Raw genomic sequence first — 144179 nt, 5'->3', positions numbered from 1 at the left:
TTGTGTTTTTAAAACACTTCCCCTGGACACTCTATTAAAATGTAATTATTCATTGCTAGGCCGTTGCCACTTTGCACCTGACACGGGAGGCACAGACACAGACACACACAGCTTTTCCGGGGCACACTCCCCCATGCCCCATCCCCCCCTTTTGTAGCTGTTTCAATTTTGGGGGAGGGACGAGGGCGTTCCTCCTGTTTAGCATAAAGAATCCCTTAAAATAATTACAGTTTTCAAAACTGTTTTGGCCACCGTTCTCTGGCCCTGTCATCGAGCTTGTTGTGTACAAATTTTTAGTGCCTTGTTCGTCGCGTTGCTTTGGCATTTATTAGCTGCCAAGGGGAAGCAGGGGGGTACAGGAAACAGGTGAGAGGCTCGTGGTTCGAGGTGAGAGGTCCCTGGCAACAACAAGTGAAATAAAATGTAAAACAAAGGCAAACAAGGAGCTTGGCCATATTTTTAATACGCCCCCCCATGCATTAAATTAAATGATGTGAAAATAATGTTGGTGTTTGTGTTTTTCCGACGGCGGTGAAAAAAAAAGGAAAGCGCGCCAAGGCAGCAAATGTGCAAATAATTCGAAATAAAGTGTAACCAAAGGCAAATGGCCAGGCAGTGACTGTGTGTGTAAGGTGTGGGGTGTCCTGGGAAGCCAGACAGACAACCACATTAATTACACACACACTAACACACACCCAGACTTTCCCGCTGAGATGTGGCCTACACTTTGAAATAATTTAAGCAACATTACTCAAATGCAAAATAAGCTGTTTGCAGTTTGTACTTTACTTTCTCCTGCTTCAGGTCCTTGTCCCTGCTCCTGCTCCTGTTTCTTCTCAAGAACCTCCTCTTGCTCCTGCTCCTGTATTCCTTTTTTTTATTTTCTTAGACTCCTGGGAGCAGGAGCTTCTTTTTTGCTGGGCATTAGCATTAAATTTATTTCGATTCATTCATGTCGCATGGCAAGATCTTGCTTATTTTTGGCCTTTAAATAGAAATAATTCGAAATTTAAATTATTTAAAGCAGTTTCTTAAGGGAATAAAGAAAGTACTTTGTAGTCAATGTAAATTAAAATTAAAAATGTAATTCTTATTGAATATATTACATATTACTTCTTACTTAACATTAATATTCGAAAATAATTAGTCGAGCGTTAGCGTTATTTTTTAATTTAGAACAATCTGTAAGCTTTATTTAAATAAATAAATAAATATATTACTGTTTATCTATAGAACATTGTTACAGAATATTAAAAACATAAAGTATTTAAAGTATTAAGGGGATAAGTGTTAATTATACCAGCATTATTTTCATTATTGAATTTGTTATATTAGTATTTCATTTAATTTCTATATTTATTTATATTTATTTAAGAATATTTCAACTATCGATCACAAAAAGCAAAAAAAAAAACCTCTTTTATTTACTTTAATTTAACTGTATTATTAAAATAACTCTATTAATTAAATATAATTTAATTGTATAAATATTATACCTGTTAAGAATCAATTTTTATATATTATATATGTAGATATATTAAATTTATCGTTTGTATATTTGTATTATATTTCTATAAACGTATTAACTAAATGAAATAATTTTGCTTTGCTATTTATATTTATTTAACATACCAATAATTTATTCAATATTTTGTTCTAATATTTACATATACCGTATTTATTTGTCATTGAATATGACATTTGTTTAAATAAATATTTGGTGTACTTAAGATTAATTACGATTATACTGTTAAAATTATTTATTTTTAATTTAATATGAGACAATCAAGCTAAAAATACATGTATTTTAATTAATTTTCTTTCTTTATGTTTATTTATTCCGAATAATTCAATTATATTAATATTTTGTCTTTATGAAATTTGACTGTATACCTTTGATTAACTAATAAATATTTATATTAATATTATCGTTATATAAATATTTGATGTACTTTAAATTATTTTCCTTTTCTATAAATATTTATTTAACAAACATATTTCTGACTTTATTTTTCAGTTTCGATAAAAATATTTATTTTTAAAATAACTTACATTATTCTTTTCATCTTTTTATACAAATATATATATTTTTTTGTATTTAAGAATAATTACCTTGATTGTTTAAACTTATTTAATATCTTTTACATGATAATTTTTTTTTGTATTTAAGATTAATTACCTTGATTGTTTAAACTTATTTAATATCTTTTACATGATAATTTTTTTCTTGTATTTAAGATTAATTACCTTGATTGTTTAAACTTTTTTAATATCTTTTTCATGAGGAAAGCAAGCTCAGAATTTCTTATGCATTTTAAAGTTAAATCACATCGTTAACAATTTAATCTTTAATATTTTTAAGTAACACAATAAATACTGTATATATATTTTCCCCCCTTTAACCTGTTTAAAACCCACTGTACCCACGCTGGTATTGGCCACCATATAGACCGCAACAGCATTAGCCAAATAACAAGGGCCGGAACAACAAAAACGGTTAGCTGAGCAAGCAAGTAAGCAAATTATCATATCAACGCCGTAAAACAAAACAATTGGGGGGAAAATGGATGGAAGGGGGGAAATGGGGGAGTGACGGAGGAAAACAACCTTTAAAAGATGTGAAAATGATGCGGCCAAAAGTTCGCACGCATCCATCCCCCCCTGGAAAAATTTAAATAAATCTTAAATGAAATTCACGACAAATGGCATGCAAATTTGTCTGTGTGAGGCGATAAAAGGGGGATGAAGTGGCCAATGGATGGGAAAGTGGAAAAGTGGGAAATGCCGGTGGGGAGGGGGGAGGAGCAAGTGCGGTTAGTCCGTCCGGCCAGCCGAAAAACCGGAGATGGCCGCCGGGGGTCGTGTCCCTGGCATTGTGGAATTTTTCAGGTGAATGCCTTAGCAGTCCTTGCCGGTCTAAACAAGCTCCTGGGACAAAAGGTCGCACAACAAAAAAAAAGAGAAGACAAAACGGAAGGAAGGGAGTCTAACAAATCACCTGGCATTAGGCCGAAACCGAGGCCTACCTGTGGCCTTCCCTCTCCCTTCGACCTTCACCGGACATTTGTGCCTAATTTCATGAGCTGGCAAAGGGACAGATTGCCGGATCATTAGGAAAACTCATGAAGAGTGGGTGAGGGTGTCCTTTGATTTAGCAGGGGGATTCAAGGAGCAAATACACACATTATTCACACATTTGCAGCTTCTGGTAAATGGGTTAATAATCAACAAAAGCAACAAGATATTAAGAAATTCAACATGAACTATATTTGTATATAGTACATTTTAATTATTGCACTCTTTCAGTTGCATGTCTTCGCTTACACGGATATACCACCATCAATTGGCTGTGTCCTGCTGCTGGAATTATCCTGTCTGGCGTCGTTGTCTCCCCGGTGGAATTCCATCATTAATATCGGTACGAGCACGACTCGCTCTCCTCTCTGACGTTTTGCTGGAAAATAAAATATGGCCAAAAGTGCAGCATGTCAGGCACTCCCCCCTGTCTCTCTCTCTCGGTCTGTCAAAGGGGAGGGAAATGCTGCAAGGAAAAGCCAGAGACCGGCTCGGTGACAGGCACTGGAAAGCATCTTTAAGATGCAACGTAGTACGTTCTGCTGACCACTTGGCAAACTGTCACTCGGCCCCAACTCGCTCCACATTTTTTCCGCCCCATTTTCCAACCATTTTCCAACCCCACTGAGTTGGCTGACCAACTGTCTCCGAGTTTGCCTGGCAGGTTGATTTTTTCTAGGACGATGCATTTTTTATTGGTTACATCGTTAGACAAGTGAAATATGTGTGTTCGCCATAGCCATTGTGGGTAAATATCCGTCTGTTACAGCCAAGGTATGTAGCTTTATGTTTTTTTTTCTCCAGTTGTCTCTTTCATAATTTAAAGAGTCACAAGAAACTTGTTTGTTAACTAAATTTAATTATATAAAAAAATAAAATAATGAAGTTCTTATGAAGTTCTTAACGAGTTTGCCTGGAGTTTAAATTAGTATTAGTATTAGAGATCACTTTACCAAGTAACCTATAGAGGAAAATATCTGAAGAATCCTGAAGAATCATTTAAAAGGCAACTTTACTACCAATTCTGGTATCTTCATATTCCCAACTTCTAGTCCTTCTATGAAACTGTGGTAAATTTGGCTACTATTCAGTTGCCAAAATAATCCAATCAGAGTTCGCCAGAGCTGATTGTTTACCGAAACTAATTACCTACCGTTGGGGGCGTGGCTTTACGACTAAAGCTAAGGAGTTGCAACAATCGGTATTAGTTGGGGCATAAACTTGGGTTTACGATGGCGACAGGATTAAAGTGCTGGACCTCCCCCGAGGGGGTGGGCATAATAATAAATTTCATCAAGTCACCAAGTTTCGTAATATGCCACACGTATGTCATTAATCTTCAGTTTTGAGCTAAATTTGATGAATTAGTGGCCAATGGACGAACAAAACAGGCAGCGCTGGCAGCGATATCAACGGGATGCTGACAGGATGGACAGGAGCAGGCAGGACTCAAGCTGGACAGCTTAGACAGACGGAGCAGGCATTAAGTTCGCCTGGCAGCTGACGACAGGCAGGCCGGCGATGTCCGGGCCGGGATATCAATAAAGCCAGGCCCACCGAAAGCCCATAAGACATCTTAGAAGGCACACATATGAGCCAAAGGCCTAGGGTGGTCCAGCCAAAAAAACACTAATATATTCATGGGATTTTTATAGTTAATAAAAGAAGTTTAATTAATTCTTAGAGTTTGGAACTAAAATAAATTAAAAATGTGAAGATTTGTTTATTGATTTTAATTATTTGTTGAATTAAGCTAAGGTTTACTTACTTTTAATAATAGTTCAACAACAATGCTGCACCCCATGTTGAATAACGCCTTTTGGTAAGAAATTGTAGCATACTTTTTGACGATAAGAGACTTTTCTCAACAATATGTTTTTTGGAAAGTCCACAAATCTTAAAAAAAATCTTTATAATGATTAAAGTTTAGTGAAACAAATTTAATTGTTATTTTTATTTATTAATTAAATAAATTTGTTTAATTAAATTTTGTATAAATCTTTACATACAAGTACCTGGTGATAGTTTGAGGTGCTCTAATGTTATAGGGTCCACTCAAATTCATTCCATACACACACACACACACACACACACTTGACATGTCCTGCCTTTGATTTGGGTTCAGCACTCTCATCCTTGGCCCCGTGTGCTTGTTCCCCCTACTTTCTCTTCAAGGAGAGAGCGAACCAAAGAAGTTTAACTAAAATAATAAAAGTCAAACTGTGTACAAACAGCTTTGGCCTTAACGACATGTGTGTGCGAGTGCGTGTGTGTGCGTGGGAGTGTGCGTGTGCGTGTGTGCGTCTGGATAAAGTTTCATCAAAGAAAAGTTAGTCCTGGTCTTCTTGGTGTTGGTGTACATTTCAGTGTGCGTGTTGCGTTTAATTGATATGCTAATGAGTGAAGTGAAAGCTCTCGATTTGTTTTCTCACTGGCTTTTGTTTTCCCGTCAAACAATTAGCCAGAAGAAAGTTGAGATGAAAAGCAGGGAAATTTGTTATTGGAATAAGGATCTTGTACTAGAAAATATAATAACCTACATACAACATAAAGAGGGAACTAAAAAAACAATAAGTGTTTGCAATTTAACACGTTTACTTATAGATTTGTAAAGCCTAAAATATCTGCATTAGTACCTTAATTTTATTTTTAAGCTATATCATTTGTATACATAATTTTTTCTAGATCCTATTCCCGATCTTTCTATTGGCATTTATGACTTTTGTCTTGCCATTTTCCTTGGCCACCAGCAGCAGCCTCTTAGTTGCCATCATTGTGGCCAGCGAGCTAAGCAATTTTCTCTCGCCAGCCACTGCCAACATTTTCATAATTAATTCTCATGCAAGTAATTAAAAATGCCAACGGCTCGCATTGTCGTGGCTGGGTCTTTTTCTCTCTGTTTTTTTGTTTTTTTTTTTTTTTTTTTGTTCTATTTTTGTTGTTGCCGTGATTGCAATGCAAATAATAGCAGCGGGAAATTAATTACGCGCTCGCATAGTCGACAAATGTAAAAATGCTCACAAAGAAACAACAACAACAAACCAGTGCGGAAAAGTGTACTAGGACTGGGCACAAGTGGGGGAAAATCCTGGTAAAATAGAACAAACAATTGCATTTTCCTGCGGTGTGCTAGGGGTAAATCTCTACAGTGTTGTGTGTGTGTCCACATGAGTATGAAAAATGCTTGGGCGGTTGCTATAATCTAAGGTAAGTTTTCCATTTCCATTGTGGGGACAATTTTCCCCAGTGGTTTAAGTAATGTAAAATCAGTTAATTTGTCAGAGGAAATGAAAATGAGTTTTAAATAATTTGTGTTAATAAATATTTGTGTAGGAATTATAGGGAGAACATTTATAAATAGCTAGGGACTGTATTATGTCAAGTTTTTATACTATATTTACAAAATCGTTGTCTGCCAAAGATCTTTTTATGAATTTTCGGCTAAGACCTTAAATTGTGCTTAAAAATAAATGTATTTTTTTAAGATCAGTTTAAAACATGTATAGAAAGCAGTTAATACTTAGATATACATTTAAATATAATTGATATCCCATATCAAATACTCTAAACTTCTTAAGTCTCATTTAGAAAAAAATTAAATATGTTACAATTTTTTCTTATCTTAATTTTTAACGTCCTTCTGCTTTCCTGGTCTTGATAAAGTTTTTTCTTCACTTTCTTCGATCTTTATGCATTCGCATATCGATTAAACTACCATCCACCACATAAATATTATTTAGCATTTTAAAATTTTGAAGTGCAAATAAAACTAAATATTTAATTATTTAAATTATTTGTTGTATACCAAGTTTTATACTTGGGCTTAGAAACATTTCAATAACAATTTTGGACGCCAAAAAGTGTGATACAAGGATTTAAGTAATTTGGTAAACTATTAAAGCATACTTTTTTGCGTCGCCATTAGTATTTTTTAAATAAGATGAATTTTCAATGACTTACACCTTTTTGTTATTGATAAAAAGTTTAGAAATTAGTAAATATATACTTTTAATTAGATAAATGATAAAAAACAATATATATCCTATATATCCTGCTCCGAAATCCTCTAGACCGCATCTCTTCTTAACAAAAAAAAAACATATCTCCAAATAAATGTGAATTTGTGAAGCATTTCGCCTGTCGTTAGATAATAAACTGAAATTCCTCATTGTCCGCCAGAACCTGCAGGCAAAAGGAATAACAAAAAAATGGATAACGAACGAAATGATAAAGGGTTAAGGAGAAAGATGGCGGCGCGGCGGAGGGCGAAAGAGAGAAATGGCTGCCATTAACATTTGCCGTTTGCCGTTAACATTTCATTTAGCCGGCAAACGTTTTCTTTCTTTCATTTCCTATTTGGCAGCCGCTTATTCTTTTTGTTTTCTTCTCTTCTTTCTTTTTTTTTGCCAAACATTTTAATTATGAGCGCACTTTCCAGCATCCTTTGTTTTTATTGTAAAACAAACGAAATGAACAAAGTCGTATATGTGAGGAGAAAAGGGGTTAAGGTTCGCCTATGCGAAGGGGGTTAAACGGGGGGCGGTGGACGGTGGGCGTTACGATCGCCAAATGAAAAGCGTACAAAATGGACATGTGGCCCGCGCATTTTGCGGTTTCTATTTTTTTGTGTGTGTGTTTTTTTTTTGTTACCCCCCTTACTTGGTGGGTAAAACGAGGAGGGCATGGGTCAAAAGTCATAGGAGAAGGAGCAGTCTAAGCCAAAAGAAAGGGCCAACTGCTGCTGCTGCTGCTGCTGATGACGACGATGATGACGATGGCGATGGCAATGATGGCCATGATGTTGGCCGCATTGTTGGCCAGCGGTAAAATACAGAATATATGTGTTAGAGATGGTAAAAATTGCATATATGATTCATATATTCTGTATTTGCAGAGCTCTTAGGGATGTTTTTTAGCATTATTTATATCCTTGCAGGGTGTTATCACTGAAGGAGTTATTTCCAACCCTATAAATCATATATTTCCATGATTAAAATAACAGTCCAGACTATCTAGCCACGTTCGGGGGTAAAAAACTATTTACAATTTTTTTTTTAATTTTAAAGAAAGTTATGGGGTTACATGGTTTTTTTTTTAAATTTGCAACATTTTATATATATATATAATTTTAAATTAAGAATGCAGATTTATTAACCTTATAAAAATTAACAAGGCAAATCATTCCGAATTGAAATAAGTGCATTATTAGCTTAGTTATTCGCTTTTTAAATTTTGATTTGTCGAATATTTATCATATGAAATTATGGATAAATATCGATTTAGAGAATGCGAATATGTTAAACATAGGTTTGATTGATTTCCGATACGATCCTATGATTCAGTAGCAAACTGCAAAGGTATTTAAACTTTGGCGTCCCAAAGCTATTTTCCTGTCTGGTGTGACTTTCAATTTAAACGGCCTTAATGGGTAAGAAGAATGCAAATTGTATATAAATTAAATTAATTAATTGTGGCACAGCTTAAAAAAAATTAAAAAAAAAAGAACATTATCTTTATTATTATAAATTATTATTATTATTATTTTATTTCTTTACTATTAATTTTTCATCAATGATCCATCAACAACACCGACCAGTCTCTTGATGATTTTCTAATGAATAGTTCGTGCTCTCTCACGCTACCATCACCAACACAAATGCATTGTTTGCCGTCTCGCAAGTGTCTGTGTGTGCGCTTGTGTGTGTGACATGTTAACGACGGCGCTCAAATGACTTTTGTGCGGTTTAAAACCAAACCCCAGAACCAAAACCAGGACCAGGACTAGGATCCCCTCAAGTTCCCAGACCCCAGACGAACCATCATCGCCATCGTCATTGCCATGGCCTCCACCTCATCCTCATCCTTTTCCAGCTCCTCCTCTTCCGCCTCCGCCTCCGCCTCCTCCTCCTTGTTCGCTGCAGTATTTTTCAATTTTATGGTTTCCAGATGAAGTGCGTTCGACCGTAAGTAAATGCCGGGGAAACCCCCTTTTTTAGCCGCTGCCCCTTTTGCCACCAAAAACCCCACCCCCCATGTCAGCTGCAGCTGTCATTGTTTAGCTTTTTGCCCTCTTGCAGCACAAAAAATTCGAGGGAATCCCCTCCCGCTTTCTCTCTGTGTGGGGAACACGCATAAAGTTGCATTTTGATACCCCACTTTTAAGGGTATTAGTATTATAGTCTAGAGTTTGCCATGCAGCGAAGGAGTAATTTCGTATCCTATCAAAAATATATATTCTTGATTAAAATATTTTTTTAAATATGTGCTCAATTTTTTGTTTTGCCTATGTGAAAGAAGTTATTATTATTTATTTATTATTAACTTGCCTTGTGGCAACTTTATCTAATCTAATCGTTGTATAATAATTTTATCATTTTATTCAGAAGCTTGCAATTCACTGAAGGCATAATTTAATAATTTCTATTTGTAATTAAAATCTTAATCGATAAAAAATAAAAAATTGAAACTAAAATTCGAAAACAATTTTAGCAGAATTTTTCGCTTAACATTTGGTAAGAGGTAACATTTAAAATTTTATTTAAAACCCCGCTTCGCATTTGTTTATAAAAAATTAAGCTTAGAGCTAGGAAAAATAAGTGCAATTACTTAAAACAATTCAAGTAAGAAAACAACAGTAGGGTCTATTATTTATAACCTTGCAGAGTATTAGTTATCATTAATTTAGTCAGGAGCAAAAGGAAGGAGTTGCAAAACAGAAAGAGTCATTTCCTAACATTAACATCAACAGCCCTCTCCCCCGCCTCCCTCTCACTCTCACTCTCGCTCTCGCTCTCGATCACTATGTTATTCCCACTGTGCATCTGCAGAGCTTACTCTTTCTCTGTATGTTTCTCTGCCTCTCTGTTACTCTCTCGCTCCCAGTTTCTCTGTTCTCTTGACTCGGGAACTATAAATAGAGGCACTTCGGTCGCCGCGACCTCAGTCTGTCCTAGAGGTACCTAGTGTTAACATCGTGATAGTGATTGTGAAAGTGACCTGAAAAGTATGACGTGGCCTATGGAATACGACTGGATAACCAGGAAAATAACATCGATACCACGATTACCCTAATTGAAGTCAACAAAGATGCTAAGTCAACACTGAAATAAAGTAAACAATGACGTGTCTTCCACTGGGGTAAGTCTTAATCATGACAATTATATTATTTATATATGTAGATGATTAAAACTTAGTATGAGTTGAGTCTTAATCATGACAATTATATTATTTATATATGTAGATGATTAAAACTTAGTATGAGTTGAGTCTTAATCATGGCAATTATATTATTTATATATGTAGATGCTTAAAACTTAGTATGCAGATTTTTTTCACTGTGTAAAACTTGGAATAGAAATTAATGCGTTTTTGGCTTAGTTTTGATTAATTTCCCATTCGATCCATTATCTAGGGTAAGGGAACTTCTGCTTCACGAAGTTATCTTCCATTTTTGTTATTATATAATATAAAATTTATATTTATATATATATATTTATATTTAACCAAGAGTATTAAATATTGTTATTATTATTATTGTGTAATTTATTTTGATATTTCTAATGATGAAGGGTCCTATGGGGGGTGTCTTATGATCAGCATTTGCGAGAGCAGCGTTTCCCAACATCCTTGAAAGGCTGTTCGAACGATCCTTTAGTATCTTTTCAACTGAATTAATATTTTAAAAATATTTTATATTTGATAAAAATTGAATTACTAATAATTATAATATAATATAATAGTTTTTTATTCAATCAAAATAAATCGATAAACAAAAATCAAATTACAGCTAGAAAGGGTACAAACACTTCGTCCTGCCAATGTTAGCTTCTGTTCTTGCTCCTTTTGCTAGTTTTTATGTTTTTTTCTATATTCTCATCCTTTATTTTTTTTTGCAAGACTGCTTAGCCATTGGCCTGACCAATTTTTTTCGGGCTTCTGTTTGCCATTTTTTCAGTTTCAGCAGTTTTGGCTGACCGAATCGTTATGAGTTATGTGCGGGGTGGCCAACAAAGGGGGTGGCAGGTCGAAGGGGTGAGGGGATGAGGGGGCCGGGGGGTGGGGGCATATGGCCAGGTGAGCGGGAAGATTGAAACTAACTGAATTGCCCAAGCGGCTGTGAACATTTCGTTTTAATTAAGAGGCCACTCCGGCCAAAGAGAAAAGAAGCAAATACAAAAAAAAACAAAAAAAATAGCATAAAGAAAACACAGAAAACAAAACAACAAAAAATCAAGAATGGTGAAAAACCGAGTGGAAAGAAGAGAAATGGGCTAAAACTGTGGAAATGTGGGCGGGGTGGGGCAGGTGGTGACTTTTTTCCTTTTGTTGTTGCCCGAAAAGTTGGGGGTTAGTTCCAGTTGATCCGTCAACTAATTGAAGCCAACTTTCAGGCTTCGTTGGCCAAAAATGGCAATCACAAACACAAAAAATGGCCAACAGGCAGGCGCTTATTTATTTATGGAAATTATTTAGCACCAAAACAAATTAAATCGAATTCATTAAATACGTGAACATACAATGTTTATGGCAATTGCATATTAATCCCTATGATTACACTGGAATTAAATAGATTGAATAAATTTATTAAATAGATAATTTTATATAAAGTTTAAAAGGGAATCAAATAATAAAAATCAATATATATTATATACAAAAATTAATGTATAATAATGGATAAACTAATTTACAAATATATCAATTTTTATACATACAGATACAGACTTTAAAACCTTAACTTAAATTTGGGAGTGAATATAAAAATGCCTTTTTAAAAATATATAAATAATAGTAACATAACACCTTGAAAAGGTGCCAAAAATTATGCTTATGTTTTTATATTTTTTAAATAGTGAAGGAAACTTAAACTAAATTCTTTTCCAAAAAGAAGTTGTGTATATTTTAAAACACATTTTTTATAAGTTTTTAAAATCCATGTGATTTCTGGAGCACACTAGAGAAATCAATATATCAAATACAATTATAATTAGAGATATACAATATTAATACAGATATAAATATAAAGAACTTAAATATAGCTATTATAGTTATAGTTATTATAGTTATAGTTATCTATTTATTTATATTAAGACTGTTTACCCAATTATAAAGAATTGAAACGAATATCGGAGGATTTTAAGCAATTAGAAGGACTTAAAAATTCTAAAAAAAACTGTCAAAAACTCGGTTACAACAAAATCAAAACACATTAACACATTTTAATACTTTAGAAAATTAATTAAAAATTTTCAATACACCCTTTTAAGGATTCTTAAAACACTAGTGATTTATCGTATACAATATTATATTTTCTCCCACTGTTTTCTACTTATTCCATATGCTAATCCCTCTTGAGAATTTTTGCTCTTTCTATTGGCATCTGACTAGATTTTTTGTATTTTATTTATTTAATTTTTTTTTTTTGTTTTTTGGCTTAGTCTTTGTTTGACCCCACATGACCCCAGCTACCTGACCACACCTGCCGCCATTTTGCGGTTCATTGCTGTAAATGCATTTTTAATGCATTTCATTTTGTTTTTGTGTGTCCAGTCGCTAAAAGCAAATGCACATTTAAATAAAATTTAATAGTTATATCTATTTAAATATTGCAAAGGGACTGAGAGGAGCATAATTCTCAATTTAAATAAATCAGAGTCAGAGTCAGAGTCATAAAAACTGTTGTGTTTGTTTGGGCCAAATGCAATAAGAGCCAAGTTTTCTAAGGCGAATGTCCTGGTGAAAGCAGCATCCACCATGCATCAGACTTGACACATTTTGTTGCACAATTTCGCTATTGCCTTTTGGTGAGTGGCAAACAGAAATGCCATAACATAAACCAAATGGAATGGCAACCAGCTCCGAGGGATGAAGAAAACGGAAGCTAAGCTTCAACTTTAACAGACAGTTATTATGGTAAAAAGGAATAGGAAACTATAAAATAATAATTTAAAGAACTTTAACAGTAATTAGCTTTATTTAAATATATGGAGATTACACTCCAAATTTTATTGTATATATCTGAACCCCAAAGAACCCTATAATGATGAGCCCAAGGTAAACGGTATGACAGCCTCCTCTCCCAAGGGGAAGTCCCTTTGCCATCGCTCCCTTAACCCATGCTCCTTTTGTCAGCCCTTAACACGTTGACATCTCACGGGGCTGCTGCTGCTCAGCTTGCGTTTTCCTCCTGTCAAGCTGCCTCCTGTTATTTGTTGCAATTTAAGTGACTTGGAATTGCAATTTATTGTTGCCGCTCTGAACGGGGGGAAATCAGCCAGTACACCCTTCCATCCGCTTTTCTCCGTGCTTTCCCTCTGTGCTTTTTCCTCCCCCCTTTTTTTTTTGGGCTGGAAATAAACAAGCTGGTGGAGGCAAGAGAAATATGAGAATTTAGTGTAATGTTGTTTTTATTGCAACTTCATGTGCGGAATGTGTATCAGGGCATTAAAGTGTTTGTTGCATACACTTAGCCAGGAGAAAAGAATGGCATAAGAGTTGAGAAAACTTTCCCCACAGGACGATCAAGTGACGATTTCCGTCTTGACTCGTTGGATTTTCTCAAGGAATTCCTTATTTAATGGTTTGATAAATCATGGAGCCAAGGGATGTAATTGTTACATTCTCAGGATTATTATTTCGCGTGAATAATATGGTAATTTAAATATATTTAAGTGGATTTTAGGGGGTTCTTTTTAATGTTTAAATATATATTAATATAATGGAAGTGTAAACATCAATTGTATATCAAATGTTCTTCGAAAAACGTAATGCAACTCCCTCAAGACAACTTCAAATTCCATCTTATTTCAACTAAAGAAGAAAAATCACTTTTATTATGGCGAAAGGACGGGGGACAGTCGAATTTTGATTGTCCTGCCGGGTCCATTGTCCCTTTTTTTCCTCTTGTAAATTTCTTTATATTTGTCAAGCCAATTGAAAAGTTTGTCGCAACTTTGTGTTGATTTAACACACCTCCCAGTGCCACACATACATACATATAAGACAACAAAGTCACAGGACACTCCCGTATGTCCTTCCATCAAAACGAGAGAAGTGAGGGGAGGTCAGTGAAAAACTTTCACTGGCCGGGACATAAATAAGGAATTGTATGGTAAATGGCTGGCAAGGAAAACAAACGTGAAATAAAGCCGACACAAGTCGGAAAAGTCCGACAAGTCCGGGAATTATTTGAAAGGAAGAGAAAGACAGAGAGAGAGAGAGGGAGAAACAATGGAAAGAGACAGGCAGACAGGGGTGCCCAGTGACCACACAGTGATTTACGCTCATGAAATTGAGTTGTGGCGCAAATTATTTATGAACAAAGCGCACACACAGGAATAACAAGCGCGAAGCAAACGAGAATTGTAATGTCCACCCAAACAAAAATCCAGGACAATATGCAGTTTTGCGGAATCGGTATCGAAGTCCTTTTCCCCAGAGAAATGTCCCTTCTGCGGACAGCTTAGAGAGGGCCAAACTTTTCCTCCGAAAAATAATTTATTAGCGGCAAACGAGCAAAAGTTTTATGAAAATTCAAAAAACACAACAAGAAAAAAATAAAGAATGGAACACAATCGAAACAAAGGCCAAAAACAAGTGGAAGTTGAAGTTGAGGTGGCGCAACTTGATGAAGTAGCTCCAACACCCAAGCATTTTGGGCCAACATTTCATTGTCAGCCGAGTTTTGTGGCATCGTGTGCTTTGTTTAATATTTTCAGACTCTGTCAAAAAGTTTTTGGGGGGCCGAAATTTATTTACTATCATGTCCGCCAATGAGCCGGCAAACATGGTACTCTGGAGTGTATTTCGGGGAATGTGAACTATGCGAGAAAGTTGAAAAAAGTAGAACTGCAAAATTTCACAAATAATAATTCTATGGTGTTTTTTTTTTTGCATATTTTTAAACTGAAACAAACTGGAAAAACATTGCCTTTTAATTTCAAAGAATTTATGATTGAAGAACTTGCAATTAAATATATTTTTCCCCTTAATAAGGGCATTTAACGAAGGGTCTGCTTCTAGTTTTTCACTTGTTATTTATTGAATTTGGCACACAATTGCACAGGAGCTTATTTCCTCTCCTCCCACCCGCCAACGCTTTCCACATTCAATTGCTTGGTTTGTATGAAATTTATGAAATTTATTCCGTTGCCTGTCAAAGTTTTTCTTCCACTCGTGTTTTTCTTTCAAAAGGAGCGGGGGGCCGATATGTGCCAATGACAGTCGCATTACGCATACGCCCCGTGTCCCGGTGGCATTACGTATACGCAGTGTGGACGAACACGGTTCGATATCATTAGCATTGGCAAATGCATATGGAAAACCTCGCTCTTGTTCTCTCTCTCTGTGTTTATTTTTAGAGAAAAACAATTTCAGTTGCTTAGCAAAAAAGCCTCCACCTTCCCCGGTGGCACCCCTTTTCTTGGGGCAGAACGCTTTTGTATGCAAATGAGCAGAGTGAATTTTCTCATGATAATATGCCATTAATGAGCAGCATTATTTTCCCCGAAGTGCCCCAGTCCTGGTGTGTGTGTGTGTGTGATGTGTATTGTATGCCAATTAATTGAACATCACTTAATGCGAAATATATATATATTAATTGCAATAATTAAAACCTGTTTGCAATCAGCCAAGCAAGGCAATGAGAGAGAAATGCTCTAAATTCTCACTCTAAAAACTAAAGGTTTTGTAAGTCTTTGAAAATAATAATGGTATTGCCTTCTAGGGTGACTTCTTAATCGGTCGGATGAGCATGCGAACGTAGCTGAGGGATCCATTTGGTCCCGGCAGGAATGGTTTCCACAGGATGCCCTTGAAGTAGCCAATTTCGTGGCCAAACTTTGGTTGATATGTGCCAAAGAGATTGCTGCAAAGGAAAGGATTGTTTAAGATTTACCTCCAAGGACTATAAAATATTCTCCACTCACCTCTGGACACACTCTCGACCATACCACCAGGCTCCTGCATGTGTCCTGGCGCAATTCTGACCATTATCGTCATTATCCTGATCGTAGGTAGTAAACTTTTTACCAGCATGATAACGCAACGAGTCCCCAGCATCTCCTCTATAAGTACCCAGGACATATAGTAGATACTTTTCCGATTCGCTGCCAATGCTAAAGTGATCATAGATGGCAAAGCGTTCCTCTCCCTTCTGATTCTTCATTATCACGAGCAGCTCATGATGCTCACTATTGGTTAGGCGATGTAGCTTTTCCAATCCAATAAAGAACTCCGTATTGAGGGCACCAAAGCCGGCCTTATAGGTCACCCAATCCCTATTAAAGTCCTCTCTACCATCGTATCTGTAGGCAATGACCAGCCAGCCGCCATCACGTTCCTTTTGATCGCAGCTAACAAAGAAGGGATCCATATCCGGAGCGATCCTAATCCTCACCTGGCCATGTTTCTCATCATAACAATTCCTAGGTATATCATCCATAGGCGTTACAGGCGGCAGGTTCTGCAGGATGACAGGTCTTTGGTTGAGACTAAATAGGGAATATTTAATAAGAATGATCAAAAATTTCCTATTATAAAATCTAAAAGCTTACAATCTGGTTTCCACAGGAATTCCACCACTTGGTTGTGTTTTAAACTCCTCAACCAGTTGTTGCAATTCGTCCAATTCCTTTCTCAGATTTTGCAACTCATCGGTCATAAATTGTATGCTAAAAATTACTAAAAGTGAATCACTTGCTCCTTTTCCTATGACTCTTGTCAACTTACCGAGCTGTCAGGGCACCCAATGTGCTCACAGGACAACTGCTAGTCTCCTTTAAGAAAATAATTAAAGAAATAAAAACCATTTGTTTAGCTTCAAATTGGCCTTACCCACATTCTCAGGCATGAGGAATGGTTCTGCGGAATTTCGCATTATTACGGAAAGTGGTTTTCCCGCTGCATTTTCCGTGGAATTCAACGTGGTGGAACTGAGGCAGGCCAAGGCCGTGACGAGTGTCTCCAGAGCCATGCTGAGCCCAAGGTGATTCCTATATATATATATATATAAATATATATGTATATATATATTTAAACACCGATTCCAGAGGCAATATGTGCTAACGACTGCAACAGCTCGTTGGGGCAACTGACTAAGTAAGTTAGATCGACGGGCCTATCAATAACTAGCTGCTAAATGATCAGAGATGCTGTGGGTTAAGTTTAAGTGAAGTGATCACTGTGAATCACTGTGAATCACTGAGAATCCAAGTTTATTAACACTCTATTAAATCGTGATTTATTCAAAGTACACTATCTTAATTCTCTATAATTTAATATGTTTTCTGAAAGGAAAAAATCTGAGCAAACTATAGACTTAGCTTTTATTTAATTTCCCAAAGCTTTTCATACCCAATCACTGCACGAGAAAGCAGTGCCCAACACTTATTAATTCCGCTTAGCATACTGGTTTTCCAATGCAATATAGAATAGAATCCAATGTGAAAAACTAATTCCCCCCCCTCAAACTGACCTTTGGCAGTCAGTTGCATTCTCATTCGCATTCGCACTGCGCTTTAGATCGGCAGTTAATTTAGCTTAGCTTAGTCAGTTACTTAGTTACTTAGTTACTTGGTCGGTCGGTGTTTAGTGGTTTAGACACTGCCTAAATATGTCGCAGATGCTGCAGCTGGATGCCTTGGTCATGGCCATGGCATGTCTTTCCACCACACAAACGGATCTGGGCGGTGGTCTAATGGTGCCTCCGTCCCTGGAAAATGCCGTGAGTCACAAGTATATCTACATATATATCTCAAAACCAGGGAATATAAATCAAGTTTTGCTAACTTGAAGCTCAGAGAAAATTTAAAAATCAGAGGAGACTCACCGATGGTGATTCGATATATTAATATTAATAACATTTTATTGTTTATATATTAATATTACTCCTTTTTAGAGCTCCATTAGTTGTCCTGTTCCCACCATAAGTGGCCTCTCCACTCGCATTCAAACACTGAATAAGGAAATTGCCAGTGTTAAGGAACAGATTGGAAGTTTGCAGGAACAATTGGCGGATCTAAGGAGGACCGGGGGTCCCCCAGTGGTGGCCTTGACCTCACCCACTCTGGGATCCCGTTTGTGAGTAATAATTATGATGATCAGCAGAGGTCATGTCAGTGCATTATGGGGAATTTGAACGGTTTTTTTTTGCGAAAAATTTACTTTTTAAAAGTAAGAAAATTACTTATATTTAAATATGTATGTTTAGAGAATTTATGAAAGTGTTATGCTGCATACCGCTTCTATTAAGTTTACAAAGATGTGTATAAATTTGGCTTCATTTTAGGAAGCATATTTACAGGAAAGGAATTCACAATACTTTAATTTTAAATGAATATTAGTTCTTTAGGTATTTCCTTTGTGTTGATATTAATAATATTGTTGTTATGTTGTTTGTTTTATTATTATTACTATTATTTATTCATTATTTTTTAAACGACTACCTTTGAACTGACTAAAAATGTAAACAATGGCAATGGTAGGACATCACATTTCATTACTTTAAATTCTCTTGTAATAATTTATGTAGAAAATCTTTTATTTATTTTTAACTTTCTAATGAACATAGAATATTTTAATTAACACCCCAAAAAATACATCTATATATGCCGTAGAAGTATAGATTTTGGTTTATTCTTTTAGCTTTTATGTTGTTTACGTTTTTGCAAATAATTGCAATATACCAAAAACCATATAGATATGTATATTGTGGAACCATTTTGTTAAAGCGACCTCTATTGAGACAATTTTTAGATATATGTAAATTTATTATTATTATATGTTATTATTATTATATTATTTTTAGTCGACCTAAATATTTTTTTGTGTTATTTTTCGTTTAGTTCGATTTTCTTAAATAATGAATTACCATTACCAATTTTATTAGAATTGCCATTTAAAGATCTTTTCAATCGATTTCATCTAAAGCCTCTAGTGAAAAATTTCATTAATTAACCAGTATTATAACCGCATAATGGAAACTGTAATTATTAAAACAGTATCATAACAATTATCAGAATGAGAATCACCACATAAGCAATTTTTAGACCAATTGTTTCTATAGAAATTAAAAGAAAATAAAGAACTATTGTAATTATTGAAAATAATTGAAATAGAATCATAATCAATATCATAATTAAAATCACCACATCAGAAGAAATTGTTAGACAAATTTCTCCTAAGAAAATTAACAGAAAATACTACCCGATTTTGATGAAACCTTCTATACTCTATTAAACGATTATATTATAATAGAGGTAATAATAATAGGTTTTATCAAAATCGGACAGTAGTGTCTGATACTTTACAAAGTTTCCAAATCTATAAGCAGGTATCTTTAACCTTACCCAATTTCTTCTAAAAAAGTTATAGATTATAGTAATTATCAGTTCTTGATTATTTTTGATAAAGAACTTTCCTAGAGATATATCTTAAAGATGGCTCAACTTAATTGCTATTATTATATAATTTAGCTTTAGGAATATCGCTCAAATTCCCTCATAGTGCTTTAATTCCCAAGTAATAATCCGTAGACCTTTTGCCAGCTTGGATGTGCAACCGCAGCTCCTGGCCCCGGGCCTCACCTCGGGGGTCTCCGGAACACCGGAGAATTGTTTGAAGCAGCAACATGGATTGGTCCGCATTCGACCCCGTCAGAATTCGGAACCCTTCTTTGTATTCTGCGATCAGAAAGTTAGGGATGGTGGCTGGACCCTGGTGGTGAATCGTAACAATGGAAACGAGGCCTTTAATCGCACTTGGGCAGACTATAAGATAGGATTTGGTCCACTAAATTTAGAGTTCTTCATTGGATTGGACAGACTCCATGAGATCACCAGCAGCGACAACTACGAGTTGCTTGTCCAGCTCCAAAATCGAAAACAGGAGCTTCGCTACGCTATCTATGATCACTTTAGCATTGGCAGTGAATCGGAGCAATATCGTCTTAATGTCCTGGGAAAATATATGGGTGATGCTGCCGATGGTCTGAGAATGCACACTGGAAAGAAATTCAGCACCCACGATCGGGATAATGATGAAAGTGAGGAGAATTGTGCTGCAGTGCAATCGGGAGCCTTTTGGTATGGCAGCAGCTGTAACCTCAGGTGGGAATCGAATGCCTTATATCTGAGATATATATCTTAAAAGTATCAACTTATGTATCAACTCTTAGCAATCCCTTTGGCGTATATCAACGCAATTTTGAAAGGGATTTGGATGGCTACAAGGGCATCCTGTGGCGTGGCTTCCTTGATGGACCCAAAGGTTCTTTGAAATTAGTTCGTATGATGGTACGACCACGTAGTGCTTCATAAATAAATATTGTTTGTATATATTTTTTTGCATTGGAACAAAGACACCCATTTGGTTAAAAATACAAGTAAAGTTTAGAAACAAAAAAAAAACGAGGTAACAATGTAATAAATTCGTCTTAGATCTCGTTGAGCTTATCGGCCGCCTCTTCGGTGGTTGTGGTTGTGGTGGTTCGCATTGTGGTGGTTGTGGTGGGATCCTCAGATCCCTTGACCACCAAGGCGTCACCAAAAACAGGCTTAAAGAAGAGCACAAAGCGGGAATAACGACGGGCCGAGTTCTGGGTTGGAAAAGGAGTTTACAAGTTAATAATAATTAATCCCTTGAAGGACATCAAACTCACCAGAATCAGGCGTGACAGCGACTTGGAAATATTGGTGACCGTGACCAGTGATTTGTTGAGCAACTCCGAGGGCAACTCCAGTGAGGCATCACTCTGGATTTCGGCAGCATCACTCAGATCCTTGCCCCCAGCCCTTCGACGCCTCGGTCCATGGGTCTGCTGGATAAATAGATACAATTCAGGTGAGTAATCAGTGATGGCCAGAGATGAGCAGTCAGCAGAGAGAGAGAGATAGAGAAAAAATCCAAGAAATCATATCCAAAGATCCAAGGTCCCAAGACTTTACCACTCTTCAAGGGCAAGGCCACTTAATAAAACCAGGTTTTGGAGTGGGTTTCTTTTTCTTTCTCGGTTTTATTCGTTTTTTTTTTTTTGTTTCTTATACTTTTTTTCTTCATCGTTGTGTTGTGGTGTTGGTGTATTTTGTATATTTATACATATATATGCCGAATATTTACAAACATGATACTTAACTAGGGTGTAACAAAAAAAATAAGGATTGGGATCGAAAGGGGGGGTAAGTTCAACAAAGACCTCTGATGTATGGATGGATTGGAAGAGGAGGTCAACGATAAATTACAGGCTCCAGCCGGAAGTAGCTCCCTCTCTCTCTCACTCTCTGGCTCGCTGGATCCTTGGATCCCTGTATCCCTGCACAGCATCCCCTGGATATTCTAATAGCCTTAATATCCCGCCTCATCCGAATCGGGGGCAGGTGTCGTGACACCGGCAAGGCCACCAGTACCACCTGAAGACCCCTGCAATATTGGTCCCGAGAAGCTAAGGAACTTGGACACCACATTGCCCAATCCAGCATTGGGATTTCCATTTCCAGACGAGGAGCCACTAAAGGCTGTGATGGTGGTCAGTACACCGGTGGTGAGATCGTTGGCAATATTTCCAAGTGAACGAATCTTGGGCGAAACGACGGCGGTGATCAGGGTCTGGAAATCCTTGATGGGAACCGGTGACTTGATGTCCCATTGCTTATTCTTCTCAATATTGGCACGATCCAGTTGCTCAATCACTCGCGTCTTGGTGTCCAGGAAATTGTCGATTTTCTGCATTTAATTTTTAAATCAAGGAATGAGCTATAGGTTATTATATAGTCGATTGATTTTACTTACGCCAAAGACGAAGCCGAGCACGGCGTTCTTGGCCTCGAACGTGGCATCGGGCAGTTTTCTTTTGTTGCGCTCTTGGCCAACTAATACCTCCTGGAAAAGGGAAAATCGAAGGGGAAAATTTTGGGGTCACCACACAGAGCAGGTTAGGCAACACCAGTTGGTACTTTATGAACTTATTTTACTTATTTTAAAGTCAATTGCTTTGACTGTATTTATACATTTGTTCAAATGCCTTTCCTTCTTCACTTTGGCTTTCAAATAGACTTTAAATTCTAATAATATATATTAAGGTTTTCCATCCAAAACATACAATTTTAGTCTGGTTAACTTTTCGTTCATAAACTTGTATTGAATGTTTACATAAATATCTAATATTAGTAATTAAAAAAATGCTGTCAACACACTCTTGTGTCATACTTTGCCTGCTTTTAATAATTCATGGACTTCTTACAATCTCTTAAGTATATATATTACATTTATTTCCAGTCATGTCTGAAGTCTTTGCCTAATTGCCGATCTCTGGGCTCTTGTCTGGCATTAATCGATTGGATTCTTTGCCTAATTACACTTGGTTTACTGGCAGTGAGACTGCAACTGAGACTCAGACTCAGACTCTGACTTGGACTTCAAGTTTAATTGCCGCCAAAGACTGGGTAACGAATATACAAAAAAACACTCAACACTCGGGGCCAGTTAGACTTGACCCAATTTTCGGGGACTGACCAAAGAGAAAAAAAACACACTCGCACATAAGTAATTATATCACTTGTGCCGACACGGGGGACCTTCGCTCCATTCTAAGCCAAAGTCTATAGCCTATCTGATATAAATAAATATATAAATTATAGCGATATATATACTGCGGTCACTTGAACACTTAAAATTCACCTCGGCATTTTGGCCAGGCCCGAAAAGCATGTCATATGTATGCAACTCGGAATTGGATTCCAAAAAATTCACTCATTTCTAACCAAGACGTATAGTCAGAGAGTGAAGGGTTTTGATATGGAACGGAACTGCATTCGATAACTTGAAATTATATATCAAGGGTTGGGTTTAAGCTATGAAACATTTATCAAGGGAATCCAAAGGTTTAACCTATGAAACATTTATGTTTTTGTAAGGAAAATCAAGGGAGAAATGGTCAGGGAACTTGTAAGGATATTTAAAGAGTCAGGGAATCAAAATATATACATCTTGAAGAGTAATGTAACTAATCAATTGAAATACAAAAAGATAAAGTCGTAACTTTAAGTCTTAGAAGATTAAGAAGCTAAAGACCTTGTTTACAAAGAACATGACAAGTTTTATGACAAGTTTTAAGAGCTAATAATTCAAAGATTGAAGTCATGGAAACAATATATTCCAAGACAGACAAGACAAGACACATACTGAGCTCTCTTGACTATGTCCCTGATTATTAATTATATTTTCTATAAATTATATTATTTCTCCTAAATCTATTTGATATCTACTTCTATAATAAATCCACTTTAAACCCCGATGAGTAATCTTTTCCAACAAAAGACACTGACAGGGTAAATGACAGTTAAAGACTCAAAACGTTTAACCGAGATTTACCTTCAACCCACAGATTTTGATCACAACTAATATCTTGTAAATTATGCAATTCATTCGAGGCGAGGGTAAACTCGGCAATTTTTGGGCTCATTGTTCTGCCATTCTCCCCCCTTTGAGAGGGTTTTTTGAGATCTTTTTCGAGATCTTTTTTGAGATTGCCCAACACAGACTAAAGCCAAGCCAACTGGGCGATTTATTAGTTTAACAAAACGCTAAACACATTACGCGATACGCTATAAGCTATAAGGCATACCTTTTGCATTATTTTTTGCCTTTTGTTTTTTGGGCCATTTTTGAAGTGACAAACAAAAAACGTGAGCTATGATTTATATAGAGCAAAATCAGGTCAGTTTGTTTAGAGAGAGAGCGAGAGGTTTGAACGAGTTGGGGAGTGGAAAACTTGTAAAAACGGTTGGTAAAGGAAAATTTTCCAACCACCAGGAAGTAAAAGGAATTAAGCTTTAAGGTATATATATCTTTAAATTCAAATTCAATTGTATTTTGATTTAAGCAGGAATTGACTTTCTGTGACTCAATGGTGATTTTCTCAAAGCCCCTTTGGCAATTTAAAAATTTTCCCTCTGCTCAATTAGCTTTCCACAACAAAGTGTGTTGGATCAATAAACACGAAAGACGGGCGAGAAATAAATATATATATTAACCAACTGTTGAAGGCGCGGAAATGTTTCACAATTTTTAGTGCGAATAAGAGAAGTGTGATGAGTTTCTCTCTGGCCATCTCTCTTGGAGACCGAAACCGAGGCGTTGGCTTTCGGTTTTTTCGGTTTTTCGGTTTTTTGGCTCTTTCGGAATTGGTTTTGAAATGTTAACGTAGGTCGTTAACAAGTTTTGTCGCCATCAAGGTCGTCTGCCATTCGACTGGCCAACGAATTATTTTGGTATCAATTTAGCTGGCTTTTTTTGGCCGAGTTAATACCTCGATGTGATTTGCATATGGCCAAAAGAAGTCGGTTCAATGCACCAAATGGCTAAGCCTGGCTTAGCTGCTGACACAAAAGTGAAGGGGGCGCACAAGAAAAGCCTCGAAAACAATCAAGTTTTCCCCGGGGACTTCCTTATTGGAATTTTTCGAGTCTCTCTCTTAGTTTTTCAGTTGAAATTAAAAGGAAGGCTAACCATTTATAGGGGACTTTACCTCGGCATTGATGGGATTCAAATCCGGCTCACTGCTATCCTGCAAGGCAGAGTCCAGCTCCACGTTGACCTGCTGCGGTGCTGGTGCACATATCGATAACGATAACGATGCCGATAGCACGGCCAGCATTAATAGGACTCGACTTTTGGTACACTTCATCATCAGACTGGTGGTTTAAAGACTTCTCTCTGCGAAAGTAAAGGCAAGCAAAGGGCAGGGTATTAATTTCGTCTACAAATTGAATCAAATTCTTTTTCATTTATATTTTCTTGTAAAAAAAATAAATACAATCAAAACAACACAAACTTTAAGCTCGAGCGCAAAATGGTTCGAAGTTTTTTTTATTTTTTTGGTGTCTGGAAGCCGCCGCCAGATACGCGATACTAGCACGTTCACTAACTTTAAGCAAATGACTGCGGACGAAAGTTACTTCAATGATTTAGCAGTGGCCAAAAAATCGGTTACACATGCGCAGAGCTTTTCGGCGTCGACGCCTGCGCCGGCGTCGCTGTCGACGCCTTGCATTCACGAAATATTGAATTTTATTTGCCATCCGAATTGTGGTTTCGGTGGATTTCGTTGGATTTCTTTGAGTGAAAAGCTGCCACAGCGACTGCGCTGCCCGCAGGTGAACAAGTTTTGAGTGAAAATGTGAACGGAAAGCGCTCAATAAAGTGCAAAACCGAAAACGTTGTTAAGTCATTTTGTTGTTTCTGCTTCGGGTTTTTGTATTTCATTTTGCTTTTTTTTACTACTCGTTAATGGTGTTTCTGCAATGCGCTTTTAATTTGTACTCTTTGGCTTTCAATTAAGGCACACACACACACACACGCTCAGACACTCTGATAAAGTCGGTCATACGCGGCGTATGCGCAATGTGCATTCTCAAGCACTTTTTTTTTGGAGGGGATTGTCATCAAGTCAAGTGCTTATATAAGGGTTTTTAACAGACCATTTTCCGAAAATTTGCATGTCAACTTCTTGAAAAGAAAAAGGATTGTGGCTTAATTGTTTTCAGGAAAGTTTTCCTTAAGATTTATAATCATTAAAGTCAAGCAAAACCTAAGAAGAGGTATTCCTTTGACCAGTTTTATAGCAAAACACAAGAATAATAAAATACTCTTAAAATAAACCATATAATTAAAGTAAAGATCAAAGTGTTTACTAGCTAAAGCCACCATCCTTGACCCTAACATTGACTTAGAATTTAGCATTTTGCAAAAACCTATTAGAACTCAAGACAACTTATGGCCAAATGCCTATGTAAAATCTCATGTTAATGCGCCTTTTTTCACAGATTAATAATCAGCATAAATTATACGTATTTATGCACCAGTACCAATTGGAGGCTAGAAGCAGAATAACAACTCAAACTTAAAAAAATATACAAAATAAAAATAAAGTGCGCGAAGTAAGGAAAATTTAATCAAGTCGCTCGCCTTCGGACGACAGAGGGAGACCGATAAATTGGAGTCAAAGTGCGCGTATCGAATTCAGAAATTTAATAACTGACATTGCAAATGCACTCCAAGTTGATCCGATCCGATCTGAACTCAAATCCAAACCCAATCCAATCAAAAACCAATCCAATCCAATTCGATATATGTGTAATTATTCTGAATTCGCAAAACAATTAACTAAATAAATCGCTTGTAATTTCCATCCAAAACAAGTCAATTTTGAGATTAAAATTGGCTTTGCAAAGAATGAGATCATCTTGAACTCAATTTTTAGCAGATTTAATATGATTGCATGATTTATTGAGCAATTTTTTACATTTTCATAAAGTAATTACACCTCTGCAATGAGAAGTTTATGTAAATTCAGGTTTACATTTTCCATAAATTTATATTAATTGGATTAGTTTATGTTTAATTATAAAGCTTCAATTCTTTTCTTTTTTAATTAAACAGTTGATGACTTTAATTGCCATCCTTGAGTAGATCTCTAGCCCTTCGCTGTCACTCTCATTAAAGTCGTGACTTGATGCCTTTCTACTTAACCCCTTACTAACCTAACCACTCGTCACTTAACCCGTTTTTGCCCCAAAAATAAAAAAAAAACAAAAGAAAATAAATCGGTTCAATTTGCTTATCAATGTTGCGGTATAAAATCAACGCCTCGGCCAAGGTCATGTGACTGCAAAGAAACGGGACCGAAACATAACATAATCCTTAATTTGCGCACCTTGTCCCACTGGTATTTTATTTTGTTGTTTTTTATTATTTTCTCTTTATTTTTGTTTAACTTTTTTATGGCCCAGATAAAGCAAAATTAATGTGATAAAAATAAAATAAAATTTACAAAATTTCCACAACCGCAAATGGCAAAGAGAGCCAAAGACAAAAACCAAAATGCAAAGTGCAGGCAAAAGAGTCTGGATTTTTTTGTGGGTCACAAGGTCGGGATTTGGTTTGTTTTTTTAAAGGGGGAATCCCCTCAAACTACTGTCCTCAGTGTGGCAGAACCTGATGCCTGTTCCATGCCTTTTACCTGGTGACCTTAGCTAAGGGAACTTTCAATTTTCTTGAGCAAATGAGATGCGTCTCTCTGGGAAGCCCTTGAGGTGGACTAAAGCCACATTTTGACCTATTTAGAAGTGATCAGTTGGGCTTAAATTTAATAATTCAATTAATTTAATTTAATAAAACAATATAAACATAATAAGTTGTCATTTTCTTTTGTACTTTAAGCTCAATTTTATTTAGTTATATAGGTTACAAGAATCTTAAAGCTAAGTGCCAACAGAAAATGTATGTTACAGACAGAAGAAGTCATCGCCGACTCAATAAAGTATATATATTCTTGATCTGCATCATTAACCGAGTTGATGTAGACATATCATTTTTGGTCTTTCAGTTTAATTCTAAACAAAATCGTTTAATTAACATGTAAGTTCCTGAAAGGCTTAAGTCTTGCAACACAATTGGTTGCAGTGCAACATTTACCTACAAATGTTCCTTAATGTGAGTGTTAAGCAACATGTTCTTGGCAACATTTGCCTTACTATGTCAACATTTTCTTCTGCTGTTCGACTTATTTAATGCAAGTTTTTCATAAATTATTAAGAACTAAATAATTAGACAACGATAACTAGCTCCCTTTTATTACACCCCCATTGCACTAGGTACTAGGATATCTCTTAGTCGATCCCACTAAACTGTAGCTTTGTTTTCTAACTAAAATATAATAATAAAAAACTCTATTTGGCTGCCTGTTTTACTCGCATATTATGTTCGTGTTTTATGAGCATTTTGAAAAAGATCTAACCACGTTGCTGTTCTGCCTAATTTGGCTGTTCAATTAGCAAATTATCCGTGAAAATTCAATTGCAGTCTCTCGGAGGCTGTGGCGCCTCAATTAGAACGCTGTAATTACTAGACAGCCCCTCAATCAGTCAGTCACTCAGTCAGTCAATCCGTCCATCAACGTTGCAAGCGCGTGTCATAATGTTTATGACAGAAAACTAGAAAAACAGACAGGCAAAAGACCTGCACTTTGTCTCTGTTTTTTTTCGGAATTGTTTGTGTTTTATCCAAGACAATCTAGTGGAAACATGGCTTACATGTTGGCCTGGCCAAGACCCCAAATGCGCCCCAAATCCTTGCCCAGCGATCTGACCCCCTGAACCCCAGGTGAGTTGGTTCGTTTTTTTCGACTAGATCTTCATTGCGTTTCCAGTTAAGGTTTCCAGTTTTGGTTTCAGTTTCGGTTTCGCACTTTTGAGGTTTTTTTAGTTTTTTAAGGCAAAATGTCAGCGGGGTTAGATGCTATATGTATGTATATCTAGTGGAACAGGTACATTATATTGGCTTTAATCAGTGGCAAGATTGTTGCACTTGCTTTCAAGAGAGAGAGAAGATCAAATCAAAGATGATTTTTAGTTACTGATTGTGGGGAACTTTAAACTGTCTAACAAGTGTTTAAAATATTAAACATTCAGAAAACTTGTACCCTTTTTTTTCCGCTTTAGTATGTTGGGGCATAATTTGAGGCATTGCTCAACCGACTTAGGGGGCTGTTATGCAACAGTTGTCATTATGCATTATGCGCTGCTGGCTTTTTATTTTTTTCTTTCCCCTGCTTCGGTTTGGGCCGCGGCATTAATGTCACCAGCTCATCGTTGTTCTGGCCACGATGACTGGGCTAAGTGCACGCAGCAACAAAAAAAAAAAAAACAGGTCCAACTAACTCCGGGTACAAGTAACTTTACGAGTTAAAAGTTACAGGCCATAACCATTAACATACCCGGCTTTCATTGGGGGCTTCGTTAGGCGGCCAACGAGGCTCGTTAACTTGGCGGAGAATAAGCCATCTGCCACTCGATTCCATTTGCCACATATACCATATATATGTATATATACTATAATTATATAGATACTATATCCGAAAACTACCTGCAATAGGACTCTAATGAACTGTTGATGGATTTGCGCAAATATTTTACTATATTAAAAGCCGTTTGGCTTTTAATCCAAGGAAGTGTTGCAAGAACGGAGAGGGGAAATTTGGAAAATATAGGGAATTATTATTGAAAATGAGGAATTTAATAGAATTAAAAGAGCGTCAAAAAATAATTGATTTACAAGACTCAAAAATTATTATAAATAAGTAAAATAACTATAATAAAATCTAAATAGTCAATAAAATATTTTCTTCCCTTTAATTTTTGTTTTTTCCCCTTTTATTCCTTATTAATCGACTTAAAAAAGTATATTGATATTTTTGCTATTTTCCTTCTCTTTTCTAAACTTTTTTTATTGGAAGCAATTTAATTAATTCTAAGTCATGCACTAAGTAAAAGAATTACAATAACACCTTCAGAAATAATAAATATATATCCTTTTCTTTAATCCATTTTATATTCCATTGAAATGATACTTTAATTTTCTGAGAAATATATTGAGATGTTTTTTTTTTCATTGAAAATAAATTAATTAAGTCAAAAAGCAAATAAAATAAAAACAATTATACCCTAAGAAGTCATGAATACTTTTATTTCTCATTAATTCATTTTAGTTTAAATTTTAATTCCTCTATAATTTTTAAACAAATCTCTAAAACTAGATCTCTGAGATATTCTTTCTCCTTCTTAAATTTGTTTATTGTAAACAAATGAATTAATATTTAGTCAAACCATTAATAAAATAAATGCAAAAATACCATACGAAGCAAAAAATATATACTTAATATTTATTTATTTTATATTTTTCGTTCTTCTTTTATTAATTGACAATTATCTAGTAATAGTTCTGCAAAATATCCTTTTCCTTTCAAATATTTTTTAAAAGCAATGTCTTAACTAACTCTAAGCAAAGTCTAAAATTAAATAAATCTATTCTCTGTCCTCTAATCCATTTTATTTTCAATTTGAATTCTTCTGCAAATTTTTGATAAATCTTTAGATAGACTATTTACAAAATATCCTGTCCTTTTCTTAAATATTTTTGAATGGAGATAATTTAACTAACTCTTAGCTGATCCTTAAATAAAACAAACCTAGTAAAAAATTAAGAAGCGAATGAAATATTCTCCATCCTCTAATTTATTTTATTTTCCATTTTAATTATTCTTTAATCTTTTGTGAAATTTTTACAAAATTACCTATTCCATTTCCTAAATATTATTTACTAGCAACGAATTAACTAATTCTTAGCCAAGCAATGAGCCATGAAAATTCCACATAATCTTCTAATTAACTCACAAACGATTTGCTTAATCGAAAAAAATACACAATAAAAACTAATTTCGTTTGAACTTAACTCGGCTGAGAGCCAATTCTTTACATCAAGAGCTTTATTTATTTTTTTTTTTTTGTTTTGTGCCCAATCGCCGGTTCGAATTTAATTGGAAAAGGCGTTGCCAACCGGCCATTCTCTTGGCCAGGCCAAAATGATTCGTTTAATTCGGCGCAAAGGTTGCAGACTCCGCTTCTAATTCTAATTCTTAATTCTAAATTCTAAATTTAATTCTTATTCCGACTCGAATTCAGACACTTCTCCGAGTCCGATGTCAGGTGGCATTTATTTGTTTGTTCAGCCATTAAAGTAATTATAGTATTAATAAATCTCGCCGCTGGCTGCCAACGAAGGTCGCCCCACAATAATATCAAATTTTTTGTGATTTGTGTTGTTTAAAGCGCTTTTGAAAGGCATTTTGGATACCGATCACCTGGCCGATCAATGGCCGTGCAGAACTTATTGTTTTGTTAAATGAGCCGCAAATTGGAAATCACTTTTGTTCAGTTCTCCGAAGAAGCTTGTGCAATCTGCCACTTAAATCGAAATAAAGTTATGCACTTACAAAGCTACAAAACTGTGAACAGTAAACGATCATTCATTGGAATAATACCAGATGGATGCTCATAATTGAAACATCAACTTTAAAAATTTTATATGAAATTTACATAATAAGCGGGGGGGCAATAAATTCACGACCAAAAAAGGGGGGCATTGTTTTTAATGGGCAATTTTTTGATAAGATTTCTCATGATTGCATCAATCGATTTGCATAACTCTCCCGCCAAAATCGGAGCATTCATTACGAAAAAAAATGAACGCATCGTATCGTCTGGTCAATAAACTTATTGACCGACTTAGATATGACACCTGAACACTATATATATATATATCTCTATCTGGCTAAAAGAGACGCCCCCTCGCCGGTTTGCCTTCAACGCGTCCAGCTTGCTGCTCCACTTTCATGGCATTTACTTTCGCTTTCTGTTTTCAGTTTTCTGTTTTCAATTTTCAGTTTTATTGCTGTTTTTTTTCTGTATTTTTTCTGTCTGTTGATATTTTCGATTTTGGCCAGAGCTCTCATCGCCGCTTTGTTGTGTGGCTTTTGGGCATCGGCTTATTGGGTTATGGCCCAAAGCGTTGACGGCTGCTGGGCTGCGTTTTTTTTTTTTTTGGCCCAAAGCTTATCTGGCTTGAGCCATCGCCACTGATGGGCGACCTTGAGACCGTTACCGGTTTCTTCGGGCCTGGCCAGTCTTGCATGAGGTTTGTTTGGTTTTTTCCTCTTTTCAATCCGCTTTTTGCTCTGGCTCTGACACTGTCCATCTTCAATCGTGGTCGAAACTAGGGGTCAGTCCAATGGGTTAACAGGTAGTTAACCTCTGAAAATTCCAGAAAAAATACCATATCTTAGGGAAGAAAATTGAACAGGAAAAGTGTAAGATAGAATGCTCTTGGAAGTGCTTTCAAAAGGTAGTTAACCTCGAAAAATCCAGAATTTTTCCATAACTAAGGAGAGAAAATTGAAGAGGAAAAATATGTTCTTGGAAGAAGGAAGTTAACCTCTGAAAATTCCAGAAACTTTTCCATATCTTTGGGGTAAAAATTAAAGAGGAAAATATTGTTCTTGACAGTGTTTTTAGAAGGTAGTTAACCTCTAAAAAATTCCAGAAAATGTTCCATATCTTTAAAAAGAAAATCGAAGAGGAAAAGTGTAAAAGAGAATGCTCTTGGAAAATGATTTTTAAGTATAGTTAACCTCTGAAAATTACAGAAAATTGTCTATATCTTGGGGGAGAAAATTGAAGAGGAAAAGTGTAAGAGAGAATGCTCTTTGAAGTCGATTTTTAAATATAGTTAACCTCTGAAAATTCCAGAAAATTTTCCATATCTTTAAAAGAAAATAGAAGAGGTAAAGTGTAAAAGAAAATGCTTTTGAAAAGAATTTAAAAGGTAGTTAACCAAGAAAAAGAATGCTTTTAAAAATGCTTTTGAAATAAATATTATTTTTTTTATTATAAATTAAGTTTGTAATTATTAGGAAACTTTTCAATCATTGTTAATTGATTACCACTCACTCTTCTTTACTTTTTTTTAGTATCTCCTTACTATATTTTATATTGCGTCCTCAACAGAAATATTTTAAATTAACCTGTTAATTATTTACAATTTAATTTCAAGCTTTCAAAAACTCACAAAACAATATTATTTCTTCCCATATGGCAGTCATAAAAGAATAATAAAACTCTCCCTTTTTTTGGCGCATTGCCAATACATATATATATATATATATATATATATATATATATATATTTGCTAAGTGATTTTTGGCTTTTGTTAATTGATTTATGAAGCAATTAACGCATTCGTGTCTTCTTCGCGCTGTTGCCAAATTTCGGTAGCCAGACTCGATTAATGAGCGATCGCTAATCATTCCCCTCTCACCTCTTAAACACATTTCCCTTCCCCCCGAAATTCCCCAATCCCGTCGTAAAGTTGTTTTGGGATAGACCTGACCTATGGCCAGCATTTTGAGTTGAGGCTTAGCCCAGTTAGCAAGTTCGTTGCCTAAGTCTTTTGTTTGGCACACATGGGCAACGGGGAATTTCGGTGCTTTTCCCCTTTTTTTTTTAGCTTTTTAGCAGCTTTGTGTATATGAAATACAGTGGAAGCTCAATAAAAGGGAAATAATTAATAATTTTTTATTAAATTAATACATTAACTTTTGGTCGAGAAGTTTTTTCCTGTTTAAATTCTTGTTAAAAGCACGGAAATGATATTTTTATATTATTAGTACAATTTGTATTACTTTTAATTGATATTAAATTTCTAAAATATATATATATATAGAGTGCCCACTGTAATCCTCCACAACTCACCTTAAATATGTATATACAATATAAAGATGCGGCTTGCCAAACTTAATTGCAATGCGAACTTTTTTACACACACAAAACAACACTTTTGAGCGCCCAAAAAAATATATAATTGAGTTCATTAACAATTTCAAAATGCAAATAAACCAGCACAGAAACCGCACACAAAACAAAATAAAAATAAAAATCAACAAATAAACAAAAACCTAAGCAGAGGTCTTTTTAAATTAAAAAACGCGACAACTAAACGGCCCGCAAAATGTCACTTGGTCTTGTGAAAGATTCACGCATAACTGAAAGCCAAATCTCCGAATGGAAAAATGTGCGGCTCCGTTTCAGCCACTTTGGCGACAGAGACAGCACACAGAAAGAGAGAGAGAGATAGAAAAAGAGAGAGTGAGAGAAAGAGTAAAAGAGAACGAGAGAAAGCACGAGGTAAAAGCATTTAAATGCAGAAAGAAAGTGACACAACGCCCGCTCCACTGCCCAAAAAGTCGAGTACATAGACCCAAAGAAAGGTAATGAGGAAAACACGATTATCGAGAGTCGAAGACTGAGAGAAAGATATAAAAGAGGTCTTGAAAATCTATCTATAATATATTTATAAAAGATATATAAATAATAAGAAAATATCATAATATTATGTAGTTTTTATTAAAGTAGAGTGTCTGAGAGAAAGGAGGTACAACAAGATAGAGTTATTTATAAATGGAGATATTTATAAATATAGATATTTCAAAAAATATAAAAATAATATCAAAATAATAATAATAAAAACAAGATAAATAAAGAAAATAGAAAGATATAGGGTGAGAAAGGAGGAGGTGAGAATGCAGCTCTAAAGGTAGCGATAAAAATATATAAATAATAATAAAAAACGACATATTTATAAATATATGTATACAGTATAAAAATAATAATATATTAATAATAATATTATATTGATAATAATATTACATTTTTATATTATTTATATTTTTTTCAAATGTTATATTAACATATTATTATTTTGATATTGTTTTTATAAATTTATAAATATTTCAATATTTTTGGAGCTTCTATATGTCTCCTTTCTCCCTTTGGTTTTCTAATACAATAAAATCAAATTAGAAATAAAAGATTAAAAATATATTAATTTAATAAAAACAAGCATGCTTATGTTTTTCCAAGATTTCTAATTAATTTCTATATTCTTTTATTTGATATTTTCCTCCAACTCAGTTCAAAGCATAAATAATAAAAAGCGACATATTTATAAAAATATGTATAAAGCATAAAAATAATAATATTAGAATAAAACTAATATTATATTTTTCTATTATTTATATATATTTTTAAATATTATGTTATCATATAATTAGTTTGATATTATTTTTCTAAATATCTCTATACTTTTTGCAGCTCCTATATCACCACCTTTTTCTCTTTCTCAAACACTCTAATTTAAAAAAAAAAAAAGATAACTAGAAATGGAAGATTAAAAAATATTAACTTAATAAAAACAAAATTTATATATTTTTTCCTAAGACTTACTACTATTTTCCATACTCTTTTATTTTATATTCCTCTCATACTAAGCTCGAAGCACCTCAAAGAAAACCTTACTTCAAAGTTCACTGCTCTTTGTGATACCCTTTAAGCCCCCCATCTAAAAATGTTAACCCCTCAAAAAGTTCACTTAAACTTTAATTTAAATGTTGCTTCCGCATTTGAGCGATTTCCCAATTTATTTAGCGATTTGCCCCACCGAATCCTAAGGGGGAGTGGCACCCAGAGAGGTTCCAAATGAATTCCAGCGGATCTGTTGCATCAGCCACCGTCCAGGCCAAGTTACGCCATTTGATTTAAGGCCCTTTTTTACGCTTTCTTAGCTGCCCAAGTGACCAACACACAACAAAGTCTTCCTCCGCATTTCTTTTTTCACTTTGTTTAATTATTTATTACAAGCTAGCAAAAAAAAAAAACACACAACAATTAACGTAACTATATGGTAAATCGAAATGAAAACAAACGGAGAAATTAATGATGCAACCCGGAATGGGATTACACATTAATATTTCTCCATCTCATCGGTGGCTTCTAGAATGGCTCAAAGTCATGATTGTGCGGTGACCAGGATCGATGATGATCCGCCGGTTTGGCATGATGGCCATTACTGCTGCTGGCCAGGATGCCCTTGACGGCACCCGAGGCACCACCAGAGGCACCCAGCCCGGCATTTAGTATAATTCCCAGGGCATTGCTCACCAGATGCGAAGCCACCTGCTTCACAAATCCTCCGGAATCAAAGTGATTTGCCGCAGCAGCTGCCCAACCACCGCCTCCCTCCTTCTTTTTCCGTGGGCGTGGCAATTCCGCACTGCCATGCCTCTCCTCGGAACCCTCCTCCGAGTTTTGCCGGAAATTGGCCTCAAAAAAACTGGTTATTAGGTTCTTGGTGAAGGTCAAGGGTTGCGGTGGTCCCTCCTCCTCGGGATCCTAAAAGAAAAATGTAACAATTTTCTCATATAATTTAATATAGTTTAAAAATCTGTTTATAAGGTTAGTAGCACAGTTAAGAGTTGGGTAATGAAAGGAATCAAGTTTGAAGTAAAATAAAAGAAGGATAAATACTGCGCTAGCTGCAGCCACAACGGTGCCCAGAAAGTTGCCCAGAAATTGGCCATTGGCTATCTGAAAATATAGGTAATTAATTAATTAAATAATAAATTTATATTATGTGTCAATTGTTATTCTTACCGCTCCACCGCCTCCAGAAAGACCATCCAAGGCGGTGCCCACATATTTACCCAGAACCAGGCCAAAGTTCTTTTTGCCGCCAAGAAGTCCAGAAATTAGCGAAGTAGAAGTTTGTATCAAACCCTCAATGTCCAGGCCACCAGGCTAAAAAGGACACTCTATTAAATACAACTTCTTCAAGGACTTTCCCCCCCCCCACACTTAAACTCACCCCAAATAAAGTGGAAACAACGCCTGTGAGGGCTCCTATGAGAGCTCCCACATCCGAGCCACCTTCGCCCTGGAAATGTTTCAAATCAGAACTCATTCTATATGATTTAAAAGTATTTCCAGAGACTCACACCGCTCAGGCTTCCTATGATTCCAACAAGACCACCTCCTCCTGTGGCTCCTCCTCCGCCATCACCTTCCATTTCGCCATCTTCGTCTCCATCATCCGTGGCCAATTCCGAGGATCCTGCGGCAACAGCTTCCGTTTCCTGTTTCTCAGGCTTGACATTCACTTGGACTTTACTTTTCGCCTTGGCTGTAACATTTGGCGACTTCAAGAGGCCATTAGAAGAGGGTTAGGTGAACCAAGTCGGCATTGGGTTAGCTCAGGAATTGCTTCAGGGTTCTACTTTCAGGTTAGTCACAAAGAGTTTGAAACTATTGTTTGACTTACTTTTTCGGCAAACTCCCCATCCTCCAGCTCAGTTGGATCCAGTGGCTCTATTTTCAGCTGTCTTGGAGGTCGATGCTCGACCATATTCTCTCGGAAGTCATCCTGGAAGCGCAAGTCATGAGCCTGATGTGTAAGAAAGTCATTTTTCTTAACACTGTTCGATTTCTCCGGTGTTTTTCCGGACATACCTGTGATAGTATGGATTTGATAATCCTCATTTCCTGCGGCATTTCTTGTTGTTCCCCCGGCTGCTTCTCCTGCTCCTCCAATTCCGCCTCCATCTCCTTTTTGACTTGCCTTTTGTGAATCACCTTTTGCTTGGCCTTGGCCAGGACACCATCTTCCGAAGCTGTTTCCAGTAAATGTTGCAATGCACCTTCGATTTTGGCCTCCAGTTCGGTTTTCATCTGCGGCACCTGCTTGAGAATGTTGAGCCTCAACTGACCCAATCTCTCGCCCAAATGCGGTTTATCCGTAATGTCAGCGGAGAGCTCCTGCTGATGCAGTTCCTCCGCCTTCTGCTGCTGGGCCATCTCCTTTAACTCCGACCGGAACTCGTGATCATCCTTGGAATGCGCCAGCACATCCATTACACGGGTGAGAATTCCCAAAGCTCTCTGATCCCTGGACAACTGATGCTCAATGGCATCGATCTTGGCCAGCACCAGGTTGCTTTCCGTGAGATTTGTCTGATGAACTAACTCCCTTATGGCCTCCACTAGATTCTGTTCCATTTGCTCCTCCGCCTGTCGAGCTCCATTAAGTACTCCTATGCCAGTCACAGCTCTAAGCTCCTCCCTGGGCAGAATCCTCTCCAGCCTGCGATAGGCAGTGATTGCTTTAAGGTAATGTGATTGCAACTCCATTCCCTGAATACCGGGCCTGCAGTCAGCGAATCCTGGCAAAAGGACTAATCCCAGGCCCAGCAATAAAAGCAGGAGCAACGATCGCGGCACTCGCAGGTTCTCCATTGGCTGATCGAAATGAAACTGCGACCAGGAGGCAACGATACTGTCTCATATAACATTGTCTGGTCGATGGATGGATCGATCCATTCACGGTTTGTTGCATCCCAGATCCTCCCACAAGACCGCCTCCACTTTGACCATATTGTTGGTGACTTTTGCCGATTGTGCAATATGTGAAGCCGATCAGTGTGGCATTTCTTGGCCTGCTTCTTTGAACGAAAATTTTCCGACATCTTAATTAGGGGGCGGTGTCTTCTTTTCCACGAGCTAGTTGAGTTTTCCGGCTGAAACCAGGTGACATTACTCAATCATAAATGAAATTCAATCAAAGAAATTTTCAATTTAAATTTTGATTTCATTTTTAAAATATAGTATTCCATATAGTCTATATTTTTTTCCCTTCTTAAACTAATGCTTATATTAATAACTATTATTATACCTAAAGACCTATCTTAAACTTCAAATAAACTTTAAGTTAATATAATTAATCATAATTATATAGAAGTATGTAGCTTCCCTGTCTAAATTATGATGAGTTGTAATTACTATTCTTCACACCCATTTTCATAAGTTTCAAGTTTACTAAGATTTTCAGAATCAGAAGCCATTTAGACATTCTGCTAATGGGGCCATTTCCCCCTTACCGGTCACTGAGAGGTAATTGAAATTAAGGTCTTACATAAAAGCAAAGCTCTTAAAAAACAAGCCGAAAAAAATGTGTGTGGAAAATGGAAAAGTGAAGACAGGTGCAGGTGTCGCAGTTATGCGTGACTGTTAATTAGCATCGGCCATTAGATAAATGGATTAAGCTAGGCCCCCGTGATGATCGCTGGGGTTACTGACTGCGACTGGGATTATCCTAAGGGGAGGGGGGAGGTTATTACGTGAGTGGAAATTGCATGGGCGGCGACCAAGGGGGGGAGTGAACAAAAGCCAGGTAGTCCAAGTCCAAGCCGCAACTCGTCACGCTCGTTTAACCTTTCAAGTGCGCAGAGATCGGCTGGCAAAGAGGGGTTAAGACAGGGGGTCGGTTTGGATCGGATCGGATCGGCATGACATAAGCGTTAAACGCAATTCCCACCGTTGAAGCGTGCCTCGCTGGGGTTAACTTAAGCAAACAAAAAAATAAACAAACAAAAAAATAACAAAGGAAATATACAGAGAAAAATTTAAGAAACAGATTAAGAGAAATATAAATGTATAATGAATACAATAAATAAACATTAAAATTTAATATATATATTTTAATAATAAAAAGAAAAAATTCACAAAGAAAAACTTAAATTGAACCAGAAGAATATTTAAAAATATGAATTAACACACAATTATTAATCAAAGTTGTAAAATTATATATATTTACTTCAATAAAATAGAATCAATTCATAAAAAAACAAGTTTTCATTAAAAAACAATTTTACAAAATATGAAAAGCCTAAGAAATTTTTACAACAATTTTAAAATACAAGATTTAATTTTTTTAAGCTAAAAAAAAAGATGAAAATCATTTAAAGTAAATATAGATACATCAATCAAGTCTTAATTAAAAAAAAAACAAAAATGATTTCTTTTAAGCTTAAAGAGAAGAAGAAAATTATTTAAAGTAAATTCAATTAAATTAATCAAATCCCATTTTTAAAATTACAATAATTGATTCTTTTGCACTGAAAGAGAAAAAGAAATCAAGTAAACTAATTTGAAATGAATCAATCAAAAGCTAAGTAATTAAAAAATTAAATACATTACAATCATATTTGTATCAATTGGAGTTACAATTTTAAATAAAAGATTAAGGATATATGAAGTTACCTGAAAAATATTTTTATTCCCTTTAAATTCTAAATAAAATGAATTATTGCTTTTAGGTATTTTAATTTATATCAATTATTATTCATATGTGCACGAAGTATTAAGGAATACTATTTAAAATATATTATTAAATATTATTTACAAAAATATTCCTTTACTAATTTATAAATTTTAGGGAACTATTTCTAATTATATATATTTTAATTGTTATTTAGCTAACTATGTTTGCTCAGTATACGACGTTTTAAGGGTTATTTGATTTATGTAAATTATTAATTATAACATTTATAATATTTTATATTTTGTATTCCTATTTTATTGAATTATTTAAATTCCTGGTAATAAATTTTTGCTCTGTGCATGAAATTAAGAGTGCACCTACCCTTAAAATAATACTCAACATCCGCCACAATGGAGATACTTAATTTAAGCCCAAACAATAATGATATAATTATTTAACTCTGCGCAAATGTTGTGCCCTTTAATGCTTCGACTGCCCTCAGATGATGTCTAAGCTCTTAATTCAGTCATAATACAATGGCAATGCTACGATCTGATATTGTCTTAAATATATATATATATATATATATATATATATATATTGTATATATATATGTATATATAAGTCACTTGTGGCATTCATGGGGAGATGAGTCAGACTAATTAAGCCTCTGCACTTTGAACGATCAAGGGGGTCAGATTTTATGGAAGATTTCGAATACAAAATTGCTCTTTTAAAATGAATCACTAAGCCCTTTTGACATAATATGACCTTTGTGGTTAATCTTTGATGAAAATAAAATATGTTTAAAATCTAAATCATTAGATTTAAACTTTATTTAGTTCTCTTCTTAATTTTATAAACAAAATTATTCCAGAATATTCGTTTTCCATTAAATATTTTAAGACTTGCCTTGAAATTTGACCAAATATCAATTTCAAAGATTTCAAAAGTACAATATCTTTAAACATTTGTGGCATTTAATTTTACATGTATGTTTAGCATTTTATAACTAAGGTCATCGGCTGTTAAAGATGTATTTAAAAAAAATCATTCAAAATCCCGTTTAAAAAACATGCCAAATAAACACTTGAAATACAACAGAAACCGAAAACTTGTTAAGAGTGTTTAAATTCCGATCAATCTTTTGCGTTAGCCTTCAAATGGAAACCAATTTTCGAATGTCTGATTATATTTCGAAGCTCATACGAGGATTGTTTCCATCGAGTTTGTTATTTTTTTTAAATAGATAGAAGAAAATATTTGCCACTATAAAATGTTTTTCATTATTTTTCGTGTACTCCATTTTGTTGTTGTTTGTAGCTGACAGCGAGAAAACCCTTTTGATTGGACGCACAAGCGGAAGCGGAAATGGAAATGGAAGTTGGAAGCAAACCGCTAATGAGCCATCGGCACTTGACATTGTACCTGCAGAATAACGATCTCTGGCAATTAGGGTTTGTTTATTGACAATTGTCGAGAAGCCGAGAAGCGAAAAGGCACTCGAACTTCTGAAGTCAACTTCCAACTTCCATGACTCGAACGAAGCTCGCGATTCGATGTGTTGTTGTGTGTTTATATTTGTGTGTGTTATTAACACATATCTTTGTGCAATAAATAATAACCTTGCCAAATCGTTTGACTTCGTTTCGCTGCTTGGCAACACACACAAACACAGACACCGCCATGGAGATTGAGGCGGCAAAAGAGACAGCCACTAAAAGTTGCAGTTTGCAGACAACTTTTTGATTTTGATTCGGATTTTGATTTGGTTTAAGCCAGGGACCAGCTAGAGAATTAGCTGTAAACTCTGCATTTTTACGACAGTCAGTTTATGTTTATGTTTCAATACCCTAACAGAGAGTGTGATTGCATTCTAAAATCATTTAAGAGGTTATTTTCCTTTCAAAAATCTATTTAAACTTTTCAGAGATTTATCGGGAATAAGTAATATCGATAGGAATAAGTATATCGAAATTCTTGTATCACAAATAATATAAATAGATTGAAATATCGCAAAGAACCAAAGAAGAAGTTGTTAAATTACATTGAAATTTATAGTTGAAGCTTAATAGTGTTTCAAATCTAAAAGAAAAGTTCCTTAGTTCCCAAAATAAATATATCAAATCGATCGATAATCATCTAAATATGCGATAAGTATCGATAACCGTTTTTCTAGAATTGTATTAAACCAATAGGTAGGATCTTAAGAATTAAACCTTTCAAAAAAAAATGGGTCTCTTAGGTACCCCTTCCTTTCTCACCTTAATTCCCTTGCTTGAACTTTGTCTGCTTTTCGAACGGAATTGGAGCATGGCTAAAAAATAAAAAAATTAATACGACAATGCGGCAAAACGACAGATCCGTTTGTCTATGAGAAATCACCAGAGTCTTGGGGCAAACATAAAAAAAAATTAACATAATAAATAGCGCCATAAATATTAAACGCAAACTAGTTGCTGCAATTTATTTTTTCCCCTCTTGGCCACAGGCGTTGTCGATTCCGATTTCTTAGCGCTTGTTATACAATTGGCTTAGCCCCTGAGCCGCAAACAATGCCTGACACTGCCACACTCTCAGTCACTCTAAGCCGCTTTTAGCCACTTTCGGATAATTCAACGCACTCTTGGCCATCGGCCGAAGTCCTTCGAGTTAATTTCTGCTAATTGATGGAGTTAAAAAACGCAAGGCAATGCCAAAGATACACAGAGATATATAGCTTATCCGACATCCGAAGATAGGCAAATAGTAAAGCGAACTTTGGCTTTCAAAGCCAAACTAGTTCAGCCGATCGTTATTCTTATATGCTAATTCTGGAATCAAATAAAACCCACAAAGGCGAACATGACAAATGCAATGCAATTTTAAGTTTAGCCTTTATTTTTATTGATTTAATACACTTGGACATTAAAAGCGATTTTATTTAGCAATTAACTAGCATAAAAATGTGATATGAGAAGGCGTTAATTGGTGCTTTTGCTAATAAAAACGATATCTAGGCTAATTTTTATATACTATTTAATGTTTCTGAATCGAGTCGTTCATTTAAAATTGATTCTATAATTATAACATATTGTGGTTAGCATTAATAAATATTTTAAAAGTATATCTACACTTAAAAAAAAGGAAATTCGTAATTACTCTCTTAGATATTAAATATTTCCCTTCCCTCTCAGGATTTCTACTTCAGACAAATGACCCAATTCGCTTTGCTTTCCTGCTCACAATTGCCACTTTGTTTGCGCCAACTCATGGATTTAATTATTTACAGCTCTTTTTCATCGGTTTCTCATTTATTTTTGTATTTTCTTTTTGGCCAATCACTCCGATCAAAGCCAGACAGTCTAAATTTAGGCAACAGCCACCAGAAGGCGACTGCCTGATTGATATCCAGCCACCGGATTTTTGCCAGTCACAGCGACAAAGAGTGGCTTACTTTAGGGACGTATCTAGGGTTAATCGAATGTTTTTCAATTAATACAAGTTCTCTTAAATTATTTATTTTTATTCTTCAATTTAAATAACTTAAAAAAACGTATTAGCTATCTTATTACTTAACCAAAATCATATCACAATATATGAACATATTACAAAGCAACGACAGAAGGGTTTTTAATTTGTAATATGTTCGAATAACTATTTTCGATTACAATTGCTTATATAATTCCAAGAAGATCAGTAGATCGGTGGGCTAATAACCGGAAATATTATTTTTCTTTTTTTTTTGCTTTTGTCAAATTGGACCAGGTTCAATCCCACCTCAAAGAATAGATATTAATACTATAATAATAATGAAAATAATGTTTTTTTTCTTTTTTTTATTCTTTTATTTATATTAAATATTTCTTTTCACTTTTATATTCATTAATAAATTAATAATTGATTCGTTGCCTCTTGTGTTCGTGATTCAAACTTTTTGTGCGCTGCATGCTCTTAAAAGCACTTTCCAACACTTCCGAACGTTGTGCAACACTGGAACTCAAAACTGCTTGCGAATCCAAGTAGGTTATGTTCAAGTTGAGGTACGAAAAGTAGGTCATTCGCCACTGGCGGTGGCTTAACGGGTAGACAGTACAGATCCCGTCCAGGACGTCAAAAGCCACCGCCGGTCCGGGTTCGAATCCCGGTGAAGAGCATGGAAACCCTAGAATTACACTAGGACACTTGTGGATAATGATTGATCGGAAAGTAATGCACATTAGATAATATACACAATTATGTAAATACACTCTCGATAGGAATAAGACAAAAATTATGTAACTGCCATTAACTAGGAAATATACTCACAATTCTACATCTACCGTAACTAGGAACAATGCACACAATTATGTAACTAACTTAACTAAGAATAACACTGAGAGCTGAGCTGCCACTGATATCAATTAGAAAAATTAATAATAATAATAATAATAATAATAATGTAATAAGCAAAAAGTTAAACCCATAGAATTAAGGAAAATTAGATAATAAGCAAAAAGTGAAACAATAAAAAAAAAATATTTTGCTTATATTTTTTATATTTTTAATTTTATAATATACTTTTTTCAGATTTAAAAGTTAAAAAATCATATTTATATTATGATGATTATGATTTATATTTTAAGTTAAAAGCAACAAATATAAATGGGAATCCCTAAAGAAACACACTTTATATTTATTAACTATATTTTTTACAAAAAATTTAATATTAAAAAATATATCGAGAAAGAAATCTATACAATCTATTTGTTAAAATTGATACTCAATTATTTAAGTTAATTTGTTAACTTAGCTTGGGTATATGTACTATGTAAATGTCCATCTCCTTTATCTAGCTTCGAAGAATACGATATACACATTAAACAACTTTAAATACACTCTTAATTTAACACATAAATTAATTTAATTTTTCATCAAATGTGAGATTTAGCCCTTTTATATTATTTTAGAATTTGAATTTTAATTTATGAAAATCGGACGACTATATTATATAGCTTCCAACAAATGATTGTTTAATATAGATAAAAATGCAAAACTCTGGCGTGCATATGTTGTGTTCCTTTTCCTGTTTTCAAAGTCATTATAATTCTAAAAAAATACTCTTAAAATTTTCTGTTACGTTTTAAATTAAAAATTCGGGTTTAGTAATGATCAAATTCAATCTCGCTCCAGTAATACACTTGCAAGCATCAAGGGCATTCAAACTTCGACTTTCTTTCTAGTTTTATTTACAAATGGGTTTATGTATTACTAATTTATTTTATAATTAATTGTTAATACTTTCATATCCCTTGACCAGAGCTACAAATTGTTTTTTTTTAAATTGTAACGATCTTATAAAAATGAATAACAATTAATAAAACCATGTATAAAGTCGGTAATAACTCCTTCTGCCTCTTGTATACATTTTCGATTCACACTAAGCCATAATACCCTTGTAGTCAATGAATATCGGTTCAAAAATAAAACCTGCTCGATATCACGTAATGTTCGTGGTAAAAATAGTAAGATAAATCATGAAGCTGTCTTACTTTACTATTTTTTTTCAGCGCCCTTTTCCCACCCCGCAAAACCAATCGAACTTTTTAATATTTTTTTTTATTTTTCGGTGGGCCAGCACCACCACGTTTGGTTTGCCAATCAACTGAAAATGACGGCCAAAACCAAAAGCCGCCGCAGCCGCAGAGTTGTTAACATGTTAACTTGGCTTAAATGCATTATGATTTTTTTTCGGCCTTTTACACACACAGAGAAGCATTTACCTGCCGCAATTCGCAAAGTGTTTCAGGGGATAATGCGAAATTTTACGATTTAATGAACCCATCGGTTCGCTCTGGCTTTTGTGTGATATATATATATATATAGATATATATATATATATATGATATTAAATACATGCTCCCATATATGTTACATACCTGTAAAATATATATATAGATATATATATATACATGCTACCATATATGTTACATACCTGTAAAACCCACATGAAAGACCTTTTGGGTTCAGGGATTAGTTTGCTGAGATTATGTCTTGATATTTATATTGAATGAAGTTCATTTATTTATTACCTCTAAGTATATACTTTGTATGTTATTTTAGGGCATCTCGCAATCACCATGGCTTCCTTTCTAGAGCTGACAGCTTCCTTCTCAGGCCAGAAATCAAGTTGTCCATTTGCATTTGGGGCAATTTGTTTCTGTGGACATTCGAAACACTCGAACGAACTAAACAACTACTCGCACTTATTATTAGTAATTGTTTGCAATTAGTCACCGGCGGAGACAGAAAATAGAAAACAAAAAAAATCCGAGACTTTGGCAATCGTTAATTTATGCAAGGCTCGGCTTATTGTTTTGGCCTGGAACGTGACGAGAGTCACAGGTTCAGCGTTCGATTGATATGTCTCGAAATCGGGTCAAAGTCCGGTCCATAGATCATCATCATCCAGGCCCCAGGGTCTTGGGTACTCATAAAATCGGTGAATTAAGTTCAGCAGTACTTGTCCAGTAATGGGCCAAAAACGCTGACAATTAAATCAAAGTCGAAGGAGAGGAAGCGCAAAAAAATTACGACCAAAGACACTTGAAGAAATGTAAGAGTTACAAGTTACATATACACGTTGTAAGCCTGAACTTGGCTTAGAATAAACACTTGACTTGGACGGGTTTTTGCAGTGCACCATGGAGACTCGGGGACCGACCGATGGATGTCACACTCTGCTCAACGGGGCCCAGCACAACCTTGTTATTGTCTATGGCCTGTCATTAAAGCTGCACGGCAAACAAACACCGAACAATGGCAGAGACATCAACTGCGACACCGGAGCCACTCTGTCGATGTCTTTACATTTAATTGCACCATTGGGCACTCGGTGCCGGAGTGAGCTGAGCTCCTCCTCCTCATCTGCTCCCAATCCCACCAAGTTTGCTCGATTTAAAGCGATGTCAATGTGGCCGGTACAAGAGCCAGAATTAATTGATGCGCCATGAATTGGCGTGTTCAATGGCAGGGACACCAGGCAGTCAGGCAAGCGAACCATACCATATGCTCGTACTTCAGGGCAAGAAGGCGAATTAATCGCACGAGGGTCATGGGTTAACATTTGATATGGGCGATGGTCTTGGGAGGGAAATAAAAGAGCAAAACTCTGGCCCTGTCGAGGCTAATGATACTTGAAAGTGCTCTGAAATGGGGCAGGGATTTTTTATTAACAAATTATGGGAAGTAAAATACAAACAGATACTAATTTATAATTAAAAGGTAATAAAAAACAAGTGGAATAATAAGTCTGATCTCAATTTATTGTGTACTTCAATTGATTATTATAAAATTAGAGCAGTCGAAGTAACACACTTCCAACACTGCATGCTTTCAAAAGAATATCTTGATTTATTTTAAATATAATGCAGTAGCTATATCCTGTTACAATTGCTTCTCTAATTACAAGTAAATTAGTAGATCAGTGGGCTAATTATCGGGAGTATCATATTTCTTTTTTTTCCTTTGCCAAATCGGACCAGGTTCAATCCCACCTAAAAGCATAGGTAATGAAATGTATTTTGTACTTTTTATTGTTTTTTCCTTTTTTTTATTCTATTATATATACTCTATTTCTTTTTTGTATTCATTAATTCATTTATTTTAACTTCTTTACCTCTTGTGTTCTTGATCCAAAATTTCTGTGCACTGCCAGCCCTTGAAAACACTTTCCAACACTGCCGAAAGCTGTGCAGCACTGCTTGTGATTCTGCTTGCAAATCCCAGTAGGTGTAGTTCATGTCCGGCCAGGAGGAAATGTTTCTAGAATTGAGATTGGAAAAATAATAAAAACAAAGCTCCAAGAAGAATATTTTCAAATTTTAAGGAATTAAGCTATGTATAATTAAGGTGGTTTAAGAGTTTTTAAGTTTCTTGCCTTAACATTTTAAAAGCTAAAAAACATAGTTAATTTTGTTTTCAAGTTTATTTTCATAAGAACATCATGGAGCTTAAAAAAATAGCTCCAAGTCTCGCTCTTATTCTTTCTTAGTGGCAAGCTCTTCCTAAAAAACTAAAAAGGTCATAAAGTCTTTAATTTAATCCCTTAAAATTAATTCTCAAATTTACACCAAATCTTGAACAGCTCAGAATTTATTCTTCACTATTGTATTTATTTTACACTTCAAGTAATTTTCAAATCTCAAAAAAGAAACAAAACACAGGAAATATAATAAGTCTAATCTCAATTTAATTTTTACTTCATTTGGTTATTATAAAATTAGAGCAGAGCAAAGTTAGAGTGGAAGTAACGCACTTTAAGCACTGCCTTTTTTTGAGGAATATCTTGATTTATTTTATATATATTGCAATAACTATTTCTTAATACAATAGCTTATATAATTTCAAGAGAATCAGTAGGTTGATGGGCTAGATGCCGGGATTATTATTCTTCTTTTTTATCCTTTTCCAAATCAGACCAGGTTCGATTCCACCTAAAAGCATAGGTAATAATATGTATTTAGTACATTTTATAGTTTTTTTTCTTTTTTTTCTAGTATTTATACTTTATTTATCGATTCTTTTTTTTATTCATTAAATCATTTATTTTTATTTCTTTGCTTCTTGTGTTCTTGATTCAAACTTTCTGTGCACTGCCTGCCCTCGAAAACACTTTCCAACACTGCCGAAAGCTGTGCAGCACTGCTTGTGATTCTGCTTGTAAATCCCAATAGGTGTAGTTCATGTCTGGCCAGGAGGGAATGCTTGTAGAATTAAGATTGAAAAATAATGATAACAAAGCTTCAAGGAGAATATCACTAAAGCCGGTTGGTTCATTAAAAAGAAAAAATAAATAAACTTTCAGGAATTGAGCTATGTATCATTTAATTTTGAGAGTTTTATAAATTATTTTTTTAACATTTTAAATGCATACTATACTTCAAAACTACTTTGTTAATTTTTTCAAGTTTATTTTCGAAAGAACATCAGGGAGCTTATAAAAATAGCTCAAAAATAGCTCTAAAAAACTAAAAAGGTCAAAAAGTCTTTAATTTAATCCTTTAAAATAAATTCTCTAATTTACAACAAATCTTGAACCCCTCAGAATTCATTCTTCAATATTGTATTTATCTTACACTTCAAGTAATTTTGAAATCTCAAGAATTAAACAAAAGACAGGAAATATAAGAAGTCTAAGCTCAATTTAATTTTTTCTTCAATTGGTTATTATAAAATTAGAGCAGAGCAAAGTTACAGACGAAGTAACTCACTTTAAGGACTGCCTTTTTTGGAGGAATATCTTGATTTATTTATAATATGATGCAATAACTATTTCTTATTACAATTGCTTCAGTATTTCCAAGAAAATCAGTAGCTCGGTGGGCTAGATGCCGGGAATATTATTTTTCTTTTTTATCCTTTTCCAAATCGGACCAGGTTCAATCCTACCTAAAAGCATAGGTAATAATATGTATTTTCTACTTCTTTTTGTTTTTTTCTTTTTTTTTATTCTATTATTTATACTGTATATATCTTTTTCACTTTTATATTCATTAATACATTAATAATTTGGTCAATGTCTCTTGTGTTCTTGATTCAAACTTTCTGTGCACTGCATGCCCTTGAAAGCACTTTCCAACACTTCCGAACGTTGTGCAACACTGGAATTCAAAACTGCTTACCAAATCCAGTAGATTAGGTTTAAGTTAAAGTACGAAAAGCAGGTCATTCGCCACTGGCGGTGGCCTAACGGGTAAACAGTACAGATCCCGTCCAGAAAGTCAAAGGCCACCGCCGGTCCGGGTTCGAATCCCGGTGAAGAGCATGGAAATACACGCGCCAGGATTCAGATGGATGACTTTGCCGGTTCTAGCTGTTTGTGGAGCCATTATCTAATACTATACACGTAAATACACTACACACTACAATGTAACGACTCTAACTAAGAATAATACAAACGATCATGTGACTACCGTAACTACACAAATACTAGGAATTATACACACAATGATGTAACTAACTTAACTAAGAATAACACTTGAGAGCTGAGCTGCAACTGATATCAATTAGAAAGATTAATAATAAGCATAAAGTGTAACCCATAGAAATTAAGGAAAAAAATATGTAATAAGCAAAAAGTGTAACCTAGCAAAATATAAATAAAATTAGAATTAAGCGCAAAGTGCAACCAAAAAAAAAATTTTTGCTTCCTAAAATTTATATTTTTTTATGAATGAATTCACAATTCCTCCAGGGAATATATTTTACCAATAGAAAGAATAAGTTAAATAATAAAAGCTCTTAAGCAACTATTACAATTTTGTTTTTAAATATTACTTTAAAATAAAAACAAAACCCAGTTGAAGAATGGTTTACTATGTCCCGGATTTAAAGGCCTTTGGGGTGTTCAAGTCTTGGGTCAAAAGTTAATCACTCCCGCCCTAATACCGACTAGAGGAGGGGGCGTGGCAGAGCAACAATAAGAGCCAACAGATGGAGACAATAGAGATCCGGCCATTAAAGCCAATTTCGTTGTCATTTTCGATTTGGCAGCTTTTGCAAAAGCGAACGACCCAAGCGACTGAGACTAATTTCATAATTTTTATTTATTTTTTTTCTGTAAACTGTGTTTTGTTTTTTTAGTTTTTTGGTTTTTCGGTTTTTTGGTTTTTTGGTTTTCTGTGTGCCTCTCTATGCATATATGCATATATGCTTGTGTGTCAAAATCTAATTCACCTTAAACTAATTTCGAACGCATGCAACTTTTAGTGAGTCTCACTAGTCGCTAGTCTCATAGAGTCACTAAGCCAAACGACCGACTGACTGATTTTAGCTCCACTTTTTGCGTTCGCATTCGCAGTCGCTTTTGCATTTATTTTTGCTGTCGCCGTTTGCTGTTGCTGTTGCTGTTGCGAGATACTTTATCTGCCAGATCCAGTAGCTCCAGTTGGTATGGTACCACGCGGCGTATGCGTAATTTGTGGCCCGCCATGCATGTCTGCCTGCACTTCCACACTTCCACAAACACACACAGACAGGTTGGTCGTTAACCCATGGCAACCGCAGATCTTTGGGCCCCACTCCCAACTGGTTACCGGTTATCCTTCAGACGAAGGTAATGCCGGAGAGCCCCAAGAGCCGCTAAAAAATAAACAAAAAAAACCTATAGTATAGTGAATGAAAGAGCGATGCTCGAACCAATAATCAAATCGAAGCGAAACGAATCGAATCGAATCGAAACGAATCACGTCGACTCGCATTGAACACACGCTTCCGGTTCACACTGACACAGTACAGTGATATCTTTTGGGATAAATAAATTTCTAGAAACCCAAGATAATCACGCACATTTATGCCTAAAATTTATGAAACAAAATAAAAAGAAATTCAATAAGAAAAACTATTCAAATTGTCTAATTTAATGAAATGGAAAACAAATAAAAGGACAATGCAAATAAGCTCATAACTTAAGTTAAACCTAAGCTCAAAATATCTGTATACAAATACATTAAAAAATTACTTTTAAGGAATTATTTTCCATATTTTCATTAGCCATTATTCACTGTAATTTACTTGCTGTAATTTGTATATAAATTTATTCATTAATGACTCGTAAGGAGTTTTATTCTATATTTTCTTTAGCTGTTATCCACTGTACTTTACTTGCTATAACTAGTATATAAATTTATTCAAAAATGACTCTTAAGGAATTATTTTCTATATTTTCTTTAGTTATTATTCACTGTACTTTACCTGCTGGAATTCCATTCACTCATGCACTGAAAAATCAACAACAAAAATGTCGTTCACAAAGAGCTAGAGCTTCTGCTTCTGCTTCGACTTTTGCTTCTGCTTTTGCTTCCTCAGAAGGTCAAATTGAGGCTTCGTCTTCACAGCTTCTCCATTATTATAATGATCTTCATGATCGATCATTCAAGAACGTATTATAACTGTCGCTAACCACAGATCGGCGACATTGTCTTGCGGTTGGTCAGTTTTTAACATTTTCAATATTACATTTTTGTTGTTTATTCTTTTTCAAGCTTTTGTGTATTCGCGGCCGAAGGTTTTTTTGGCTTTGATTATCATCGAGTGGCTTGGCCAAAGTGCATGGCCAGCATGACAGGGCGGTATTGTAGTGGGCAACCTTTAGTTCCAGTTTTTGGTCACCTTTTCCGAGGCAGTTAGAGCCGGAAAGACCAAATAGTAGCAAGGAAATGAAGAATTTCGAGTGGAAAATCAAGTTCAGTGAACTTGTCTGAACTTTCAATTGAAATTCAATGGAAATCAATACTAAGTAGTTTTATTTTTTAATTAATAAGCAGTTGTATAGCCTGGAATTTGAAATTTGATTTTGATTTGTTTTAATGTTGATTAATTTTTATAAATTCTTGTAAGGTATTTCCCAAGTTTTCATAAAGAATTTCCTTTCGAAAATTGTGTAAAAAATTACCCAATCAATTATCCATTGAATATTAATCATATTCTAAATACAAAACCATCACGATTTCCATTAAGCCCACGACTTTATAATCACTTGCCGAAACTTCCCTGACAAATCCCATTTGTTATTACCTTTTTTGGCCAATGCGGAATTGTCAGTCAATTGAAATTACGATTAAACGTTCGATTGTTCGACTGGCAAAATGGCAAAATCGATAAACGATTATTGCAATCGACTGGCGGCAGGGCAATGATCGTGCTCAATCCGCAACAACAATAAGGATGAGCTCGTTGCTGCAGCTGCAGGAGATTGTGTAAGCCTCTAAAAAATTAAAAATACAACAACAACAAAATATCAGTAAAAATTACAAATGAAAATGGGAAAATGGAAAATGGTAAAATGGAAATAAAACGGGCTCTAATCCTGGCCACGGCCCACTGACAAACATCCAGCTGACGCGGATTGACAAACTGACAAACTGAAGCTGGCAGTCACGAGGCGGAAACTTTTCGCGTAATAGTGTGGCTCCCCCCCAAAAAAATTCAAAAAAACAAGATGGGGAAAATACATAAACAAAAAAAAATCCAAGTACTCCCAGAGAGGAGTTAAAAATGCTTTGTATTAAAAAAAAAATATACAACCGAAATGCACTCAAAAAACCGACGCCTGGTCAAGAGACGCAGCGCCTCAGCCGCAACTTGGCTCACTTTCGTTTTCGTTTCGAGCGGTTTTCAAGAGCGGGACACACGGTCGGAGGGGGGGAAGGGGGAGGGGGTTTTGACGACGGGCGGCAGCTTGGGCGCCGCTGCCGACGCCGAGCGTGCTGCTGCTGCCGCCGCCGGCGTCGGACGCGCGCTTTGTCTCGAGCTTTAGTCGCTTGTGTGTGATAAAATCACGTTAGTAATCAATTGCAGGCCCAACAGCCCGGACCACAGAGCACTGAGAGCAGCTACGATCCACCGATCCACAGATCCACAGATCCACCGATCCACAGATCCACTTGTAGCCACACATCGTACATATATAACTTTTTTTTTGGGCTGCTTTTTTGTACAATTTGTTGGCAAACCAACAAAAAAGGCAACCGCCTCAGTTAAGAAACGCGTATGTATCAAAATCGTGTGCCAAAAAAATATAAATCACAAAAAAACAAACTTGAAAAACTCAAAACGCGAGGATATCCCTAAAGAAACACCAAAAACTTAAGTAAAAAACTTCAATAACAAAAAGAAAACCATAAATTAAAACATTTTTTTTTTTCGATATTTTTTTTACTGTGCCCAAAAGAAACTCATCAAAAATTTTAGTTTGTGACTTAAAAAAGAAAACAAGAATCATCTGAATGCAAAGAAACCAACAACAACAACAACAACAGCAACATCAACAACAACATTTAATAAGTTCAACAACAAGAAAAATCGGACGCGTGTGCTAAACTAATTTTTCGGTCTTGTCTCAATTTCCCATTTTGCTTGCTGCCTTCATTAACTCACTTCGATTGCCCAATTAATGCGAGTTGGTTAACAGAAAACGTTTTTGATTGCCAATTTTCAAATTGCGTTTCGAGAGGTCTTTTTCGTGTTTTCGTTTCGTGTTTTTTTGAGTGCTGAAATCGATGGAAGGGGTGGAGGTTTTGAGTCTGCCCAGAAGGGGGGTTTTTTTTCTAGAATTGAGATGGGAAAAATTATAAAACAAAGCTCAAAAGATCATTTTTCCAAAGCCGGCTGGTTAAGTTTTAAAACTAAACTAAGAAGAAATAAACTATGTAGAATTAAAGAAAGTTTTTAGGAGTGTACTAGATTTTTTTCTGTACATTTTAAAAGCATTATATTCTAAATAATTACCCTGTTCTTTTGTTTTTAAGTTTATTTGACTCAGAATTTATGATACCTTTAAAAAAAAAAATCTTAAAAGAAAAAACAAGGTTTTCAAGTCGTGCTATTGTTTTTTCTTAATGGAAAACTCTTTCTCTAAAACTTCAAAACTCAAGAAGTCTTTCATTTAATTCTTCAAAATAAATTCTTTATTTTAAATTAAATCTTAAACCCCTCAAAATGCACTCTTTGTTATTGTATTCACCCCACAAAACTTTCGGTAATTTTTGAGATCTAAGATAAGATCACCCCAAAAATTCTTCTAGAAGTCTCTAACCCGTCCTTCAAAAAATATTACTCATACGCAGTGTGTCCCTGAAACCAATCCCAAATGCTTTTAATTTGCAAGTCCCTGCCTGCCACAGGAAGTACACTTCAGATCTGCGGATCTAATCTGTCAAGTCACTTGGTTTAGTTTTTATTTTAGTTTGTTTTTGGTTTTTTTTGCCACGCCTCGATGTCGAAATCGCGGCAAGAAATCCCACTCAAGCCTTGATTATCACAGTTGTTTTTTTTTTTTTTTTTTGGGGCTTTGCCTTTTTAATTACGACATGTCGGAGCATGCACTCAATGCCAGATGCGGATTTTGCTTTTTGATTTTTTACGAGTTTTTATGATATTTGTGCAATAAGCAGAGTCGTAAACCAAGTTCCGTATGCAAAAAAAAAAAAAACAAATAATATCTTTAAGCTGGAATATGTCAAGTCATTGTGGACTGTCGATCAGCGATCACAAAATTACTGATCACTTGATACTAACAATTGTTAGAAGCCAAATGGATCAAGTGAAAAGGAGGGGAGATAACCGAGAGAGAGAGAGAGAAAGAGAGAGAGAGAGGCAGAGCTTGAAAGTAAAAGCAAAAGCTGGCAGATGACATAACACATCTTGGCCATGTTGTTGCCGGTTGCGGTTCGCTCTCTCTCTCTCTTTCTGACTCTATCTCTCTTTCTCTTTCTCTCTCTTGTTCCCCTCTTTCTCTTTCTCTTTTCTGTTGTGCTCGCCTTCGTCTGCTTTTGGCGCTTACGCCCTACTTTGGCACTCTTTTTTTGTTTTGAGCCCAGTTAAGACCCGACTCTCCGCTTGACCAGCAAACCAGCGAGCATTGCGGCTCTGGGAATTCCCCTCCCTTTCACCCCTTTGGTATTGCCAAATTGTTGGACGACTGACTTGACTGATTGCTTGATTGACAGCCAGACAAAGCGGCCAAAACAAAACGGCCGAAAAATCCACCTTCAAGTTCACTTCTTGCATGCCTCAGCTGAAGATGACTTTGGGTGTTTCCCAGCTTATTTCATTTTTTTTAAACATACCTAAAACAAAAATATGCTTAAATCGGTGTATTTACTATTATGTATAGAGAGTAATTAAATTACCTAATATAGCTTTATGGGGCAAGTAATTATATGAAATTCCATAAATTGTTATCAAATATTTTAAGAGAGACAAAGTGGATTTTAAAACTAAATAAGTTTGAGTTATTTAAAGGGGTTTTTGGTATTGCTAGTAAATTTTTGAAGCTTGCTGTGATATTTCTTCATTTTTAAAGATATAAAAAGTTTGCAAAAAATGTTCAAAGGAATGTATTCTTAAAGGGTTTAAATGTATTTGAGTTGAAATATATTCCCTTAGAAATCTTTTCTAATTAATTGTTTACACTAAGCACTTAAATAGTCTCCCTTATTGATGACTAATGTATCAACCTATAGAGATCTATCATTTCCAAAGTAATCCCAGCTGCTTAACCCCTTATAGCCTTAACCTTTGTGCCCCTCTCCCCAATGTCAACATATCAAAGTCTAATAATTGGTTTCCCTGTCTGTGTACTTAGTTTCTCTCATTAAAAGATGACTAATATTTTTTGCAAGTTTATTTTGATTTGTTTTGTTGACCAAAGAAATTATTTACTCACTCCTCTCTCTTTTTCGGACTTGAGTTTTGTCTTTTTTCGAATGCATTTTCTCACATTTCATTTTGTGTGTGTAATTACGGAGATTATGCTTGGCTTTTCGCACTTGCCATTTCCATCGCATTCAATTTCTTTTCAACAAAAGTCCAGCTTTGAAAAGCTTTGCCAAGAAAATTGCAAGGCAAAAAATTCAAAACGAAACAAAATAACAATAACAAAAATACAAAAAGAAAAAAAAACAAAGTGAAAAAGAAAATTACATAATTCTTATGGCCGTGTTGTTGTTGTTGCTGCTGTTGTGATTTAAACAAAAAAATTGTTGCTGCTGTGTGTCCACATACAGCGAGCATTACTCATACGCCGTGTTGCCCAAGAAAAGTCCAATATTTAAACTTGACCAAAAAACACCGCAGCCCCAAACTGGCCATATATTGACAGTTGTCGTTAGCATCCGCATCTTGGCGCATAGACCTTGGCTCAGAGAGAGAGAGAGAGAGAATGGCCAACAAATCAAACAGAAAACGGTCGAAAGATGAGCGAAGAAAAAAATTAAAAAAACAGAAGATGTTACCATAAAATCAAAAAGCTCGAAAACTTATCTTGTATATGTTTTATTCCGGCGTGATAACAGAAGGTCATCGCGCCGACCTTTATCGAATTATCATTAATTAGTATTCCGTCTCTTTTCAGTTCAGTTTGCTCGCTCGCTCGCACACACACACACACATAAAGACAGCATGAGGCAGCCCAGCAGACAGCAACTCCTCGCACTCGCTCTATGCAGCGCCGTGTGCCTTATCAGCGCCGTGCCACTGCCACAGCCAGCCGGCAATCAGGAGCTGGATGTCCTGCAGATACCGCTGGCCAATGGCAAGGTGAGTCAATGAACCGAAAAAGTATCTATAACATATATCTATCATCATATCATCTATATATACCATTAGAGATAGGTAGATAGATAGATAGATAGATAGATAGATAGATAGATAGATAGATAGAAAGATAGACAGTTAGATAGAGAGATAGATAGATAGAAAAAAAGATGGATAGATAGATAGATAGACTGATAGATAGATAGATATATAGATAGATAGATAAATAGATAGATAGATATATAGATAGATAGATAAATAGATAGATAGGTAAAAAGATAAATAGAAAAATAAATAGATAGGTAGACAGCCAGGTAGATAAATTGATAGATAAATAGATAGATAAATAGATAGATAAATAGATAGATAGATAGATTGGTAGATGGATAGATAGATATAAAGATAGATGGATAGATAAATAGATAGATAGATAGATAGTTAGATATATAGATAGATAGATAGATAGATAGATAGATAGATAGATATATAGATAGATAGATAGATAGATAGATAGATAGATAGATAGATGGATAGATAGATGAGTGGATAAATAGATAGAAAGATAGATAGATATATAGATAAATTGATTGATAGATAGATAGGTAGACAGATAGATTCATAAATATAAAGATAGATTGATAGATGGATAGATAAATAAATAGATTGTGATTAACTAACTTATAAAAGGATTTATCATAAAGTTATATATTATAAAAGATAGAAAGATAGATAGATAGATTTTGATTAACTTACTTGTATGTGAAACTTATTAAGGTTCTCTTGAATTTTTCTATTTATTTATTAGCTCAACAAATTAAGTCATTTACATATTTTAAATGAGCCTAAAAAGGATAGCCTAAAGATATACATCATAAAAGATACAGAAATATATAAAGATAGATAGATAGACAGATAAAGATAGATTTTGTTTAACTAATTTGCATGTAAAACATTTCAAGGTTCTTTTACATTTTTCAATTTATTTATTAGCTCAACATATTAAGCCATCTAAAACATTGTTAATGAGCTGAAAAAAGATCTAGTATATCATAAAAATATGATTAAGAAGTCAGGAATAAAAGAAAGATCATTTTTAATTACAAATTGTTGTATGAAACATTTCAAGATTCTGTTCTATTCTATTTATTTATACGCTAACAAATAAAGTCACCTAAATGAAGCTTAAAAGTATATATAGCGAAAGATACATATCATAAAGAAGCTAGGAATGGAATATATACGAAAGAAAGATAGATTTTAATCAACTAATTTGCATGAGAATCTTTCCAAGGTTCTCTTACGTTTATACATTTTTTTATTTGCTTTAAAATCAATTAATCAAAAACATATTAAATGAGACTAAAAGGGATATATAGCATAAAAATACATGTCATAAAAAGATTCAGGAATGGGTTATATGTTATATGAAAGAAAGCTACATTTTCAATTCCAAATTATTTTGTGAAACTTTTCAATGTTCTCTTACATTTTTCCATTTGTTTATTAACTCAATTAAGTCATCTAAAACATTGTAAAATTTGCTTTTAACATTTATAAAAATTGTTTAAAAAATTACTGATTATACAAGTCATAAAAGATTATACTTCCTTTGTTGACTATTTCAAGGTGATCACAAGTCGCAACTGCTTTGTGACAATATTAGTTTTCAGACTTTTCAGAAACAAACCCAAGGCGGGTAGCTTTAGCACTTCTTTTCTTACAATTAAAAGTAACTTAAAGTAACTTTAAGATCACCCCTTAAACTAAATAAAAAACTGTAGTAGCTATGTGAAATGTTGCAATGAAATTATGGCAAGTCTTAATTGTCGCCATCTCCGGAGAAGTTGGTTATGTGTGATTTACGGTCATCGTAACCATAGTTAATTGCAGTGTTTTTTTGAAACTCTGGTAGCGCCCCTCGTTAACATTCAGCTGGCGCTGAGTAACGCGTGCTGCCGCCTCAGTTGCCCTTTCGACCATATTTGCTTGACAAATTTGCACTTGGATGGGTCTGTCCATAGAGCGGAGAGCCTCGGGGGAAGGGGGGAAAAGCGGCCAAACATGTTGGCCTAAACTTCCTTTTACTTTTCGGTATACGAGTCGGGTTTCGGTTTCGATTTCGGCTCTTTTTATTTGGCCAATTCGGGTCTCGGGGTCTCTGGGCCCGTCGAACCTGCGTGACTGGACCAGTTCCAAGGAAGTTGGCACAGTTGTTACCTGTTTCCTTAGCCACCGTTTGCAGTCACAGCAGCTCAGCTGGGTGTTGGCCTGGCCAAAACCCCAACTCAGAGAAAAAAAACACTAAAACCGGACTATCGCACCGATTGTTGAGCAAGCTGCAGCTCTGTTATTTTATTACTTAATTGCCAGCCAGGCAATTCCCCACAATTCCCCAATTCCCATTCCCATTCCCATTCCCAGACGAAGTCGTAGTCCCAGACTCCGATATCGATCATCGTCTGTGGCTCCATGGATCATTGTATCACTGCTCCATAGATCACTTCAACATTGTGCCATTGTGACGGGCAATTAGCACTTCGGGCCGAACCCCCTTGCTAATTTGTTGGCCAAAAACTGCCCGCGGGTTGTGTTTCTTTCGTATTTTTTTTGCATTGTTTTATGTCACTTAATGGCTTTCACTTTTTTTGTGCAAGAAATTTGCACGAATCTCTGAAGAAATCCATCTTAAAATGATGGCAAATCAGCAGGCATCCTTTAACAAATTGAAATGTAACGATTTTATGGGGATATAGATGACAACATAAGACTGAAGTAATCTCAATCATAGTTACAAGATTTTTTAGTTGAAAATCTTATACGTTATGCATCATTTTTATGGAAAAATGTATGAATATTACAGCAGTTTTAGATCAGCACCTCAAATTTAGTAAATGCATACTAAAAACGTGCTTACTTCTTAGAAATTATCTTAGAAAAGGCTCTAGGAACAAACAAGCTGTACCTACATATATTAAAAATAAATTATGAGATCGCTTTAAAATATTAATTATAATTTATATATAAAAACAATCTTCATAATATATCAAACCAGGCACTAAAAATGTATATTTTCTCTGTTAAAAATACCTGACTTACTGCCAGTTTATTGCCTCTAAAAGTCTCTCTACTTGATTAACTATTTTAAAAAATAACTTTTTACCTTAATAATCGTTAGAGAATTCACAGCTGCAAATATAAGTTTACAAAAATTTAATAATAATATTACCCAAAATAAATGTTGTAATATTAAATGCTTAATTAAACCATATCCAAGATCGCCTAATAACTTGTATAAGTGCAACTTGCTTCAGCCAAATAGGTAATTTAATGTTGTGATATCATGCCCACATAATATATATATATTATATATATATATGTATATATAATTTAAATGCCGACACCCACGCAACTAACAATTTCATCTCGGAGTGAGCATCTGCTCAAAAAAATTCCATTCGTAAACGAAGCGAGCATTTGCTATTAACCAATTTCGACTCTGTCTGTGGCTTAAACCGAGGAAACTGGGTCAAAAAATTTGGACCACAAAACGCAGATACAGATACGTTAATGAAGTCGAAACAGATATTTGTATATATGATATATCTGTATATATATATATTCATTCGACTACTTTTTCTCTGCGCCACAAAACGTTGATGTTCATCTTGGCGTGTTGACATGCCTTGCGCCATAAATCATTTAACGAGACGATGACAATGGTGATTGAACTAGCAGCTCGCAAGGAGCGGGAAAGTAAAAAAAAAGAAAAACATTTAAAATATATATATATAGAGAATCTGAGCAGACAATTTTCCTTTTTGGATCTCTGGAAATGCAGGCATGTCAACTGCAATGATATCTCCATTGTTGTCGGTTTTGTGTGTGCAGCACTGTGGTGCTTCTCTTTATTATTATTTTTTGTTCATTTGTTGTTGTTATTTTTTTGTTATTTTTGTTGCTATTTTCGTTGTTATTTTGTTATTTTTCTTGTATTTGTTGTTTGGTCTCGGTGCGATTCAATTCGTTTGCTTGCTGGCTTCCTTTTTGGCTCTCAGCACGTGGCAAGAAATGATATAATAATTAGCAGTGGAAACTTTACTCAAGCCGAAGTTCTTAATACACTATGAGAAGTAAAGAGCTAAAAACATATTTAATTCTTTCTACATAAATAAGGGTACAAGCTGTACTAATTACATTTTATTCATATACATCGTATTGAACCCAAAAGGTTTTCTTATAAAGTTTGTTGGACTCAAACGAATATATTTGGGTGCTATTATTTCTTATTAATTTCCCTGTAATTCAAAATAATTAAGAAATTGTTTTAACAATTTTAATATCTATTCTTAATATATAAATTTTAAAATTTTAAATACAATCTTAAATAATTTTTCAAGTGCTTCAAATTGTCTTTTAAGTTTTTCTACATTTTCTCCTTATTTTACGCCCCCGCAGAGTGGATATTTTTTATTCCTGGCCAACTGCCAGACTTTCCGCTTATGTAACCAATGTGGCTACCAGTGGCACCACCTGCTACACACACACACATAACCCCTCCCCCCCTCTCTGGTGGTAGCAACACCACCACCCCCTTTGCCCCTGGCTGCATTTCCTCCCTTTTTCGCGCTCTCGTACACATATCACGCATACGCCGCATTGTGCGACAAGTAAAACGTCAATCGTAATTTGTTGTTGTTGCTGCTGCGACTTCACTTGTATACTTATAAATGTATACCTTATATTTGTTGCTATTTTCAGCTAGCAATTTGTTGGTAGCTGCATTTTTGTTAAGTGGCAAACGAGACGCGCTTGCCTTGTCAGTCAAGTCAGTCAATGGAAGCGAAAGACAATTTATACAGCAGGGAGTCCAACTTCAACTTCAAGTGAAACTGAAACTGAAACTGAGAAGATGGAGGGAAAAAAATGTCTTAAAATTGCCATCAAGATATGCATGTTTCTGTCGATTAGCTAGAGATTGAGAATAAATAGAGTCACTGCTGTGGTCCATTTGATTTATTCATTTACAAAAAATTCCAGTTTCGCCCATTTTTCAACTTTAATTTAATTGTGTCGCGTATTTTTTATTAGCCTCTAAGCCAAGTTGAACCGAACAAGGCCTCAATTGGCTGACTGAATCTGGCTTAAAGTCTAAGCCCCTTTGGCTAAGCTAAGCTTTTGGGCGTGGCCAGTGATATATGCGATTAGTATTAGAAATAAATTCACTTTGAACATGACACGCACTGTGGATGAGGTCGCATTTGCAATTAAATTGAAATTCCAATTCTTTATGGCATCTAAAATGGATTTGGTTGAGTAATAAATATTTATTCATATATTAATTTTATTCTTGTTATCAACACGTGAATTTTATTGAGGATTTTAAGACACAACTAAGAAATAACTTGTTTTAAATATTCTTTATACATTTTTAAGTGATTTGTTTAGTTATATTTTCAAGTAATATGTTCCTGTGATATTTAGTGAATTATTTATATATTCAAGAATATAAAACAAACAAACTAGATCCTGTTTTAAAAAAAGATATATGCAAAATATTAATAACCCTCAAAGTATCACTTTTTTGTTTGAATCAAAATAAAACATACTAAAGTCAAATGGTTATAAATATTTTTGCATGTTTAATTTATGCACAAGCCATACGTTTTCGAAGCTAGTTTTTGACTCTTAATATACATACATATATCCAGATATATATATATGTATATATAAAGTCTGTAATTTGTGGCTAGTTTTTTTATCGAGTCCGAGACTCACCTTAAGTTGGTTAAGGTCAAGGCAAATTGATATGCCCGGCCATGTTAAAAGCACTCTTAACAATCTGTTTTTCTTTCTCGGCTTTATTTTTAAATTTTATTTCATTGTCTCGTTTCGATTCCGATATAAACGATATATTCGATTCTATATAAGCGATGTCTTCCGCCTTGGCATACGCTGAAATTCCCAACATATTGCAGACTGTTTAAAATTCACGGCAATTGCTTTAATGACGTTTGCCACGAGGCAGCTTCTGGGCTTGAACTCATTTGAAATTCATTAAGATGTCCCATAAAAACTTAACTTTTGCCTTAAGTAGTTTCTGTGCCCCTCTTCCTCTACACTCCCTGGGCAATATCCAAACAATTGTCGCACTAAACTGACACTGACAGACAGCTTAAAATATGATGAATACTTGGAGGGAAAGGGAGTTGGCAACAGTTTGTTGGCCAAACTAGCAAAAGTTTATTTTATGCTCCTCCTCATCATAATCATCATCGTCTCCATCGTCGTTTCCATCGTCGCCTCGCTATCGTAATCATCTTCGCTGCTGACTTCCGCCCGCGTGTAAAAGTCAACTTCCGGCCCGACTTTTGAGTCAATTAAACACTGCAACATCGGGAGCAGCAGCAGCATCAGGGACATCAGCAACAGCAGCAGAAACTGTGGGCAACTGTGGAATAAAAGAAGGGATAAATATATATAGAATCCTGGGGGTGAACGGAGGCTGTCATTCCATTTCAAATCCTTTGCATTTAAGTAGCCCAGAAAAGCATTCCGGATGAAAGTTTTGCCGGCTAGCAAACGTGGCAATTTTAATGGAAATACCCTGGCCAAATGCTTATGGTTACTGATAGTGCGGAAAAATGTTAAGAAAAATAAAATTATTTAGTAACAACTAATAGACACATTTGATACACCTTTGTAGCTAAAAAAAATATCTGTCTGCGATGTGGTTTCTTTTATTTTGTTGAAAGCCAAACAAAAGGTGAACTCATACAATATGGTACAAAACAATGGATATAATAAGTAAAATAAAGACAATAGTAGAATATAGACAATTGCCTCATTAACTGAATTGTTAGGAAAATGATTTGTATGGCAATCAGTACACAATAAGTATCTACAGTTGACAAGTCACAGTAAAAACATACTTGTCTTAATTTATGGCTTCGATTGTTTAGGGTCAGGAAATAGCTTAAATGTTTAAATGACTAATGCTACTTTTTATCTCCTCAGGTATTATTTGGTCTCCTTAGGGTATTACAACTTTGACTCCTTTTCTTTCGCATTGTCCGGTATGGAGAGTCCCTTAGCCCCTCCTTTTTTTTCTTGTGCTAAGAAGCCATGGAAACTTTTCCAATTGTTAAGTGTTGATGCTATATTATTAGATTGTGCTTGGAGTCCCTCGCACCTGGGGGCACCTTGACAATTGTTGCCACCAAGTTGCAATAGTTGTTGTTATTGTTGTTGTTGCTGCCTAGTGACTCGTGCCGTTGATTGTCCAAAAGTTAACTTCCACTACTACTATGTAGTGCCTCTCAGTCATCCGCCCTCCCACAAAATGCAATTTTAATGCAATTTGAAAATTTATTGTGCAATATTTTCTGGGCTTAGACGGGCTTATTGTTGTAGTTGTTACAGCTTGTTTCAGCCACCGTTGGTGTACGTTGTTATACGTTGTTGTAAGTTGTTGTAAATTGCGATTGCCCATTAGCGTTAACAACTTTTAGCCAAGTCATTTCGCTCACTGGGCCTGGTCTCTCTGGGTGCCTTCAAGTGGGGCCAGACTTTTGGCACTTTGGAGGATCAACACCCACTGAGCCACTCACGGCACCACCTACTGCACCACTTGCTCCAATTAGAGTGGCTAAGCTATAAGAACAATTTGTTAATGTTTTTAAGCCAAGAACAAAGTCAACTTCTTTGGGAAATATCTATCTTTTAAAATATAAATTAATTAATTTGTTGTATACTTTATTATTTTCTCAATCGATAAATTAGGACTACACTCCAATATTTTGTTTTACAAATAGCAATTTTATTTCTTTTGCCATTCCCAATTTGCAAAGACAAAAGAAATAAAACAAAACAATGGAAAGGCAACCGGCGGATAGAAGATCTACTTCTCCTTTTTATTTTTTTGCAACCTCGTAACCACAGAAAATCCAGCTGAAAATTACAATTTACACTTGAAACTTGATTACACAAATGACAGAGGCGCCCCAAAGAGTTAGAGGGGTTAGGAGTTGCCAGGGGTTGGCCAGAGGCGACTCATTGTCTAAAGTGAAAGTTTTGTCAATTTGCGGGCACTTTGGGGCCTTTTGTTTTCTTTTTTTCTTATTTTTTTCGTTTGGCATCTGCTACTTCATCTTCCCTGGTGTGTTTCACTGCCAGATTATGCAACAGATGTACAAAATTATATACAAGTTTATATATATATACAAATATATTTAATTCGCACTTAAAACCAGTCATTCCCCCGCTCGAAAGTTAACTGGACTTCAAATGGCTAAGGTCAAGAAGACAGAGATCTTTTTATGGCTGTCACATTCTGGGTTTCCGCAATACAGATTTAAGAGGGGATTTTTTTTAAAGCAAAATAAAAAACACAAAGTAATATTCTAATGATGAAACCACTTAAATTGAGATGAATCAGGTTTAGTTAGATTATTTTATGTGGCCATCAACAATTTGTTAACTAGTTTTTATGGTTTACTGTTTGACAAAGTAGCAGAAATAATTATTAGATTCTTTATGAAATTGTTTATATTCAACATGATTAAAAATGGAAATTATAAGTATAAATAATTGGGAGATAGACTTGCCAATTAAAGAAATAGAAATGGAATATGTTTAAGGTGAAATAAAAAATCTAAAAGGGTTTTAGTTTATTAGACACAAGATTTAAAGTAATTTAAAGTTTCTTATTTTCCTTTTAATAGTTTATTTATTTTATTTAACTTGAAAATATCTGCTTTTCTCTTTCAGGAAATCGATGTCCTGACGTTGGGCGCCAAGGATCAGGAGCAAATGATAGCCGATCGCAATAAGCGAACAATTGGACTGCTGCGCGAACTGTTTCCCGACATCACCAAGGTATGACTCTATCTTAACAAATATATATATTAGTATATATATATAGAACATGAACCATTAGCGTCCCCAAGCCCCTCTCTCTCTATATATATATATATATATCTGCCTTTCTTTCTGTCTGCGCCCTTGTAATACAAGTTTATAGCCCAGGGTTAGGTCCCCAAGATACATATTGTATATAGACCCCTGACTTCGACCACATATGTATATGATAGTGTTATTGAACATGGCGCCGCCTTGCGAAATGTTTTCCTCCTCCTCATCAGGAGATCAATGTGCAGATCAATCGGATAGTGAATAATGTATTGCAACGCGTTGGGCCCGTGGTTCTGGGCACGGTTCTTAATCCGACCTTCGATCGGGGTCTCCATCCCCGCCAGCCAACAAACGATGATAATGATGATGATGATGATGGTGACGACAAAGATGGCAATAAAGAGGGCTCCAAGGACTACGATAGCCCTGACGAGGATCTGACACAATTCCAGCCCGACAGCGAATTTAAGGAGCGCTGATATCGCAGAGATTTCTCTCCTCACCCAAAAATAGCTTAAGGCTTCTTCCTTCCCCCCAATAATATTGGCCAAACCAATTTACCCCTCGCCCAGATCGGTTTATTTGTTGTTCCCAACCCCGAACCCATCCGAAATGTTGCATGTTTTTTTCTCGTAGACTTAGCCAGAGCACCCTCAAACCACCTTTTAGCATGCCAGCACCACCCAGGTGGCAGAGGTTGAACCACCACCAGAACACCAATACCAAAACCATCAGCACACAAAACATAGACACGAAAATATATGACACACACACGCCAAGCCATTGAGTTTCAGCCACAATTTTTGAAAAAAGAAATCATCGAATCAAAAGAGTTACCGAAGAAACTATCATCACAAGTACAGTCATCAACACCTGGATCAAAAGTTATATATAACATTGGCTGAAATCATTATCAAATTATAAGAAAACAAAAACATTGAGTTTTCAGCCCCGAAAATTGGCCAAGAACAGTCACCAATCGACTTGAAAACCAAATCAAAATATATCAAAAATCAACAACAGCATCAGCATCTCATAAGGAAAGCGCACCAAAAGTATCAAAATCAAAAATCGAAAAATCACCAGAACCAAAGAACCCATTTAAAGTCAAATCATATTTTCTGTTGACCTCTCGCTGATCTCTCGCATAGGAAATCGATTCGATAGTCAATCGAATTATAGCCCAGGTGATTCGTGTGGCCGGTCCGGGTGTGCTCAATAGTATATTGGCGGGGAATCGCGGTGGTGCTGCAGGAGGCGGTGGTCGTAGCACCACACCGGCCTCCGACTTTGATGCCGACTTCGATGCGGACTTTGACGAGGATGATGATGTGTCGCCGTCCTCATCCAGCAGTCCGCCGGCAACCGGTGTTGCTCGCAGCTCAGGTTCTCCGCCAGGAAGTGTGGCCAGCAATGAGGTGGATGGAAGCTCGAGGGTAAAGATTGATCTGCCCACATTTGCACCGGAATCAGGAGCAGCATCGAAAGGTGACGATAGCCCACTGATAACCACCACCACCACCACCACCACTCAGTCAGCAATCCAATCATCAATCCCAACAAGTACCAGTCCCAGTCCCAGTAATCCAACAACATCCAGCGATGGCGTTGGTGATCTGACGGATCTGCTGGATCCGTTTGTGCAGCTGTTGCCGCGCTCCCTGGAGCCGGTGACAGTTGCTGATCCACCAACAACTAGTACTACAACAACAACTACGACAACTAGTACAACAACGCCAGCAATAAGCACGACAACTACTAGCACCACTACCACCGAACCACCCCCAACAGAACCCACCACCACCACCACCACAACCACCAAAACCACCTCGACTACCATCCAGTTTCCCACCAACAACAGCATCGAAGAACCACAATTGCTAACCATCATAGCTGATATAAATCGTTTATTAAATTCTACCAATTATTTTATTACAACCAGAGACAATATAACAACATCAACAACAACAACAGGGGCCACCACAATTGACAACAACAACATTACGAAATTATTGCCCGTCTTTGATTGAAAAAAAAACAGAAAAGAACTAAAAAAAAACTAAAACACTCACAAAAAACGAGAAAAGGCTTAAGGATTTGAAAGCAACATCACAACAACAACAACCAGAACAACAACAACAACAAGAACAACCACACAAGGATCAAGATGAAGAAGAAGAAGATAAGAGCCTCATCAGCATCATATCACATTTAGAAAAAAAACGCATTTTCGTGTAGTTACGAGCTATATTCGCTCAACATTTAACTCAGCAACAATTGGTGGTTCAAAAGTGAAAAAATTCCATTACATTATTTAAAAGCTACAGAAAATTTATTTAACATAACTCCAATTGTTTACCCGATGTATCCATCAAATGGTTTACAGATTGAATTTTTGTTTTTCTAAAAAAGAAACTTACAAAAGCCTCATTGTTGAACCGTTGTTGAAACATAGTTGAATCATGTATGAACCACCTCTAAAACGCTCTTCTGCACATGTATAAATATCATCATTGAACATCATCCTCAAATGCGACCCCCGTAAGGCCCGACCCCGTAGTTCCTTCCCCCGATGAGAGTTCTCTCCCTACCCTCGACCCCATCGTATTCGTATGTAACCGAACCGAAAACACTCTGATGCTAACTAATCTCCCTCCTAATCCCAAAAAAAAAATTCAAAATATGCACGCACACACCACACACCCACCGGGTCACGAAAACTGAATCCAAATTCGAAACTCGATTCGTGGTTGTTGTAGCAAATCGATGAGCAGGCAAATCGCATCATCTCGAAGCTGCTAAGGACCCTGGGACCCACTGTCCTGCGTACTGCCATTCAGGGTAATAGTGCGAACGCGGCCAGGACAAGTTTCGATGCCGACTTCGATGACGACGATGATGATAGCTCCAAGAGCAGCAGCTCCTCCTCTGGCAGCACCACGACCACCACCTCCGGGGACAGTGGCACCCGGGTGACCATCGAGCTGCCCACCTTTGAGCCCGATGATGAGAACGAGATCGATACGGCGGACAAGACCAGCAGCAGCAGCTCAAGCACCACTTCCACCACCGAATCTGCTTAAGATTATCGGTGCATCGGTCACAAAAGTGCGTTTCATTTGCTACAACAACTGTGACACAGAGATGGCATACCGTCAAAATGTATCATCGATTGGTGATTTTTTCACATCAATATCAGTTGATATTTGTCAGATTTTGCACTCTCATATTCACTATGAGATCGCTGAAAATGTGACAAAGTTTAACTGAAAATGGGGAAAAATGTCATGAGATGATACTTTGGCACACTTCTCTCTGTAAAGAAATTATGTTGAATTGGCATTTAAATTGGTTTCCCTTTCCCTCAAAATTTCTTCGCGCAGCACTACAGCAACAGCAACAACAACCACCCAACTGCACTCTACAGAAATTGAAATTGAACAAAATTAAAGGAACACAAATTGAAATGAAAGTGAAGTTCTCATTGAATTGGCATTGTTAACCAACACTTGATTGATTTGAAATTACCTTTAGCACACTGGTTTTCAGCACACATACACAAGATCACCATCTATCTGTCTCTTTATTTTATCTTCTTCTTCCGTTTTGTACACCCTTTGCTCTTTTCGCTCTACTCTCTCCACTCCTTTCTCCTTTCCCTCTTCTTGTCATTTCTAAACTGCCTTTTCTCAGAACTTTTCTTGTAAATCTCTCCATTTCCATTTCCCTGTGTATATCTATCCTGCTCTCCCTCATGCGCACCCTCATACCCTCATAGGCTAGTAGGTGTTTTTTACAAAATAAATAAATATATATATTTTACATTTATATTGTATTAGTTGCGTAAGACATTTTTTAATACATTTCCAAATATACCGAAATAATGTTTATTCCCCCCTATGACTTTTTGCTCAAGCCCGTTTAAGTGGGGATGTATTCGCAAATGATTTTTGAGATTTCAAAACACTCTTTCTTAGTCTGGAAGTTGCCAATAAATGATGTATTTCTGTATATATCATTATAAATACTTCATTGCCAACTTCTGGACACCGGCGATGAGTTTTGAAGTCTTGGAAGCCTCTCCATAGTCCCAAAAAAAAATCGCAAAAAACACTCTTGGTGTCCAGACAGCGATCACACAAGAAAATCATAAAGCTCATTCGGTTTCAAGCGAGTCACTCACTCGCCAAGGCTGTACACTCACCACACTCACGAGTGCATTCACATCGCCAACAATCTCTGCTCTCTCTCTCTCATCCCAAGAAAAATATTCAAATATTCAGTGTACTCATTTCCGCACTCATTTTCGCCGAATTCGCTCTTCCGCCCGCCGCAGAATAAAGAAGCAAAAACAAAAGAGTTGACAAGGTTTCAATCCGAGAAAGAGATTTTTATATTGCCACCCCAGTACCACGTAACAGTTTAAAGGCTTTTCCGATTGTAAATAACTATATCGATAGATATACAAGTATCACGATATACTCGATACACCGAGGTGTGAAAAAGCCTTTGCTTTGTATATTGATGATTTTATAGACTTAGCGCTCCTCTGTTTTTCTCTCTCTCTCTCTCTATTTCTGTATTCTCTGCTATCGCGCTCCTTTTGTTTTTCTCTTTTGCTTATTTTTGTATCTTTTTCTCTTTATTTCCATGTTCCATTAAAACCCGATTCGATTTGTGCAATGCAAATAACTCACCACCAAAACAATCAAATCAAATCAATCAAAAACCGAACAACGCTCCACCGATAACTGATAACCGATAACTGATAACTGATCACCGATAACTGACCGCAAATGTATACAAAAATACATTGAATGCATATATATTTGTGCACGTGCATTTTGTGACTGTCCATTAATCAAACAATCAATCGAAATCGAAATCAAAAAACCAAATCGATCGACACAACAATCGACCCAAATCGCCTGTGCAAAATCTCGATAACTCCACCACTAACCGTAACTCCTTTCTCCACTTAACCTCACATTCACCCTAACTTTACAACGATGACATAATTGAACTCACCACACACTCGTACACTGGAAAAAAACTAAATACGAAAACGCACACACCACGAACACACACACAATACACAAAATTACACTTCGCCAAATCCTGCGCTTTGACTTTTCCCTTTACCCTTACCCCTTTGACCTTGGCTTTCCACTTTCCCACAAACAAAAACCACCTGCTCCCTACAACCCCTTTCCCTCCAACCTTTACCTCCTTCCCTCCCTGAATAACACATAATCAACACCCCAAAATTCGAAATTTCCACAATAAAAAAAAACCAATGCAACAAATGCCCAACAATACAAAACAACAAATATTGCAAACCAATGACAAAATCCCACAAAAACAAAAACCCCACCAAACGCAAAATGCGAAATGCAAACCAAAAAAAAAATAAATATATAGAATGGAGCCAGCGATACCCAGATCGATTTGTCCGCCATTAACAAACAGTTGGAGGAGACGATCCGAGTGGCCAGACAAGTGAAGGAGGCAGAGGCAGCTGCCGCCGCAGTGGCCGCCCAAACCCAATCCCAGTCATCCTCCTCGTCACCCATTGCCCAGGCGCCAATTCCCTTGAAGTCCAACGAACCCATCCAGTTGAGTTTCAACAACGAACTCCCCAGCGTCTCTACCGGAGTGCCAGTCAGTGATGTGAAGACCCTGAGCACAAACGATCTGCAACTGTCGGAGTCCAAGTCACCGGCCATCGATGAGCTGACCCTCGACTCGGCGGAGGAGACCGCTGAGCTGGATGACCGCAACAAGAGGTAAGTGGGGTTACACCCTGGTTCTCATACACCAACGATTTCTCCGGAGTTGGTAATAATAACCATCATAAGACAGCTTCAAAAACACTCCACTAATTGTACACTTTCCTTCCCTTTTCACCCCTACAACAATTCAACAACAATGCTACAACTCTACAATAATTTTAAAAAACTCAACAATAATTAAACACCAAAATTCTTAACAATCAAAATCAAAAACAATATAAACCATATAATCATAATCATAATAAACTTAAAACCTGAAACAAATAAACCAAAAAATATACAAACTCAACAACGAATCAAACCACAAAACTCAACAACAAACACTCGACTTGCTTGGAATGGAAATCCAACCAATAGTAATCTGTTCAAAAGGTTCCTCAACTTTGGCGGAGCGGGTCTGGCCGGTGGCTCCAGCGGCGGTGGTGCCGGCGGCTCACCCAGCGGCAATGCCCTCGGAGCTGGCGGCTCTGGTAACTTCCTGCTGGACGTGGTTCGGGTGAGTACACCAGTCACGATTTAGGTTTCTCTCTCTCCTGGTCACTTATGGTGTCACTTTCGATTGCAGCTCTTCTCGGGCAGCGTGCAGACCCAGCAGGGCGATGAGGCGGCCAACTCTGTGGGCGGAGGAGCCAGCAGCACCAGCGGCAGCCTGGGCGGCGATGGTGATGCGGAGACGGACAGCACTCGCACGGCTGATGGCTACACCGAGGGCATTCCCGGCCCAGTGACGCGTCTCGTGGTGTTGGCCAATCGCGGCCTGGCCAATCTGGTCCAGGACTTGATACTGGTAAGGATAAACAACTGGAAGATATAAACAAACTTTTGATAATTTGTTTCTTTTCTAGCGCGTTGCGGCCACCAGCGAGAAGTTTGTGAACTTCAAGGCCAAGCTGATAACGGCGCTGATCTAAGGTCAGGTCAGGGGTCGGCATGGCCATGTCCTCGCCCGAATTAGTCAAGTCACTCAAACTGTACAGAGTCAAATGCAGCAGATCTTTCCCCTTCTCTTACGCTCCAGCCCCGCCTCTGTCTCTGTTCCTTACACCCCCCATACACACACACACACACCACCCACAACCCACTCACCCACACGGAGACAATTGTGTTGTGCATCATTCGATCAAAGAAAATTTCCTGGCAATGTCAACATTTTTTTCTCAAATTTTTTAGCAAATTTTTTTAACACAAAAGTGTTTAGTTAAGACAAACAAAACAAAAAACATAACATAAAATTGTAAGCAAAATTTACAAGGAAAAAAAAATGAAGTGCTGAGAATCAGTCAAAGAATTTTATTTATATATCAATAAATCTCGAAAATCATCACAAAAGAATATATAAATACAACAAATGTTTGGAGAGAACAACATAATTATGTATAAAGTATGGAAGAATAGAAACGCCTTATATCCCTACGCCCCTCTATGATATCTATATATCTCTCTATTGCCTATATCTTGGCTTTTGTAAATAATTTGCTATTTGCAATTTTCCTCACCACTTTTCCTGATATTTTCCCATTATTCTACTACTCCCTTTTTTGTGTATATTTTGTGTTCTATTAAAAAAATCATGACTGTGGTGTTTTATTTACTATTATTTTTAATTATTTTAAACGAAAACGATACGAAGAAGATGAGAAAGAATGCAGAGATGATGATGATGATGATGAAGAACACACGCCAAGTTTCTATTTAGAAGAAATGTAAACGAGCTTAATATCTTTTTTTTTGTTTATTAATACATTGCTGTTGTTGGTCACAGAGCCCCCCATAAAGACACACCCACACATTTGACACTGAAGTATACTCAATTTAATACCAATTATATATACAAATATATATATATATATATATTAATATATATAGAGATCCATACTTGTTCGACCTTTCTGTGCCCCCATCTGGATTTTTGTTTGTAACTCCCTCACTCCCTCCTACACCTAAGCGTATTGTGTTTTTCTCACTATGATGATTTTTTTCTAGCCTGGCTAAGTGAAACTTTCGACAAAATGTGTATAAAAATAAAAGCAAAATCAATTTTAATTTTAATGTGGCATTTTTAATAAATTTATTTTCTTTTTGGAAAAATTGAAATGGTATGGAAATTGTATAGACCTCGAATATCGAGTATAAACTTCTGTATAATATGTCAAACAAGAAAAGAAACTAACTTCGGCTCACCAAAGTTTATATACCCTTGCAGATTGAAATTCGATCACTAGGAATTAATACAATGCAAATTAAACATATTTATAAAAAAAAAAAAATCAATGAAGTAATGTCTGATACCATTTCATACACCTAAACATTTTATATTTTAGTTTTACATTCACTGTTTTGCATTTTCCTCTATTTTTAACGATTGTTTGCATGGCACCTATATGATATAACATAGTAGTCAGATTTTGAATAAAAATTAAACACTATGGTTTAGAGTATTATATAATGGCTATATCTCAAATTTTATGAAAATCTGTTGAAAACTGAAAAAGTTATAATTTTTTGTCTTAAAATTATTCGAACGTTCCTATACTATACTATATATAGTATAGTCCACCGATTCGCCATGCTCCGATTTTTATACTTGTAAAATTATATAGTTCCATAATCCATTGTTTGAATCTAAAGTTTGCTCTTAAATTGATTCCAAAATAAATCTCACACATGTGACTTATGATTCCCAACTGGTTCTAATATCCCCAGAACGAAGTGACTTATACCAGCCAAGTCCTAGATATGTGTTGTGTTACAAAAGTTGCAAGTCATTGTTTACAAGTGTTTAAAGTTAGTAACTGATCAGAGTTAATTACTGATCATAGTTACTTACTGCTCATATTAACTTACTGTTGAAAGATACTTACAGATGCTCTACATTTAACAACCGTTTCTCTGGCTGTTATATTATATAGTATTCCGATTTCCATAAAACTAAAAACGAAATTCTAAATTCTATATATAACACATTGTAAAATATCAAAAATATTGCAATTAACGTTAATTATACCGAATAATATCCCAAATTATATTAAATATTTGTCTCGTTTTCCAATTAATGTGAATTCTTTTATGTATCACATTATAATACCCATTTTTCTCAGACATATCGATTTAATTAATTTAAACAATTAACATTTTTCACCTCGAATAACAGTCTCGATTTTTTGATATCTCTTGACATCCCTTATTTAAATGCAGCTTAAAAAGATTAATTTAATATTATTTTCATACTCTTCCCACATTTTATTATTATATATTTGTGTTAATTTCTTTGCCACTTTATCAAAAACATGTGCCTTCATATTTTGTATGAATTACGAATCGAGTAAGTAAATTGCTTAAATAAATGTCGAAACATTCATGCCACATAATTAATGTTTAATAATTAAATAACTGCACGCATATTCCCGAGTGATTGCAAAATATTCGCAAGCTATTTGGATGCGAAATGTTTCTGGGCAATTAAAAACTATTTGCAAATAAGTAAGTAAGTTGTAAAAATTTCCAGGCGAGTGTACACCCCCTCCTTTGGCTCGCTTTAAAAATATCTGGATTATCCATCTCGTCGAGCATTCCGCACAGAAAATGCGTTGCACGGCCGGGCAAGTGAATTAATGACTGACTGACTGAGTGACTGACTGAATGACTCAATGACTGACTGACTGACTGTGTGATTGAGGGAATGCACGAATGAACGCATGCGCGGCATGTGTGCGGTCCAGGGGCAGGGGTGCCGCCGGGTCACACAGGGTAAGGTCAGGGGCGAGGACTAAGTGCCACTTCCGTTTTTGCCCTCAAAACAAAAACAAACATACAAATTGGCCCAACAAATCACCGAATGGACGAGCAGAGTCTAGCACTTATCCTTGGTTTTTTTTTTTTCAGACCCTTGATGCACAATTAGTATTGCACAAGTGCCCGTCCCTGTCCGCCCGAGAATGAAGAATTCACCAGCAGCTCTCTTTGTTTTGACAAGTGCGCACAGGCAGTTTCCCATCTTCACGCACAATTTGTCGTCACTTGGCGATGACTTAATTCATTTAGCAGTGTGCCGGGCAGAGCAGCGAAGCGCAGGCCGGAGGAGAAACATCTCGTTAGCTCATTCGATCGGCGATCGTTGCGGCCAACGGATGGCGACCTCATCCTCATCGACAGCCAACTATATCCTGGCAGGCTATGCCCACGACAGCAACAGCAGCGGTGGCAGTGCAAGCTGCGGTAGTGGAGCAGCAGCCGATTCCGAGGACTCTCAGGTGGGAGGTCAGGGGAGTCAAGGGAGTAGTCCCTCAGGGAAAAGGAAACGACCGCCGCGGCAGAAGATCAATGCCAGGGAACGCTACAGGACATTCAAGTGAGTGCCGAATTACTGTTTTTAATTATTTGAAATGAGAGTTAATTAAAAGCTTAAAAAATATTATAATTAACACTCTTAACCCCTTATATATCCCAGTGTAAATGCCGCCTACGAAGCTCTACGCAATTTGATTCCCACCGAACCCATGAATCGTAAACTGTCCAAGATTGAGATTATTCGCCTGGCTGGCAGCTATATCACACATCTAAACAGCACTCTGCAAACAGGTGAGTTTTTATTAAGAATATAATTCACAGAATCATAAGAAAGTAACAATATTTTACCTATTTCTTCCTTAAAAATTAAAAAAGGAACCGATGGTCAGCCCTGTCTGCTGCATAAATACGAAAGCGAAGGTCCCGCCAGGCGTATTAGCATCTGTACATTTTGTCTAAAAACCAAGTGAAATTTCTTTCACGTATATAATTTAATTAGATTTATGTCGTATTTATTGCATTTTGTAGCCAGTTATTTTTAAATCAAGCGCCCATCATGCAGCGCCATCTAGTGTTAATTATGCCAAGTTCAAAATTAAAGCAGTGCACTGCTTTAAAAGTATAGCTGGAATCTACTGCTTGTTGAAATAAAAATAAGAAGAAGAGATGGCAGAAAATATCGACTTCATAAAAAATATAATGCTATTCGATATTTAAAATTTGTATGCATTAAAGTGCACAACAATTTTGATTTAATATTAAGCGTAATAAATTAGCTTATATATATATAAGTAGTGTAAATTTCCGTATTGAAAACATCCCAGAGCTATTTACTCGTTTATTATTCATAGTGCGTTTTAAAATCAGTTTAATCAGTATTTTTTACACAAAAAAATTAAATGTTTTACTAACAAAAAGAAAATAATAATAAACAATAAGTTTATCGAAGGCATTAAATAATTCAAACTAAAGTTGCCCATCTCTAAGCAGCTGCTGCTCACGCACTGCTTGCTAGATTGCAGGCATTCTTTCCTTCGCCACAACTGGTCTTACTATTTGCGCCAAAATTTAGTTGGAGCTATAGATAAAAATACTTTATTTACAGTTAGTTTATTTTTTTTTTAACTGTTTAACCAATTGCCCTCATTTCGATGGCCACCAAGCGTGTGTTAACACCCAGCAAAGCGGAAAATGGACACGACAATACACAAGAAGCTGGAAAATCCCCGCAAAGCAAGAAATTCAAGCAGAAGTTGGAGTTGCCGGCAGACGACGACGATTTGGAGAACATCGATTGGGGCGACGATGCGGACTTTGATTTGGCGCTAGGCGCCATGGAGTCGGCGGCAAGCCACAGACTCGATCTTGGCCAGTGGCAGCGATGCCAGGTGGAGGTGGTGGAGCCGCTGCCCAAGAGTCAGGAGCTCCGATTGCAGGTGAAGCGCCTCACCGGCGGGGATCCAGACACGGCCATTTGCCTGCTGCAGGCGCCCTGGAATCACATGCGCGTGCAAGTGGGCGACATCGTCTCTCTGCTGGCCAAGTGGCAGCCATCCCTGGGCAGCTATGTGGTGGACAAGGAGGAGGGCTACTGCGTCTCTCATCCGGATCTTCTCATCTCTGGCACCACAGTCACCGGCTCTCTGTTCTGCCGACGGAAGGCGGTGCTGCAGGAACGTTTTCGTGGTCTGGACTCGGGCAGCTCCATCGTAAGTGCCTTCAAGCACACAAGAGTAATACCAACTAATTTCCACGCTTTTTTAGATGGTAATCGGCACCCTGGTGCATGAACTGCTGCAAAAGGTGCTCTTGCAGAAGCTCTCAAGCCGAGAGGACATACAGTCGGCCCTCGCGGAGATGCTGGCCAGCTCCTCCCTGGCCCAGCTGCTCTACGCGAGCAGCCTCAGTCATGCGGATATGGAGATGCAGCTGCTCAAGTTCGTGGATCCCATAGTCAGTTTTGTGGCACAGTATGTAAAGGGCAAGGAACCGGCTGTCTTGCCGCCGGATCTTTATCGTGGACGCATCGAAGAGATACGCGACATTGAGGAGAACCTGTGGGTGCCCCAGCTAGGACTTAAAGGCAAGGTGGATGTCTCAGTGCGAGTGCGAAATCCCCTACGAAAGGAGGAAGTCATTCCGCTGGAGCTAAAGACAGGCCGAGCCAGCTTTTCCATGGAGCACAAGGGTCAGCTGCTGCTCTACCAACTAATGCACTCTGCCCAAGGCCGGGACACCAGGTCGGGTCTGCTGCTGTACCTCCGTGAGGGCATCTTGCGCGAAGTGCCCAGTGGCCGAAACGAACAGAGGGACCTCGTGCTCCTGCGCAACGATCTGGCCCACTGGCTGACTAGGGAAGTGGCCATACCGCCCGGCAAGGAGGATCCCCTTGAGCAGCTGGAGCTGCCGGAACCAATTTACCATCACAGCGCCTGCGGCAACTGTGCCTACAACACCATCTGTGCGAGCTTTGGTCAGCGGGATTCTGAACTGGAGCTTACTGAATCCCATCCGCTGAAGAAACTAATGCCACAGCTGCTGGGGCACCTCAAGGAGCAGGATCAGGCCTACGTGCAGCATTGGTGCGGACTGGTGGCACTGGAGGAGCAGCACAATCGCCAGTCCTCTCAGCTACGAGCCCTGTGGACAGAGGATCCTCTAAAGCGTCAGAAGCAGGGTCGAGCCATTGGTCAACTGCAGCTGGTTAAGGGGCAAAAGGTTGTACCAGAAGAGGGACGCTATCGCCAGAGCTTGGAGCTAGCTGCAGACGCGGATGCTGGCTTGGATCTCAGCCTTAGCGGGGTGAGTAATAACTTATTATAGCTAATTTACAAATTTAAATATCTTCCCTCTTTCAGTTCGATTTGGGCGAGTACGTTGTGGTCAGTTCAAGTTCCCGCTTGGCCATCGCATCGGGTTTTATAGTCTCCCTAGCCAGTCGACACCTAGAGCTTCGTCTGGAACGCGATCTTAGTCAGCGGTATGCCCAGGAATCCTTCGTAATGGACAAACACGAATCGCAGAACTTTGCCACCTTTAATTACACGAATCTGGGACTTTTGCTCTCCGAGGGCGAGCGCTTCCAAGAGTTGAGGGATATCATAGTGGCTCGAAAGCCCCCCGAACAGCACAAGGTACTGCCTCGGATCATTCTGAGCAAGGGAGCGTCGATGCTGTTGCAGCTGAATACAGTCCAAAAGGCGGCCGCCCTGAGGGCTCTAACTACCAGTAGTCATCTGCTTATCAAAGGATTGCCCGGCACTGGAAAGACCCAGACCTTGGTGTCCCTCGTAAGACTGCTCCATTTGCTAGGAAAGAGCGTGCTGATCACGGCGCAAACCCATTCGGCGGTGGACAACCTGCTCCTGCGTCTTCTGCCCTTCGAGTTGCCCATGCTGAGATTGGGCTCCAGTTCCAGAATCCATCCCGAGCTGGAAAATATCAGCGAGGCTTCACTCACTAAAGATTGTTCTACCGCTGAGGAGTTGCAGAAAACTCTGGAACAGCCATCCATTGTCGGTGTGACTTGTCTTGGAGCTGGACATCCGCTCTTCCAGCACCGCCACTTCGACTACTGCATTGTGGATGAGGCCACGCAAGTGATGCAGCCCACCGTGCTGCGCCCATTGATCCATTGCAGCAAGTTCGTACTCGTGGGAGATCCCGAGCAGCTGCCACCGGTCATCAGATCCAAGGAGGCACGTCAAAGAGGAGCAGACGAGACCCTGTTTCAAAGACTTGACTCGGAAGAGGCAACCGCTGTGCTAAGCCTGCAGTACCGAATGAATAGAACTATCACACGGCTGGCCAATGAGCTCACCTACGGCGGAGCTTTGCAGTGTGCCTCTGAGGAAGTGTCCGGAGCCGGTTTTCAAGTAAAGACGCTCACCCAAACGCCACGCTGGGTGCAACGGGCTCTGCAAAGTCACTTGGAGCAGGCGGTAACCTTGATAAACACCGGAGATTGCATTGAGCGCTGCCAGGAGCTGGCTCAGGCATCCCAAAGACTAGGAGAGACCTGCACCTCCATAGAACAAAGTTACGGAGAGCCAGGAGAGGAGACTCATCAGAAGAGCACATCGAAAAAGAGAATATCCAAGTACACAAACTACTGCGAAGCAGGCATCGTGATGCACATGCTCAGGCACCTACTTAAGTCCGGCTTTGAGGCATCCAGGATTGGTGTGATTGCTCCTTACCGGGCTCAGGTGGAGCTCCTCAAGAAACTGGCCTGTCAACTGGACTCCCACATCGAGTGCAACACTGTGGATCAATTCCAGGGCCGAGATAAGAACCTAATTGTGTACAGCTGCTCCAAGACGGGCAGGGACTCCTGCTCCGATATGGAAAGAAGTCGAGAGTCAGAGATCCTGGAAGATCAGCGTCGCCTGACTGTGGCCATCACTCGAGCCAAAAACAAACTAATCCTGCTTGGTGATATTCAGTGTCTGGAGCAATATGGTCCCTTCCGTCGGCTATTTCAGCACATCCCGGACAGATGTCGCCTAAAATTGGAAGAAGGTCGCATGGAGTTTGCCTGGAAGAGCATCCAAGAGGAGCTGGCCAGCCTAATGGAATCGGAGTCGGAGGCGAAGTCCTAGGTATTTGGATTTTATTTAATATTATTTTTATTATTCTATAATTTCATTATTAAATGATTTATTATTGAAACATTCAGGGGTGCCACATAACCCGTTGTGGTTTTGTCATTGCATTTTTTATTCCTCTTAATTATTTAATAAAATTCCTTTCTTGTAAAGTCCTAAAGTTATTGCCTACCAAAAATTATTTTCACATATTTATAAATAAGGCTAAAGCCTCATTTACATATATATATCAAATGAAAAAGATTAATATTATATATTCACAACAGTATAGCGTCCATTTCTTTCCTATTAAAAATGAATTAATAGTTAATATATCATTTGTCTCTTTATCCGATTGTGTTGGTCCGATGTATCAAAGAATATCGAAGAAAAGATTTTATAATAGATTTAGTTGATCAGAGTGAAATATTGAAAAGCTCACAGACTTATTGTATAATACCTTCAATGCTTATTACTCCAATTTTCATAAAACGTCCGCAAAATATATTTTAAAAATTCTATATCAGTGATAAAGCTACAGGCCACTGTGAGATACCCTGTGCTAGGGATGCACATACATATGTTACATATGCATACATTAATTGGGAAATATTGATATTATAAATTAAAAGTATAAGGAAAGCTAATTTCGGCACGCCGACGTTTTTATACCCTTATAGATTTAAATTCGATCACTAAGAATTAATTACGATATAAATTCTATATATTTATGTTAAAAACAGTTGCAACTCATTGTTTACAAGTTGTAAAAGTTAGGAACTGATCATACATACTTACTGGTTATAGATACTTACTGACCATAGTTACTTACTGGTCATAGATACTTTCTGTTCAGAGGTAATTACTGATTATAGTTTAGTATAGATTACTGGTCATAGATACTTTCTGTTCAGAGTTAATTACTGATTATAGTTACTTACTGGCCGTAGATACTTACTGCTCAGAGTTAATGACTGATTATAGTTAATTGATCATAGTCACTTAATGCTCATAGTAACTTGCTGTGGAAAGATACTTACTGATCCTCTATCGTTCCTATAGCAGCTATATATATATATATATATATATAAATAGTCCACCGATTCGCCAGGCTCCGATTTATATACAAGTAAAATTATATAGTGGAGTAACTCGATAGCTTTATTCAAATAGCTTTCTCTTAAGTTTGTTCCAAAAACTATGATTCCCAACTGGTTCTAACAGCCCCGGAACGAAGTGACTTCTGCCAGCCAAGTCCCAGATATGTGTTGTGTTACAAAAGTTGCAAGTCATTGTTTACAAGTGTTGAAAGTTAGGAACTGATCATACATACTTACTGGTTATAGATACTTACTGACCATAGTTACTTACTGGTCAAAGATACTTTCTGTTCAAAATTAATTCCTGGTTATAGTTACTTACAGGTCATAGATTCTTTCTGTTCGGAGTTAATTACTGATTAATGTTACTTTCTGGTCATAGATACTTTCTATTCAAAAGTAATTACTGATTATAGTTACTTACTGGCCGTAGATACTTACTGCTCAGAGTTAATGACTGATTATAGTTAAAAATTGATCATAGTCACTTAATGCTCATAGTAGCTTGCTGTTGAAAGATACTTACTGATCCTCTATCGTTCCTAAAGCAGCTATATATTTCTAAATAGTCCACTGATTCGCCATGCTCCGATTTATATACTAGTAAAATTATATAATGGAGTAATTCCATAGTTTCATTCAAATAGCTTGCTCTTAAGTTTGTTCCAAAAACTATGATTCCCAACTGGTTCTAACATCCCCGGAACGAAGTGACTTCTGCCAGCCAAGTCCTAGATATGTGTTGTGTTACAAAAGTTGCAAGTCATTGTTTACAAGTGTTTAAAGTTATGAATTGATCGTACATACTATTTGGTTAAAGATACTTTCTGACCATAGTTACTTACTGGGCAAAGATACTTTCTGTTCAAAATTAATTCCTGATTATAGTTACTTACAGGTCATAGATTCTTTCTGTTCGGAGTTAATTACTGATTAATGTTACTTTCTGGTCATAGATACTTTCTGTTCAGAGGTAATTACTGATTATAGTTACTTACTGGCAGTAGATACTTACTGCTCAGAGTTAATTACTGATTATAGTTAATTATTGATCATAGTCACTTAATGTTTATAGTTACTTGCTGTTTAATGATACTTACTGATCCTCTATCGTTCCTATAGCAGCTATATATATATATATATATATATATATATATATACCGATTCGCCATGCTCCGATTTATATACTATTAAAATTATATAGAGGAGTAACTTCATAGCTTCATTCAAAAATCTTGCTCTACAGTTTGTTTCAAAAACTATGATTCCCAACTTGTTCTAAAATCCCCGGAACGAAGTGACTTCTGCCAGCCAAGTCCCAGATATGTGTTGTGTTACAAAAGTTGCAAGTCATTGTTTACAAGTGTTTAAAGTTAGGAACTGATCATACATACTTTCTGGTTAAAGATACTTACTGACCATAGTTACTTACTGGTCATAGATACTTTCTGTTCAGAGGTAATTACTGATTATAGTTACATACTGGCCGTAGATACTTACTGCTCAGAGTTAATAACTGATTATAGTTAATTATTGATCATAGTCACTTCATGTTCATAGTAACTTGCTGTTGAAAGATACTTACTGATCCTCCATCGTTCCTATAGCAGCTATATATATATATATATATAAATAGTCCACCGATTCGCCAGGCTCCGATTTATATACAAGTAAAATTATATAGTGGAGTAACTCGATAGCTTCATTCAAATAGCTTGCTCTTAAGTTTGTTCCAAAAACTATGATTCCCAACTTGTTCTACCATCCCCGGAACAAAGTGACTTCTGCCAGCCAAGTCCCAGATATGTGTTGTGTTCCAAAAGTTGCAAGTCATTGTTTACAAGTGTTTAAAGTTAGGAACTGATCATATTTACTTACTGGTTATAGATACTTACTGACCATAGTTACTTACTGGTCAAAGATACTTTCTGCTCAAAATTAATTCCTGATTATAGTTACTTACAGGTCATAGATACTTTCTGTTCGGAGTTAATTACTGATTAATGTTACTTTCTGGTCATAGATACTTTCTATTCAAAAGTAATTACTGATTATAGTTACTTACTGGCCGTAGATACTTACTGCTCAGAGTTAATGACTGATTATAGTTAATAATTGATCATAGTCACTTAATGCTCATAGTAACTTGCTGTGGAAAGATACTTACTGATCCTCTATCGTTCCTATAGCAGCTATATATATATATATATATATATATATAAATAGTCCACCGATTCGCCATGCTCCGATTTATATACAAGTAAAATTATATAGTGGAGTAACTCGATAGCTTCATTCAAATAGCTTTCTCTTAAGTTTGTTCCAAAAACTATGATTCCCAACTGGTTCTAACAGCCCCGGAACGAAGTGACTTCTGCCAGCCAAGTCCCAGATATGTGTTGTGTTACAAAAGTTGCAAGTCATTGTTTACAAGTGTTTAAAGTTAGGAACTGATCATACATACTTTCTGGTTAAAGATACTTACTGACCATAGTTACTTACTGGTCATAGATACTTTCTGTTCAGAGGTAATTACTGATTATAGTTACATACTGGCCGTAGATACTTACTGCTCAGAGTTAATTACTGATTATAGTTAATTATTGATCATAGTCACTTCATGTTCATAGTAACTTGCTGTTGAAAGATACTTACTGATCCTCCATCGTTCCTATAGCAGCTATATATATATATATATATAAATAGTCCACCGATTCGCCAGGCTCCGATTTATATACAAGTAAAATTATATAGTGGAGTAACTCGATAGCTTCATTCAAATAGCTTGCTCTTAAGTTTGTTCCAAAAACTATGATTCCCAACTTGTTCTACCATCCCCGGAACAAAGTGACTTCTGCCAGCCAAGTCCCAGATATGTGTTGTGTTCCAAAAGTTGCAAGTCATTGTTTACAAGTGTTTAAAGTTAGGAACTGATCATATTTACTTACTGGTTATAGATATTTACTGACCATAGTTACTTACTGGTCAAAGATACTTTCTGCTCAAAATTAATTCCTGATTATAGTTACTTACAGGTCATAGATACTTTCTGTTCGGAGTTAATTACTGATTAATGTTACTTTCTGGTCATAGATACTTTCTGTTCAGAGTTAATTACTGATTATAGTTACTTACTTGCCGTAGATACTTACTGCTCAGAGTTAATGACTGATTATAGTTAATAATTGATCATAGTCACTTAATGCTCATAGTAACTTGCTGTGGAAAGATACTTACTGATCCTCTATCGTTCCTATAGCAGCTATATATATATATATATATATATATATATAAATAGTCTACCGATTCGCCATGCTCCGATTTATATACAAGTAAAATTATATAGTGGAGTAACTCGATAGCTTCATTCAAATAGCTTTCTCTTAAGTTTGTTCCAAAAACTATGATTCCCAACTGGTTCTAACAGCCCCGGAACGAAGTGACTTCTGCCAGCCAAGTCCCAGATATGTGTCGTGTTCCAAAAGTTGCAAGTCATTGTTTACAAGTGTTGAAAGTTGGGAACTGATCATACATACTTACTGGTTATAGACACTTACTGACCATAGTTACTTACTGGTCAAAGATACTTTCTGTTCAAAATTAATTCCTGATTATAGTTTAGTATAGATTACTGGTCATAGATACTTTCTGTTCAGAGTTAATTACTGATTAATGTTACTTTCTGGTCATAGATACGTACTGTTCTTACTGGCAGTAGATACTTACTGCTCAGAGTTAATTACTGATTATAGTTAATTATCGATCATTGTCACTTAATGTTCATAGTTAATTACTGATTATAGTTAATTATTGACCATAGTAACTTGCTTTTGAAAGATACTTACTGATCCTCTATTGTTCCTATAGCAGTTATATATACATATATATAGAGGAGTAACTTCATAACTTCATTCAAAAAGCTTGCTCTACAGTTCTTTCCAAAAAATATGATTCCCAACTTGTTCTATCATCCCCGGAACGAAGTGACTTCTGCCAACCAAGTCCCAGATATGTGTTGTGTTCCAAAAGTTGCAAGTCATTGTTTACAAGTGTTGAAAGTTAGGAACTGATCATACATACTTGCTGGTTATAGATACTTACTGACCATAGTTACTTACTGGTCAAAGATACTTTCTGTTCAAAATTAATTCCTGATTATAGTTTAGTATAGATTACTGGTCATAGATACTTTCTGTTCAGAGTTAATTACTGATTAATGTTACTTTCTGGTCATAGATACGTACTGTTCTTACTGGCAGTAGATACTTACTGCTCAGAGTTAATTACTGATTATAGTTAATTATTGATCATTGTCACTTAATGTTCATAGTTAATTACTGATTATAGTTAATTATTGACCATAGTAACTTGCTTTTGAAAGATACTTACTGATCCTCTATCGTTCCTATAGCAGTTATATATATATATAGAGGAGTAACTTCATAACTTCATTCAAATAGCTTGCTCTACAGTTCTTTCCAAAAAATACGATTCCCAACTTGTTCTACCATCCCTGGAACGAAGTGACTTCTGCCAGCCAAGTCCCAGATATGTGTTGTGTTCCAAAACTTGCAAGTCATTGTTTACAAGTGTTGAAAGTTAGGAACTGATCATACATACTTACTGGTTATAGATACTTACTGACCATAGTTACTTACTGGTCAAAGATACTTTCTGTTCAAAATTAATTCCTGATTATAGTTTGGTATAGATTACTGGTCATAGATACTTTCTGTTCAGAGTTAATTACTGATTAATGTTACTTTCTGGTCATAGATACTTACTGTTCTTACTGGCAGTAGATACTTACTGCTCAGAGTTAATTACTGATTAAAGTTAATTATTGATCATTGTCACTTAATTTTCATAGTTAATTACTGATTATAGTTAATTATTGATCATAGTAACTTGCTGTTGAATGAAACTTACTGATCCTCTATTGTTCCTATAGCAGTTATATATACATATATATAGAGGAGTAACTTCATAACTTCATTCAAAAAGCTTGCTCTACAGTTCTTTCCAAAAAATATGATTCCCAACTTGTTCTATCATCCCCGGAACGAAGTGACTTCTGCCAACCAAGTCCCAGATATGTGTTGTGTTCCAAAAGTTGCAAGTCATTGTTTACAAGTGTTGAAAGTTAGGAACTGATCATACATACTTACTGGTTATAGATACTTACTGACCATAGTTACTTACTGGTCAAAGATACTTTCTGTTCAAAATTAATTCCTGATTATAGTTTGGTATAGATTACTGGTCATAGATACTTTCTGTTCAGAGTTAATTACTGATTAATGTTACTTTCTGGTCATAGATACTTACTGTTCTTACTGGCAGTAGATACTTACTGCTCAGAGTTAATTACTGATTAAAGTTAATTATTGATCATTGTCACTTAATTTTCATAGTTAATTACTGATTATAGTTAATTATTGATCATAGTAACTTGCTGTTGAATGAAACTTACTGATCCTCTATTGTTCCTATAGCAGTTATATATACATATATATAGAGGAGTAACTCCATAACTTCATTCAAAAAGCTTGCTCTACAGTTCTCTCCAAAAAATATGATTCCCAACTTGTTCTATCATCCCCGGAACGAAGTGACTTCTGCCAACCAAGTCCCAGATATGTGTTGTGTTCCAAAAGTTGCAAGTCATTGTTTACAAGTGTTGAAAGTTAGGAACTGATCATACATACTTGCTGGTTATAGATACTTACTGACCATAGTTACTTACTGGTCAAAGATACTTTCTGTTCAAAATTAATTCCTGATTATAGTTACTTACAGGTCATAGATACTTTCTGTTCGGAGTTAATTACTGATTAATGTTACTTTCTGGTCATAGATACTTTCTGTTCAGAGTTAATTACTGATTATAGTTACTTACTTGCCGTAGATACTTACTGCTCAGAGTTAATGACTGATTATAGTTAATAATTGATCATAGTCACTTAATGCTCATAGTAACTTGCTGTGGAAAGATACTTACTGATCCTCTATCGTTCCTATAGCAGCTATATATATATATATATATATAAAAATAGTCCACCGATTCGCCATGCTCCGATTTATATACAAGTAAAATTATGTAGTGGAGTAACTCGATAGCTTCATTCAAATAGCTTGCTCTTAAGTTTGTTCCAAAAACTATGATTCCCAACTGGTTCTAACAGCCCCGGAACGAAGTGACTTCTGCCAGCCAAGTCCCAGATATGTGTTGTGTTCCAAAAGTTGCAAGTCATTGTTTACAAGTGTTTAAAGTTAGGAACTGATCATATATACTTACTGGTTATAGATACTTACTGACCATAGTTACTTACTGGTCAAAAATACTTTCTGTTCAGAATTAATTCCTGATTATAGTTTAGTATAGATTACTGGTCATAGATACTTTCTGTTCAGAGTTAATTACTGATTAATGTTACTTTCTGGTCATAGATACGTACTGTTCTTACTGGCAGTAGATACTTACTGCTCAGAGCTAATTACTGATTATAGTTAATTATCGATCATTGTCACTTAATGTTCATAGTTAATTACTGATTATAGTTAATTATTGATCATAGTAACTTGCTGTTGAAAGATACTTACTGATCCTCTATCGTTCCTATAGCAGTTATATATATATATAGAGGGGTAACTTCATAACTTCATTCAAATAGCTTGCTCTACAGTTCTTTCCAAAAAATACGATTCCCAACTTGTTCTATCATCCCCGGAACGAAGTGACTTCTGCCAGCCAAGTCCCAGATATGTGTTGTGTTCCAAAAGTTGCAAGTCATTGTTTACAAGTGTTGAAAGTTAGGAACTGATCATACATACTTACTGGTTATAGATACTTACTGACCATAGTTACTTACTGGTCAAAGATACTTTCTGTTCAAAATTAATTCCTGGTTATAGTTACTTACAGGTCATAGATTCTTTCTGTTCGGAGTTAATTACTGATTAATGTTACTTTCTGGTCATAGATACTTTCTATTCAAAAGTAATTACTGATTATAGTTACTTACTGGCCGTAGATACTTACTGCTCAGAGTTAATGACTGATTATAGTTAAAAATTGATCATAGTCACTTAATGCTCATAGTAGCTTGCTGTTGAAAGATACTTACTGATCCTCTATCGTTCCTAAAGCAGCTATATATTTATAAATAGTCCACTGATTCGCCATGCTCCGATTTATATACTAGTAAAATTATATAATGGAGTAATTCCATAGTTTCATTCAAATAGCTTGCTCTTAAGTTTGTTCCAAAAACTATGATTCCCAACTGGTTCTAACATCCCCGGAACGAAGTGACTTCTGCCAGCCAAGTCCTAGATATGTGTTGTGTTACAAAAGTTGCAAGTCATTGTTTACAAGTGTTTAAAGTTAGGAATTGATCGTACATACTATTTGGTTAAAGATACTTTCTGACCATAGTTACTTACTGGGCAAAGATACTTTCTGTTCAAAATTAATTCCTGATTATAGTTACTTACAGGTCATAGATTCTTTCTGTTCGGAGTTAATTACTGATTAATGTTACTTTCTGGTCATAGATACTTTCTGTTCAGAGGTAATTACTGATTATAGTTACTTACTGGCAGTAGATACTTACTGCTCAGAGTTAATTACTGATTATAGTTAATTATTGATCATAGTCACTTAATGTTTATAGTTACTTGCTGTTTAATGATACTTACTGATCCTCTATCGTTCCTATAGCAGCTATATATATATATATATATATATATATATATACCGATTCGCCATGCTCCGATTTATATACTATTAAAATTATATAGAGGAGTAACTTCATAGCTTCATTCAAAAATCTTGCTCTACAGTTTGTTTCAAAAACTATGATTCCCAACTTGTTCTAAAATCCCCGGAACGAAGTGACTTCTGCCAGCCAAGTCCCAGATATGTGTTGTGTTACAAAAGTTGCAAGTCATTGTTTACAAGTGTTTAAAGTTAGGAACTGATCATACATACTTTCTGGTTAAAGATACTTACTGACCATAGTTACTTACTGGTCATAGATACTTTCTGTTCAGAGGTAATTACTGATTATAGTTACATACTGGCCGTAGATACTTACTGCTCAGAGTTAATTACTGATTATAGTTAATTATTGATCATAGTCACTTCATGTTCATAGTAACTTGCTGTTGAAAGATACTTACTGATCCTCCATCGTTCCTATAGCAGCTATATATATATATATATATAAATAGTCCACCGATTCGCCAGGCTCCGATTTATATACAAGTAAAATTATATAGTGGAGTAACTCGATAGCTTCATTCAAATAGCTTGCTCTTAAGTTTGTTCCAAAAACTATGATTCCCAACTTGTTCTACCATCCCCGGAACAAAGTGACTTCTGCCAGCCAAGTCCCAGATATGTGTTGTGTTCCAAAAGTTGCAAGTCATTGTTTACAAGTGTTTAAAGTTAGGAACTGATCATATTTACTTACTGGTTATAGATACTTACTGACCATAGTTACTTACTGGTCAAAGATACTTTCTGCTCAAAATTAATTCCTGATTATAGTTACTTACAGGTCATAGATACTTTCTGTTCGGAGTTAATTACTGATTAATGTTACTTTCTGGTCATAGATACTTTCTGTTCAGAGTTAATTACTGATTATAGTTACTTACTTGCCGTAGATACTTACTGCTCAGAGTTAATGACTGATTATAGTTAATAATTGATCATAGTCACTTAATGCTCATAGTAACTTGCTGTGGAAAGATACTTACTGATCCTCTATCGTTCCTATAGCAGCTATATATATATATATATATATATATATATATAAATAGTCCACCGATTCGCCATGCTCCGATTTATATACAAGTAAAATTATATAGTGGAGTAACTCGATAGCTTCATTCAAATAGCTTTCTCTTAAGTTTGTTCCAAAAACTATGATTCCCAACTGGTTCTAACAGCCCCGGAACGAAGTGACTTCTGCCAGCCAAGTCCCAGATATGTGTTGTGTTACAAAAGTTGCAAGTCATTGTTTACAAGTGTTTAAAGTTAGGAACTGATCATACATACTTTCTGGTTAAAGATACTTACTGACCATAGTTACTTACTGGTCATAGATACTTTCTGTTCAGAGGTAATTACTGATTATAGTTACATACTGGCCGTAGATACTTACTGCTCAGAGTTAATTACTGATTATAGTTAATTATTGATCATAGTCACTTCATGTTCATAGTAACTTGCTGTTGAAAGATACTTACTGATCCTCCATCGTTCCTATAGCAGCTATATATATATATATATATAAATAGTCCACCGATTCGCCAGGCTCCGATTTATATACAAGTAAAATTATATAGTGGAGTAACTCGATAGCTTCATTCAAATAGCTTGCTCTTAAGTTTGTTCCAAAAACTATGATTCCCAACTTGTTCTACCATCCCCGGAACAAAGTGACTTCTGCCAGCCAAGTCCCAGATATGTGTTGTGTTCCAAAAGTTGCAAGTCATTGTTTACAAGTGTTTAAAGTTAGGAACTGATCATATTTACTTACTGGTTATAGATACTTACTGACCATAGTTACTTACTGGTCAAAGATACTTTCTGCTCAAAATTAATTCCTGATTATAGTTACTTACAGGTCATAGATACTTTCTGTTCGGAGTTAATTACTGATTAATGTTACTTTCTGGTCATAGATACTTTCTGTTCAGAGTTAATTACTGATTATAGTTACTTACTTGCCGTAGATACTTACTGCTCAGAGTTAATGACTGATTATAGTTAATAATTGATCATAGTCACTTAATGCTCATAGTAACTTGCTGTGGAAAGATACTTACTGATCCTCTATCGTTCCTATAGCAGCTATATATATATATATATATATATATATAAATAGTCCACCGATTCGCCATGCTCCGATTTATATACAAGTAAAATTATATAGTGGAGTAACTCGATAGCTTCATTCAAATAGCTTTCTCTTAAGTTTGTTCCAAAAACTATGATTCCCAACTGGTTCTAACAGCCCCGGAACGAAGTGACTTCTGCCAGCCAAGTCCCAGATATGTGTCGTGTTCCAAAAGTTGCAAGTCATTGTTTACAAGTGTTGAAAGTTGGGAACTGATCATACATACTTACTGGTTATAGACACTTACTGACCATAGTTACTTACTGGTCAAAGATACTTTCTGTTCAAAATTAATTCCTGATTATAGTTTAGTATAGATTACTGGTCATAGATACTTTCTGTTCAGAGTTAATTACTGATTAATGTTACTTTCTGGTCATAGATACGTACTGTTCTTACTGGCAGTAGATACTTACTGCTCAGAGTTAATTACTGATTATAGTTAATTATCGATCATTGTCACTTAATGTTCATAGTTAATTACTGATTATAGTTAATTATTGACCATAGTAACTTGCTTTTGAAAGATACTTACTGATCCTCTATTGTTCCCATAGCAGTTATATATACATATATATAGAGGAGTAACTTCATAACTTCATTCAAAAAGCTTGCTCTACAGTTCTTTCCAAAAAATATGATTCCCAACTTGTTCTATCATCCCCGGAACGAAGTGACTTCTGCCAACCAAGTCCCAGATATGTGTTGTGTTCCAAAAGTTGCAAGTCATTGTTTACAAGTGTTGAAAGTTAGGAACTGATCATACATACTTGCTGGTTATAGATACTTACTGACCATAGTTACTTACTGGTCAAAGATACTTTCTGTTCAAAATTAATTCCTGATTATAGTTTAGTATAGATTACTGGTCATAGATACTTTCTGTTCAGAGTTAATTACTGATTAATGTTACTTTCTGGTCATAGATACGTACTGTTCTTACTGGCAGTAGATACTTACTGCTCAGAGTTAATTACTGATTATAGTTAATTATTGATCATTGTCACTTAATGTTCATAGTTAATTACTGATTATAGTTAATTATTGACCATAGTAACTTGCTTTTGAAAGATACTTACTGATCCTCTATCGTTCCTATAGCAGTTATATATATATATAGAGGAGTAACTTCATAACTTCATTCAAATAGCTTGCTCTACAGTTCTTTCCAAAAAATACGATTCCCAACTTGTTCTACCATCCCTGGAACGAAGTGACTTCTACCAGCCAAGTCCCAGATATGTGTTGTGTTCCAAAACTTGCAAGTCATTGTTTACAAGTGTTGAAAGTTAGGAACTGATCATACATACTTACTGGTTATAGATACTTACTGACCATAGTTACTTACTGGTCAAAGATACTTTCTGTTCAAAATTAATTCCTGATTATAGTTTGGTATAGATTACTGGTCATAGATACTTTCTGTTCAGAGTTAATTACTGATTAATGTTACTTTCTGGTCATAGATACTTACTGTTCTTACTGGCAGTAGATACTTACTGCTCAGAGTTAATTACTGATTAAAGTTAATTATTGATCATTGTCACTTAATTTTCATAGTTAATTACTGATTATAGTTAATTATTGATCATAGTAACTTGCTGTTGAATGAAACTTACTGATCCTCTATTGTTCCTATAGCAGTTATATATACATATATATAGAGGAGTAACTTCATAACTTCATTCAAAAAGCTTGCTCTACAGTTCTTTCCAAAAAATATGATTCCCAACTTGTTCTATCATCCCCGGAACGAAGTGACTTCTGCCAACCAAGTCCCAGATATGTGTTGTGTTCCAAAAGTTGCACGTCATTGTTTACAAGTGTTGAAAGTTAGGAACTGATCATACATACTTGCTGGTTATAGATACTTACTGACCATAGTTACTTACTGGTCGAAGATACTTTCTGTTCAAAATTAATTCCTGATTATAGTTTAGTATAGATTACTGGTCATAGATACTTTCTGTTCAGAGTTAATTACTGATTAATGTTACTTTCTGGTCATAGATACTTACTGTTCTTACTGGCAGTAGATACTTACTGCTCAGAGTTAATTACTGATTAAAGTTAATTATTGATCATTGTCACTTAATTTTCATAGTTAATTACTGATTATAGTTAATTATTGATCATAGTAACTTGCTGTTGAATGAAACTTACTGATCCTCTATTGTTCCTATAGCAGTTATATATACATATATATAGAGGAGTAACTTCATAGCTTCATTCAAAAATCTTGCTCTACAGTTTGTTTCAAAAACTATGATTCCCAACTTGTTCTAACATCCCCGGAACGAAGTGACTTCTGCCAGCCAAGTCCCAGATATGTGTTGTGTTACAAAAGTTGCAAGTCATTGTTTACAAGTGTTTAAAGTTAGGAACTGATCATACATACTTTCTGGTTAAAGATACTTACTGACCATAGTTACTTACTGGTCATAGATACTTTCTGTTCAGAGGTAATTACTGATTATAGTTACATACTGGCCGTAGATACTTACTGCTCAGAGTTAATTACTGATTATAGTTAATTATTGATCACAGTCACTTAATGTTCATAGTAACTTGCTGTTGAAAGATACTTACTGATCCTCCATCGTTCCTATAGCAGCTATATATATATATATATATAAATAGTCCACCGATTCGCCAGGCTCCGATTTATATACAAGTAAAATTATATAGTGGAGTAAATCGATAGCTTCATTCAAATAGCTTGCTCTTAAGTTTGTTTCAAAAACTATGATTCCCAACTGGTTCTAGCATCCCCGGAACGAAGTGACTTCTGCCAGCCAAGTCCCAGATATGTGTTGTGTTACAAAAGTTGCAAGTCAATGTTTACAAGTGTTTAAAGTTAGGAACTGATCATACATACTTACTGGCTATAGATACTTACTGATTATAGTTACTTACCGGTCATAGATACTTATTGTTCAGAGTTACTTAATGTTTATTGATACCTTCTGATCATAGTTAATTGCTGATCATAGTTACTTTCTGTTCATAGTAACTTGCAGTTTAAAGATACTTAGTGATCCTCCACATTTAACAACAGTTTTTCTGTTAGTTATTTTATATAGTATTGTTTTTTTCATAAAACTAAAAAGGAATTTATATAATTAAATCAATTTAGTTTAAAAAATTCTGTTAAAAACTATAAAAGTTATAATATTCTTTGTAAAAAATTTCTGATCGTTCCTATGGCAGCTGAATTATATAGTCGTCCGATCCGGCCCGTTCCGACTTATAGAAAGAGTAAGAGTATATAGGAGACTAACTGCACTCTATACATATTAGAGCAAAAAATATATAAATAGTATTAAATATATATTCTTTTGACATTTTCATTACCTAAAAATACTTTTAATCTAATTAAACTGAAAACAATAAAGAGATTTAATGTATTAAATCTCACACTTCTCCTATCAAACTAAATTACATTAAGAGGGCTTTGGCCTCTGCAGGATTTTCTATAATCTTGTTTGCCACAAAATACGAAAAATAAACTACTTTCCCCCTTTTCGGCTTATATAGTAATTTAGCCTTCCCTCCACCCCAAACCATCACTAGTAGTAGCGCATTTCCCCCGTGTAACGTGTTTTTGCTTCCTTCTGGGCTGCGCCTTCTTATCTCAATCCCAGACCACCTCCGGTTCTCCGGTCCTCCTGGCTCCGCCCTGCTGCGGAAGTTGGGCACCCCTAGGTCTGGAGCAGCTCCCTCTGCGTGCCCTGAATATAACATATGCCATGTGCAGGGGAATACCTGCAGCGGATGCATTTTACAGCCAGGAGCGAACGTGAGTCATCCTGCAGATGATTATCGGTGTCATTATCGTCGTCATCCAAGGGAGTGTGTGTGTTAGCCTTGGCAAATGGCAGTTACCAAATGCGAGATTGATAGCCCTCAAAAGGTGAGAAAGAAAAGAGCAGAAATACAGAAATACAAATAAGAAATGAAATGAAATTTAATGAAATGAGGAGACAGCTCTAAAAATATAAACAAGGAATTAATTAAAGTCGAAGTGTTGAATACTCTAACAAAACTTTTTGAATATAAAGTAATTAGAAAACAAATTAAATACATATTTTAATGCAAATTCAGATAGATCTAGATCTTCAATTCAAATACATTCAATATTTTAGATACTTAAAACTAATACAATTTGAAGACCCAAGAAAAGTAAGGGTTATGTTTTTCTATTCTTTACAAATTATAGAGTTTAATAGTTATCAAAATAAAGAATTATAATCAAATATATATTTTAATGCAAATTCAGGTAGATCTAGAACTTGAATTCAAATACATTCAATATTTAAGCTACTTAAAAGTAATACAATTTGAAGACCCAAGAAAAGTAAGGGATCTATTTTTCTATTATTTACAATTTAAAGAGTTTAATAGTAATTAATATACAGAATTGTAATTACAATTTATACAGAATAATTAGCAAAGCAAAGGTTTAATTTATATTTTGACTTAAAATCACTGAAATATATACCCTTTTTATTGAATAAATATATAAACTTGTTAAAGATTGATTCAAAGAAACTCCTTTTAGGTAGAGTACCGAAGAAAGCCAAGTGTGTGTGTTTTGGGCCAAAGTAAAGAAAGAGCCAGAAAACAGTAACAGTAACGGAGACAACAACAATAATGGCCATAAGCAAATCGCTTGATAAAATATTTGAAATTCATTTCGCGCCGCCGCTTGGCAGCCGTTGGCATTTCGATGACAGCATTTAATGCCTATTATGTAAACTCTTTTACCATCTGTGGTCCCAACAAAGGTCAGCCACGAAATTATTGAGCCCTGTTTCAGTCCCTGTCCCTGTCCCTGTCCCTGGCCCTAGCTTTGGGGGCTCTGAATTGATTTTGAGTTCCGGCCAAACCCAAAATGTGGTTTTTTGAAATAACCAGACATCACCCCTTCTCCCATTATTGTGTGTATTTGTGTGCGCAACAAATTAAGCCCATTAACCATCGCCAAACAACAATAAAAAAAAGGCTAAAAAACCAACAACATCACCTGTTGCAATATCGAACACTCTCTCAAAGATGATCCCACTAGAGAGCTTGAGGCATTATCTTAAGACCATCGTAACTTTCGGAATTGATTTCTAATGCAAACTTTAAAGATTTCATTACCTCAAGAGGGATATATATGTTCAAGTTGAAATTAAAATAAATAATGCAACATATTGCATATTTATTTATTAATTTATATATTAATATTTACAATTTGTTATGTATTATTCAAATTAATCAGTAGGGAAGTATGCTGATTAGATTTTCTGGTTAAATTGAAACCCGCTTCACCTGCTGTGATCTGTGTGTGATCTTGTATTTTAAAACAAGTTGCAAATAATCTGCATAGACACATGTATTATTAATATAAGTGATTTACATCAAAGCATTAAATAAAGTTCAAGGAAAAGGCAGCTAATTAGGGTTAATAGTTGAAGGGTTAAGTTATGAAGTAACAAATAAGTACTCTGTAATTAAGTTAATCCAGCTTTCAAGTTTATATTTTTATCGAATAGCCAAACTAAAATAGGTAGTTATAAGATTGCTATAAGGATTTTAAAATCAAGACTAACATATTAAAACTTTTAAGAAATAAACTATTAATTTGTTTCTAATAAGTAATTAAGTTAATCCAGCTTTCAAGTTTATATTTTTAACGAATAATCAAAGAGAAATAGGTAGGTAAAAGATTTTTTGAAGAGTTTTTAAATCAAATACTCAAAACTTAAACATATTAAAACTACTAAAAATTAATCCATTAGTTTGCATTTAATAATTAATGATAAAAGCATAAATACTTTTCAGTATATTTGTCGGGAAATCCCCCAGACCTCAATGAGTAACCAATCAATTTTGGCTTGAATAGCTGACTACCATTTTTTGCCCTTTTATTTATTTTGCAGAATATTTTTTGGCATTACACAATCAAATTCCCCCTCTCCATACCCACCAGTAGCAATTATGGCCAACAATTATTGACCGATTTCCCTGGCATTTAACGCCAAAACCGCAAAAGTGTGTCCATAATTGATAAGTTTCTTGGCCGCCTGAGAGCATAATTAAAGCGGGGCTCCATTATCAGTGTCTGCTTGCATTGCTTTTTGTTTGTTTGTTATTAATTATTGTGTTCAAGAACTCCCCTCTCTCTCGCTCTATCGCTCTCGTACTCTGTGTTGGCCTCTCTGTGGTGTTATGTTAACTGGGCCCAAAAGGCAGCGCTGTTAACCCGGCTAACAGCGGGCTTTTGCGGCTGCGCAGTAACTTGATTTTGGCCTCTGTTAAGTGACTTGTTTCTGGCCAACTGCTGCTGTTGCTGCTGTTGCTGGTTTGCTGTTGGCCACGCTTTTTGGCCACCACACGAATTCAGTGCAGCGGCGACTCTCGAACGGTATTGTTGGCTTAGCGGTAACTCGCCCCTGGCCGTGCATACTAAGTTGGCCAATAGAGTAGACTTTTTTCAAGTGCTTACTTTTTTTCCCCCCTCTCGTACTCGTGGCTTGGTTTTTCTTTCTGTTTCTGTTTTTTTGCGTGTCCCGAGTGAATGTGGAAAATGTGCAGATAGTTTTATTTATATATATATTTTTTTTTTTGCTCTTTTTGCATTTATTGTACTTAGTGTGGATTATATGTAGATATACAATATTATTGGGCCAAATGCGCCGCCGCCGCCGCCGCTGCGCCTGGCCGAAAGTGAAAAACTGAATGCGCAGACGTGTGTAACAGTTTTTACTTTCGGCCTGGTTTTTGGCATCCCAAAGGCTGTTGTTGTTGTTGCTGTCTTAGCTGGAAGGCAGTGGAGCATTTAGCCGCGATCTGTGCAGATTGCATAAAAAATAAAATAGAGGCTGCACCAGCAGCAGCAACAACAACAGCCCCGCAGCAACCGCATTTAGCCCAGTTTTCTGAGCAAATATTTTCCAAAAAAAAACTAACGACAAACAAAAAATATCTCACACTAAATCTTAGCGTTATTTTTTTCCCTCCTCGTCGTTGTCGTCGCGTTTAACTGAAATAATAATAACAACAACAAACGAGAGCAGCAGCAACAATATTGGCAACACAAGCAACAGCAGCAGCAGCAGCAGCAGTAGTGGCAGCAGCAGCAGCAACATCTAACCCAAAGGAGCCTTGTATTGCCACCTCGACCAGCAAAAAGCCGCCAAAATGCTTCCGGTAAGTGGTTGCCACAATACTGGCTTATACTAGTACTCGAACTCGTACTCACACTCGTATCTTGTGGCACAAAAAACAAAAACAGAAAAAATGCATTAAAAAATCAACTCTCGACAACTGCAAGCTGAGAAATCATTTTTATTTCGCATTTGTTGCTGCATTTTGTACGCAATTAGCGCAAATCTGGCCAAGAGTCGTAAATATTTAAGTCCGGACTTGTGATTTCCTGGCCACAATACCAAAAACAGGGAATAAGTTACAGCAGCAGAGCAACCTTGGCTGCCTGGAAAGTTGTTATCCTTGCCCAGGGCACCAATTGTAGTCAGGAAAGATCCCACAGATCTCCCATAAACGAGTTCTCGAAACTAGCATCGTGGGTATGGCTCTTCATTCTCGAATGAACTGAATTATTCATCGACTTGATTTCGATTTCGTTTGCCTGGTTTAACTTGATATTAAAAACGTCTCTCTTCGGCGATTGCATAATTAATGTGTGACAACATAACGAAGAATTCTTTTGGCCAGCACACAAAAATATGCTTCCGACTTTGGCTAACAAAAAAAAACCATAATAATACGTAATCTTAAACCGAAAGTAAGAGTGATTTGGAGAGGTCTTTTGTGACCTTAAATCTAGATAAAAACAGCCTATAGACAAGGGATATCTGTCAATTAACATATGAATATCGATATAATTTTTATAATGATCTGTTTCCCCTTTTGATTTAGCAAGATTTTATATTCTTTTTTTTTTAACTTTAATAGTCATCTTCAGGTTTTTCCAACTTACCTTCCTTTTAAAATGAAATATTAATTCAGTTATCACCTCAGGTGAGGAATGCCAAAGTGAGTGGCATGTCTGGGGGGGATGCACACCTATAAAGATTAAAAACTCAAGTCTTGACAGTTTTTACGATCTGTTCGGATCGGGAGTTATGCAATCCCAAAAACTTTTACCCGATTAACACCTTTTGCAGACCTGCGAAGACTTCGGTGATTGCAATTCCCATGCTAATCGAAGCGATCGAGTGCAAAACTTTCAAACACGAACCCAATTCGTTGAGATACATTGCACGCATATTAAAGATGATGGTCTGCCCGTAGATACATCCCACAGATACAGATACAGCTATAGAGCTTGAGATACGGATAACTTAAGGCGCAAATAAATACGAGCCACATGCGATGCATAAACTTTTACTTGAAAACTAAATGGCAATATAAACGAAATCGCAATCGAAATGAGGTTGCCTGGATTGGGTTTCTTTTTTTGTTGAGGGGGGAGGGCTTCTCATCTATATACACATCCGCTTGGACCTTCGTCAGAGGCATATATCTTGCTGATCCTATGATATTTCTCGCAGCGAGTCATGCAAATTTCAGTTGCGCATGCGCAGAAAAACTCGTTTAGGAATTGTCTTTTTTACGGGCACGGGCCCGATCGCTTTTTTTTTTTTTGTTGTTGTGTGTTATTTTTGTCAATTTTTTTTATTGTTGCTGTTTTGCTATTTTGTTGTTATATATATATTTTGTGTTGTTGTTAGGCTGAACTTACTTTATTTTTGGCCACGTCGTTTTATTGTGGATCCGCGGGGGCGAAACACGTTTGGCGACAAGTGCTGCTGGCAGATGAGCTGCTGCCAAGAAACTAACCAAAGAGACTCATCATCATCATCATCATCGTCGTCGTCGTTGTCTATCTTATGGCAGCCTTAATCACGATCGCCTCGATCTGCTTGACGTCAGTCTGCAAAAATGCGTGTGAAGAGGAAATTGGTTCGGGCTTTTGTCTTTGCTCCAAACAGGCGGAAATCGGGGGCCCAGCCCAGCAAAATGAGCCAACGAAAATTGCAAATTCATGCAACATCCATACCCGTGCAACGCTGCAACGTTGCAACGCCAACGCAACAGTCGCACCCAAAGACAATGACAGTGAACTGAGCCCAAGTCAATTCCCCAGACCAGGCCTCCATCGAAACTTGCATCTTCCATATGCAATATGCTTAGATTTAATCAGACGCCCATTCAGGCATTCGATTTTTCAGTATATCTGCGGTTTTAATACCCTTTCGGGTTGTTTTATGGAAGATTTTATAGAAGTTTCAGTAATGTTCCATTAAATTCTTAATATATTAAACCACAAGTGATGTCTTAGGTAGTTTAAATTACTAGAAAATCCATCATATATAACAATTTAAAGCAAAGTAAATACTATTTTTATTTGGCCTACATAAAATGTTGTTAGTAGTAAAAATTTTAAACTTAAACACCAAAAGTCATGCAATATTAAAGTCTATGCAGACCCCTTAAATTCCATAAAAAATAAGTACAAATACTGACTACACGATGTATGTTATGATATGTACTTCCCTGTACCATAAAGTTGCATGAATATTAAAGTTCCTTTGTGGCCCTGCAAATATGCAATCTTAAATATATATAATTTGGCCCCCAGAGGTGGCACATGGCATGGCACATCCGCCTCGCATCCGTGGAGAGGTTTTCAGATTGGCAAATCGTATTCAGATGAAAGTGAAACCCGATGAGAGGAGCGGCATTCAAACAAAAAATATAAATATAAGAAAAAGTGAATGTATCGGCGACCCTGCGGGGGGAATCGATTGCGATGCGATGCGTTTTGGTATTTTACATACGATTACACCAAGAAATATATATATTTTCGTAATATTTCTTACTCAAATAAACCTAAACTGAAAGTCATTCTATAAAAAAAAAACACTTTTGTAATCAGTTTCAAGAAGTACATAAACCTTTTTTTACATTTCTAAATCAAACCAAAATATTACAACATGGTATTCCTAGCTGAAAATCTTGAAAGTTATGTTTTCTGTTTTAATTGACTTTATTAAATTTCTCTCAGTGCTTATATATTATTCAAAAAGCATTATAGAAGACTCTGGCATCGGGGCGGTCTCATTAAGTTACCGGTTTTTGGCTATTAAACCGCATTGGCCTGAAATTCCCGCATTCCCAGTCGCATCGCACTGCAATCGCCTTTGGTAATTGTATCTGCCAGATACTCAGTATCTCTGAGTAACAGAGTTTCTGAGCCTCGGAATATCGCTGCCTTCAGTCCCCCAGTCTCCAATCCCCATTGCAAAATGTTGCCTTTTTTTGTGTCGCCGTTGCCACTCTTTGGGCCACGTTACGTATATATGCTTCAGCCAGCAAAAAGGGGTTAATGCAGCCGGGCAACAGTGGGTTAAGAGGGAAGGGAGACATGCTCTAGGGAACGCCGGGATGATTCAATTCCATGACAACGACAACAGGGCTAACCAGCCATGTCTGGTCCCCGTACTTTGGACTCTCAGATTTAGGAACATGCAAATCATTAACACGCTGACAGGTCAGGGGGGTTGGCCCAACCCTCTGCCGTTCCCCTTTGATATTTGAACCTAAACCTATCTTTTTCTTACTTTTTCTAATTTATCAATAGCTGTCGTCACATTGTTTTTGGGTTTTTTATAAATACAAATTATTTAAAGGCTTAGTTTAACTAGGTTTTCTTTTTGTTTCTGGGTTTTTAACTAAAATTTAAGCTATAAATTATTTATTTTCAATAATTTGTACATTATATAATGTCAATTCTTTGGCATATTTATTTTTCTGTAAAAACTTCTCATTACTTCTTACTTCATTTTAATTAAGTGCTCACCCAACATACTTTATACATAAATTTATATTTTATTCTTTGTTTAACTATGAGTAACTTGGCACTTAATTTATGATTTCCTTAAACCACTTGACAAATATTTGAATACATCAACTCTTTGGCCAATTAAAATCCCACAGCCATCTTTTGACCAATTAAAATATATATATACATTTATTCAATGGCTGCAAATTTTCAACCAAAAATCAGATTCCCACCCTTGAAGCCCAGCCTCTGAGGGTTTCATTTTTTATATATACATTTTTTTGTAGCTCCACTTGAAACACGTAACTGTAAATTCGCCTGAGAGATATATATAGCCGACATATATATAACATAAAATACCAAATCAAATATGTATAAATTTACAGACATACCCCGCGACTGAAGGTCAACTTGTTTCGCGAGAGCAAGAAAAAAAGCAAGCAAAAGTTATAAATTAATTTATTAAGCCGGAGCGCGGTCCAAAACCAAGTCGAGTTCCACTCTCCGTCTCCGCATTTAAACTTGTTTTTTCCTCACAATAACAAAAATCACTTGCTCAAAATTCCAGAGTCTTGACCAACGGACTAACTGACCCCCAATTGGTATTTAAAAGAATGTGACTGCATTTGCAACAAAAAGAAAAATGTATATATATCAAAAAAACTAACAAAAAACAAAACACAAGACCAGCCTTAAGCCAAAGCGAAACAAAACGTCTAAAAAAATAAATCAAAATGAGGAATGAGGGTGAACAATGGCCACTTTAATTGTCACAAGGATGGAGCTTAAACAAATGTATTTAGTTTGGTGACAGAATCCAACTAAAGACCTTAGAAGATATAATTTAATTGTTTAGAGACTTGATAAATGCTAAGGAATTTTTACACGGTTCAACAAAGAAAACCTAGAGCTTGAAATTAATTATTAAATTATTTCCTTATAATTAATTACTCAATTATGGTAGTTGTTAGCAGGAAGTATTAGTTGTTTGTGATATTTAAACACAATCTTAAGGTTTTTATTATTAAAACAAATAGATTTATATAACAAATAAATAAAATAAATTTATGGAGTATCAAATATATCGTAAAATATTTCTTTGATACTTTATAAATTTATTTAAATATATTTACTATATGATATCACGAAATAAGTGAATATCATATATCTCTCCAGAAAGTTTGAATGAGTTGCTAACCCTTTACTTGGTTTATTTCGAACGTGGTGCTATTAATTTTCTGGGCTACCTCTCAATATATGAATTCTGTTTTCCCTAATTTAATATGTTTTTCTTTAATAAATTAAAATCATCTATAGTTTGATGTACTTACTTGTTATATCACAAAATAAGTGAATATATTAAAAGAAAGTTCAAATTTCCAACTGATTTTCTTAACTTAGGTTATATCTAACGTGTTCCCATTTTATTTTCTGTGTCTGTGTATCAATACTTGAATCCATATTCCCTTTTTTTTTTCTTAATTTAATATATTTAACTAGTAAATTGAGTTACATTTTACCAATGTCCCAACCTTTCTAACTTCTTTTCCCAATTACAAATAGTTCTTGTATAATTTTCAACCATTTTTCGTTCACTAATTTCTATTTATATTTTCTTTACATAGTTTATATTTAACATGTTTCTATTATTTTTCTGTGTCCGCTTTTCAATATTTGAATCCTCATTCCCCTGTTTTCTCTCATTTAATATATTTTTTACGAGTAAATAAACTTACATTTTACCAATATCCCAACCTTTCTAACTTCTTTTCCCAATCACAAATATTTCTTGTATTATTTTCACCCATTTTATTTTTCACTCTCCAATTTCTATTTCAATTTCAGTCTCAAAAAAAAAGTATAAAGTCATGTTTCGATCTAATTAAGTTCAGTCTGGCTAATCGGATGCTACAATGGCATTATCTTTATGGCTTAAAACCAAATCTTTCCCCTTTACACTTCACTCGCTTCATGGCCTTCCATGAAAAGTTAACCAAAAAAATCATCCAAAATTAGCCAGTGCCCAGTTTTTCACCCCACAGCCTCTCTCTCTCTCCCTTGTCTCGGGATTTTCATCTTGGACTCAACTTGAACCTGAATGTGCATCACGATTATCTTGTAGTTTTTTCGTGTTTTTTGTCGTGTTTTTTTGGGCTGGTTTTGTTGCCGGATGCGCCGCCAGTCAGGCTTTTTTTTGGCTTAATAATTTCGACTGAACGAAATTGAAAGTGGGCAGAAAACAACGGTTAGAGTTAATACGAAAAATAAAGGCATAAATAAGTTGTATACTAAGCCGTGTTTAAAAGGGCATAAAACTTATATAAGACGATCCCTCCACCGATGGAGCTTCTTCCGTTTGGTTTCTTTGCTTTTATTTGCTTTTCATTGTCTCGATATGACATAATTGGTTCAAATGGGCAAAAGAAATGCTCGCAGCTCTTTTACAACTGTTTAATTTGGCCAAAGGCAGTGAAAAAGCACCGCAGTTTTGGTAAATAAACCAAGGAAAAAAATAATAAAGAAATAAAAGAGATGAGGTGCTGAATAACACCTACCGTTAGCGTTAGCCCCTTGCTAATTTCGCTTGGCTTGCCAATTATCGCTTAGGCCCCTTGATAATTGCAAAGTAAATGCGATACCGCCGCCGCCGCTGCCGCTGCCGCCCTGCAAAGCGGACTCAGGTGAGTGTTGCATGGGGGAGAGGAGAGAGGGGAGGGATGTACGGTATGCGGGGTGGGGTCTGGCAGCGGTTGTCCAACTTTCGATTTCACTTCCAAGTGCCAATCCGCAGCAACTTACGCACCTGAATCACAATCACGCACCGAAAGTGTCACTGGCTTGCCAATTTCATAACAGGCAATGCTGGTAGCTATTGACCTGCATAGAGTTACAACAAATAAATAAATGTATATCAAAGATATAGGGGGTAATCTATGGGAATAATATAATAATAATCTCATAATAACATGGGAATTCATTTAATTTTAATAACAAAGATATGGGGGGGAAATTATTGGGAAATATCTGTGGACCTGATAATTAATACCCATAATATAGGAATTCTTTAAATTTTAACATCAAATGTGCATACATTTTAAATATATATAAAGATACAAAAAATAAATACATATATAACAAAGATATAGGGGGTAATCTATAGGAAATATCTGTAGACCTGATAGTTAATTCCCATAATATGGGAATTCTTTTAATTTTAATATCAAATGTGCATACATTTTAAATGTATATAAAGTTACAAAAAATAAATACATATATAACAAAGATATAGGGGGGAATCTATGGGAAATATCTGTAGACCTGATAGTTAATTCCCATAATATGGGAATTCTTTTAATTTTAATATCAAATGTGCATACATTTTAAATGTATATAAAGATAATAAAAAATAATACTTAAATAACAAAGATATAGGGGGTAATCTATGGGAATAATATAATAATAATCGCATAATAATATGGGAATTCTTTTAATTTTAATATCAAATGTGCATACATTTTAAATATATATAAAGATACAAAAAATAAATACATATATAACAAAGATATAGGGGGTAATCTATAGGAAATATCTGTAGACCTGATAATTAATTCCCATAATATGGGAATTCTTTTAAATGAATATCAAATCTAAATAATTTTTAAGTAGCTATAAAGTTACATAAATAAATAAATACCAGATATAGGGCCAATTTATGGGAATTATTTCAAAATTAATATCAAGTCTGCAAAAATTTTAAATATACGTTACAAAAGTGAATATATATCCAAGATGTAGGACCAATCTATGGGAATTATTTTAGAATCAATAAAAAATCTGCATAAGTTTTAAATATATATAAAGTTAGAAAAATAAATATGCCAAACTACAGCAGTCAACTTTGAATATTCTTTTAAATTTAATATCAAATCTAAATAAATTTTAAGCATATACAAAAGGATAAATATGCAATAATATAGAAATAATCTTCGGAAATTCTGTTGAATATATCATAAACTAGAAAGGAAGATAAATTCGAGAAGTCGAAGTTGAACCCTGGTGACCATAGGATCAATCATAACTAAGCCAAAAATTCATTAATTTCAGTTCTGATAACATTTCTATGCTAGAATTTAAGTTTTACTAAGTTTTTAGCCCCTTATAAAATTTTGAAAAAATTTCGAAAATGTATGTTATAACCGGATATAGCTGGATCAACTCTCCTATTGCTGCTGATCGAGAATATATATGATTTATTATGTCGGAAATGACTCCATCACTTTTCTTTCCCTCAAACAATTTCTTATAAATTATATATTATTAATTTTTGTCAATATCTCAAATTAAATTTGTTCAATTTAAAACAAAATAAGTTTCCCTTAGTAAATGATAATCTTGGAAAAGCACAATTTGAATTAGCACAACAATTAATTGGTTTCCCTTTCCGTGATATTATATTTTTAAAATTATTAGCTCTTTGGCATTATCTCTGCCTATTTTTTTGCAAAAGCTTTCACTATCGTTATTATTTTTTTTTTTTTTGTTGTTTGCTTTTTTGACGTAACTGCTAACTGACAAATCGCAAAAATTTCGCTGGCCAATATGATAAATGACAGTTGCAAAAACATTTCACTCAAGAAGACGCTGAAGAAAATGGGAAAAGATACATGGCAATGCAATTGCATTTTCTGGTTTTCATGTCATGCAAATCCGCTCGTTAATCCTCCCTCGAGTTTTCACGGCCAACTCAGGTGTGTACGATCTGCATGGTAATTAAGGTGATCAAACATTAATTATGGCATTAGCCTGGCAGCTGGCCACACTGGCGCGGCGAAAGTTTATGGCCATAATGAATAGTGCCAGCTGTTTTGCCAAGGAAGAGATTGTTATTGTTTTTACTCTAAATTAATTTTTTATTAGAGATATTTGAAGATTGATTTTAGCTTGTGAAAGTACTTAGTTTGTGCAATAAAAGGGGGTCGGACTTTTATGGGTTTTAATTTACTATGAGCTACTGAGTTTTGATAGTTTAGTTTAGTTTTTTATATTTTTTATTAAGTAATATTCAATTTTTATGGAAATTCACATTTTAATAAACGTATTTTGACTTGCAAAAGGGATCTTAAATATTTCTGGTCACACTGTAAAGTTGGAAACTGTACTTTTTGTTGTCCTGTTTAATCTTGTACAACTTTCTGTATTTACTTTACAAAATGAATCAGTTTTTTTTTAAATTAAAATGGTATAATTATTTACAAAACAAATTTGTAGACTCACGTTTTGGCTTAATCGTTTATCTTATCTCATTCAATTAGTATTTCGTTTCATTTTTTTTTTTTGTCCATCATCTGTTTTTGCCGCCTTGACTTTCGCCAAACATCTGGCCACAGTTGCATCTCTCCCCTGCCAGCGATTTACTTGCCAATCTTCATCGTCCGGCAATTTGCGTTAATGGAGAAAATTGCACCATTAGTGGCGACAAATACAGATTGATAAGCGGACAGTGGGCGACAGAAAAGAAAAAATGTAAAAAAAATACCTGGCACTACCAATATCGATGAGACACCTTGTTTGTTTTGACCAACTCGACTTGATGATGATGGAGAGCGGCACCTTGAAAACGGAACAAGTCTTCAAAAGACACAGCGACAAGGCGACAATTGCAACCGTATTTAAATGATATTGAAATAGGATTGAAAATTGGATTTGAAATTCTATGGCCCGGGTTCCACTGACATTTCACGTTTTGGCCGTCTCGATTTGATTGGATTTCATACGCGTGAGTCAGCTAGCCACTCTAAACGGATTAGTTCCAGTTTCTGCTGCGGGTTTATCATAAGTAGCAATCAATGGCGGCGGAATCGCTGGTGAATCATCGCCATCCCGGAAGCTGGACGCCATGGACACAATCCATTGCTCTGTGGTCCTGCTGCTTAGAGCACTCAGGCCATAAATTGAATTTTCACGCTGCAGCGTTTGCAAAAAAAAATATGGGGAAAATACATGTATTTTCAGCTGGAGTGGAGTAAACAAGAATCGGGAAAGGAGTTCAAGAAATGCTTCAAAAATATATTACATTAAGAGTAATTTGAAGTTATTAAATAGGTTAAATTGGAATATAGGAAAAGGTTCTTATTATTCACATAAAATCTCTATTTAATTGTTAACAGGATTTATCATTTAATAAACATTAAATCCTTTTAATTATACAAGCTTATGAGACCAATGATCTATAATTTCTCCATTTCTTGAAACAATATAAAATAATTTATTTTTTATCATTAGGAATTAGCAAAATGCTATAGTATTTATTTATCATTAAATAACGGAAAAAAAATACAAAATATAGGAACAATACAATAAAAATTCTAAGGAACAATTCTATATAATTTCATATAGTATTTATTTATCATTTTATCATTTATCATTTAATAACCATAAATATATTTAAATTATAAAAGTTCTTGGAAACAATTCTTTATAATTTCCTCTCCTCTTGAGGGAATATAAAATAATTAATATAATATCATCATTATATCATCAGTACTCAATCATTAAGCAAAATACTATCGGATTTATTTATCATTTAACTATTTTACTTTTAATAACTTTAAATACCTCAAAATTATACAAGTTCTCTGGAACAATGCTCGAAATTTCTTCATCTCTTGAAAGAATATAAAATAATTAATATTATATCATTAGAAATTAACAAAATGCTATAGTATTTATTTATCATTTAGTATCCATAAATACCTACAAATTTTACAAGTTCTTGGTCTACAATTTCCTCTTCTCTTGAAAGAATATAAAACAATTAATATTATATCATTACAATTAAGCAAAATGATGTAGTATTTATTTATCATAAATACCTAGAAATTACAGAAGTTCTCAGGAACACTACTCTATATTTTCCCCATCTCTTAAAGGAGTATAAAACAATTAATATCATATCATATTAGAAATTAGAAATATGCTATAGAATCTAGTTCAACAGGCTGCTAGTGATAGATAGCAGCTTTTTGGCCTGGAAAAGGGCCAAGTGAGTGGCTGAAAAACTCGTTTGCACATATTTTGCCAACGAGATTCTCATTAAAAGGCATTCGCAAAATATTTGGCGTGTAATTGGATTTAATGAACTGGCCATTGTTGGGCTCGTGACGTGACGAAAACAATGCCGCCATCCCGGGGCCATGAAGATGAGATGAGATGAGATGAGAGGATGGTGATGATGATGATGTTCATGCATGTACATCAAGGCAATACAGACAATGGAACAAGCCGCGTGAACTTGAATTCTCTGCAGTTTGGCCAAAATGCAAAATGCAAATTTTGACATCGATGCAGGCGAAGTGAGTGAGGGAGTGAGTGAGTGAGTGAGTTAGTGAGCTGACTGAATGAATGATTGCCGTGAGCATTGACATTGATCAGGGGGAAGATTCGATTCAATTCGATTCAATTCGATTCGATTCGAGCCAAAGATGCGAGACTGGTTTAGTACATATTGATGGTACGAAATGAGATGATATGGAATGGGGGATTTCTATTTTATTGGTGTACCCGGCCTTGACAGGCACTGGCTTTTATATCTTTTTACATTTCAGTGGGGCAGAGATACACAGAAAAAAATGTAAGGGGTATTAAGAGTCAGCTTTATAAGAAATATAACAAAATAATAATAAATATAAGCAAAGCTAGGCATATCTCTGCATTATCCTTAAAGGATATATCTATAACTTTTTATTAATAATATTACTCTTGGATACTATTTTATATATTTTTTATATAAGCCTGTAAAAGTTCTCTTCAATCTCCTCTTAAATAACCCCTGATTTCTCCTTGTGCATCTTTTGAAAAGCATTCATTCGGTTTCACAATCAATCGATAGACCGTTCAGTTTATGGCTCAATTGTGTGAGAGCTGGAAAACCGCTTTGCAGAGGTTTTTCTTCTTTTTTTTTTTGGCCACCGTTTGCTGACCCATAATAATGCATTGATCCAGCCTCGGCATTGGAGAAATACGAAATAAAGATGGACATAATCTCACCCCAACTGCAGCATCCGGCGACATCAACTTTCGCTTTTCTTTCGGTTTTTGGTATCAGTTTTTGGTTTTTGGTTTTTTGGTGTTCGGTGGACTCCTGTCCTGTCTTGTCACGCCAAAAGGCGATTAAGAAAGCCCCCAAAGGAGCGGAGAGTCCGAGAAACATATATATTGTGGATATATAGTGGATCGGGGGGATTGCCAACTGGTTCCCTAAGCGGAGTCAATGACTGGGTGACTTCTGCTCCATAATTGGCAAAAACACTTGGCCAACTCAAAATGCGTTTTTTTTTTTTTTGTTGTAATCATTACCTCGTTGGTTTCTTTTTGGCCCGGTCGAGCTGCTTTTCACTTGGCCAGGCCAAACGCATCGATGCCATTGATGAAAGTTCACACTGGAGTGGAGTTTATGTGGTGTCATGACCGATAGAGATCGGTGTGGAAATGGGAGTTCAATCCTCTAGAGATTTATCTAGATCTTTGCTTTATTTTTTATTTGCTTAATTTGCCTTGCCGAACTTACCATCTAAATTTAGTAGTTAGAAGTGGTCTTTCCCTCAAATTAAGACCCCTTCTTAGTCCAATTATTCCATTCTGCCGCTGGCCATGATTCCATTTTTGGTCGTGGCCTGGCCTGGTCTGCTCTGTTGGCTAATTGAATGTGCCTTTGCCAAAAAGATTCGCAGAGACTGGAACAAAAACCTTTCGCACGCTAATCTCAAATGTTGGCCAACAATGCCCAGCTTTCGCACGGCATAAATCCCGACTAAATGCAAGAGTTAAAGCCATCGACTTATCACCCCCGATGATCTCTGGCATTGTGGCTCCAGCTCTCGGCACACCCAATACCCACCATCACCCTCAGGTGGTGCTGAGTGGCTCCAAGTATGAAACGGAGTGGCTCAGTGGACAAGTGGACAAAGTGAAGTGGCCCGAATTCCCGACAAAATGTTCAAATGTCAAAACTTTTGTTTACAAAACTCTTCAGCTGCAGGCACACCCCGGGTTCCAGGTTCCATCTTTGCCCAGCCCACGGGGCGTATGCGCAACGCAGCTTTTGCCAGACATTGATCTCTCGGCCGCTTTTGTTTTATATTTTTGTTATTTTATTTTTTTGGGGGGCGTTGACATTGCGACGGTACCTTAAAACGTGACATGATGTGCGGCACATTCTACGTGCTACAGACGAAAATTTCCAGTCAATGCCAGAGTGTAAAAGAGTGGAAAGGGAGCTGGACGGGATTTAGGTGGGGAAAAGAGGCACTGCATCGGACCGTCTTTGAATTTTAAGTTGCATTTAAGGCGAACTGAACTTTACCACATAGTTATACACTAACGGCAACGAGAGTATATTCAATTATATATTGGTTACATACTTAAACATATAGGGTATAAATAACACAATAAAATATATAGTTTCGTATTGTATATCTTTATCTCTTATAGTTTAGAGTGAATCCTTTTGAGGGTCCTCAGAGCTAGAGTATTCCCCACTTCGTTCTTTGTAGTAAGACTTCCTTTCTGACTTGTTTCCCTTTTAGCCAGTCATGATTTTCGACAGCGAGTGAGTGTGTGAATAAGTGTGAATACTGGCTGAATATTGGTGAATATTCGTACATGTTCAAGTCTGCGGCTGTGAGTGTTACAGCGGCAGCTGCAGGCAAAGATTATGAATAACCGGAGCATTATCTGTGGAATTTTTTTTGGGGCCAATGATTGATGGCCAGCAGAGCCACAGTTCACTCAAATATTCACACACAAGACTGAGCAAAAAATATAGAGTTTTACCATCAAAAGAGTCTGACTTTTCTTGGCAAACATAAATGAGCATTTTAATGCAGTTTATTTCTTTTTTTTTTATGCCAAAAACTCACACAAAATCCAATTAAACATCAGGCCAAACACGAGGTAAATCCATAAATGCCCATGTTCAACTTAAAAAACTATAAAAATCACACCATATTTATATAAATTTATGAAGTGTTTAAAGTTAATGAGGTGTTTTTATTTTAATGGCATTAGCTTTAATTTTCCTAAAATGAAACTAACATATTGGCGGCGATTTTCGCTAATACCAATAATAATAATAAGTTAACAGTCATTTAATAATAACACTAATGATTAAACTCAATTGCATAAATCGCTGAGCAGTTAAAGTCTTTTTTTATTTGTAATTTAAAAATATTTTAGTTAGCTTAAATGAGCTTGTTTCAATTGTAAAGCTAATTTAATTACACACCCTATTTAGTTGGATATTTTGTAATAATTGTTTTGATTGGTAATCATTAAAAGAATAAAGCCAACTACTTAACTAAATCATTTTAATTAAAATTACTATTAAAGCGACAGAATCTAGAAGAAGAAAGAATGTATATAAGCTAAGAGTCTGAATGACTTTATTCAAATCCCATTAATCAGTAGAAAACGTATTCAATTAAAGTGACTCACTCTCTGAAATATTTAGCTTGTTCTAAACTTGATTTAACATACAAGAACACGCTTAATTTTTAAATATTTAAATTATTTAAGTGCCTTCAATCACTGGTAAATTAATGAACTGGCTTTTAGTATGTTAAACAATACAAATATTTAACTGATCCAAAGAAACCTTTCTAGAGCCACTTGATTCATGTCTGTCAGCCAGCGAGACAATCGATTTCTAATGGGCGAGACAGCTCAAGTATCGAGTATCGATTGCTTCTCATGATCTGGGTTCGATCTCGAGATCAAAAGGCGACGTACAAACAACTGCTCTCGATTCGAATAATTCGTGAGCAACTCGACTTGTCGGCGGCTGCGATTTATGTGGCGGTTACGCTGACCGATTCAAGGTTAAATCCAGATTTTATGCAAAGCAACTGCAACTGCAACTGAGAAATTGCAAGTATCTACGCAATATTTTCTGCATTTTTTGTATCTTGCGCATATATGTATATATAGAGGGGGATTTTTTTTATGGTACCCCTTTTTTGTTTGTGTTTTTGCCGCGTAATGCGATGCCTTACGTAAGCAACGGGCTATCCAGCTGCAGTTGCAGCTAGCTCTCGCTCTCGCTCTGACTTAGGTGTTGCAACTTGTTGTCGCCGCACAGCAGCAACAGCAGCAGCAGCAGCAACTGCAACTGCAACTGCAGCAGCAACTTGTCCATAAATTGCGCCGCCGCTGGCTGTAAATCCGGCCAAAACGATTCTCAATTTTAGGCGCCCTGCAGCAGCAACAGAGGTAGCAGCAGCAGCAGCAGCAACACATCAAGCTGGCAAGACAGCTTGCAACCTGCAACCTGTCCATCCAGGCCACATTTAGACTGATTTTAATTGCCAGCCGCTGGTTGCAATTAAGAGAAAAGTGAAACAGCGAATAAGGCTGGACTGGCTCAAGCAGAAACTAAACTGAAACAAATGTGGCATTTGCCTTTAAGTACATGTGTTGCAGGCGCGTGATGTTGCTGCTGCTGTTGCAGCTGTTTCTGCTGTTCACTTTGCGTAAAATCGACAAATTTGTCAAAAACAGAGACTGGCCAATCAATGCGAATCCGAATGCGAATGCGAATGCGAATGCTCATGCGCATTGTACAATCGAAATTGTTGTCATTTCATTTTCATTTAAGTTGCTTAGCCGCTTAGTTGGTTGCTCTTTTCCCTGATTTTTTCCTTCATCATATATATGTATATACTTAATTTTTTTTTTTTTTTGGCATGCAATTTTATGTAAGCAGCCGGTGCAGTCGCTGCCATAAAGCAATGTTAGGCAATGCGTAAGCGACCATGTAAATGATGGCTATATATAAATGTAAATTGCCACAGCGTTCCATAAACATTACTTGTTTACCTGTGCGCCGGTCCAATGACCCAATCAATGTCCACACATTTTTATACAGTCGTCGCCGGCTCTTGTCACTGGGTAAATATGCCATTACCCCGATACACCGATCCACCGATCCACCGATACAAGCGACTTGCCACCAGAATGTCTTGAGTGGCTTTTGGCCAAATGGCACACCAGCTAACAGCAGCAGCACCAACCACCAGCTATACCGGATATGGATACGGCTGCGATTTACGGCTAAGAGGGGAAAGCTTCAAATCGCTTAAGTGTCGTTATACTTGTATATATTGTTTGGCATAGTGCGTTTCTTATTTCCCAATGTTGCTGCAGGAATTTGGGTTAAGAACCTGAGAGCAGCAAAGTTATAGTATATCCCTACAGCAGCCAATGAACCCTTTTAAAAGGATTCTTTTTTTCTGTAAGAGAGCTGCCTTTTAGTTCTTTTAGCTATAAATATTGGCACATATAAGTGTCTGTTGCAGAAATATATTAACTTTACACACTTTATGTTTTTTTTTATAGTACAAAAATCATAGAAATCGGAGAGTTTTTGATACTTTTTAGTCTTGTAAAAATTCGTTTTCTTATTCCCACTACAAATCTGGTGTTGTTGATACTTCAGGATGCTTTTATAATTTTCTAGCAATTTTAAATAAAACAAGATTGATTGAAATTCGATCACTAGGGATTAAGAGAAAATAAATTATATATTTTTATGTTAAAAAACAATAAAGTAATCCCTGCTTTCGTTTAATTTACCTATGTATACATTTAATATTTACAGTTTCACATTCACCATTTTGAACGATTACTTGTACGGCAGCTATATAATATAGTAATCCGATTTTCAGAAAATTTTACTCAAAACTCTAGATTAATACATATACAATAGCTATATATCAAATTTGATGAAAATCTGTTGAAAACTGGAAAAGTTCTAAAGCTATATATATCTATATATGTATGTATGTATGTATATAGTCCACCGATTCGCCATGCTCCGTCTTATGTACTAGTAAAATTATATAGAGGAGTAACTCGATAGCTTCATTCAAATAGCTTGCTCTTAAGTTTGTTCCAAAACATATGATTCCCAACTGGTTCTAACATCCCCAGAACGAAGTGACTTCTGCCAGCCAAGTCCCAGATATGTGTTGTGTTCCAAAAGTTGCAAGTCATTGTTTACAAGTGTTTAAAGTTAGTTACTGATCATATATACTTACTGGTTATAGATACTTACTGACCATAGTTACTTACTGGTCAAAGATACTTTCTGTTCAAAATTAATTCCTGATTATAGTTACTTACAGGTCATAGATACTTTCTGTTCGGAGTTAATTACTGATTAATGTTACTTTCTGGTCATAGATACTTACTGCTCAGAGTTAATGACTGATTATAGTTAATAATTGATCATAGTCACTTAATGCTCATAGTAACTTGCTGTGGAAAGATACTTACTGATCCTCTATCGTTCCTATAGCAGCTATATATATATATATATATATATATATAAATAGTCCACCGATTCGCCATGCTCCGATTTATATACAAGTAAAATTATATAGTGGAGTAACTCGATAGCTTCATTCAAATAGCTTGCTCTTAAGTTTGTTCCAAAAACTATGATTCCCAACTTGTTCTACCATCCCCGGAACAAAGTGACTTCTGCCAGCCAAGTCCCAGATATGTGTTGTGTTCCAAAAGTTGCAAGTCATTGTTTACAAGTGTTTAAAGTTAGGAACTGATCATATTTACTTACTGGTTATAGATACTTACTGACCATAGTTACTTACTGGTCAAAGATACTTTCTGCTCAAAATTAATTCCTGATTATAGTTACTTACAGGTCATAGATACTTTCTGTTCGGAGTTAATTACTGATTAATGTTACTTTCTGGTCATAGATACTTTCTGTTCAGAGTTAATTACTGATTATAGTTACTTACTTGCCGTAGATACTTACTGCTCAGAGTTAATGACTGATTATAGTTAATAATTGATCATAGTCACTTAATGCTCATAGTAACTTGCTGTGGAAAGATACTTACTGATCCTCTATCGTTCCTATAGCAGCTATATATATATATATATATATATATATAAATAGTCCACCGATTCGCCATGCTCCGATTTATATACAAGTAAAATTATATAGTGGAGTAACTCGATAGCTTCATTCAAATAGCTTGCTCTTAAGTTTGTTCCAAAACATATGATTCCCAACTGGTTCTAACATCCCCAGAACGAAGTGACTTCTGCCAGCCAAGTCCCAGATATGTGTTGTGTTACAAAAGTTGCAAGTCATTGTTTACAAGTGTTTAAAGTTAGTTACTGATCATACATACTCAGTGGTCATAGATACTTACTGTTTAGAGTTAATTACTGATCATAGTTACTTAAGGTTCATTGATACTTGCTGATCATAGATCATTACTGATCATAGATACTTATTGTTCAGAGGTACTTACTAGTCATGGATAATTACTGTTGAGAGTTACTTAATGATTATAGTTACTAAAAGTAGTACTAAAACTTAAAGTCTTTAATAATAAATGATAAATTTGAATTAGATAGATATATAGATAAATATATATGTATTATTAAAAAACTATACTTATCAGACATATATCTTGTGGCTCTTGCACTTTAGATTGCTTTAAATAATCTCTCAAAATTGAAACACAAATTCATTTCATTTGCCCTTCGATTTCACAAACTTCCCTATATGATGTTTCCCTTTGCTTATATATAATTGATTTTAGCGAAAAGAAAGTTCCCCTTGGGGGCAGTCAGACGCAATTAGCAAAATTCACTTTTTACGATGACTCTAACCATCCCGATGCCATATACCATATAATACATAATATATATTGTATATGAAGCTTGCTAATTAGTTATGATCCAACCTGTTCCTACTATGTATCTTTTAAGCCGGCAGATGTTTTATTCGATGATGGCTTTTTGGATGATGGTGATGCTGATGAGATGAGATATCTTACATAGCGATTTGATCAATTTTGTTTGCTGCGTGTAAAATTCACTTCGATGAATGAAGCCCAGAAAAGTAAAGAAATAAATATAACCAAACCGACATAGCTCTCACACACACGCACACGCAATCGAAGTCAAGTTTTTTTTTATTTTTTCGTTCGGTTCGAATTGCTTATGTAATCTCGTGTTGTTTCTCTTTCGGTTTTGCTGACCAAAATCCGTAAAAAGATTTGGGCCCATTGTGGCTGCGGCCAGCCAGCGAACGCTGTTGTAACACTTTGGCATTTTAATATGAAAATCCGTTTGGGATATTTATGAGTGTGACTCACAGTGTTCCCAGTTTCCCCCCACTCACTCCAATTGTTTTGGCCAACACCATAGCCTTCGTAATACCAGCTTCCTTGTTGCGCCCCCTCTTATGACACATATTGCAGCAAGGGGCGTGGCATGTGGCATCTGCATCTGATTAGGCGCCGATTTGCATATGAAATTCATCTAGTTTTGTCTCGTCACATCACCTCATCTCACACACATTGCATGGCATCGCTTATGTAAGCCGTGATGATTTGATGGGCGACCTTCATGGGAACCATCGTCGAGTTTGAGTTTGAGTTCGAGTTCGTGTCTTGAATCTTTTGTTTCGCCCAGATTAATGCGGACCACCCCGTCTCCAAGACCTGTCCTTCGATGTCACTGTGTCAATGCTGTCTTAATACCGCCCTAGGCGGTCTCTGATTTTTTTTATTTGCTAAACGAGCTTGGCTTCCTTCCGCTTCTCATCTCGAATTGATATAATTGCCCAACACTTATTGTTCTCCTTCCTTTTCCTTTTTGGTTTTCTTGCAGTTCCGGCGTGGAGCGGCCTGGCAAACGCTCTTCCTGCTCTGCGCTCTCGCCTATTGCATAAATGGTAAGTTTTGGTTAATTTAGTTTTAGTTAAATTATATGTAAGAATTTGGGGGATTTTTTAAGGGTATTAAATATGCGTAGAAATAAGAAAATGATAAAGAAATCCAGAATTTCCTAATAGATCAAAGAAAGGAAGCATCGTTCTTTATGTTTCCAATATCATAGATTATAAATTATTTGATCAATCTCTAAGAAATCCTTAGCATTTCCTAATAGATTAAAGAAAGTAAGCATCATTCCTTTCCTTTTCAATTTCATAGATGAAAATGTTAGCCAAATGTATCTTGTTCCTTAAAATATATAAAATAACAATGCCTGAGCATTAAATAATCCCTTTTCAAGCTCTCCAAACACTTTTAAAAGATTTCACATGTCTTGTTGAGTTCTTACATATTTCTATTGCTAATCATTTACTTACGCTATTCAAACCCTTTATTAATAATCCCTTTTTAAGCAATTCAAATTCTCAAACTCTAAGCAACTACTTGATAAAATATTTTTGCAATCCATTAACCATTAATTAATTGAAATTTAATGCCATACAGAGGCCAGCAGCGAGGGACGCGTGGTCTGCTATTACACAAACTGGAGCGTCTATCGCCCGGGCACGGCAAAATTCAATCCGCAGAATATCAATCCCTATCTGTGTACACATTTGGTGTACGCTTTCGGTGGATTCACCAAGGACAACCAGATGAAGCCCTTTGACAAGTACCAGGACATTGAGCAGGGTGAGTAGCCCAGACACGCCCCGTCCTTCCGGCGAGTTAATTTCACTCGGTTGCAATTTCCGGTCCTCTTCCTGTTGCTGCTCCTGTCTGATGCATCCCCTGTTTCCCTGTTTCTTTCATCCAGGTGGCTATGCCAAGTTCACCGGACTCAAAACGTACAACAAGCAGCTAAAGACCATGATTGCCATTGGCGGCTGGAACGAGGCCAGCTCTAGGTTCTCCCCACTGGTGGCCAGTGGTGACCGTCGACAGCAGTTCATCAAGAATATTCTAAAGTTTCTGCGACAGAATCACTTTGATGGCATCGACCTCGACTGGGAGTATCCGGCGCACAGGGAGGGCGGTAAGTCCCGGGATCGGGACAACTACGCCCAGTTTGTGCAGGAACTGAGGGCCGAATTCGAGAGAGAGGCGGAGAAAACGGGACGAACGCGCCTGCTCCTGACCATGGCCGTGCCAGCGGGCATCGAGTACATTGACAAGGGCTACGATGTGCCCAAGCTGAACAAGTACCTGGATTGGTTCAATGTGCTCACCTACGATTTCCACTCCTCCCACGAGCCCTCGGTCAATCACCATGCTCCCTTGTACTCCCTGGAGGAGGACTCTGAATACAACTATGACGCCGAGTTGAATATTGTAAGTTTTTTCTAGTGTTTCATTATTATTCCTGGTACTCAATATCCTTTTATTTTAGGATTATTCCATTAAATACTACCTGAAGGCTGGCGCTGATCGTGACAAGCTTGTCTTGGGCATCCCCACATACGGACGATCCTACACTCTGATCAACGAGGAGAGCACAGAGCTGGGAGCACCATCGGAGGGTCCTGGAGAGCAGGGCGATGCCACACGCGAAAAGGGTTACCTGGCCTACTATGAGGTTGGTTTTCCGTATTCCTCGCGATATATTTGAGTGCCCCTAACCCACTGCCTTTTTTATTAGATCTGTCAGACCCTCAAGGACGACCCCGAGTGGACCGTGGTCCAGCCGAACGCCAATGTGATGGGACCCTATGCCTACAGGCGCAACCAGTGGGTGGGCTACGATGATGAGGCCATTGTGCGCAAGAAGGCAGAGTACGTGGTGGCCCAGGGACTGGGAGGCATCATGTTCTGGGCCATTGACAATGATGACTTCCGCGGCACCTGCAATGGAAAACCGTATCCTCTGATTGAAGCCGCCAAGGAGGCCATGGTGGAGGCATTGGGGTAAGAAATACCAACTCTTTTCGGAAGGATAAACTTTATACTTATTTATTTTTCTATTCCTCTTCAGACTGGGCATCAATGAGGTCGCCAAGTCAAGTGGCCCGCAGAAGCCTTCAAGATCTCGCAGTCGCGACAATGCCAGCACCCGGAATCGTCTTAATGGCAAGACCGAAGCACCAGCCAACTCGAGAAGACCTAGTGCACCCCGACGACCAGCCATAAGCTCCACCACTAGCACGCAGGCACCACCGCCAAGTACCACCTTCAAGCTGACCGAGGCCGAGGGATCTTCCCTTTACATTGGAGGCAGGGCATCCACCACGCCGCCGCCGCCAACCACTCCCGATCCGGGTTCAGACTTCAAGTGCGAGGAGGAGGGCTTCTTCCAGCATCCGAGAGACTGCAAGAAGTACTATTGGTGTTTGGATAGCGGACCGTCGGGTCTGGGAATTGTGGCCCACATGTTCACCTGTCCATCGGGTCTGTACTTTAATCCTGCCGCCGATTCCTGTGATTTTGCCCGAAATGTGCCCTGCAAGACCAAAAAGTAAGTGAATGCCACTTTAAGATGCTTGTGGAGATTAAATACTAATCTTTTCCTGCTTATTAGATCCACCACTGCGGCTCCAGTGACCACTAGTACCTCAACCACCACAACAGCGCGACCGAATCGTGTGACAGCGGCGCCCACGGCCCGTCCAGTCTATCCGCGACCCACCACTAGCACCAGCACAACGACAACCACAACCACGACAACGCCAGCGGCAATTGAAGAGGATCTTGAATACGAAGAAGATACCGATGAGCTGTCGCCGAGCAAGTCAACCGATGCCGAGGAGGATCCACAGGTTATCAAGGAGCTGATCGATTTGATTCGTAAAGTGGGCGGTGTGGAGCAGCTGGAGAAGCATCTGCTGCGCAACAAGGATGGTTCCATCACTTTGAAGGAGAACTCAGCCAGCGGAGCCGCCACCACACCCTCTACCATTAGTAAATCACTGTATGATCGTGTGCTGAGTCGTCCTGGAACCTTGAGTTCCTTCACCCGCAACCGATTCAAGATCAGCGAGGCCACCGAAACCAGCACAGAGGCCAGTTCATCGAGCAGCACCTCCAGCGGCACAGGCAACAACTACTCCAAGTACTCCTCTGTTCTCAGGGGAAACAGTCGCCAGGGGCCGCAGAACGAGGGCATTGAAAAGCTTGCCGAGTTCGATGGCTTCCTGAAGGAGCGCAAGCAATATGTGACTATCAATCGACATCGATCTGCCGGTCAGGGCGAAGAGGAGGAGACCCAGGAACAGCAGGAGGAGGAGCAGCAACTGGCCGATGTGGCGACCACAACGCGTCACCCCTTGAGCTCAGTCACGCCCTCTTATACGAGTCTCAGGCGCACTCGCCCGACAACAGTAGCTCCAGCTGCTGATCATTCCCAGGAGGAGGTGGAGGAGCAAACCCAGACGCCGGTGAAGTCCTATGCCACCTTGAGCCGTACCCGAGGACGTACCACCGCGGCACCATCAGAGGTCACAGAAGCGTCGCCCAGTTCAACAACTAATCGGTGAGTGGAAATCTAAGGCAACTTTTGTGGTGGCAAACTTTAATATTTTCCATCAACAGGTACAAGTACTTTGAGCGCACGCGACCCACAAAGAGTGCTACCGCCGAGGATGTCGAGGATCCTCTCGAAGACGAGGAGGAGGAATACGAGGATGAGGCGCTCAAGGAGCATGTTACGGTACAGAGCAAACAAACAACAAATACACGTAAATATGCGAGCATTGGTCGCAGAACCACAACCACAACAGCAACACCAGAAACAACAACAACAACCGCCGGCACTGAGACTGCCAAGGCCAGCACCACCAACTCAACCACCACCAACAACAACAACAAGAACCACTACAACAGCAGCAATAACTACAACAATGTGAAACTGAATAACCAAATACCAACAGAAGAGAGCACCACAACCACTGCAACACCCAGCACCATCCAATCCGAAACCACTTCCACAACAACCACCACAACTAACGAACCCACTGAACCAAATGAAAGCACCACCTCAACCACCACCTCAGCCATTAACAACCTGCATACCACCACACCCACCACACCACTTGTAGGCTCCACTATCCCACCAACCTCTGGCCTCGACTCAGACTCCCTGCTAGCCAGCGAGCCGAGCGAGCCTGCCAATCCCACCCAGCCTCCCCTCAATCCCGACTCAGCCACAACGACCACCTCAACGGAACCAGAACTGGTCAGCACAACAACCACAACGACGACGACTCCAAAGACCACAACCACAACGACAACAAGCACGGGCAACAGCGAACTGAATGACGTAGACAACGTGGACAGCGAGAACAGTGAGGTAACAAAAACCAAGACACAGTATGGCAACAAGTATGCTACCACCAACCGTCGACGTATTACCACAACAACAACGAATAGCAACAGCAACAACAATGCAGAAGCTGCGAACGATGCTAGTCCAACAAGAAACGGTTTGAGTAGTTTAAATAGCTTTAGAACAAACCCGGGCAGAAGGCAACCCACCCAAGAACCCAACCACGAACAGACCACCGTCGAACCGAGCTCCAGTGTCTCTAGTCCCAGACCCTTTGGTTATCCCCGACGTCGTACACGACCCACAGCCAGCACCAGCACCAGTAGCACAGCACCCCAAACCGACAATGATAACAATACCGATAACGATAACTTAAACGTAAACGATAACATAAACGAAACCGATGCCGTTGCGAAGGTAGTGAAGAAGACACGACTATCCCCAGGGGATAGGCCCAAGGTGAGTGCCAGTCTTCCAACAGCAACAACCACAGCTAGCAACACCAGAACAACAACCTCACTGCACCACCAAGAACCCCAAGTAGAAGTAGCTGGTAATGGTGGCAATAGCTTAAGGCATGAAGTAGTTAGCTCTAGTTTAAGTCAATCCCAAGCCCAGAACCTGAACCCCAACCCAGACCACAATGATATCGATGACACTCTCAACCAGACAAAGACCAAATACACTTGGCGCGGTGTGCGACGACCCACCCGCGCTCCAGTGGCTCCCAATTCTTTAGCAGGCGACGACAAGGACTCTCGGCGCTTCGCCGGCAAGCAGTTAAGCTCTGACCTCGAGGAGGATTCGCAGACCACCACCAAGTTCCGCAGTCGTCGTTTGAATTCGGCCGAAGAAGAGTCCGAGGTGGCTCTTGAGAGAGCAACAGCCACATCAACGCAGTCCCAGGGCTCCCGCAACTACCAGAGTATTCAGCGCACCGCTAGCAGGACCTCCGAAGATGACTCTCAGATCCGCTACAAGGCCATTACCCGTGACTCTGAAGGCGGTGCTCATCTCAGCACAGGCCGTAGCTCCAGTTTTGTAAGAAACCTCGGTGAAGCACCCAAGCTGCATACCCATCAGCCCGTGGGCAGAGGTGGTCAGATTTTGCAGACAACTACCGAAGACGAGAATGTGGCCGCTGAGATAATCGATGATGAAAAAAGGGGAGAAACCAAAGCGCCCGCCGGAAGTGAAAATACGGATGACAGCAACACGGCCACAGAACAAGAGTCCCCAGAAATTGTGACAGAAGCTGTACCACAATTGCCAGAGGCCCTGGAAATTAATGAGGTCACCACATTGCCCTCAGTAGAGGAGGCTTCACCCAAAAATGAGGAGGATTCCAGCAGCCCGACTGAAACACCTTTCAGCAGTAGTACTAAAGATCCTGTGAGCAGCACTGAATCACCTGTTAGCAGTACTGAAGATCCTGTGAGCAGCACTGAATCACCTGTTAGCAGTACTGAAGATCCTGTGAGCAGCACTGTTAGCAGCACCACTGAAGAACCCATAGAATCCAGCAGCAGCTCTGCTGCCCTAAATGTTGAAGCTTTGGTAGAAGAAACTACACTGCCAACAGCAGAGGATGTAGAATCCGCTACCGATATCAATAGCAGCAGTTCTACTGAACCCCCAGCAAGCAGCACCGAATTGCCAGAAGTTAGCAGCAGTACGGAAAATATCCTAGAAGAAACCACGACAAGTACAGTGAAGCCAACTCGCCGTTCCCGCTTCGGCTCAACGACAACAGCCGCTACATCGGAAGCTGTGGCCGAAGAAGAATCAACAACTTTGTCCGCAAGGCGTCGTGTTATTGTGCGTACAAGAACAAGTACAGTTGAACCAGAAAGTGTAGTAGAATCATCAAGCACCGAAGCAACAAAACGTCGTTCATTCTTCAGAACTAGCTCCACTGAGGCGCCCAGCAGCATCTCTACTGAAGCTGAAAGTGAGGCTCAGGAATCGACACCCGAAGGCACAACCCGAAGATCTTTCTTTAGAACAAGGTCCACAGAGGCACCCAGCAGCAGCACTGAAGAACCTGAAAGTGAGGCTCAGGAATCGACACCCGAAGCCACAACCAGAAGATCTTTCTTTAGAACAAGCTCCACAGAGGCTTCTAGCACGACTCTAAGTGAAGAGAGCAGTAGCAGCAGCTCGGTCAGCGAGGAGATCGAAGCGGAGACTACTGAAGTCACTACCACTCGTCGTTCCCTATTCCGTAACAAGACTCCAAGCACCACTGAGGCCACTACCACAAGCACGACCACAGAAGAGCCCGAAGAGAGCAGCACCACTAGGCGCTCCTTTTTCCGAACCAGCAGCACCACCGAGGCCTCAACATCGTCCACCGCTGACACTGACAAGGAAATTAACAGCGATACGGAGGCCACCACTGCTCTTCCCAGACGTCGAGTCATAGTTAGAGGTAGCTTCAGGCCCCGGAAAGAGGGAGATCTCTCCTCTCTCCTGGCAGCAGATGCCAATAAAAGAGCAAGGAACAATCAGAGCACGACGACCACAGAAACTTCTGCAGGTAATTCCGATTCATCCAAGGAGGAGGAACTACCGCATGAGGAGCCACAAACGGCAGAGAAAGTAAACGCTGGTCGCATTTCGCTGAATGCTGTTCGCAACCGAACGACCACCAAAACCGAGAGCCTGGGCAACGGAGTCACCCGCACACGCACCACCTATGTGCGCACCCTTGATGCTGGCCAAAAGGTGGTGAAACGTATTCACACCAAGACGATTGAGGAGAAGCCAGCCGAATATGAGTACATTGTTGATGAAGTGACCCACCAGCCACCGCCAAGCACTACACCACGCATGGTGACCCGTAATCGCGGCTCTGTGCGCTTCCAGGGCAACGATCTGTCTTCGCTGCTGGCCCAGGACTTCTCTGCACGCAGCCACCGCAAGAAGACACAGCAATCAGAGCCAACGGTGACCAAGACTCGCAGGCGTCTGCTGAAAAAGCCCAAAGAAACCATTGAGCACGAAGAGGTTGAAGAATTTGAGTATGAGACTGGCAACGAGGTGGAAGCAGAGCCTCAAGTAAGCTCCACAGCCCGGCCCATAATCCGGAGAACCAGACCCACAATTGCACGCAAAACAACTACCACAACAGAGGAACCAAACGACTTCGAAGCCAGCACTCGCAGAGCCAGCTTTGCCTTCAAGAGACCAACAAAGGCAACGACAACTACCGAAGAACCTACAACTACCTCAACTGAAGCCACCATTCCCACACGGAGAGTGCTCGCCCACAGGAGACCATTGAGCACAACGACGACAACGACGACAACTACTACTGAAGCTCCAATTGAAGAGGAATCTACCGAAGATCAGTTGGCGGCGGCAAAGCAAAGGTTTGTAAATCGCTTGAAGACCAGCACCACAAAGGCCACAACCACAACTACAACCACAGAGGCAACCACAACTGCTGCCAGCACCACCGAAGAAGATTTAAGTGACCTCAAGCAGCAGCTGAGCAGCGCCATAAATCGTTTGCAGTCAGAGAACAAACTGGAAAGCCAGGCACTATCCAAGGATGGTCAGACTCCAGAAGATACCAGCGATGATAAACTTTCCTTGCCAATTTACCACCGAAGAAAGTACTATCAATATGTAAAGGATTCTCCGATTACATATATAGACAAGTCACCAGCGCCACCGGATATCGAAACTGTAACCGTCAATATAAAACAACAAATCCATGATGTTTTCAATGTGAGTGAGAATGAGACACCGATTAACTCTGTGGAGGATGAAGGAGAGAGCGCTGGCCATCGCCTTGCGATGGAGCACGCCAAGGAAATCAACGCCGAGCTCGGTCATTTTTTATTGAAAACCCCCGGGTCAAAATAGGTCACCTGGGGGCAAAATTAGTCGGATCAGGAGAGGAGACGCTCGAAGATGATGAGATAACCGCCGATATCGATGAAGACGAAGATGAAGAGGACCAAGAAGACAAAACAAAAACGCAGCGGCAGGGCAAAACGTTTAAAACAATACCACTGACAGTAGATTCAAACAATGAAACTTCAAAGATTGTAGATATTTCCGTTTTAGAAGAAAAGGAACGAAGCGAGGATGATGGCAGAGCCTTGCGTCTTTATACGAGACTAAATCGTACTCGTTTGACGCTCTCAACCAGGCTGCAGGACAAAACAGCAGAGGAATCACAGGATACGACCACCAGGAGAAGCTACAGCATACCACAGCGCTTCCGCACTCGCTCTACAACGCCCTCAACTCCCTCAAGCACAGAAGAAGCTGAGCAATCAGAGGAAGAGATCAAGGTTGAATCCACAACAAGGCGGTTTTACGCAGGTCTAAATAGACTGAGAGGCAGAGGAAGCACTACCACCAGCACCACTACCGAAATTGCAGATGAATCAACAACTGAAGCCACAAAAACCACATCCAGAGGCACTAGGCAGCCTTATGTGGGCATTAGTCGCAGAGTTACAACTGCGACAACAACCACCGAGAAACCAAATGAGATCGAAACTGAAGACATCGAAAATGAAGAGGAATCAACCACTCTAAGCTCGGAAATCAAGGTTGACGAAAATCAGACCGAAAAGAATGAGTCAACCGATAAAACTGAAAGTAAGGAACCTAAAAAACCAGAAGAGCCGGAAGATATTACCGAAGAGCCCGAACTGGAGGCCCATATAGACGATGACAATGAAATTCCAGAAGAAGAAATTATACCCCTAATTGAAGCCTCGACCACAAGTGCGCCATCGAGCACCACAACCACAATTGCACCATCCAGCGCCACGCCAACACGTCGTCAACTGGTGATTCGTCGCCGTTTCAATGGAACAACCACTGCTGCTCCAGTGACGGATGAGAAACTGGAAGAGAATCTAGAAAATGAGATTATAGATCAAGTTGATACGGAAAGTTCGACCCCAAGATCAACAACACCAACAACCACATCGAGGCGGCAGCTTTTGATACGCCGACGCTTTAATGCGACAACAACATCAACCACAACGACAACGACTGAGAATCCAAGTGCGGACAATGAAATAGATCAAGATGGGGCAACATCGAGCACCACCAGGCGCTCGCTTTTGACACGTCGCCGCTTTACACCACCAACAACATCAACGACAACCGCTGCCACGAGGGGATCAACGAACCTGGATGAGGTTAGCACACGTCGTCCGTACGCGGCCTTGAACCGCTCACGTAATCGCTTCTCTACACCGCGAACCACAACCACCGAAGGCAATGGTGATGATGATGAAGAATCCGATGGGGAGGAGGCTGAAGAGCAGGTAGCACCACCACGTCCCGGCTTCCTTCAAACGAACCGCCATCGAGCCCTGCAACGCACTCCCGAGGAGGAGGAGGAGCACACAGGTGGAGCACTGCTGACCCGCAAACCACCCAACTTTGCTGCTCGGCGCACCACCGCAGCACCGGCTAGAGTCAGCTCCAGCACACGACGCAATCTGGTAGCCATCAATAGGAATCTATATCACCGAGCGGAGGAGGATCCGGAAGAAGAGGAGGAGGAAGAGCCCGAGGAGGAGTACGATGAAAATGGGGAAGCTGAGGACGAGCCTGAAGACGGTTCTGCGGGTCCACCCATCAGAAGCACCACTGCAAGGTCACGACTTAGCCAACTGCTTGCCAGCAGGCAAAGACAGCCCCTGAGGACAGTGATTAGCAGCACGACCGAAAGACAGACCGTCTCGAACAGTGACAACGATGACGATAACGATAATGAGACCGTGAACGAAGAAGACTCGGAGGAGGATGAAGGCTCTGCCGAGGTATCGAACAGTACACAAACCATTAACCACAGTAACTCCCAGGGGATTGGCACCACTATCACTAACAGTAACAGTAGCATTAATGGCACTACTAACCGAAGCACTGCACTGAATGTAGCTAGTCAACGTAGTAACAGCACCGTAGCCAATTATTTGATTACTCGTTTCAAGTCAAACAGTTACACAAACAACAACAAAACCAATTACAAACCAGTCACAGTTAAAGCTAATCTTAAGGCAGATAGTCACAGTAATGATAACGATGATCGAGACGAAAATGATAATGATAGTGATAATGATACCGATGATGATAACGATGCTAGTCTAGAGAACGAGGGGGAGAATGTGGCGGAAGAGAAAGCAAGTGGGGCTGGTTTGAATGCCTTAGGTAATGACGTTAATTCTAAACGACGCTTTCAGAATCGTTATCAATTGAGCCGCACCAGAGGCACCACCACAACCACACCACCACCATCGACGTCAACACAATCCCCGACAGCAGCCAACGCCAGACGATTGGCCTTTGGGGCCCGTCAGCGCGCCCAGGTAACTAAACTAACCCTAGTCGAGGAGCAGACTGCCGAGGAGACCGAGGCCAAGGCACAGCCCCACGAACCGGTGGAGGATGATGCCGCATCCGTAGCCGAAACAGAGTCCAATGAAGACAACACTGAAACTGGAACAACAACGACCACCCGGCCCACACCCAAGCGCATCCGTGTCCTTAAATTCCGCAGACCCCTGAATAGCAATAGCAATAGTTCCACCGTAGATAGCACCACTAATAGCGCCACTGACACTAACCCAGACACCCAGACCACTGCCACTGCCACACCACCAACCACCACAAGCAACACCAACACCACCGTAGGCACCAACGGCAAGCGTTTCCGCAAGATTGTGCGAAAGCTGCGACCGGTGGACTCGAGCACCGCCGCCAGTGTGGACAACTCCGAGGAGACCACCCGCAAGCCCTTCGTTCCCAGCCACAGCAGATTCGTGGACCAAGAGCAGAACCAGACTGACCTATTGAGTCTCCGGCAACGGCTCAAGGAACAGCAGGCCAAGGGTGAGCCCCAAGATGGTGTCATCAGTAGTCGATTTAAGGCTACGGGCCAAAAGGATGACCAGGAGAACGTGTCTGATCTGCAAAAGTTGAGGGACAAGGTAAAGGCCGAGCAGGCTCGGGGTGATGGTGACCAGGGCGTGATCAATGATCGCCTGAAAAAGCTGCTGGCGGAGAAATCCACCGGCACTTCACGACAAGGACAAGATTCCGCTTCGCCGGCCAGAGACGATGAGCAGTCCTCGTCCGTGTCCTCACCACGGCCCTTCTTCAAGCGCAAGTTGGTGGCCCGCAGGCCCTACACACCGTCCTCGGCGAGTGGCGGATCACCGGGAACCACAAAGGCACCGCTTGCTTTTAGCACCTCTCGACCAACGGCCAAGTTTGTGCGCCGCAAGAATGGCAGATTCGATCCATTCAACTCTAGTGTCCGCAATCGGGGAGAAGGTTTTGTGAGGAGCGACCCACGAGGTGCCAGATTACCGGGAACCGATCGCTTCAAGACCCAAGGAAACGAGGATGACGAAGAGGAGTTGGAGGCACAGCAGGAGCACCCTCTGCAGAATCAATTTGGAACCAATTTGCGCAGACCATTTGTCCCGAAAACGCGTCCAGTTCTAGATAAATCCAAGACTCAGCAGGAAGATGGAGCCGAGGACAGCGAAGAGGATGATGAGGAGGAGGACGAGGATTCCGAAGAAGAAGGCGACGAGGAGGAGGATGAGGACGAGGAAACTGGGGAGAAGAAAACGACTGGCGGCGAGGAGAAGCCCTCTGAAGACACGAACACCAACAAACCCAAGTTCAATTCCCCTTACAGGCCCAAGGATAACCGCGTGCCACCCGGCAGCCGTCCCAACTTTGGAACCACCGGCAGTGGGGCACCCACCGCACCTGGCAACGTGCCCTTCAATCCCCGCAACCGACCACCCACCGGACCCGGCAGCTCCAATACCAACAATCCACCCAATCGCTTTGGCAGCACCAAGAGACCACGAGTGGTCAACCGACCGCCGGGCGTGGCCTCACCCAACCTGACCCTGAAGCCGGTGGCCAGTGACTATGAGCGAACTACTCCACTGACGCCACTGAAACCGGCACCATTCATACCCAGCAATACCAGGAGCTACGAAAGGAAGTACTCGGGACCATCCACAGAGGCGGCGGAGACCGCCAGCGAGAATTCGCTGATTGAGGATCTAAATATCGATGCACTGAATGCGAGGAACAAGAAGATATTCGACAAGCACAGCAAGAAGCACACCACGCTGAAGCCCAAGGTGTCCAAGGTGGAAACGGAGGCGGGCGTGGGCCTGGGAGCGGAGGTGGAGACTGGAACCGAGGTGGCCACCGAGGAGGAGACCACCTTCAGCGCCGATCAGGGATATGTGACCACCACACCCAGTACACCAGCACCACCACCACCACCATCACCACCCAGCACACAGTTAGACACAGCCACAGCCACCAATACAGACACGCCACCAGAAACTGAAACCGAAACTGAACCCGTAACCAATACCGAGACAGCGACCAATGCTAATGAAGCCACTTCCTCCGTCAATTCACAGGATCAGCCTAACCACACCACCCAGTCGAGCACCACCCAGGCCCCGCCACCGGCCACCACACTGCTGCACGTGTTCACCCTGATCGAGGGCGAGGGCGAGGGCGAGGATGAGCATACCACCACTCGAAGGCCGGCGGTGAGGCTCCTGCCCACCATCCAGACGGAGGTGGTGCCCAAGCACAAGGTGGTCGAGATCAATCGCATCGTCGAGATCAATTCCAAGCAGGCCAAGGCCGCGCAGCGCAAATCCAAGGCCAACCAGGACTTTGGTACCCTGCGTGTGGAGTCGCTGCCCCATGTCGAGCAGCTGGGCGAGATCAGTGTGGTGAAGTACGTGCACCTGGTGGATGGCAGCGATATACAGATCAATGATGGTCACAGCACCGTCGCCGACTACACGCCCACGGAGCCCACGACCCGAGCCAGCGGGCAGAGCAACTCGCCGCCGGTAAGGAATTCCGTGCCGGAAACGGAAGGCAGCGATCGGGATGGCAAATCCCTGCTGCCCGAGGTCCTAAGCGGAGCTCTGGAAACCTCAACCATCTCGCTGGAGGGTCTCTTCGACTCGGCTCGAAAGGGCAAGCAGCTGAGCACCAATAGCATCTTCACCGGAGGAGAACTGCCAACGGAGGAGGAGGAGAGCACCACCATCTTGAGCAGCAGTGCCAGTGCCACGGAGAACGGCGAGAGCACCACCCTGGCACCCACATACGTAAGACCCATAGTACCCCTCCTACGACCCGAGTCCAATGAATCCTCGCCGCTGGTCATCTCGATAGCCAATCTCGACCAAGTGATACTCAGCAAGGTGCAAAAGTCGCTGGCCGAGTCGAATGGCAGTAGCACAACCATGTCGCCCGCTGCCGCCGATTCCAATTCGGCCTTTTCGGTGCGTCAGGCTCAGGTGGTGCAGGCACCAGTGGTCCAGACCAGTGACAATTCCGACCAAAACAATCCCGACCAGACACAGACACAGATCACAACCACAGTCAGGACCACAGCGGATGAAGAGGAAACCACCATCTTTGCCCTTGACACCACCACAGCTAGCACAACCACAACTAGCACTCAGATACCAGTAACCACTGACTCTGGTGTAGACAATGCAGACAATGGTCAGATCAAACAAGAAACACTAATTGCCATGCCAATTGGAGCGGCAATTATCAGCCAGCTTGGTCAAGGCACACAGACACTAACAACCGGTGGTAACCAAGAGATTGGTGGTAGTGGCGCTATTAGTTCCGAGGCTGTCAACCCGCAGACAACAGGCACTCTTGAGAGTGAACAACAGGTGTCTGCTAGTGGTTCCACTAGTGGCAACAACCAACTGACTACACAAACCACCACAACCACAACCACATCAACCACACAGACAACATCGGGCACCAGCTCAGTGGGCAGTGGAGCAGTTAGTGGAGGAGCTATCGGTGGCTCAGGCCAAGTCAGTGTGGGCAGCCGCGTCAGTGAGGCGGTGAGCTTTAGCTCCGAGACCCATGTGGTGCATCGCAAGAAGATGAGCCGCAAGGGGCGTGGTGGTCGTCGTCTCCGGAAGACGACAACAACAGCGACACCAGCAACCACAACGACCACTGAGACGGCCAGCACAGTGGAGACCGATGACATTGTTACCACTGTCATTCCAGTGCCGGAATAAGGTCCACACACAGCGTAGTTAGTTATTTCTAGTCTTAGCCCTTATCCAGTTTTGAGTTTTGAGTTTGGAAGTTTAGAAGACAGGCTTAACCCCTTGTTGCCGAACCGTAGATAATTGGCTGCGTTGCTTTGGCTTAACAACAACGAATGTTTAGAACGAAACCCTCTCGGCTTAATATATTAAATTCTTTCCAAAATTTTCCCTAGTGCTGCTGCTGCTTTTTTTTAGTAATTTGAAATATTCTATATATATATATTATTTTTTTTTGTTTCCATCTTGTGTAAATTATTTAAATTCGTATTCGTATTCTTCGAGCTGCCATACCTAAAAACAATGCCTACACACATCTCCCACTCACACACACATACATATACAATCACACACATGCCACACCACTCAGATGCGAAAAGTCTTTCCTTGGTTCAATCTAGGAAAATCTAGAGAAAAAACAACAACAACGACCCTCAGTGGATTTTTTAAAAGAAAACTTGACAAGCTCTTAAAAACAAAGAAACTTTTAATTTTTGATTTCTACCAGGCGCAGTTCTTAAGTAAATCTCTCGCTCTCTCTTTGTTTCTATCCCTTTCTTTATATATTTTCTTAAATAATATATATTTTTTTTATTTCACTCTTTCCCCCTAACTTTTCTATCCAAAATATTTTAAGTCTAGCTTTAGCTGTAAAATATTTATGCACAACAAATAAAATAATGAACAAAAAGAAACAACCTATACAAATTATTATTGCCACAACAGAACACGAACAATCAACCACTTTTCCACTATCATTTCCCTCTGGAAAAAACCCCCTATTTCCCTGAACAGAAAAAATTGTATATAGGAAAACACCAGATTGAGAAAATCTTCTATATGTATAAATAATTTTATTAAGACAACTTATGTATTACCCTCTTTTTAAAGTAACTCTTTTTCAGGAATTTATTAATTTCTTTTTGATTTGATAGGGTTTATGTTATGTTAACTTATAAATAAGAATTTATATAGTATGAATAGGATATAGATGTGGGGAAATAATATTGCTTAATGAATAGTTATAGCTTAGAAACTTTTAAACTTCCGCTCTCTGTTAAATAACATCTTGAATACTTCTTTTGGTCTTACAAAATCTTATGCTCATAAATATCAAAGGTAATCATATGATTCTTTTGAAAGCAAATTGCAATTATTGTGGCTCCCCTTTTGCTCTTTCAAATGTCACTTGTAGAATTGCTTATTATTTGCCAAGTCATCGACTCTGGCTCCTTTTTATTCTCTTAAATGTCAGATGCACCTTAGACACATATTTCTTTTTTTCTTGGATGCAATTATTGCCACATATAGAGGAGAGCAAAGGCAGCAGCTGTTGTATGTGCAAGCTTGTCTCTATAATCGGTTTCAACTTTCGATGAGTCGGCAAGATGTGCAGTGGAAAAAATAACTAAGCAACTGGAAAACACATGAAATAAAAAAAGTAAAAAAACGAGTTCAGCCAAAACAATTTGCAAATTGCTGGCAAGAGGGTCTGCATACGAGACATGTTTCATAATCGCTATATAGCTATATAGCTCTATAGCTAGTCTCTCCTTGGAACGATAATTGCCAAAAGTCAAATCACGAGCGCCGCAAAAGAAAAATCACGAAAAAAGCTGACAGGCGACGGCAGGAAAAAATCCAGTCAAAAATCAGGTTGACAAAAAAGTCGTTAACGTTTTGTCGACATTTTTCCTTTCCAAGTGCCCATGAAAAGTGAAGAAAATGCTTAAAACAAAAGCAGACCGTAAAAGAAGCCATAAAAGAAGATCAAAGGTGTTGCACTTAGGGTAACGAGCTTTTGTTATTATTTTTTTTTGATGAAGATAAAGTGTAAACAATAGTTCAGGTAATAGGGAGTGTTTACTCAGAAAATGAAATTACCAAGAAAAAGGCATGAAATGATATGACACACTCCATGGCTTAAGGGGTTATAATATCACAACTTATTTCCTTGTCAATCATTTCCAAAGATCAGATTATCTGACCAATAATGTGGCTTCATGTGAAAATGAAATTGCCAAGAAAAAGGCATGAAATCATCACTTTGAAGTAGAGAAACCTCAGGCCAATATGTATTATTTTCCTTCAAGGCTAACCTTTTTTTCTTGCCAATTATTGGCTAAGATCAGATTATCTTACCAATAAAGTGGCTTCATGTGGCTTTATCCCCTTCGCTTTCATTTGAGTTGGCCTTGAAAGGGCTGCCTGCCTGCCTGCAGCTTTCTCTAGTTCGCACCTTAAGTCTTTTGTTTTGCAACTTTCACAATAAACCCACAAAGAAGCCAGAGAAGAAAAAGAAAAAACAAAATAAAACAGAAGACGACGCCCTGCACGCATCATCAGTCTTCTCCAGCTGATGACCACCGCAGCTTGCACAATATTTATATATTTTTTTGTTTCTGATTAAAGCCAAAAGCTAACCAGTTTTAACGCGGCGCATCTGCCCAAGAAAAGGAAGCTTCAGAGTGGCAGAAGCGGACGGGGGGAGGAAGCCAAGATTATGCAATCACATTGGCATGCAGTTAGTTGGCTTTTGCCAAATACCAAGCAGAAATACCCGGGTCCAATCCGATGCGATCCAATCCGCAGATCGAAGGAGCTCGTCTGCATTACGCAAGCTCTTCCATCTCAAGAGCTCATCCCAAAAGACCGTTAAGACGATGCGTATTTTGGCCCAAACCTTGCTGGGTCGTTCCATTGTCTTCAATCGGTGTGATGTCTCTGACATTGACATCAAAAATCTGCCCAGCAGCAACTCTCTCCTTGGGTGGGTTTTGTGTTTTCTACAAACCAAGCTCTCTATAAAAATATGTGTGAAAAAATACCATATGATCTTGAGTCTAAGAAAAGAGTTATTATGGTTTTAACTATTAATAAATAGATATTTGAGTTACGAAAAATAGAAAAAAATACGTTTCAAGTTATTAAAAAAAAACCTATCAAATTAAATTACTCTTTAAAAGTAATAATTAAATACAGTCTTTTACAAATATTTCAAGATTAATTTATAAAAAGAATTTGGTTTGAATATATTGTTAGAAAAATTATATAAAATTACTTTACTCTTAAAAAAAACTTATTCTAATTTAGTCTTTTACAAATATTTTTAAACAAGTTTATATATAAAGAAATTGGTTTAAAGATAAATACTTCAAGATTAGTTCATATCCTAACTTTAGAGGAATTTCAACTCAAGAAAGGTTAAAAATTATATTACGAAATCAAATAACTTGAAAACATCAAACTTTAAATATATTTATAAACTGTTTTTGACTATAGTTTTCAACAGAAAATATTTTAAAAAATGTTGTTATTAGCTTTTGATCTATACTTGTTATTATATAGTGCCAAGTACATGTTTAGCTTTCAATGTCAACCACATTGCGTTGGACAAAGCGTTGGAAAACTAGCACAAAATAATGACCACAATTCATGCCAAATAACTCGTTCCCAGTCCGAGTGTCCGAGTGTTATTTATTTATTTATTTTGCACTCGAACGTCCTTCAATTAAATTTTTTAAAAATGCCAGACTGCATTTTTGCGGTTGCTTTTTGCTCCAGTTTGCGGTCAAGACTTGAATGGCAGAGAAAGGAAAGGGTTTTTTTTTGTAGACAAGGGAAAGTTTTCTTTCTTGAAAAGAGCAAAATTATTTTGTAGGGTACTACTTTTATTACTCATATTACTTAGCCTTTTTCCCCAATCCCTTGACCCCTTAGCCCTTTATCCAGAGAAAAACACACAACACAACAAAACAACTAACTAATTTATTTTGCTAATGTAGACTACTTATGTACGTATTTTGCAATATTTTTAACTTTATTTTTGTATAAAACTATGTATTTTTTATTCTATTATTTATTTATTTGATTAATTTCCTTATTTATTTTGCTGTATTTATTCAATATTAATATTTTTTGTTGTTCAGCATGAGGGCGCGCTTTTGAATTGTTGTTGACTGCACCGCCAGGAAAACGCACCAAATAAACAACACAAAAATCACAGAAACAACAGCCGAGCGATAAACAATAAACAAATACCGAAAATATTTGAAATATTTGACATTCCAAAGAGAGAAAAATAAATAAAAACTTAAGAAATAAAAAATTGTAACCGCTTAATCCGCTTCTCTACTTCCATGTACCGTTAAGCAGCCGCGCCAGCCATCAACTGCCAGCGTCGCTGTCTCCCGTCGTCCAGTGCTCAGTGTGCGCCGGCGCATTATCAACTCACCAGCGTCGGCGTCGACGGAGGCCACCGCCACCACACAGAGCATAGAACCAGCCACAGCGACCTCCAAGTATGGACGACTGCGCAGTCGCCCCTCTGCGGCAGCAGCAGCAGCAGCAGCGACAGCAGCAACAACTACAGGGGCAGCAGGAACTACAACTGTGCCGGCAGCAACATCTGCTGCTGCTGGCGGCAGAACCAACAACAGTTACCTGAACAAGCTTAAAGCCAAGAGCTCAGCAGCAGCAGCGGCAGGCGCAGGCGCAGCATCCGGTGAAGCAGCAACGCAAACGCCAACAACCAGCAGCAGCAGCAGCAGCAATGACATCACACAAAAGCAGCACAAGTTTCAGCCAGCAAGCTTTGCGCTGCGACGCCAATTCCAAACGAGGCGGCTGACAACCTTCGCGCCGGCGACCAATGGCGATGAGAGCGGTGAGTGTGCACTGAGAAAAACCACCAGTAACTAAATAGTAATAATTTGTTTTGAAATAAATAAATTTATATAATTTAATTTAATCACTATAAGCTTATGGCGACTAGAGCAAAAGATCTTATAATAATAAAATGCATAACGCCCAAACAATTTCTTTGCAAGTCTGAAACTTGCACACATAGGATTTTAAATCACTTTCTCACTCTTTCTCTCGCTTTCACTGTAGTGCTTTTAAATTCTTAAATAATATTAAATAATATTCTAAGACTTCAACAGTAAAGTAAAATATATATATATTACATTTTTGCCATCTTATATTACCAAGAAGACCTAAAATTTTTACATTCCTTTATTAATAGGTATCTAAATTTTAATAAGATAATTTTTTCTACAAATTAAAGTTTAAAAATTCCATAACTTAATTTTAAAAAATCCATTTGTTTGAAATCGTAAGCCTTTTCTGCACATTTACATTAACAACGTCGTAATTCTTAAAAATTAAATTTTTAAATTTTCAATTGGGTACCTAGTTATTTTAATAATTAATAAAAACTATCACAGCAAAGCTTTCCGAATTAAATATATTTATTTTTTCGCTTCTTTATGACTTTTTTAAACTGTGATTTGTCAAAAGAAATGTTATTTAAAAATATCGATATATACTGATTCAAAGAATGCCAACATTTTAATTTTGTCTTCGCTTCGATTCTATTATTTAATTTTCAACTGTAAGGGTATATAAATTTCGGCTTTCCCAAGTGAGTTCCTTCTTTTGTTTCATCATAATTCCGCTTAAATTTTTAGGAATATAAAATACTTCACTACAGATTATTGAAATTTCTTTTCTCTTTGGGAAGAGTTTGCTGTTTCTTTTCGATTTAGATTCAATATAGATTTAATTTAGATCTTTGGGAATTTCATTAGGTGTTCGGTTTTGATTTTTATTATTGTGATATTTATTCACATTATTATTATTAATTTTTTACAGCCACCGAAGTGCCACGAACCCAGAATCCACTTTTCAAACGCCGCCTGACCCTGATATCCACCACACCACCATCGGCCCGCACCACCTTCCTGCCCAGCTCCTCGGTCCTGGAGACCACCACCAGCCTCTATCTGAGCGATGACGATGAGGACCAGGTGGCCAAGTCCAGTATCCATACGAGCCGCTTTAATCAGATACCCGAACAGGTGCGATCCCGCGAGGAGTACGAGTTGCCATCGCCACCAGTAGGAGCAGCAGCACACCTGCTTAGTCCAGCTAACACAACCCATGCACCACAGCCTGCTTTGCCGGCCATCAATCAGGGCATTCGTAAGTCCTAGATATCCAATCCTCTAAAGATTTTTGCCTTAAAAATAATCCAAAGATATGTTCTTTGCAGGTCGCCAGCTGATACCACGTCCACGTCGCCCGCAATCCACGACAGCACAGCCAGCATCTAGCACTCCCTCGGTCTGGTCATCGTCATCCTCATTGCCAGGACACTCGGCTCCGCCACTGTCACGTCGCCAGCAGAGTCGCCGTCGTCCCCACAAGTACATCGAGGTGTACAGTCGTCCGCCCAGCAAATCCGCCGTACTCACTGCCACCTCGAGCAGCCAGCTCCTGGATGAGGGTCAGGGACAGCCACAGGTCAACCAGGTGGCACAGCGACGACGAGGCGGTAGCATTGGACCCGCAAAGAGTGATCCCAAGGTCATTGTCCATGGACGTGGCATCATTGAGTGCCGGGCGCAGGGTAACTTTCCGCATCCCCTCAATTGCCGGAAATTCATATCCTGTGCACGCTTCGAGGAAACCGGCGGCATTGTGGGATGGGAGTACACCTGTCCCAAGGGACTCACCTACGACGGAGTCGGTGGGATGTGCACCTGGTCGCCATCGGATCAGCCCTGCCGGGACTAGACTGAAAAAACCATGAACCCATTAGCCTATCCAGTACCATTTTCATTACCATTATCCTATTACCTTTACCATTACCATGTTGTAAATGCTTTTTTTTCCAATTTGTGATTAGTTCCGATGAGGTGGAATCCGACGAGAAGGAGGAGGAAGAGTTAAATTTCTACGTTAATTACTCTTATTTAAGCATAGTGATATCTCAACCCAATTTTTTTGCGCCTGCCAACTCAGCGAGTAAGCAAAATTTTGTCTGTATAATATGTAAACCCCTCGGAGGCCCCACTTCCATATATATATCGCCATATATATATATGTGCTGGTTGTGTGTCGGCTCTACCGATGTCGTCTGTATGCTATATACCATAATGGATAATATGCTTTCATTATTAAATAAACATTCTGTGTAATCCAATTTTAATATGTTGTCAGTTGATTAATTTGGGGGAAAATTATATATTTTATATCTGTATATATCTGTTTCATTGTAAATACATTTTTATTGTACAACTACATATATTATATACCTGTAGGCTATTATGATTTCAGTCAGAAGTTAGCAACGCAGTGAAAGAGTTACCTCCTATCCTATAAATTATATATGTATATTCTTGATCAACATTAACAGGCGAATCTTTCTGGCCATCTCAGGTAGCAAAACAAACTTATAAAATTTTTCCAAAAAAATGAAAATCGTTAAAATTGTGAAAAATCTTTAAAAAAAATTTGATTTCTTAAAAAGTTAAATTTAATATGCAGCATTGTTAAGCGCCAAACAACTAACGCAGCGGCGGTTTCCTAATTGAAATTAATGCATTTTTGACAAAGTTATGCGATTTGTAAACAAAACCCTTCATACCAGTTAACCGACAAATTTGAATTTGAATTTAAATACTCGATCAGTTGCCGCCACTTCAGTAAATCGATAAGTTTGAATTAAACGATAAATTACCGCCAACTAACCCAATTTAGTTATTTTTCTATTTACAACAACAACAACATTTCTTTTACAATAACATCTGTATAGCAAAAACAACAATTTACGATTTACAGCAACAAAACACAAGAAATATATTAATTTAACCGCGAAATTTGAATTTAAATCCAAATAGACCATCAGCAGCCGCCCTATCAGTTAACCGAAAAATTTGAATTTGAATTTAAATAGTCGATCACTTGCCGCCAAGTAAATCGATAAATTTCGATGACAAAAAGTTTATGATATGGTCACACTTCCCCCAAAACATAATTGCATATTTTTGGAATTGCATACTTTTTGGGGTATGGTGTAGCATACTTCTAGGCTGTATAATGAATTTGCAGAAAATTAAATTTGCTTGCTGCTGCCTTCTGTTCGCCTGGTACTTCAGGATGGATTTGTACTGAAATTGACCAAATCGAAGGCTTGCCTTTGTCAACATCAACGGTGTTGCATACTTCTAGGGTGAACAATGATTTTGCAGAAAATTAAATTAGCTTGCTGCTGCCTTCTGTTCGCCTGGTACTTCAGGTTGGATTTTTAAGAAAATTGACCAAATCGAAGGCTTGCCTTTGCTTACAACAACAACAGTATGTACAGAGTATGCACAACAACAACAACAACAACAACAACAACAACAACAACAACAACAACAACAACAACAACAACAACAACAACAACAACAACAACAACAACAACAACAACAACAACAACAACAACAACAACAACAACAACAACAACAACAACAACAACAACAACAACAACAACAACAACAAAAACAACAACAACAGCAACGACGACAACAACGACAACAACATTTCAGTTACAACAAACACATGTCTTCTACAACAAGAACACTTTAAAAACAAAAGAAAAATCTGTTTTACAACAAAAACTCTTGATTAACAATTAAAGCATCTCTTTTACATCAAAAACTCTTTAAAAACAATGAAAACATGTCTTTTACAACAAAAACTCTATAAAAACAATAAAAACACAAATTTTCCAATAACATACCACAGGAGCGGTTTCCGAATTGGAAATAAAGCATTTTTGACAAAGTTTACCATTTTTAAACTCCGACTGTCCCAAAAAATACTACAAAATTATAAAGTACAAATTTCGATTTTAAGAATCTTGCAGAGGAAAATATAATTTTAATCAGTGAAGAAGCCATTTCCGACCCTATAAATCATATATATTCTTGATCAGCATTAACAGGCGAATATTTCTGGCCATCTGAGGTAGCAAAAGAAACCTTTTCATTTTTTTCGAAAAAATGAAAGGGGTTACATCGTTAAAATTGTGAAAAAATCTAAAAAATTATTGGATTTCTTAAAAAGTTAAAATTAGTATGCAGATCTGTTAAGCGCCAAACAACTGACGCAGGAGCGGTTTCCGAATTGGAATTAATGCTATTTTGACAAAGTTATGCGATTTTTAAACTTTGACTGTCCCAAAAAATACTACAAAATTATAAAGTACAAATTTCGATTTTAAGAATCTTTCAGAGGAAAATATAATTTTAATCAGTGAAGGAACCATTTCCGACCCTATAAATCATATATATTCTTGATCAGCGTTAACAGGCGAATCTTTCTGGCCATCTCTGGTAGCCAAACAAACCTTTTCAATTTTTTCGAAAAAATGAAAGGGGTTACATCGCTAAAATTGTGAAAAATCTAAAAAATTATTGGATTTCTTAGAAAGTTAAAATTAGTATGCAGATCTGTTAAGCGCCAAACAACTAACGCAGGAGCGGTTTCCGAATTGGAATTAATGCTATTTTGACAAAGTTATGCGATTTTTAAACTTTGACTGTCCCAAAAAATACTACAAAATTATAAAGTACAAATTTCGATTTTAAGAATCTTGCAGCGGAAAATATAATTTTAATCAGTGAAGGAGCCATTTCCGTCCCTATAAATCATATATATTCTTGATCAGCATTAACAGGCGAATCTTTCTGGCCATCTCTGGTAGCAAAACAAACCTTTTCAATTTTGTCGAAAAAATGAAAGGGGTTACATCGCTAAAATAGTGAAAAATTTAAAAAATTATTGGATTTCTTAGAAAGTTAAATTTAGTATGAAGATTAGTTAAGAGCCAAACAACTATGAACTAATGAAAGGGGTTACATCGCTAAAATTGTGAAAAATCTAAAAAATTATTGGATTTCTTAGAAAGTTAAAATTAGTATGCAGATTTGTTAAGCGCCAAACAACTAACGTAGGAGCGGTTTCCGAATTAAAATTAATGCATTTTTTACAAAGTTATGCGATTTTTAAACTTTGACTGTCCCAAAAAATACTACAAAATTATAAAGTACAAATTTCGATTTTAAGAATCTTGCAGCGGAAAATATAATTTTAATCAGTGAAGGAGCCATTTCCGACCCTATAAATCATATATATTCTTGATCAGCATTAACAGGCGAATCTTTCTGGCCATCTCTGGTAGCAAAACAAGCATTTCCAATTTTTTGACAAAAATGAAAGGGGTTACATCGCTAAAATTGTGAAAAATCTAAAAAATTATTGGATTTCTTAGAAAGTTAAAATTAATGCATTTTTTACAAAGTTATGCGATTTTTAAACTTTGACTGTCCCAAAAAATACTACAAAATTATAAAGTACAAATTTCGATTTTAAGAATCTTGCAGGGGAAAATATAATTTTAATCAGTGAAGGAACCATTTCCGACCCTATAAATCATATATATTCTTGATCAGCATTAACAGGCGAATCTTTCTGGCCATCTCTGGTAGCAAAACAAGCATTTACAATTTTTTGACAAAAATGAAAGGGGTTACATCGCTAAAATTGTGAAAAATCTAAAAAATTATTGGATTTCTTAGAAAGTTAAATTTAGTATGAAGATTTGTTAAGCGCCAAACAACTAAAGCAGGAGCGGTTTCCGAATTAAAATTTATGCATTTTTTTACAAAGTTATGCGATTTTTAAACTTTGACTGTCCCAAAAAATACTACAAAATTATAAAGTACAAATTTCGATTTTAAGAATCTTGCAGAGGAAAATATAATTTTAATCAGTGAAGGAACCATTTCCGACCCTATAAATCATATATATTCTTGATCAGCGTTAACAGGCGAATCTTTCTGGCCATCTCTGGTAGCCAAACAAACCTTTTCAATTTTTTCGAAAAAATGAAAGGGGTTACATCGCTAAAATTGTGAAAAATCTAAAAAATTATTGGATTTCTTAGAAAGTTAAAATTAGTATGCAGATCTGTTAAGCGCCAAACAACTAACGCAGGAGCGGTTTCCGAATTAGAATTAATGAATTTTTTACAAAGTTATGCGATTTTTAAACTTTGACTGTCCCAAAAAATACTACAAAATTATAAAGTACAAATTTCGATTTTAAGAATCTTGCAGGGGAAAATATAATTTTAATCAGTGAAGGAACCATTTCCGACCCTATAAATCATATATATTCTTGATCAGCATTAACAGGCGAATCTTTCTGGCCATCTCTGGTAGAAAAACAAGCATTTCCAATTTTTTGACAAAAATGAAAGGGGTTACATCGCTAAAATTGTGAAAAATCTAAAAAATTATTGGATTTCTTAGAAAGTTAAAATTAATGCATTTTTTACAAAGTTATGCGATTTTTAAACTTTGACTGTCCCAAAAAATACTACAAAATTATAAAGTACAAATTTCGATTTTAAGAATCTTGCAGAGGAAAATATAATATTAATCAGTGAAGGAGCCATTTCCGACCCTATAAATCATATATATTCTTGATCAGCATTAACAGGCGAATCTTTCTGGCCATATCTGGTAGCCAAACAAACCTTTTAAATTTTTTCGAAAAAATGAAAGGGGTTACATCGCTAAAATTGTGAAAAATCTAAAAAATTATTGGATTTCTTAGAAAGTTAAAATTAGTATGCAGATTTGTTAAGCGCCAAACAACTAACGTAGGAGCGGTTTCCGAATTAAAATTAATGCATTTTTTACAAAGTTATGCGATTTTTAAACTTTGACTGTCCCAAAAAATACTACAAAATTATAAAGTACAAATTTCGATTTTAAGAATCTTGCAGAGGAAAATATAATTTTAATCAGTGAAGGAGCCATTTCCGACCCTATAAATCATATATATTCTTGATCAGCATTAACAGGCGAATCTTTCTGGCCATCTCTGGTAGCCAAACAAACCTTTTCAATTTTTTCGAAAAAATGAAAGGGGTTACATCGCTAAAATTGTGAAAAATTTAAAAAATTATTGGATTTCTTAGAAAGTTAAATTTAGTATGAAGATTAGTTAAGAGCCAAACAACTAACGCAGGAGCGGTTTCCGAATTAGAATTAATGCATTTTTTTACAAAGTTATCCGATTTTTAAACTTTGACTGTCCCAAAAAATACTACAAAATTATAAAGTACAAATTTCGATTTTAAGAATCTTGCAGGGGAAAATATAATTTTAATCAGTGAAGGAGCCATTTCCGACCCTATAAATCATATATATTCTTGATCAGCATTAACAGGCGAATCTTTCTGGCCATCTCTGGTAGCAAAACAAGCAT

The 144179-nt window shown here is 37.4% G+C and overlaps 9 protein-coding genes across 20 annotated transcripts; 6 read left to right on the top strand and 3 right to left on the bottom strand.

The window, feature by feature from the left end:
- Nucleotides 1-15645: 15645 nt before the first annotated feature.
- Nucleotides 15646-17241, bottom strand: LOC110179052 (fibrinogen-like protein A). The gene is made up of 5 exons (XM_020946410.2): nucleotides 16910-17241; nucleotides 16801-16847; nucleotides 16626-16742; nucleotides 15999-16562; nucleotides 15646-15937 (listed from the first exon to the last, which is right to left on the bottom strand). The coding sequence occupies exons 1-5, from the start codon at nucleotides 17042-17044 to the stop codon at nucleotides 15793-15795; spliced, it is 1008 nt and encodes a 335-aa protein (XP_020802069.2). The 5' UTR covers nucleotides 17045-17241; the 3' UTR covers nucleotides 15646-15792.
- On the top strand, nucleotides 17216-20477 carry LOC110179053 (microfibril-associated glycoprotein 4). 2 transcript variants are annotated; one of them, XM_020946412.2, is made up of 4 exons: nucleotides 17216-17794; nucleotides 17969-18150; nucleotides 19617-20177; nucleotides 20246-20477. In XM_020946412.2, exons 1-4 carry the CDS (start codon nucleotides 17684-17686, stop codon nucleotides 20385-20387), a joined length of 996 nt encoding a protein of 331 aa, XP_020802071.1. In that variant the 5' UTR covers nucleotides 17216-17683; the 3' UTR covers nucleotides 20388-20477. The 2 variants fall into 2 exon arrangements, with proteins under 2 accessions (XP_020802071.1, XP_020802070.1); XM_020946411.2 differs by having other exon boundaries at nucleotides 17360-17794; nucleotides 19605-20177.
- LOC110179061 (uncharacterized) lies at nucleotides 20381-25028 on the bottom strand. Of its 2 annotated transcripts, none has more exons than XM_086838198.1 (4): nucleotides 24899-25007; nucleotides 24593-24780; nucleotides 20729-20884; nucleotides 20381-20665 (listed from the first exon to the last, which is right to left on the bottom strand). In XM_086838198.1, exons 2-4 carry the CDS (start codon nucleotides 24752-24754, stop codon nucleotides 20504-20506), a joined length of 480 nt encoding a protein of 159 aa, XP_086694324.1. In that variant the 5' UTR covers nucleotides 24755-24780; nucleotides 24899-25007; the 3' UTR covers nucleotides 20381-20503. The 2 variants fall into 2 exon arrangements, with proteins under 2 accessions (XP_086694324.1, XP_020802082.1); XM_020946423.2 differs by lacking the exons at nucleotides 20381-20665; nucleotides 20729-20884 and adding exons at nucleotides 21059-21789; nucleotides 21856-21945 and having other exon boundaries at nucleotides 24899-25028.
- Nucleotides 25029-35285: 10257 nt separating this feature from the next.
- LOC110179060 (uncharacterized) lies at nucleotides 35286-37835 on the bottom strand. 2 transcript variants are annotated; one of them, XM_020946420.2, is made up of 7 exons: nucleotides 36798-37835; nucleotides 36610-36732; nucleotides 36287-36487; nucleotides 36157-36225; nucleotides 35946-36089; nucleotides 35820-35879; nucleotides 35286-35684 (listed from the first exon to the last, which is right to left on the bottom strand). In XM_020946420.2, the coding sequence occupies exons 1-7, from the start codon at nucleotides 37578-37580 to the stop codon at nucleotides 35286-35288; spliced, it is 1779 nt and encodes a 592-aa protein (XP_020802079.2). In that variant the 5' UTR covers nucleotides 37581-37835. The 2 variants fall into 2 exon arrangements, with proteins under 2 accessions (XP_020802079.2, XP_020802080.2); XM_020946421.2 differs by lacking the exon at nucleotides 35820-35879.
- Nucleotides 37836-52607: 14772 nt separating this feature from the next.
- On the top strand, nucleotides 52608-73190 carry LOC110179049 (uncharacterized). Of its 8 annotated transcripts, none has more exons than XM_020946405.2 (7): nucleotides 52673-52891; nucleotides 56258-56442; nucleotides 65206-65313; nucleotides 70771-71135; nucleotides 71499-71637; nucleotides 71707-71928; nucleotides 71987-73190. In XM_020946405.2, the coding sequence occupies exons 2-7, from the start codon at nucleotides 56305-56307 to the stop codon at nucleotides 72050-72052; spliced, it is 1038 nt and encodes a 345-aa protein (XP_020802064.1). In that variant the 5' UTR covers nucleotides 52673-52891; nucleotides 56258-56304; the 3' UTR covers nucleotides 72053-73190. The 8 variants fall into 8 exon arrangements, with proteins under 8 accessions (XP_020802066.2, XP_020802064.1, XP_086694323.1 ...); XM_020946406.2 differs by having other exon boundaries at nucleotides 52684-52891; nucleotides 71514-71637; XM_086838196.1 differs by having other exon boundaries at nucleotides 52693-52891; nucleotides 56263-56442; nucleotides 71514-71637.
- Nucleotides 67922-69239, top strand: LOC147642820 (uncharacterized). The gene is made up of 2 exons (XM_086838496.1): nucleotides 67922-67963; nucleotides 68109-69239. The coding sequence occupies exons 1-2, from the start codon at nucleotides 67922-67924 to the stop codon at nucleotides 68430-68432; spliced, it is 366 nt and encodes a 121-aa protein (XP_086694622.1). The 3' UTR covers nucleotides 68433-69239.
- A 1760-nt stretch (nucleotides 73191-74950) lies between the features above and the next one.
- On the top strand, nucleotides 74951-76148 carry LOC110179059 (uncharacterized). Its single transcript, XM_020946419.2, has 3 exons — nucleotides 74951-75489; nucleotides 75589-75719; nucleotides 75804-76148. Exons 1-3 carry the CDS (start codon nucleotides 75077-75079, stop codon nucleotides 75896-75898), a joined length of 639 nt encoding a protein of 212 aa, XP_020802078.2. The 5' UTR covers nucleotides 74951-75076; the 3' UTR covers nucleotides 75899-76148.
- Nucleotides 76149-76441: 293 nt separating this feature from the next.
- Nucleotides 76442-98140, top strand: Dna2 (DNA replication helicase/nuclease 2). 2 transcript variants are annotated; one of them, XM_020946400.2, is made up of 4 exons: nucleotides 76442-77137; nucleotides 77193-78230; nucleotides 78287-80029; nucleotides 98090-98140. In XM_020946400.2, the coding sequence occupies exons 1-3, from the start codon at nucleotides 76580-76582 to the stop codon at nucleotides 80027-80029; spliced, it is 3339 nt and encodes a 1112-aa protein (XP_020802059.2). In that variant the 5' UTR covers nucleotides 76442-76579; the 3' UTR covers nucleotides 98090-98140. The 2 variants fall into 2 exon arrangements, with proteins under 2 accessions (XP_020802059.2, XP_020802058.2); XM_020946399.2 differs by lacking the exon at nucleotides 98090-98140 and having other exon boundaries at nucleotides 78287-80189.
- Cht6 (Chitinase 6) lies at nucleotides 98016-139059 on the top strand. The gene is given in 13 exon segments (XM_086838191.1): nucleotides 98016-98222; nucleotides 117589-117652; nucleotides 118197-118382; nucleotides 118507-119021; nucleotides 119080-119265; nucleotides 119329-119594; nucleotides 119662-120141; nucleotides 120205-121155; nucleotides 121215-125820; nucleotides 125913-131096; nucleotides 136227-136737; nucleotides 137727-138056; nucleotides 138127-139059. Coding segments are annotated over 13 exon segments (13812 nt in total). The 5' UTR covers nucleotides 98016-98213; the 3' UTR covers nucleotides 138651-139059.
- Nucleotides 139060-144179: the final 5120 nt, after the last annotated feature.

Source organism: Drosophila serrata, unplaced genomic scaffold, assembly GCF_035046125.1.
Source record: "Drosophila serrata isolate PLE 108 unplaced genomic scaffold, ASM3504612v1 contig_347, whole genome shotgun sequence".
Classification (NCBI taxonomy): Eukaryota; Metazoa; Arthropoda; class Insecta; order Diptera; family Drosophilidae; genus Drosophila; species Drosophila serrata.
This window is presented reverse-complemented; position numbering and strand designations above follow the sequence as displayed.

What these genes read in the sequence shown, in the direction of transcription:
- Dna2 (XM_020946400.2), top strand. Translation starts at nt 76,580, where the DNA reads ATGGCCACCAAGCGTGTGTTAACACCCAGCAAAGCGGAAAATGGACAC. An exon ending in TGGACTCGGGCAGCTCCATC is followed by an intron (nt 77,138 to 77,192) that starts GTAAGTGCCTTC and finishes ACGCTTTTTTAG; the next exon opens with ATGGTAATCGGCACCCTGGT. An exon ending in TGGATCTCAGCCTTAGCGGG is followed by an intron (nt 78,231 to 78,286) that starts GTGAGTAATAAC and finishes TCCCTCTTTCAG; the next exon opens with TTCGATTTGGGCGAGTACGT.
- LOC110179053 (XM_020946411.2), top strand. Translation starts at nt 17,684, where the DNA reads ATGTCGCAGATGCTGCAGCTGGATGCCTTGGTCATGGCCATGGCATGT. An exon ending in CTCCGTCCCTGGAAAATGCC is followed by an intron (nt 17,795 to 17,968) that starts GTGAGTCACAAG and finishes ACTCCTTTTTAG; the next exon opens with AGCTCCATTAGTTGTCCTGT. An exon ending in CCCACTCTGGGATCCCGTTT is followed by an intron (nt 18,151 to 19,604) that starts GTGAGTAATAAT and finishes AATAATCCGTAG; the next exon opens with ACCTTTTGCCAGCTTGGATG.
- LOC110179059 (XM_020946419.2), top strand. Translation starts at nt 75,077, where the DNA reads ATGAAGAATTCACCAGCAGCTCTCTTTGTTTTGACAAGTGCGCACAGG. An exon ending in GAACGCTACAGGACATTCAA is followed by an intron (nt 75,490 to 75,588) that starts GTGAGTGCCGAA and finishes TATATATCCCAG; the next exon opens with TGTAAATGCCGCCTACGAAG. An exon ending in AAACAGCACTCTGCAAACAG is followed by an intron (nt 75,720 to 75,803) that starts GTGAGTTTTTAT and finishes AAATTAAAAAAG; the next exon opens with GAACCGATGGTCAGCCCTGT.
- LOC110179052 (XM_020946410.2), bottom strand. Translation starts at nt 17,044, where the DNA reads ATGGCTCTGGAGACACTCGTCACGGCCTTGGCCTGCCTCAGTTCCACC. An exon ending in CATTCCTCATGCCTGAGAAT is followed by an intron (nt 16,848 to 16,909) that starts GTGGGTAAGGCC and finishes ATTTTCTTAAAG; the next exon opens with GAGACTAGCAGTTGTCCTGT. An exon ending in TTGGGTGCCCTGACAGCTCG is followed by an intron (nt 16,743 to 16,800) that starts GTAAGTTGACAA and finishes AGTAATTTTTAG; the next exon opens with CATACAATTTATGACCGATG.
- LOC110179049 (XM_086838192.1), top strand. Translation starts at nt 56,305, where the DNA reads ATGAGGCAGCCCAGCAGACAGCAACTCCTCGCACTCGCTCTATGCAGC. An exon ending in TACCGCTGGCCAATGGCAAG is followed by an intron (nt 56,443 to 65,205) that starts GTGAGTCAATGA and finishes TTTCTCTTTCAG; the next exon opens with GAAATCGATGTCCTGACGTT. An exon ending in TGTTTCCCGACATCACCAAG is followed by an intron (nt 65,314 to 66,500) that starts GTATGACTCTAT and finishes TCTCTCGCATAG; the next exon opens with GAAATCGATTCGATAGTCAA.
- LOC110179061 (XM_020946423.2), bottom strand. Translation starts at nt 24,754, where the DNA reads ATGATGAAGTGTACCAAAAGTCGAGTCCTATTAATGCTGGCCGTGCTA. An exon ending in TGAATCCCATCAATGCCGAG is followed by an intron (nt 21,946 to 24,592) that starts GTAAAGTCCCCT and finishes TCCCTTTTCCAG; the next exon opens with GAGGTATTAGTTGGCCAAGA. An exon ending in TGCTCGGCTTCGTCTTTGGC is followed by an intron (nt 21,790 to 21,855) that starts GTAAGTAAAATC and finishes AATTAAATGCAG; the next exon opens with AAAATCGACAATTTCCTGGA.
- LOC110179060 (XM_020946420.2), bottom strand. Translation starts at nt 37,580, where the DNA reads ATGGAGAACCTGCGAGTGCCGCGATCGTTGCTCCTGCTTTTATTGCTG. An exon ending in TTGTTTCCACTTTATTTGGG is followed by an intron (nt 36,090 to 36,156) that starts GTGAGTTTAAGT and finishes TGTCCTTTTTAG; the next exon opens with CCTGGTGGCCTGGACATTGA. An exon ending in TTTCTGGAGGCGGTGGAGCG is followed by an intron (nt 35,880 to 35,945) that starts GTAAGAATAACA and finishes CTATATTTTCAG; the next exon opens with ATAGCCAATGGCCAATTTCT.
- LOC147642820 (XM_086838496.1), top strand. Translation starts at nt 67,922, where the DNA reads ATGAGAGTTCTCTCCCTACCCTCGACCCCATCGTATTCGTAT. An exon ending in CGACCCCATCGTATTCGTAT is followed by an intron (nt 67,964 to 68,108) that starts GTAACCGAACCG and finishes TGGTTGTTGTAG; the next exon opens with CAAATCGATGAGCAGGCAAA.